The 119,883-nt window shown below is 33.5% G+C and overlaps 9 protein-coding genes and 1 non-coding gene across 21 annotated transcripts; 6 read left to right on the forward strand and 4 right to left on the reverse strand.

Annotated features, from left to right (window-relative positions):
- The first annotated feature begins 5,173 nt into the window (after nt 1–5,173).
- LOC109160032 (methyltransferase-like protein 16) lies at nt 5,174–8,908 on the forward strand. Its single transcript, XM_019308141.1, has 8 exons — nt 5,174–5,642; nt 5,996–6,201; nt 6,832–7,279; nt 7,359–7,566; nt 7,724–7,831; nt 7,904–8,038; nt 8,115–8,187; nt 8,583–8,908. The coding sequence occupies exons 1-8, from the start codon at nt 5,419–5,421 to the stop codon at nt 8,687–8,689; spliced, it is 1,509 nt and encodes a 502-aa protein (XP_019163686.1). The 5' UTR covers nt 5,174–5,418; the 3' UTR covers nt 8,690–8,908.
- Nucleotides 8,909–13,379: 4,471 nt separating this feature from the next.
- LOC109160034 (geranylgeranyl transferase type-2 subunit beta 1) lies at nt 13,380–18,119 on the forward strand. The gene is made up of 10 exons (XM_019308145.1): nt 13,380–13,414; nt 13,673–13,727; nt 14,586–14,736; nt 15,172–15,288; nt 15,557–15,623; nt 15,783–15,931; nt 16,408–16,541; nt 16,633–16,731; nt 17,218–17,293; nt 17,751–18,119. The coding sequence occupies exons 1-10, from the start codon at nt 13,395–13,397 to the stop codon at nt 17,843–17,845; spliced, it is 963 nt and encodes a 320-aa protein (XP_019163690.1). The 5' UTR covers nt 13,380–13,394; the 3' UTR covers nt 17,846–18,119.
- Nucleotides 18,120–21,321: 3,202 nt separating this feature from the next.
- Nucleotides 21,322–38,180, forward strand: LOC109160030 (phospholipase SGR2). 4 transcript variants are annotated; one of them, XM_019308136.1, is made up of 22 exons: nt 21,322–21,481; nt 21,623–21,866; nt 22,451–22,551; nt 22,749–22,931; nt 23,609–23,764; nt 25,562–25,633; nt 25,717–25,860; nt 28,038–28,088; nt 29,657–29,827; nt 31,760–31,909; nt 32,070–32,135; nt 32,226–32,741; nt 32,824–32,878; nt 33,008–33,123; nt 33,381–33,453; nt 34,489–34,591; nt 34,679–34,772; nt 34,865–34,927; nt 35,952–36,000; nt 36,452–36,555; nt 37,193–37,239; nt 37,403–38,180. In XM_019308136.1, exons 2-22 carry the CDS (start codon nt 21,665–21,667, stop codon nt 37,638–37,640), a joined length of 2,754 nt encoding a protein of 917 aa, XP_019163681.1. In that variant the 5' UTR covers nt 21,322–21,481; nt 21,623–21,664; the 3' UTR covers nt 37,641–38,180. The 4 variants fall into 4 exon arrangements, with proteins under 4 accessions (XP_019163681.1, XP_019163682.1, XP_019163684.1 ...); XM_019308137.1 differs by lacking the exon at nt 21,322–21,481 and adding an exon at nt 21,510–21,526; XM_019308138.1 differs by lacking the exon at nt 21,322–21,481 and having other exon boundaries at nt 21,551–21,866; nt 32,226–32,635; nt 32,684–32,741.
- A 679-nt stretch (nt 38,181–38,859) lies between these two features.
- Nucleotides 38,860–38,933, reverse strand: TRNAI-AAU. The gene has a single exon. It is a non-coding gene; the product is annotated as a tRNA-Ile (tRNA).
- Nucleotides 38,934–43,497: 4,564 nt separating this feature from the next.
- Nucleotides 43,498–46,829, forward strand: LOC109160035 (glutamyl-tRNA(Gln) amidotransferase subunit C, chloroplastic/mitochondrial). Its single transcript, XM_019308146.1, has 6 exons — nt 43,498–43,803; nt 43,980–44,205; nt 44,285–44,325; nt 45,227–45,282; nt 46,259–46,310; nt 46,391–46,829. The coding sequence occupies exons 2-6, from the start codon at nt 43,999–44,001 to the stop codon at nt 46,464–46,466; spliced, it is 432 nt and encodes a 143-aa protein (XP_019163691.1). The 5' UTR covers nt 43,498–43,803; nt 43,980–43,998; the 3' UTR covers nt 46,467–46,829.
- An 8,579-nt stretch (nt 46,830–55,408) lies between these two features.
- On the forward strand, nt 55,409–59,393 carry LOC109159758 (protein SIEVE ELEMENT OCCLUSION B-like). The gene is made up of 8 exons (XM_019307873.1): nt 55,409–55,604; nt 56,016–56,192; nt 56,446–56,855; nt 56,971–57,053; nt 57,176–57,330; nt 57,527–58,108; nt 58,422–58,529; nt 58,649–59,393. The coding sequence occupies exons 1-8, from the start codon at nt 55,476–55,478 to the stop codon at nt 59,327–59,329; spliced, it is 2,325 nt and encodes a 774-aa protein (XP_019163418.1). The 5' UTR covers nt 55,409–55,475; the 3' UTR covers nt 59,330–59,393.
- A 10,230-nt stretch (nt 59,394–69,623) lies between these two features.
- Nucleotides 69,624–119,667, reverse strand: LOC109160119 (UPF0481 protein At3g47200-like; the record flags this gene model as incomplete). The annotated part of the gene is made up of 7 exons (XM_019308286.1): nt 119,609–119,667; nt 97,410–97,419; nt 93,713–93,795; nt 91,815–91,895; nt 89,957–91,068; nt 85,093–85,103; nt 69,624–69,631 (listed from the first exon to the last, which is right to left on the reverse strand). Coding segments are annotated over exons 3-7 (1,290 nt in total), but the record flags the coding sequence as incomplete, so codon positions are not given.
- On the reverse strand, nt 70,812–74,417 carry LOC109160121 (protein EMBRYO DEFECTIVE 1674). 3 transcript variants are annotated; one of them, XM_019308295.1, is made up of 5 exons: nt 74,190–74,417; nt 73,210–73,284; nt 73,052–73,137; nt 72,114–72,258; nt 70,812–71,920 (listed from the first exon to the last, which is right to left on the reverse strand). In XM_019308295.1, the coding sequence occupies exons 2-5, from the start codon at nt 73,282–73,284 to the stop codon at nt 71,462–71,464; spliced, it is 765 nt and encodes a 254-aa protein (XP_019163840.1). In that variant the 5' UTR covers nt 74,190–74,417; the 3' UTR covers nt 70,812–71,461. The 3 variants fall into 3 exon arrangements, with proteins under 3 accessions (XP_019163840.1, XP_019163841.1, XP_019163839.1); XM_019308296.1 differs by lacking the exon at nt 74,190–74,417 and having other exon boundaries at nt 70,812–71,696; nt 71,727–71,920; nt 73,210–73,840; XM_019308294.1 differs by lacking the exon at nt 74,190–74,417 and having other exon boundaries at nt 73,210–73,835.
- LOC109160120 (transcription factor DIVARICATA-like) lies at nt 78,899–83,805 on the forward strand. 6 transcript variants are annotated; one of them, XM_019308293.1, is made up of 3 exons: nt 78,899–79,137; nt 79,405–79,799; nt 82,745–83,805. In XM_019308293.1, exons 2-3 carry the CDS (start codon nt 79,426–79,428, stop codon nt 83,211–83,213), a joined length of 843 nt encoding a protein of 280 aa, XP_019163838.1. In that variant the 5' UTR covers nt 78,899–79,137; nt 79,405–79,425; the 3' UTR covers nt 83,214–83,805. The 6 variants fall into 6 exon arrangements, with proteins under 6 accessions (XP_019163838.1, XP_019163835.1, XP_019163834.1 ...); XM_019308290.1 differs by having other exon boundaries at nt 78,900–79,196; XM_019308289.1 differs by having other exon boundaries at nt 78,900–79,190.
- LOC109160118 (UPF0481 protein At3g47200-like) lies at nt 99,679–105,221 on the reverse strand. 2 transcript variants are annotated; one of them, XM_019308284.1, is made up of 4 exons: nt 105,092–105,221; nt 102,481–102,560; nt 101,658–101,741; nt 99,679–101,083 (listed from the first exon to the last, which is right to left on the reverse strand). In XM_019308284.1, the coding sequence occupies exons 2-4, from the start codon at nt 102,553–102,555 to the stop codon at nt 99,815–99,817; spliced, it is 1,428 nt and encodes a 475-aa protein (XP_019163829.1). In that variant the 5' UTR covers nt 102,556–102,560; nt 105,092–105,221; the 3' UTR covers nt 99,679–99,814. The 2 variants fall into 2 exon arrangements, with proteins under 2 accessions (XP_019163829.1, XP_019163830.1); XM_019308285.1 differs by lacking the exon at nt 101,658–101,741 and having other exon boundaries at nt 105,092–105,209.
- Nucleotides 119,668–119,883: the final 216 nt, after the last annotated feature.

A 119,883-nucleotide genomic window follows, 5' to 3' on the forward strand; every position in this document is an offset into this window, starting at 1 on the left:
TATAGATATATTATATTATATTTAATATATATTATATTAAATATATTATATTTAATATATCTAACATAATATAATAATAATAAGAGTAATTAATAAAGAATGGTGAGGGTAAAATTGTCATATTAATTTTCCATGGAAAACAAAATACCCAGCATAAGCTAGGAATTTGTTTTCCTTGTTCTTAAGGAAAACTTTTTCCAATGGAAAAAGTTTTCCATCCAACCAAACAACATAAAACATCATTTTCCTTCACTTTTAGGAAAACATTTTCCATGGAAAATGTTTTCCATCCAACCAAACACTCCCTTATAGTCCTTTTATTAACTGTTGCCGTCTACACGTGAAAAGTAATAGAGGGTTTGGTTGGAGGGAATTTAAATTTCCTTCCCCAACTAATTCCCACCTAATTCTAAATATATGCTAGGGATTCAATGAGATCACATTGATATATGATGAGATCTCATCTCATCCATTAATAAAATTTTAACGAATGGATATGATTGAAAGTTAAATACAAATTAATTAATGATAGATTTCAAAAAGGAGGGTGAAAGAGTAATTTTATTGTGATGTTTAATTTTAATTATAATTAAAATAAAATATTTACTATAATATAAGGGATCTTATCAATGGTAATAATTAATTTTATTTTTTACTCTGAGATTTGAAAAAGTAACGTACCAAGAATAAATATAATTCGACGATCGTACATTTGTAATTTTAATTTAAGTTAATGTTACGGTGGCGTGTGCATTTGTGTGGTATGACATGTGCAAAGTTCTGGCAATGGAAGTTTGCATCATGTCGTGTTTAAAAAAAAAAAAAAATTGTGATGCGATGGTGGTTGCGCTTATTTAGGTGGGCATGTGCAAAGTCTAAGAGTACTTTGATGGGTTGTGGGGTGTTTCGTTCGGGGCGTGAATGGGTATTTGTTTTTGTTTTTTTGGTGTGTGCGTTACTTCATTCGGGCGTGCGCATAACACTATATATTTGGTAACCATTGCAACCTGCAATACTGAGTTGTGCATTTTTTGCTTTTTGCCTTGTGCAAGCTTATTGGAATTACGTAACCAACAAAAAACAACTATATGAATCTGATTTTTTATAATTGTTCCCATTTCGAGTTGATAGTAGCAATATCAATCCAAAATGACTTGTTTTATCTGAAAACATGCTGATGTGACGGTTATCAAATTTAAAAATAATTGTAATTAAAAAAACAAATCTTCGTCTCCGCCGGAGACGAAGGGCCCGACCGATTCGTCTCTACTTAGCCATGGAGACGAAAGGGTCGACTTCGTCTCTGGCTGTCTCCCTGGCCATGGAGACGGTCAGAGACGAAGCCACCTTTGTCTCCTGGCCATGGAGATGAAGGGGTTGGCTTTGTCTCCGGGCATCTCCATGGCCAATAGACGAAGGTGGCTTCATCTCCGACCTTCTCCAAGGCCAGGGAGAGACGAATCGGCGGCCCCTTCGTCTCTGGTGGAAACGAGCCGGAGGCGAATGTTTTTTTTTTTTTTTTTTTTTTTTTTTAAAGTAAATAATTATTTTAAGGAAAAATGACACTTTTTTCCTCTGAGTTATATACCTATAGCATTTTTTCCCCTTGAATTATTGAAGTGGCTATTTTTCCCCCTGAAATGTTAAATGGACATATTTACCCTTAAAATAAATATTTCATTTATTTTTTTCTCCAACAAATTATGACCATAATTTGGTTCAAACCAAACAAACACTATAGCAACCAAACCGAAATATTCCAATTACAATTTAGAATCGAAACTCAATATTTAGAGTTTATTAAAATCGTGAACCGGAATGGACGGTTCATGTTCTGAACTGAAAAAAATAAAACACATCTATTGTTGAATTTAGACTATTTTAAAATAAAAACTAAAATTTTAAAATAAAGACAGTTCAAAATCGCGAACCGGATCCGGAACCGCCAGTTTACGGTTCAAGATTCAATTTTTTTATACATAATTTTAATAAATTGACATCTAAATATTGGGTTTTTAGATCTGAATCATAACCGGAAACTTTCAATTCGATTGCTTTAGTGTCCAGTTCAGTTCAAACCGAATCGTGATCATCCCTACGTATACGCAATGATTTGTTGGAGAAGTAAAATAAATAAAATGTTTACTTTAAGGATAGAAATGTCAATTTAATATATCAGGGGGAAAAACAACACTTTTAGAATAATTGAGGGGGCTAATGTGCTTACCTAAATAATTGAGGGGGAAAAGTGCTATAAGTATATAACTCAGGGGGGAAAAGTGCAATTTTTTTTTAAAAAAATAATTTTTAAATTCGGTAACAATCACATTAGCATGTTTTAAGGTAAAATAAGTCATTTTGAATTGAATTGAATAAGTTTGCCTAGTGCATGGACTCAATTACTTTTTTTTTTTTTTTTTTTTTTTAGTTTGATGTCCCAATTGCAATGAGGTGTGTAGTTGAGTGACCTATTTGACCCTTATTTCTATACTAAATGTTCGCAATTTGAATTTTAAACATTCAACATGTAAATTGTAAATATTTAGTATATAAATGTTGTATTTTGATTCTAGTCCACTTTCAAGGAGACCTGGATCCATGACATAACTGTGGATAATTTTCCCCTAACCTTAACAAATGCAATCTGCCAGAGGCATAGACACCACGCAACAACAATCGTTATGCCATGGAACTGTGTTCACCATCCATGGTGAACACGGTCCCATTGGTGTTAGTGCACCGTTATTTTTTTTTTCTTAATTAATCACGTGATTTTTCTTCTTCATTCTCACATTTCGCGGTTTCACTTTAATTTGAGTGAGCAATGATTTCGGACATTCATAAATTATGAATCCATGCCTGCACATTCACTTTAGACCCGTGCCTACACATTCCCGTCCGAAACCATGACTGCTCCTCTGTAGCTCAAGCTTCTTCAACATTCATAAATTATGAATTTTCTGTTATGAAATTATGAATTTTCTGTTATGATGTTATGAGATTATGAATTTACAGTACATTCATAATCTCATAACAGAAAATTCATAATTTGACCACACGCGTGCCGTTAACACCACATTTGTAATTTTTTTTTTTTTATGGTACATTCATAATCTCATAACAAAAAATTCATAATTTGACCACACGCGCGCCGTTAACACCACATTTGTAAATTTTTTTTTTTTTTTTTTTTTTTTTTTTTTTTTTTACATAAAAATGGCGCCGTTTGGACCAGTGTTCAACATAATTTGCCCACGCAACAGTTCACCAGACTACCAGAGTGCCAGTCCGGCAGTCCGCTCACTCTCTCGGTCTCTCCTTCTCGGCTCGAGTACTCGACGGCTTCTCCACTGACCTGAGACGGTGAGACCTCGTCGCCACTCACCGCGATTCCTCTGTTCTCGGCTTCTGCTTCTCATTCTCCGCCCTCGCTCCTCTCCGGCTCTCTCTGTCTCTGTCTCCCTCACGCTCTCCGCCGGACGCCATCGCGGCATCGCCCCTCAGGCCTCACTGCTACAGCCAGTCACTCAGTGAGTCAGGTAAAGTTTTTATTTATTTATTTATTTATTTTTATAACTGTAATATGTTATTTTAATTTTTTTATACTATTTATACTTTATATATTTGACATGCATATAGGATGCCAGTGTTTATACTGTTTATATTTATAAATTTTTTATACTGTTTATAGTTTATCAGTTTCTATGCCAGTGCCCAGTGATTCTATAGAGAAATAATCCCAGTGTGTTATACAGTTATACACTTATATTGCATTATTACTGCCACTGTTGAGTGTTGTATTATTGTGTTCATGTGTTGCATAGATTTAATTAAACATTGTGTTGAATAATTGGTTAATTATCGGTGGTTGCTTGGTAACGGACCGAAACGGATTTAAGTCGGTTATAACATTTAGGTCGGTCGGTCATGGCGGTCAAAAGTTCCCTTCTGTTATTCGGTTATTTGGTCGGTTATGTGACCGACCCTTCGTTTGCTCACCCCTATTGACTATTCTACACCTTATTTTAACAGAATATACCTATGTTACATTTTGATAGCGTTTTAATTTTTTTTTTTCCAATATATGTTTGAATATACAATATAAATTTCCTTTTACATTGAATATAAGTTCATCTAAAACAAAAAGGACATTCATGAAAATACTGTATGTATTTTTGAAGTTTCAAGTTACAATATTCACATTTTCTAATATATATTGTGAGTGTGTTTGGTGGCAAAGAATGAGGTATCATTAATTTATTTACTATTAACATTTTAAAAATATTTAAAATAAGATGTTTGTCAAGGTTTACACTGGAAAATTTATATGTAAGGGTTTATTGATAGCCTTTAGTTTTAGATTATTATCAATAGATTTGTTTGTTTTTATGTGCATGTATATTCTGCCAAATAGCAAATAAAAGCCAACAGTTTGGAATTTAAATATGATGTAATTTGTGTTTTGCCAACTGGTCTTTCAGCTTGTAATTTGTATCTAAAATGAAAAATTGTAACATATTACATATTGAACATATTTGAATTGTTAACCGAGTGTGTTATTTAAAGAATAAAAGTCACAACACATACTAATAAACTTTCTTGGATTTGAGTTTATTGCTATAATATAATGATCTGCTCTTGATGATTGCATGTATCAATGGCAATGAGAACTCTTAGTAATGAAGGGGTGTTGCTTGGTATGTTGTTGAAATTAAGGGTTTCTATCAGTTTTTTCTGAAATATCCACTGCATAAATATTAAAAATGAAGTGCATACAGTAAAATTATGATCTATAAATCTATTGTATTTTGATATTAATTCTCTTGTTTTGATTTTAAATAATGTTTTTTAGGTATTACATTATGTCATTATCTTGTGCAAGAACTTGGTTAAGTGGTCAAGGAGGGTAAACCTGAGGCAACAAAAATTAAGGTTACATTCGTACAATTTGGAGTTTGTGTTTTCTTTGTTTTTTTTTTTTTTTTCTTCATATAACTTGTGCCTCTTCATAATGCATGTGATTGGTTAAAATGTCTGCCTTTTATTTGTTTTTCGTAGTACTATACTACTATTTTTCATTCTTTAAAAACTTATTGGTTGACATTTTCTTCAAAATATAATGATATGGATCCAAATTCAGTGAATTTAAATGATTCTTGTTCTCATTTGATATGTAAATGATATGTAAAACGTCCAGAGACGAAGACGTTGCGACCCGGTTAAATCCAGATCAAGTGTACCCTATTTTGGCGCTAGAGACGACGCCATTGCAAAAGATTCATCTACGTATAGCTTAGATTGCAATTGAAGTATTCATTTTGATATGATCAAATCGGATGCACAAAAGAAGAAGCTTACTGGGTGCTGAATTGAATTTTAACAGACAAATCCAGAGAGAATCGAAGGGGTAGCAGTGTAATGCCGAGCAAGAAGAGGAAGAGAGGAGAGAGACCCACAATTCACCCCCGAAACGAGTACTGTGAAAACCCACCTGACTTCGGATTACTTGCTTCTCATTACTCATCCTTTGCACCCTACGTTTTCTACACACGCAGTGGCCGCCCCACTATAGATTGGACTGACTTCAATGCCACCCAAGAGCTCACTCGGGTTTTGCTCCACCACGATCATGGTCTGGACTGGTAATTAAACTTTCTGCTGTTTTTATTGTTGTTTTTTTCCTAAATAATTTGCTTGAATGATGTTTGGAGGAATTAAAGCCAATAGCTTTGCAAAATGCATATGCTCAGCCAATCGAATAAATGGAATTTTCCCACATTGGGGCCTTGTATGAACACAAATACAATCTGATGGGTATTATTTAGATGGATGTTTAAGCTGCCAGCATTGAAAGTTCTCTCTTTTAATAGCCACTTTGATGACTTGGGTTGAATTTTATGAATTTTAAGTTGTCACTACTAGTATATAGCACAAATTATTGCATTATTAGTGTGCATTTCGAGTGGTTTGATGTTATTTAAATGCAAAATTGTAGGTGGATCCCTGATGGGCAGCTTTGCCCCACTGTTCCCAATAGATCTAATTACATCCATTGGATAGAAGATCTTTTGTCATCGGAAATTATACCTAAAGTTCAATCATATGACAATACAGTGAAGGGTTTTGATATTGGAACTGGAGCAAATTGCATTTACCCGCTACTTGGTGCATCTCTACTTGGTTGGAGGTTTGTTGGTTCCGGTAGGTTCTTGGGTTGCCTCTTCTTTACTTTCAACAAAGCCTTATATAAAGTTGCAATTTAAGTGTATTTCTGCTTCACTTTTGACTAGGGGTGTTCAATCGGTTAACCGTTCGGTTAACCGAACCGTTTTAACCGAACCGAATTAACCGAAGTTTTTTTTCTTTTAACCGTTAACCGAACCGAAGTTTTCTCTACCGAATTCACCGAACCGAAATTTTTTTCGGTTAATCGGTCGGTTAACCGATTAACCGAACTTTTTAAAGTTAAAATTTAAAATTCTAAAAATAACACCTAAAATAATAAATCCAATTAAAATAAAATACATATTATAATAAATTCATAACAAAATATACAAAAACATTAATTATAAACTCCAAACATCCATAACTTCAAATTAGTATTTATATTTATATTATTATTTATATATATATTACAAACTTCGGTTAACCGTTCGGTTAATTCGGTTAACCGACCTTTCGAACCGAATTAACCGTTAACCGAAGTTTTAAAATTTCTTTAACCATTAACCGAACCGAAAAAGTTCGGTTCGAAAACGGTTAACCGAAATTTGTCGGTTCGGTCGGTTAACCGAAAATTATCCGAAGTTTGCACACCCCTACTTTTGACAGATTTTACTGATGTAGCATTAGAGTGGGCAGAGAGAAATGTCAAAAGTAATCCTCATATTTCCGAATTGATCGAAATTAGAAATGTTGCTACTCAGGATTCATCTGCTGATGAAGTTCTTAATGAACCAATGATCAATTGTAAACAAGATGTAGATGATAGTAATGCCAAGCCTGTAGGTATTGAACCACTTTCAGGTCTACATGAAGTGCAAATGAATATGAGTAAGAATTATCATGGTCCACCTATTCTTGTGGGTGTTGTCAAGGAAGGGGAGAATTTTGACTTTTGCATGTGCAACCCTCCATTCTTTGAGACGATAGAGGAAGCAGGACAGAATCCAAAGACTTCTTGTGCTGGAACTCCAGAAGAGATGGTTTGTCCTGGAGGGGAGCAGGCTTTTATAACCTGCATGATTGATGACAGTGTTCAGCTCAGGCAGTCTTTTCGGTATATGTTGGTTAAATTCATTTCTAATTTTTCTGCAAACTTAATAAATTTGTTTATAACTCACTCCGCATCTTTGTAGGTGGTACACGTCTATGATTGGAAGAAAAGCAAACATGAAAGTGCTGGTATCAAAACTTTGGGAGGTTGGAGCAACAGTTGTGAAGACAACTGAGTTTGTTCAAGGCCAGACATGTCGATGGGGACTTGCTTGGTCTTTTGTGCCTCCCACCAAGAAGACGAAACCCCACCAGATTGCTGAGAAGAGTAATTTGTCTTTCATGCTTGAGGTATTGTATCTTTTCTTCAGATTCTGCATCAACAATCCATTCAATGTAAACTAGCCTACATACATCTGTATACTTCAGTAGTTTTTCATGTTTCTGTATGTTTGTGTAACTGCTATAGATTTGAGATCTCATATTGCAGTTTGAACTCTTGTTTCAGGGACTTCAACGCCTGCACAGTGCCTTCAATTTGTTGCAATCAGTAGAGTCCTTTTTCAGTACCAATGGTGCATCTTGTAAATTAAATGCAGCCTCATTTGATGTTGATGTATGTTCCATTAATTTTCTTTATGCTGAATGATCATATTGTCCTAGCTGAATCACAATGTTTGTTTAACAGATAATGTTCCCCAAGGAGCATTGTGATGTCATTTTGAAGTCACTTGAGGAGACACACAATGTAAACGATGCTGACTATCCAAACGAGTTGGATTATTCCAGTAGTCAAATAAACGACCTGCACTTTCGTGTTTCGGTAATCGTCCCCGTGAACTTTTTGAGCATAATGCTGCTCTTTCTGTTTAGTTTTCTTATGGATCGTGTACTTGTAGGTCTTTCAGCAGATACCAGGGACACTTTTAGTGAGAGGATCATTGCAGAAGAAAGACAGTTCAACAAGCTCAGGTTTTTACTGTTTTCTACTTCTTTTAAATTCACAAGTGGTTGCCTTGTTGGTTAACAGCTTCTGTACTTCCTAATTCAGAATTTGAGTTCATGAAAGATCTAATATGTTTTAGTCTTTTTTCTCAAGTTGTATACTTTTTTTGGTCAAGCCATGAGGTGTCTTGAGCGGACCCTAACTGTAGGAGGCACCTTTAAGCTCGTACCATACTCAGACTAATCCCAATTCGCACCGGGCTGGCCCAATTAAGGGACAAAGTGCTGATCAGATTAGTTTTTCTATACGAGAGGGTGTTCGAACTCTCAACCTCTCTTAAAGGATAAGAGTGCATGGCCACTCACGCCAACCAGTTTGGTTGAAGTTGTATACTTTTTAACTGTTCCTTGTACTCACACAGGTGCGTTTTCGTTGGCATTCCAACGGCTAGAAGGTTTTCTAAGAAATACATTTTGTAAGGAAAGGACTGCGGCTGATGCATCCTGCTGCTCTAACCCTAGAAGATAGCAGCTTTAGGCTAAACTTGAATAGTTGGTTGATATATAGATTATGAGCCATTGTTGTAACAGTCATTTTGTATAGTCCTGTGCATCCGACGAGTTCGGGCGGTTCGATTTTGTGAACTGCTTACCCGTTTAGATTTCGGTTGGGTGGTTCGGTTTTGTGAACCGTCCACCCGTTCAGATTTTGATTTGTAAAATTTATAACCAATCAGTTTACTTTCAAGTATAAATTACATCGGATATTATTTGTTTGGGGTTCAATCGATTTTAGTCATATTTCGGTTTTGTTCGGATTAAAATAAAAATTAACAACTTCAAATTAAACTAGTTAAACCTTACAGTCTAACAATTTAGTGATCAAAATATTACAAGTTATAAAATACAAATTACATGTTACAATTTAAAATTTTATACAATATGTAAAGGGTCCAATATATATGTAAAATTACAAAGATAAATGGACTCTACGAAGAGAAATAAAATAAATATATTTATTTATATTTCAATCCAAGAAAGTTTTATATAATATAGACCTAGTTTAAATATAATAAATAGATACATGGTGCATTTAACCAAAAAAATTTATAAATAGATTACAACTCAAAAAGACATGGTGTAGTTACAGGTTCCTTAGAAAGACAATACAATATCTGAAACACATGGCGCAACTGCTGCACTTTTGTTATGCCAACTTGTTTCTTCAATTGACATTCTTGTGTAATCCAAAGATGTTGATGAGGTGTATTCTTAAAATATTATAACAAAATTTATTCCGTGCAACGCACATGTTAAAATACTAATTATTTTAAAAAAATAAAAATATTTCAATATAACTATGATTTTAACATCAATCACAAATATTAAGCATTTATTTTCGTGCATCACACATAAGAGACTAGTAATAATAACAATAACAAAATTTATAAAGTGCCAATAGTACCTGGTACAATCATGTATACTATTTTTTGTAGTATCGCATACTATCAATATTGATGTCAAATTGCCAATAATACCTGGTTGTACGACAAGATATACTATATATTGTTGTACTTAATACTATTAGCATCATAAAAAATTCCATGATAATGACGATGATGACAACGACAACATGAGGGACCATGGTGTCTAACTATTGAAAAAAGCTATTGCAAATGAAAAGGTAGGATAACTGAAATTTCCAATTAAAACGAAATAAGCAACACCAAATCACTACACCTGTTGTGTCAACCATACCAGGTACAATCATGTATACTATATATTATTGTATTGCGTACTAACAATATTGATGCCAGTAATACCTAGTTGTACAACCAGATATACTATACATTATTGTACCTAATACTATTAGCACCGTAAAAAAATCCATGACAATAAAGACCATGGTGTCTGACTAGTGAAAAAAACTATTGCATACGAAAAGGGTAGGACAACTGCAATTTGCAATTAAAACAAGAAAAGTGTATGCTAATAGTATCAGGTACAACCATGTACACTGTTTTTTGTTGTACCGCCTACTGTCAATATTGATGCCATTAATACCTAATTGTACAACCAAATATACTATACATGCTTGTACCTAATATTATCAGCACCATAAAAAAATTCATGGTAATGATGATGACGACAACAACATCGGACAATGGTGTCTAACTAGTGAAAAAGGCTATTGCATATGAAAAGGGTAGGACAACTGCAATTTGCAATTAAAACGAGAATAGCATCACCACATCTACAGTGCCAAAAATTCCGAGTGCAACCATGTATACTATTTTTTGTTGTATCGTGTACTATCAAATATTGACGCCAATAATTCCTAGTCGTACAACCAAATATACTATACATAATTGTACCTGATGTAGTATATACGTTCAAGTATGCCTACGAGTATAGCACTACTTTGGGTGGTTTCCACTGGTGGCACGACTTTGGGACCTTCCTCCGGCCATCTTGACACCTTTTTTCCTCGGAAACCTCTCTCTCGCTTTGTCTCTCAAAACTAGCAACAGAGGACACATGACTTTCTATCAGTCCCCATAGACGACGCTAGTATTGGTTTTCAGACTTTTGGAGTAGCCTACCAGTGGTCCAACACAACCGAAATAGTAGCAAATTGCCGAAAATATAGGAAACACTCATATTGTCCTCTCAAATTTGCTCGTGTATATAAATTGCATTATCCTTTTTACAGTGCCTTAGAAGGCTTTTTATAGGGGTTCGAGTGGCCGTTGAACTCAACTTCGTCATAATACGATAAATGTGTTAATAATGAACAATAAATGCATTAAACGTCCACTATGCACGCCCGTCCAGCGGCTCATTTCCACGATAGCCTGCGCTAGTGCTATTAACTCCTCATCATTGCCCTTAACTCTTCATTAATTGCTCATTAATGGCACATCTCAACGGACTACTCTGACTCTTCTCCTCCCAACCGTCTCTTACCAACACCTTTCACCACCCGGCTTTAGGTTTATCTCCCACTCGGTTCATCTCAGCTTACTCCTTCACTCGTTAGGCACCTCGACTCTTCCATTCACCTGACCCCCTCCTCCTTTCGCTCGGCTTCCTGGATGCCTCCTTCACTCGATCAGTCCAAATGCTTCCTCCACTCGATTAGATCAGGACGCCTTCTTCACTTGATCGGCTCAGGATGCCTCTTCCTCTCGATCTACTCCTCAAGATCAGTTCGCGTTGTCCTCCGCCAAGCAGGATGGCTTTCACTATGAGTTGATGATTCTAGCAAGATCAACATTCACCATCTTTGGCCTTGGCAAGACGTATTCCTTATTTCGCTCAGTACCTCCCGACTCACAACTTGATCGCTTACTATCCCGCTTGGGTCATGTATTCATCCGGTCCTAGGGGTGCATATCTCATCAGTGTGTTTGAAAACCCATAAAATAATTCCCTGACATAATTTTATAAGTTTTACATATTTGGTAACTCATGAAAAAAAAAAAAAAAACATTTGTATAGTTAAAGTAAAATCCTTTGTTTTTCTCACTCTCTCCTCACAATTTGTCGTCTCTCACTCTCTCCTCACAGTCTCGCCATCGCCGGAGCCGAGCTAGAAAAGAAAGGCGGCGAGCCCTTCCTCGAAACCGAGCGTCCCCCTCCGTTTCATTCTTCTCTGCCCGAAATCCCGAAATTCCGCATTTGGGTTGTGGCTGTAAACTCTTCAAGCCCAGGACCATCGTCTGTTCTCGAGAAGGACCAACATCTGAATTACTCCGATAACGAAACCCCATTTTCATCTCCGGACGACTCCGAACCAAATCCTCCGCAAGAAGCTGTTCTCAAGGAAATTTCAGGTTCATTTGGTTATAATTTGGAATCTCCTCGGCCCCTTGTTCAGTTTGATTTGCAGTCTTTAATTGCATAACTTCCTATGAAAATTAACTGTCCTGATTCCTGGATTTGAGCAGAGTTCATAGTATTGCTTTGGACAGAAAACATAGTAAAGACTAGAACTTTTAAGGTGAAAACAGATTAATATGGAAAAAAAGACAGGAATTAAAATGTTTAAATTATATAATTCTGCTCATTTTCCAAAAAATGAACCAAACACACCATGCCAATTTTCTAGAATGCAACCAAACACTAGAAAGGAAAATGTTTTCTGGAAAATGACTTATTTTCCATAAAACATTTTACAGAAGTCATTTTCGGTTTCCAAACACATCCTAAATAGTAGTTCTCCATTTACATTTATTCTTTTTTCTTGCATTTGTGCAATTTACTGGTTTTTGGTCTAAAGGTGCATTGTCACAATTCGTGTGAGATATACAAGTTCATCTGAGTTTTGAGATCAGATTCCTGATTGGAATTGGAATTTCATATGAACTTTGATTATTGAAGCTTGGAAATGTCGCCATTCTACTGAAGAATCTCCATAAGCAAAGTTTGAAAAGTGTAATTTCAGTAGCAATTCTTTTTTGTAGTTCTGAGTTGTTTGGCAGTGAATCTGCGGAGGAATCCCCCTGCAAGCTGATGGTTCTGTAATGACATGGTATGAATTACAGTTTCTTTTCATGAAAATTGAATTCTCTGCAATATCCTATGTGTTTGTCACTTTATCTGATGTTCTGAAATGGTTCTGTGGATATGCAGATTGAGAAATTTCGTCAGTATTTCTGATTTTCGTAGTTTCTTCTGAGTTGCTGATTGAACCTTGGAAAAAACATAAGTTTTAGCTTTCTGTGAAGTTGAAGCTTTCAGGTAATACGAGAAGAGCCCTTGTATTTAACAATTAGGAGTATAACTAGCTTGCTTGATATTCATAGGAAGCCCACCATTGTTCAAATTGATTTATAGAAAACCCATGACAAAGCGTAACTCACTGGCAAACAAATAGGATTGAAACCTACTGTCCTGGATTCATACGAAGTATATAATTGGCCAGGTAATGTCAGCACCTGACACCAATTTTAGGTATATCATAGTTGGTTGTACACGGACACCCGGTAATATTGGTGCCATAGAAAAACCATACACACGCATACATATATATAAACCCTAAAGATGATAAACAATTTATCTAATTTTGAAGACGTATGACCAAATAATTTCAAACAGCAATTATTGCAGAGTATATAACAAATAATAAATACAGAAAAAGGACATTCTTATATGTCTAAATCCTTTAAAGCAATCCTGACTTCTCCTTTCTTATTATAGCAATGTTCTGGCATAGATTTGACAGCACTAAAATGATTGGCTTAAACCACAAGTAACTCTTCTGCTTATTTTCCATCTTTGTTAACTTTTGGATTTCTAAAGAAATGAAATGTGGTAATGGTTTATCTAAAAATTCATTATTTTCTTCTGCTAGACAGAAATTAGTAGTGTATATTATTCAGTATTTGATAAATGAAAAATAAATCCTTTTAGGCATAACAATCTCAAATTGTACTAAAAGGATGTCTTTTTTGTTTTATTTTTATTTTTGAGCAATTGATATATTGTACTGATGTGTCTTGAATGGCAGAATGGAAGGGCTTATGGTGGAAAAACATGTTAAGTACATTATATCAGTTGAAAAGGTCAGGATTATATATATTATTTTTGTGATTAATAGCAATTTGTTTGTTATTAATGAATCTATGAAAATGGCTTCACCTAATCACATAAACACAATTGCTTTTTCTATATGAAATAAAGAAACTTGAACGGGAAAGCAAAGTTGGTGGGCTTAAACTCAAGAATTGCTCTACAATTAACTCTTGCTTTACTTATTATTATTTTTCGGGATAATGGTCAAATAAGCTTTTGAACTATTTAAAACAATGCAATTGGACCCTCGGACTGAAAAAAGCTTCAAATATGCATCTTGCAAAAGAAAATGCAATTGAGCCCTTTTGACCTTTAATTGCATGTAAAAGTGAGGTTGCTGCTAACATGGACACCATGTCATGCCACTTCATACTTATATAGTATATATACTTAAAACTTATGTGGCATCTTATCATCATCCATCTCCTCCTACATCCAAGTCTTCCTCTCTTTGTCCAGAAGGATTTGGATGAGGAGAGGAATTAAATTGTATATTTCTAATTCCTCTCCTTGTCTAGATTCTTTGTTCTGGACAAAGAGATATAAACCATCAAACTATTTAGCCAATAAGAAGTTATCATTCATGGTAGGTGCATTTGGCATGTTAACTTGTTAATTACCATGTTAAATTATGGCTATTTTGAATATTGTTGAATTTTTGCAGATGTATTTTCCATTTGGTAGATATTTATGACTATAAACTATAGTTGTAATCTTTATGAAAGTTATTCTGTCATGCCTTCAGAAGAAAGATGATTTTGAATCAGATGTATTTTCCATTTGGTAGATATTTATGACTATAAACTATAGTTGTAATCTTTATGAAAGTTATTCTGTCATACCTTCAGAAGAAAGATGATTTTGAATCTGTGGTGATGGAGCATCTTAGATTAAGTGGAGCATACTGGGGATTGACTACTCTTGATATTCTAGGGAAGCTTGATGTAGTGGATCAAGATGAGGTCATTCCTTGGTTAATGCAGTGTCAACATGAATCTGGTTTGTGTTCCTATACTAAGTTTTTATTGTTTACTGTCTAAATTTTGTCCTACTGGTATAATCAGATAGATGTCCAACTCTGTTAAAAATCTTTTACTCTTTTTTGCACTGATCTTTACCCTTTTGGAGGTGACGTTCCTTGGTGATTTGATGCAAATAGTTTAGTATTTAATCTGGAGTCATGGGCTAGAATTGTGAAAATAGCCACTCTGCTTCAAATAGGATTAAGCTGCCTACATGTCACCTCTTTATGCTTTGTAGGCTCTGCTTTCTAGTAGCCCCGAGAATTGGGTTTTTCCTTTTCCTTGGACCTAGGGTTAGCTTATTCATTCTGTTACATGTGATTACCAACTAACCGATAATGCCTAACATCTGGCTACATTAATATTGAATTTGCTATTTAACTTATATTATAACTTGTGTTTATCTGTACAGGTGGATTTGGTGGTAACATTGGACATGACCCACATATCTTGTATACCCTTAGTGCCATCCAAGTTTTAGCGCTATTTGATAAACTTAATGTTCTTGACATTGACAAGGTCTCAAACTGTATCCTTCAACAGGGACTCTTGATATTTTGACAATTTATAACTGCATTTTAGTGTCACTCAACACATGTTATCCACTTTGTCCATGGGGATATGCATTCTATATTTCAAGTGTATCTTCTATATAGTAATCCAACTTTACAAGAAAAAAGAAAGAAAAATGGAACTCATCAACAGTCTAAAGATGACTTGATTTATTAATTGGAACTGCGAAATGGTAAGGATCTCATGCTTAAATTATAAGGTGTTGAACTTGAATATATACCCAGATATTGCAGGCCTGCAAAATGAAGATGGGTCCTTTTCTGGTGACATGTGGGGTGAAATTGATACACGGTAATTGTCTGCACTTTGAAACCTTATGGATTCTTTATTTTTGCTTCTTAGTTTCCTTGTTCACTTACAGAGAACAGGTTTTACATGTTATTTGTGTTTCTTTTAACAATAGTGTTATCATTGAGATAAGAGAATAACATATTGTAATTCTTTCTTTAGGTTCTCTTACATTGCAATAAGTTCTCTTGCACTTTTGAAACGATTGGATAAAATCAATGTTGAAAAAGCAGTACAGTACATATTAAGTTGCAAGAATGTGGATGGTGGATTTGGTTGCACACCTGGGGCAGAATCTCATGCCGGGCAAAGTATGTTGCATAATATAGTACATTAATTTTATACCAAATGTTCTTACATGTTTCTTGACATATAAGAGAGAGATCTACTTAAATCTACCTTGGTAAATCATTATTCAACCATTTCGCATTGTGATAATGGATTCATGGAATTTATTTAGTATAATCAGGATGCTAGGTATTCATGTAATCATAAAAGAAAACAAGTGAACTTTTCATTTATGATACATTTTGTATGCTTGTAATGCTCGCTATAATGATTGGGAAGTCTTCTTAGAGCGAGGTCCTCTTCGTTGGGAAGTTTTCTTAATTTCATATGTTATAGAAGATCAAATAGAGAGGTCTTTAAAATGGATGTGCCCCTGATTATCGTTATCATTTTCTGGCATTTGAACACGTCTTATTTTTTAGTTTTATGTAATGTCATGTATTTGTGATGCCATTAACCACATGTGCTATGATCCGTTCTAATTTTAATACTATTGCAGTTTTTTGTTGCGTGGGAGCACTTGCAATAACAGGCTCTTTACATCATGTTGACAGAGACCTCCTTGGCTGGTGGTTATGTGAACGACAAGTTAAATCTGGGGGTCTAAATGGGCGTCCTGAGAAGCTTCCTGATGTGTGTTACTTACTCCTGCTTGATAAATACATAAAAGCTGCTGGTTTGATTTTAAAGATGTAACTGATCTTGCTTCTATTATTGAATCCAGGTCTGCTACTCTTGGTGGGTTCTGTCCAGCTTAATTATGATAGACAGAGTTCACTGGATTGACAAGGAGAAGCTTGTAAAATTTATTTTGGACTGTCAGGTTCGTTCTGAATCCTAAGTTGCTGAGTTGAAATCCTCTCTCAAAAGCAGTATTGTAAAAATCGGTCTAGGCGCTATGCGCCCCTAGGCTGAGGCGATTTCAGCCCTAGGCGGCTTTTAGTCGGCTGGCCGACTAGGCGCCTAACTTGGTTGAGTTGGTGCCCAACTTGGCCGAGTTAGCACTCAACTCGGGCGAATGTTTTTTTTTTTTTTTTGTCTGCTCGGCTACTCCTCTTCTATATTCTTCCAGCCATGTACTTAACTAACCATCTAACATATGTAGTTGACTAGTTTGGGGGATTATAACAGTCTAACAACTCCCAGTCCCGAGTGGGAAAAATAGAGACATATACTCGGATTACTCGGCTGCCTAGGCGCTAGGCGTCCCCCGGGCGCCCGACTAGTCACATATCATTACTTCTCTTTCTCTTTCCTTAAGCAACTTCATGTTCAATCTTATCAGTAGCCGTACTTCATGATTGCGCAGGATAGAGAAAATGGTGGAATTTCTGATAGGCCAGAAGATGCAGTTGATGTCTTCCATACATACTTTGGAGTTGCTGGTAAGTGTTGGATAACTAACCCCCACCACCAGTCCAAAATCATAAAATTATCTGTCAAACTTAGTTACATTCTAAGTTTGGGTCAAACCAACTCGCTATAATGCACATGGGTCAAACCACACTAAAAACTGAATCCAATCAATTAGTTAGTCTAATCCATTGCATTATAACCACATATGTTCTCTCTTATATTTTCAATGTGGGACTCTTAACAAAACTATAATTACACCACTCAGGCACTCACTAATTCACCATATATTGAAAAGTTGAAGTGAACTGATTCGGAAATAAAAACTGTTTTAGTTTAATTCTCAAAACATACTAGTAATCACAACCCTCTGCATTCTGTGTACTATTAACCTATTACCAAATAAACTGATCAGATTTATCTTGCTGATTGAAGCAACCCTGGTAATGGCAACTTTTTTTCATTGCATAACCATTTTCTTCACTGCAGGTCTTTCACTTTTGGAATATCCAGGGCTAAAACCTATAGATCCAGCTTATGCCCTTCCCGTTGATGTTGTAAACAAAATCATCTTTCACAAGTAATGGGTTATTTTATACTCCGTAATTGTTTGATTCCAGGACTGCCACCTCTTGCATCCTATTTTCATCAAATTTGACGAAATCTTTTGTTGAAGGGATTTGCTGTGGTACTCGTAGGCTCATATACCATAAGAATTTCTTCGTCTTTCTTTGGTATGTTTTTTTTTTTTTTTTTTTAGTCTGTGTGGTTGAGGTGTTTACATCTAGTGCAAGATATTGATTTGAAACAGGTAAAATACGTACAAGTTGTTTAAATTGAATAGGGTACATTTTGTTATGTTTTTGGGTTATGTATTTATTTATTTATTTAGTTATCTTAGTGTAGTTGTGGTGTTTACATCTAACTCATGATAATAACTTGAAGTAGTTAAAACTTTTACAAACTGTTTGAATTCAATAGGATACGTTATATGTTTATATTGTCTATACAAAATATTTTTTTTAAGTATATCTTGACTGCTTAATATATTTATAGTTTTGCCAAGCATCTTGTGTTTAGATCATGGCCGGATTTTAGGCGTGTAAGATGGGCAACAACACATGGTCCAATATTTATTTTTGACATAGCTACTTAAGAAATTAAAAAAAAAAAAAAAATCTACAATTTATCCTAGAACTCATAAATTTTATCTCAAATCACTTCTTTCTCCTAATAATTAGGACCTAATTAATTGAGCATGACAAAACCATTATATTTCCCTAAATAGATGATGTCTCAAGTCCTGAATCTGTAGAGCTAACTTGAAACCTGTACCATTCGCCACAAATACCATTCACCATTAAAGATTGTACTTATATTTTTGGTAGGGCCTCATTTATTTATAAGAATGGAGTCACAAAAATAAAAAAAACCGGCCCTGGCTCAGATGACACTTCTATGTGGCTCCCCTTGAGGGAAGATCACAGGGGCAAATTATATCGTGCACTGTGGTGCATAATCGATTATGCATCCCAATGCGCTCTCCGTTAACACTAACGGCGCGCCGTTTCTTTACTTAAAGAAACGGTGTCGTTCACCGCGGTCCACGATATAACGACTGGGTCACAGGATCAAACCCCGTGGTGGAGTATTGACTCTTTGGACTGCAATAGTTAGAGAAAGTAAAACAGATACTACATTGTAATAGAGTTAATAGTATTCAAAAAGAATTTATAGTTTTTTTTTTTTTTTTTTGGGTCATCTGACTGAACATAGTGATATTTTAGTCGCTGAATTTTAAAATCTTTGTTATGCACAACTTTGAAATTTGCCACACTTGTGCTCTTTGGGCAAATAGATTATTATTGTGTGACTGTACAATCAAATAATGTATATTCAAACCAGCTTGTTACTTTTCAAAAAAAAAAAAATAGTTTGGTTGGCGTGAGTGGTCGTACACTCTCATTCCTTAAGAGAGGTCGTGAGTTTGAATCCCTCTCGTATGGAAAAAACTAATTTGGCCCGCACTTTGTCCCTTAATTAGGTCGGTATATGTCGTCTACAGTTATGATCTGCTCAGGACAACTCATGGACTATATATATATATATATATATATATATATATATATATATATATATATATATATATATATATATATATATATATATATATATTCAATGCATAAATAATGTACTTTTATTATATTAATAAAATACATTATATTCAAAGAAAATATATTATTTGAGTACTGAAAGTATATATTATTTTATATAATATACATTCAGTACATGAATAATATACTTTTAATATATTAAGAATGTATTTTTTGTTATGGTTTACACAATATTTTGCCATTGACAACCGCCGGAAGTTTAAATTTGTAGGGATAAAATTTTCCAATGAAAGCATTTTAAAATGTGTAAACTTTTAATTTTTAATACGGGAAAAGGGCCAAATAGGCACATAACTTTACACGAAAGTGTAATTAAATCATTGAACTTTAAAAAAATTCAATCGAACTTATACTTATCATTTTGGTGCATTCAAACCCAATAGTCGATTATCCACTTGGGATAATCGGACATTAGGGTTCTGGCGACCATTCCAGCACCTGGCGAACCATTATAACGGCCGACGAACTATCACCGACTGTAATTACGATTGAAGAAGGCCGATCACCTTCTTCGGTGGAAAAGGCAACCATACGGCCACCTTCTCCAGTTGGAGAAGGTGACCGGGCGTCATCTTCTCCAACTGGAGAAGACGACCAGATGATTGCCTTTTCCAACTGGAGAAGGTGCTGGTCCCCTTCTCCAATTAGAGAAGGCGCCGGTCACATTCTCCATTGGCAACGGATTTTTTAATTTTTAATTTTTAATTTTAATTTCGGTAATGAAGAGTGATATACGGTGGTCAACGATTGTTAATAGTGATTAACAACGGATAATTTATTGATAACTTACTGAAACTGGTAAATATAATTTATTTAACTAATTTTTACAAATTCAAGTGTTTAATTATTATTATTATTATTTTTAATTCAGAGACTTATTTGCATTTTAACAAAAAATATAAGGGCTTATTTGACCCTTTATAAAGACTTTTATAGTTTTATATATTTCGTAGCAACTACTACATCACTAACATACATAACCCAAGAAACGTTTAAAAAAAGAAAAAGAGAGTTGGCTAGTCTTCCACATCGCCAACAAATCCTTTACTTTAATTGGAATTTTTCTTGTATTAATTGATAAATCAAATAATTTTTAAATAGCAATATAAATTAATAATTAAATAGTTCATTAATAAATTAATTAATGACAATTTTATAGCAGGGTGATTTTTTTTTTTTTTTTTTAATTTTAAAAAGGCCCAAACATTTTTAGTACTTATTGTGGTGCAAAAATAATAGAATATAAATCATGTAAACATTTTAACAAACAATAACAATTTGTCAATATACTTAAATAGACCATCAAATTATTTGAGAAATAATAATTACAGGGCGTTTGGTTGGAGGGGGGAATTATGTGGGAAAGAAATTGTAATTCCATGGGAGTTGAATTACTGGGAATAAGCTTTCAAAAAAAAAAAAAAGAATTACTGGGAATAAAGTGAGAATTTAAATTCCAGTGTTTGGTTGACAGGAATAGAATTATTGGGAATTTCAATTCCAATGTTTGGTATACATGAGAATTGAAAGGGAATAAGTAGTATAAAGTAAAAAATGTCCATTATTGTTGTTAGATATTAATTTTAAGTTAAAAAATGAAGGAATAATGTTGACTCATCACTATCTTTTTTTCCCAGGAATTAAAATACCAGGGGGGACATGGAATTTTAATTCCATGAAAATGGGAGAATTGCAATTCCATGGAATTGCAATTCCCTCCAACCAAACTATGGAATTTAATGGCCTTTGGAATTAGGTGGGAATTAAGTGGAAATGAAATTTAAAATTCCTCCAACCAAACATCCTGTTAAGGTATTAAACTAAAAAAAAACTTCAAATTAAACGCATTATTGTCTGGGTTTAAAAGAATATTCCATCTATTCCGTAATTTTATTTAAAAGAAAATTTAATTTCCTTCTCGTTGCTTCTCTCTTTCCCTTCCATCTCGATTTCTTTTCGTTGGGTACGAAACTACAAGTCTACAAACAAACAACTCAAATTCGCTGTTAGAATTCAATTTTACTGGAGAATAGTGAGAAATTTCTGGTAGGGATTAAGTTTTTCCACATTTACTTGATGAATTCTCTCCCGGTAAAACTCAGTTCAAAGATTAAACTTTGTTCTTGTATATTTGTGTTTCGGTGGAATATGCATGGTTTGATTCGAGTGTTTTGCTATAAATCACAGAGAAATTTGATATAATTTTGAGGGTTTTGGATTTTGGACGCAATGGTGGAATCAACTTCAGGCTCCAATGTGGTGGAGGAAACTTCTCCGGACTTGCTGAAGAACACGGCGTCGAATATAAGGAGGTTGGCAAATGAAATTGAGCAGTGTGAGGGTAGGCAGAAGTACCTTGCTCAGACAGTAAGTCCATCCGATGGAGGTGATGTCCGGTGGTACTTCTGCAAGGTTCCTCTGGCATTGAATGGTTAGTTATTGCATTGTTTTGATATATATTTTTTTCATTTTAATTTTTTTTTTTTGTTGTGTAATCTTGCTGTCCCTGTTTTGTTGTGTTACTGAGTTTGATTGCTTTGCTGAATTTTTATTTGATTGTTTAGTCCAAATTTCTCTTTTGTCTATGTGAGGTAAGATGGTTTTACATGCAAGTGGCAGTTTAATCTTTATTGTCTTTGTAGATGATAATGGTGAGAATACTGGATAAGGAGAGGTTTCTGACATTGACATTCTGTAAAGAGAAACCAGTGAAATTCATGTGTTGTCCTTGGAGTTTTATCCATATAGTGTTTCAGAATTTATCTAATTATATTCTAACCAAACAAAAAGAGATAAAAAGGAGAAAGAAAAGTATTTCTAGTAGTATTCAAGCATGTTCAGTCATAGAATTCTTTCTTCAAATTCTCATTAATTTGGTTGGTTTTATTTCAACGACTTAAGAATGTGTGTGTGTGTGAGAGAGAGAGAATGCATGTCCATGTGCTTCACTTCTTAGCTACTATGAAGCATAACAATCTTGTCCTTCAAAAGCTTACATCCAGAATTTGTTTGCAGAACCTGCTGCTGCAGTTCCTCGCACAGAAATAGTGGGGCATGGTGATTATTTCAGATTTGGCATGAGGGATTCTCTAGCTATTGAAGCTTTATTCTTGCAGGTATTTTCACATAATTGCACTCTTATTTCTTAAAAATAAAATTATTCAGCTCCCATTGATTGCCTAATGAATAAGTTTCTAGTTTGGGAAACTAATCATGTAATTATCAAGAGACGGAACACTTTCCTGAATGAATATATTCTTCTCTGGGATGTTTTTCACAACAAGGACTAATGGATTCAATTATTTAAATGTAGAGAGAAGAAGAGTTGCTTTCTTTATGGTGGAAAGAGTATGCAGAGTGTAGTGAAGGTCCAAGTGAATTGCCTAGTAAATTAAATTCAATGTCAATAGAATCTTCTCCAGTGAACTCTGAGTCGGCTGAACAATATGCAGTAGAAGAGAGAGTTGGTGTCCCTGTAAAGGGAGGTTTGTATGAGGTAATTGTCTTGCTTGCCACCTCTGAAGACTTAATCCAATCTGCTTCTGATCTGCCAATTGTATCAATGTCAAGATATTGATTGGTGTAGGCCATTGTTGAGGAGGTTTGAACTTGGGTAAATCGTTTTTGAGCCCCATTAATTGCCATTAGGATATTCAACTTTATTTGATTAATAACATGGTGTTCCACATTGGCCTATGGAGGCCTTGGTTGTCATGAATGACTATATGGAAGTATTAGGAAATTTTTGAGTGAGGGGTAGACCAAAACTTGGATAGTCATTGTAGAAAAAGACATGCTCGTATGGTATGATTTTTTGCTCTGTTAAAGAAAAATAGAACACTCAATGCAGAAATATAGTACATAACTTCGTATTGCTGATTTTAACTAGATTGGATTTTTGGAGTTATGTTTCATTGAGTTGAGTTGCCACTTGCCAGTTTCATCTCATTGAAGTGTAATGAGAAAATCCTTTTTTCGCGCGGGGGTGGGGGGGGGGGTGGGGGGTATGTTATTTCCATGGTTAGAGTAATGTTTTTATCTTTGTCCATGAAGTGCAGTATTTAGTGCTATGCTTTCCTTCTTGATGCAGGACCCATGATGTGACCCAAAACAATAAAGGAATAAATGAACTGTAGAAGAAAATCTTTAAATATCAATTGCTTGCTATTGCAGGTAGATTTGGCAAAGAGGCACTGTTTTCCTGTTTATTGGAATGGAGAAAATCGGCGTGTCTTGAGAGGTCACTGGTTTGCTTGTAAAGGAGGTCTTGATTGGCTTCCACTCCGGGAAGATGTTGCTGAACAATTGGAGTATGCGTATCTCTGTAAGGTATTCTTTAGACACTGGGTCCGTTTACTAACTGGAGAAATTAAAATTAGAGAAATGGAGAATAGAAAACAGAAAACATGTTTACTAGCACAATTTTCCAATTTGAAAATTGGAGAACTTTAAAAATTGTTTTATAAATGGAAAACATAATTTCTATCATCTATTTGACTATATATATCACTACAACCACATTCTCACATTATCACAATTAAAGCTTGAACTCTAAACCAAGTTTTAGATTTTGATTGAACTCAATAGATTATTGGTTCGGATATTTTTAATTTGTTATATCGTAATATGAGATGTTGAAATTTCACATATATTAGACTTCAAAGGAAAAATTTTATATATATATATATATATATATATATATATATATATATATATATATATATATATATATATATATATATATATATATATATATATATATATATATATATATATATATATATATATATATATATATATATATATACACACACACACACACACACACACACACACACACACACACACACACACATTTCACTCAAATGAATATATCCAAAAATATTTTAAATATTAGGTCAAAAAAATATTAATATTATCTAAACTAAATTTTAGTTGAACTTAATAAGTTTTTGGTTCAGATATATTTTTAGTTATGTTATATTCAGATATAAATTTTGTTTGGATATCAAATGTAAAAATCTTACATATATTAGGCTTAAAGTAAAAATTATATTTGTTCCATTTAAACCAAACATATCCAAAAATATTATAAATATAAGGTCTAAAAATCACTCGAAATTAAACTTGTGTTAATTCGATAGCGTTAGTCTAACAATTAAATTTGAAAAAATGAGTGTTAGTAAACAAGTTTTCTAAATAGAAAACAGAGAATAGAAAACAAAGAATGAAAACTGAAAAATTAGAAAACAAAGAAAATTGAAGTAAACAGGCAAGTTTGATGCTTTAACTTGTTAACAAAAAAAATTGGAACTCTTTTAATCTACAAGAGTAGCTAAATTTTAAAATTTGAGTTAATACCCAAAATCGTCCTCGACTATAGTGGTTTTTCTCAATTTCGTCCTAAACGACTTTGGTGACCTAATATCGTCCCAGACTTTTGTGTTTCGCTCAATTTAGTCCCAGACTTTTGTGTTTTTGCTCAATTTAGTCCTTCATTTGTTATTCTGTCCATTTGGTGTTAAATAAATAGACAATTCAGTAATTTTAATATTGGCATCTCTTTACTCAGACATGTGAACTGCGAAATCCATTTTTTTTTACGAATTACTCCTAAAACTGCGAATATAAAATTTGATTTGCGGGTCCGGGAGTAATTCTGGTGTAATTCGTACAAGAAAGAGGAATTTCGCACTTCACAAGTTGAAAGTAAAGAGAGATCAATATTGACATTACTGAATTGTCCCTTTATTTAACACCAATTTGACGGAATAACAAATGGAGGACTAAATTGAGCAAAACACAAAAGTCTGGGACGATATTAGGTCACCAAAGTCGTTTAGGACGAAATTGAGAAAAACCACTATAGTCGAGGACGATTTTGGGTATTAACTCTTTAAAATTTGGTTTTATTAGATTAAAGCTTTGTTTTTTCCTACTTAATGTTTAATTCAGTCAAATCCCATTTGGTTGATTGTTTCATTTAGGGATTACACACTTGAATGCTATCTCTTTGTATTTATTTGAACATGGATACTATTCAGTACCATGAACTTTTCTTGCTTTATTTTAGTCATGTTGATAAGTTAGAGGTCTACTAGTTGAATTTTGGCTGCCTGTCTATAGGTTTGGCGCCGTCGAAGCTTTCAACCATCAGGACTCTATGCAGCTCGAGTTGATCTTCAAGGCTCCACCCCAGTATGACATTATTTTCATTAGTGGAATAACTTTTCATTTGACTATTCTTTCTACTGAGTAATTGGTTTTATGGATGGATGCAGGGACTACATGCTCTCTTCACAGGAGAAGATGATACGTGGGAAGCCTGGCTGAGTGTTGATGCCTCTGGTGTTCTTCGATTTGGAGGGAATGGTGTTAAGTTAAGACGTGGATATGCCCCGTCACAATCGCCTAAACCAACACAAGTTCTTTTCTTTACATTATCTCTACTTTTGATGACATATATGTTTACTTTTGAATACTTCTCATCTTGACAATACATCCTTAAGTTGATTTTCTTAGGCATTTTAACTACATTGCTTGAGGAGGAAGAATGAATACATTTGAATGTGTTAAAAAAAGGTAAAAATGAAGGGTAAAGGGAAAGGGTTAAGTTCTTAGTAGGCATGGTTCATATATTTATCAATGATAAGGAGTTGTATTTGCATAGATTTACAAGTGTAGAATTTTTTTTTTCAAATATTAAGATTGGACACAGATTAGTGCTGCAAACGAGCTGAGCTCGAGCTTGATAAAAACATGGTGGCTCAAGTTCGAGCTTGAGCTCGGCTCTCGAAGTATTTTATATAGCTCAAGCTCGGTTCGTTTGGCTTGAGTGTACGAGCTTGAGCTAGAGCTCGACTTGATTGACTTGAATTGAGCTCGAGTCAAATTGCTCGGACTTTCAAACTTGAGTTCGACCTATTTAATTCCATGGTATAATTAATAATATAAATTGTTGTATGCATACATAAATAATAAAAACTTCATAAAATTTAGAGTCCAAAGTAAAATATAAAACTTATGTTCGAACCATAAAAAGTTCGAAGTCCAAACTTCAAATATAAGATGCACAAAAACACATTACAGAATTGAGAAGAGTACTGGGGACGGGATGTATCTCTAGTGACCAAAGATACATTTTGAAGAAAGACCTTATGTGTTTCATGGTTCTCATTACATAGACAAGCATTTTCCTGTCAATGTAGAAGCACATCAGATTGGATAGGAAGTATATAAAAATGTGGCAAAAGATCAGTCAAAGCAGGAAAATTCACTATTGGACATACACACTACCTAGTCTAATTAGCATCCTTTGTAAGAGTTGTCTTCGGACAAGCTACCATTTCAAGTATATGAAATGGCTCATACACCCAGATTGAATAGCCTCATTAGGAAGATTGTGCCAACACTTCAATCTGTAGCATGTACATGTGGGACCGCAACCAAAATAGAGAAAAGTAATGATAGTTTGTAGTTTTATTTTTACTCATCTGTCAAAACATAAAAGAAAGAGAGTTTCTGAAATATTTTTCTGTGTTTTTTGCTGGTCAAAATTGCAGTATATTTAGACAATATTCACAATAATAATAATCAAATCCCTTAAACTTAGGCTAATCTAATCCCTTAAATGTAGGTTCTAACATAGGAAGAATTACAGCAAGAATATACACAATAATTATGGAAAATCTTAGAGAGATATCAAGGGATATACAACTGTACAACAAAATAAGGAAAGAAGAATATATTGGCATCATCTTTATGAATATAAGTAAAATAGATAATGAATACTTGCAGTTCAAGTCTGCAGCAGTATCAGTCTATTTACTTTCACATTTTCTCTGAGAAGAACGGTATCTAAACCTTGCCATCCTTATACCAGGCCCCCCTCCTTTGTCTTCCTAGCCATTATTGGGAGCACATGTTTTCCTGCCAAAAGAGAAGAGAAATAAAATATATTGAGAATCAGTTGACATATCACCAAACAAAATATATCATGAATCAGTTCACATATCACCTTTCATTCACCAGGAATAGAGACAAAATTTGACCAGAAAAAATAATTTGAAAGGATTATCATGCGTTTGGTCAAGAACTTGTGACCTTAACTGGCCCTCCCATTTAATGAATGCCTAACTTGTAAGATGCAGAATTGCAGATAAAAAAATCTGAAGATTCCTAGTAATGTGCAATGCAATGGCTCAAAGATAGAAACATAATAATGTAATAATGACAGAAAATAAATGCTCTATTATGAAATGCAGATGCTAGATTGAACCAGCTTGCTTGCTATCATGCTTCTTATGTTAACAACAATAACTATGTAGTTGTGTAGCAAAGGTGGTAGATCTGACTTGCTTTGCAAATTGTTAAGGTAGTTACTTAGATACTAAATGACTGAAAAACAATTGCAGTTTCTCTCTCAAGGCCATAAAGATATTAAAAATGACTAATGTTAAGTCTGATGCATAAAATGAACTTTGATTTCTGAACGACTATGATTTCTTCATGGATCTGTGAAAACCTTCGCATATTAACTTTTTTTTTTTTTTTTTTTTTTTTTTTTTTTTTTTTTTTTTTTTTGTTTTGTTTTTGTTTTTAGGATGAGTTACGTCAAAAGAAGGAGGAGGAAATGGATGATTATTGTTCACAGGTATGGTTGGGTGAATACTGTTCAAAGACATTTTTGAAAAGGGGGTGTTCTGTTATCAATCTTATTTTCATCCAAAAGGTCATGTTTGTACAAGCCAGGCAAAAGCTGTTCTAGGCCCTGCTTGCATGAGCATAGTCACCTTATTTCAGCTTAACTACTGCAATAAGCAGTTACACTTTTTTTTTTTTTAAAATGTTTTTTGAATAAGTTCATGAAAAGAGCTGATGGCTTCTAAAAGCTGTTTTGATTTTTGACCTTATTTTTATAAGCCATTTCATAGAGCTTATCATTATAAGCTGAAAACAACTTTTCAGAGGCTAGTTGAGATGCCAAATTTTAAGTTGTTCTAAGAATCTAAATACAGCTTATTGAAGAGCACTTGTCAGCCTGTCTATCCATATTAGGTCCTAATGTGAGGGTAAATGGGTAATACTTGAAATTTCAGTGACTTGCATTATTGAACTTTGTTTTTTGGGACTACAGAAGCAAAAGTTGATGCCTACCTTCATTTTAGGACAAAAGGAAATGAAAATGAGATGTTCAATATCAAGGGTACTTGGTAGTTCAATATAACTTGATTATTTGATAATCTTTGAAGATAGTATTATTATGTTATATGATCCACATATGCTTAATCAAAAGTGTTTCTCCGTATTTGGAAGGAGGAAGTGATTTCTTACATTTTGTATGAGGGTATGTACCCTATATATAGGGCCTGGTGTAGGATTTTGGGAGTAAACATAAAACATAGAGTCTAAGTGAGAAATAAAGGCATGAGAAGAAGACAAATGGCTGTATGATACTAAAGATGTGGTAGGGTGAATACAACTACTTTTACCTTTTCAAAGAGAAATTGAGAATCCATATAAGTATTAGTTGCTGGCAATCGTGGTAAGGGGGATGGATCGACTTGTGCCCCTATTGGTGCATCAACATCATTTGTGTGTTTGGAGTACACTGTACACTTATATTAGTTGTGTAATTGGAGATCGAGGAATAAACTCAACTCAATTGATGGTGGGGGGAAATATTGATAGTATGTTTGAAGAACTGATCTTCAGACGTGGTGGTAGAATTTTACTAGATGAGGTTAGGGAATTTCAAAAGATGTATTGGAGAATATCACCTCAAATCCTTTTGAGTATGAGAGTATTTGAAAAACACACAGAGTTCTAGGGTTGAGTTTTCTTATTTGGATGGGCATTAAACAAAAGTAGGTATAGGTGTTTGTCCTTGAAGAACTGAGGAGGGAAGTTGTTTAATAAGCAAACATACAGTGTCGGACTAGGAATTGTTTAGAACCTTCATCTGGAATAATAGAGCTTGTGAAACTTCCAAGAAATGACAATTTCTGCATTTTTGCAATGCCATTTTTAACTAGCAATTCCCATTCTATTTGTCGAATGATTGCTCAGCAATTCCAGTGTTGAGAATGTTTGTATTCGTCCCTTATTATATGCCTATGTTTTGGACATTACGTCCTAAAGATTATAGTGGCTGATACTCTGAAGATTTAATGCAAATTAAGACTTCAAATGCACACAATCTAATTAATAATTCCAGTATAGGTTCCAGTTCGGCACCTAGTATTCATGGTCCATGGGATTGGTCAAAGGTTGGAGAAATCTAATCTTGTGGATGATGTTGGAGATTTTCGTCATGTCACAGCAAGTCTTGCTGAACGGCACTTAAGTCCATACCAACTTGGCACAAAAAGAGTACTCTTTATTCCATGCCAGGTAAATCTTATTTTCATAATTGCTTATTGTTCTTGCTTCATATACTGTTCTGCAATTTGCCGTCTGATTTCCCTTTACAAAGATCTTTGAATGTTGCTTCTTGATACTTTATCCCACTATCCCAGTGTAGCTTTATATGATTGTGGCTTTCTGCTGGTTTCTATTTCTTGTTGAATGATCCTATGTTTCTTTGAAAGGAGAAGAGGTAAGTAATATAAAGGAGCAGCATATGGTAGTTAAGTAATTGAAATTTAAACTCTCACATAAGATAAATTAGCAGTTTGCTGGTTGCCAAACCCTATCTTTGTATGTATCTGAACAGGCATCACTGTATTAGTGCTGCTGATTGTCTTAGCTTTCCTACCTTTTTACGACAAAATGTAAGTCAATTTCCATCAATGTACTAATGCAAGAACACACTCACACATGACTCAGGCCGGAGCCCGCCTCGCCATTTTCAGGCGAGGGGCGAGGCCTCCAGGCGTCCTGTCTCATGATAAGCCTGCCAAAAAGCCTTCATCAAGAGCAGTAGAGGTGAATGGAGTAGGAGCAGCCTTCATCTAAAATGTGTTTGTAGGGTACTCCTGTATCCAAAAAAGGTTTTAGCTACTATTGTCCTAAGACACAATGATTTTACACCTTTTAGTCCACACCGTTATTCTCTTTTGCTTCAGAAGAAGGATCCGACTTCATAGGGGAACCTACTCAGATCCCAAAGATTCTCCCAGTTTCTACCTTCATTGTACCACCCTTATGTATACCGCCCCAATTGACACTCCCATGGATCCCAACATCAAGTTCCTACCAGAATGGGGAGACTTTTTTTGATCCAAGGAGATAACTAAGGTTGGTTGGTGGGGAATTGCTTTATCTAACAATTACCCATCATGATATCTGTTTTCATTAAGTGTTTTGATTCGATAGAGTCATTGGGATGCCATCTTCAGGATTTTATGGTAACATCAAGAAGTCCTCTGACACTGATTTGTTATATACTGATCATGGAAATGCATATATTGTTGGTTATATTGATGCAAATTGGGTTGGATGCCCCTGGGAGAGAATGTCAACAACATCAGGATATTGTTTTCTTTTTGGTGGTGATTTGATCTTTTTAATGATTAAGAAGTAGGATGTGGTTGCATGATCCGGCACAAAAGCAGAATATTGATTGATGGCACTTTGAACGTGTGAACTAATTTGGTTGAAACATCTTACTAAGTTGAATTTTTGCAAGCAAAAACCACTGAATGAACCGCCCATTTGTGACCATTAGGCAGCATTACATGTTGCATCTAACCTAGTCTTTCATGAAAGAACATAACACATCGATTTAATTGTCATTTTGTTTGAGAGAAAGTTACTTTTAGTGAGATTATAATTCAATTTGTTGGTTAAGATGACCAATTGTTTGATATCTTCATCAAATCTCTTAGAGGGACATGATTGAATATACTTGTAACAAGCTTGGAGCTTATAATATACCTGCTAAAGTTTGAGGTGGAGTTTTGAGAAATACTGACTTGTTGGGGGATTGAATTAATGTGTTTAGAGGTCCTAAAATCTGAACATTAGAGTTCCTAGGCACCTTTAGTCTCCCAAGTCCTTGAGCCCTGTTCTCATTTTTTTGCCTTTAGTTCTAAGCCCCCTTGTATAACTATTTCCCTCTTATATATATGTGATGATGATGTATGCTTTATGAAAAAAAAAAAGAAATGCCTTCCTTCCATTCAACAATTAAAAAAATTAAGTTTCTATTGATTTACTTAGATTTTGCCATTTTATTTTGGACCTTAATAATCTCTTTTAGAAATTTGTCTCCTTATCACTTCATTTCCTGGGTTCTCTGATCTTGTTGCTATTCTTGGGATACTTAATTGATTATTGCCACTTATAATGTTAGTTGACCACTTCATTTTTTGGGCATTACAGTGGAGAAAAGGCTTAAAACTTGGTGGTGAGGCTGCAGTGGAAAAAATCACCTTAGATGGTGTCCGTGGGTTCCGAACAATGTTGAGTGCAACAGTACATGATGTGTTATACTACATGAGCCCCATTTACTGCCAGGCTATCATTGACTCGGTAATCTATATTCTATTCCTCTTCCTGTTCTCTCCTGCCATTTTTCGTTTTCCAACTCTATTTATTTATTTGTTATTGGAGTCTGTATTCACACTTCTTTTGTATTTGTCAAATATCTAAATTGCTGTTATCTGGTGCTAATTATTTATGGCCCTTTCAGGTTTCCAATCAATTAAACAGATTATATTTAAAGTTCCTCAAAAGAAATCCTGGCTACAATGGAAAGGTATATGCATGTGGAACATGAAAAACCTTTGCTTTCATTTTTAAAGAATTCTTCGGCAGTTCACATATTTCTGTAATTTTTATTTTTTAGGTTTCTATATATGGCCATTCACTTGGGAGTGTGCTATCTTATGATATTCTATGCCACCAAGAGATATTGTCCTCTCCATTTCCAATGGAGTGGATGTACAAGGGAGAAGATGAGAAGAAAGTGTCTTTCCCTGACAAGAGTGAAGTATCTTTGGACCAGAATGTTACCGCCATTGTGGATGATGAAAGCCTTGTTAGTGACAGAAGCAAGAACATTGTGAATACGCTTGGGAATGACATCATGGAGGTAGATCAAAGCTGCTCAGACCTTGTGGAAGAATGTACGGAATTCTTATGTCATCCAGTCAGTCCCCCTGCATTGTCAGACTCAGATGAAGCTGCTGTAAACAGTGTTCATATCAAGCAACATGATGATAGGAATGATTTGGGCCCTAGTGAACAGGATATGACATATGATAGTGAAATAGCTGAATGCAGAGATACTGGGTCTGACCATACAAAAATTGTAGAACTGGAAAGTGATAAAGACAAAATGATTAGATCATTGAGAGAAGAGGTTCTGACATATAATATATAATTTTGTTAAATTTAATTTATAGTTTGTACATTTTATATCAGTGACATTTTCCATGTGTCAGATTGATTTGCTAACAGCCAAAATCAGAGAATTAGATTGTTGGCGCAGACCCAAAGGTACTGGCTTAGTTGATTTCAAGCAGATGATATCTTACAGCATTGTCTATATTTTCTGTTCTGCAAAAATACTTTTAGTTTATTTGGCTTTATGTGCTGCTCTCTGACTTTTCTGTATAAAACACACAGGGAATGAGGGGCAAGAAACAAATACAATAAACCAATCTGAAAAGGATTTTTCCAAGGGAAGTGATTCACATAAGAATTATACCCCTTGCATAAAATACACAAAGTTGGCATTCAAGGTAATTTTTTGAAATTGATAGGTAGTTTGACATATCAACAATCAGCTTGCTACTATTAAAAGTGAGCAGCAACTAATTGTTTTACTATGGTGTAGCATACTAGCATGATTTTTTAAATTGCTTGAAATTTATTTCTAATACTGGTATAAAATTTAAACCTTTATCTTTGATGACCCTCATACAAGTGTTACTATTTTACATTTTTATATGTTGTTTTCTAACTTATTTCTTATCTTTTCCTGATTCTTTGAGACTAGGTTGATACATTTTTTGCTGTTGGTTCTCCTCTTGGAGTTTTTCTTTCCCTTCGCAATGTTCGCATTGGAATTGGTAATTTTCCAAGGCTGAGTCTCATTTTATGTTAGTATGAAGTTACATGCCATTTAAGCATTCCCTCTTTATTTCTCAAAATAATGTGTGTAAATGTACGTATGTATATATTATTTATATTTGAGAAAATATTTGATGCATCATCAATGTATAGGTGCTATACAACGGTGATGAACCAGAATGCGCCACCTCATTAAAGTGTCAACGTTGACTAAACCCTTTTAGGCAAACTATAATAATTCTTAATGTACTATAATTGGAGTTATTTTATTATATTAAAACTAATTATTATAATCAATTAAAACTAAATAATTCTTACCGATAAAGCTACCAAAGTAATGTTAGTGACAACTGAAGGATCCACAAAAAGATTGGTAGTCAAGGACTCGAGGTATCGTCTCTTGGCTGGTTGAAAGTTGTATGCCATTCGTCGGTAGTCCATTTCAATAAGTCTCCTTGGCTCTTTTAACCTTCTAAAAATTCATGTTTAGCATGGTTTTGAATTTTATTTTTTGTATGGGCTACAAGGTAAAGTTCATGGTCATTGCTTGATGACACTTGACACTGATTGGCCTCAAATATAAGTCTAGCTCTTATAGGTTTTTTCCTTTCTCTGTAGTATTTGCAAATCTGCCTGATTGTTGAGTTTGCCCTTTTTGCCCCAATCCCCCCCCCCCCCCCCCCCCCGCCCGCCCCCACCTCCCCACGCGCGCACACACACACACATTTTTTTGGGTAAGTAGATTCTTGGTATTCATGACATCATCTTTTACATTACTAAATAGTAGTTTTGCTCATTTGTGTACTGCATCATTTGTCTGTTGATTTATCTGATGACATTACATGCACAGCAGGCATACCAGCTCATATTTGGGAATTTGCAACATATGTTTTCTCTATAAATACCATAAGGAGACATGGATCATTTCTTTATCAAGGCTTCTAGGAAGCTCAAGTTGAAATATTGTGCAGCTAAATTTGCTACACACAATTGAAATGCTTATGTTCTTCTCTTACTCTTTTTGGGGTTGCTAGGCAAAGGGCAAGAGTATTGGGAAGAGGAAAAGATTAATGAAGAGATGCCAGCTTGTAGACAAATGTTCAACATATTCCACCCGTTTGATCCAGTGGCATATAGGTTTAGTTTGGATGTTATTCGTATGTTTGTGAAATGTTTGACACTCTGCAGTGCCTAATATGGAATTATGCCTGTTCCTTCATCCAGAATAGAACCACTTGTCTGTAAAGAATATGTTAACAAACGACCAATCATTATTCCTTACCACAGAGGTGGAAAGAGACTGCACATTGGTTTTCAGGTAAGCCTGAGAAGGTTTTGTTTTTTTTTTTTTTTTTTTTTTTTTTTTTTTTGGGGGTCCTTATATTATTTTCCTTCCCACTCTTTGAACAGGAATTCACTGAAGGAGTAGCTTCACGTTCACATGCTTTTGTGAACCATATACACTCTGCAAGGGTGAGAATTTTTTATAATGACAGACCTTCTAGCAATCTAGCAGGTTCCTGTAGAATCTAAATGTTTTGTTCCTTGAACATGCCTATGCTAATTTATAGTATCTTTGTTTATCTTTAATTACAAAGCTTATATTCCTCTCAGTAAGTTCACCTGAGTGATATGTGATGAACAGAGAATGAATTTTGATTGATATTGCTGATTTACAGACATATTACTTGTCTTTTAAATGAAAAGACACTGAACAGTTACACCCCACTGGACCACCACTTGCCAGTAAAGTGGAAGCTATGAAAGATTTGGTGAAGAGAAAAAAGAAAGAAAGAAAAAGAAATAAATATTTAAGAGAGGAAGAGATGTAAATTGATAATGGGTAGATTGCTTATTTGCTTGATTACAAGAACCTATGTGCTATGTATTTATAGACAATGAGACTTATTTCTTTACAACATATATTAATTATGGGACTTCTTTCCAACAATTTTATAATGAAGAATGTGTTGATATTCCAAGAGTTGTTTCAGCTATGTCCACTACATATTGAACATGCTAAAAGGGAAAAGCCATGGCTATTTATAAAACCAAAAAGCTAAGGCAGGAGTTCCTTATTGGAAATGTGACATGATCATTCATCTCTTATATGATTCTATTTCTCAAACAATGAACTGAATTACTTGAGTAATGCACGTATGACATTTATAAATGATTAGCGACCATGTAGGCTTGATAGTGCATTAATTTGGCATTACTACTATGCTGCCATGCTGGTGTAAAGAACACAATTGAGGAAGATTACATTTAACCATGATAGCTGTTACTGTTTATGCAGATAAAACTTTTGTACTCTTCCAATTATCCTGTTAAAATTTATAATCTTTGCTAGCTTTGTACGGGTTCTCACAATATCTCAGCGAATAATATGGAATTGCTTCATTTGGGATTGCTCTTCTTGATATTTTCATGCACATTATGTTTGAGATGTAATTATAACATTGTTGGTGCATTGAAATGTGTACTCTTTAAGCAGGTTAAGGTGCTTACATTCTGCGAATCAAGAAACAATAACGATGAGGAAGGTAATGGGAACCTATATATATATATATATATATTCAGGTCAAAATAGGCTCCCTGTAAAATGTGAGGACTGATATGATCCATCCATTTGGATAAATTAATGGTTGAGGGTTGCTGAAATATAAGGAGAAAAAGGGCAGGGTTAGTTTTGTAAATATTGCAAACTTGAAAGTTTGCAATAACTATAAAATTGACCCCATGCTTTTTTTACTAAAACCCTCAACCATTGGTGAACCATGATGGGCGGCTAAGATGACTCCTGACTTTTTACAGGAGGGGGTTGTTCTCATTTGAACTCACCCGTGTGTGTGTGTGTGTGTGTGTGTGTGTGTGTATATATATATATATATATATATATATATATATATATATATTCCTTTCCATCTCTCATATATCATTCCCTTTCCTCTGCTCATTACTATTTGCTTGTCTTGATGGTGAGTTTCCTTGCAGAAGGAACTCATGAAGCTCAAGTGAGAGATAATAGGTCATATGGTTCAATAATGATGGAGAAATTAACTGGAAGTGAAGATGGTCGAATTGATCATGTTTTGCAAGTATATATGCAAATTCTTAGAATCTTAGTGCAATTTTACTGGTTCTTGATATTCCTGCTTTTGTTAATGTTGATGGTTTTCCAAAATTTCTAATTATTGTCATATACAATGTCAAATTACCTCTGTATCTGTGATGACTGATATGCATGATGATTTGTGCTTTAATGATTTCAACATTGTTTCATTTTGTTCTTTAAGTTTCCCATTTTTGTGATGGTGTAAACTGACGACACATAAAAGTAGTCTTATTCCTTTCTTATAAGTAATCATTGATTATTCAATTGCTCTCCACTGTCCTGAACAAAGATATGTTATCATATGAAATTATATTTGCAAATTCATTGGTTTTGTTGATTTTGAATAATTGTTGTCTTTGTAGAACTGGAGTGCCTCAGGAAACATATATATTTTTGTTTAAATACCCCATGCAATTATGAATAGGAGGATGCATTTCAATCTTATTACTATGTTCTTGCATCTACTGTGGCTCACGTTTTGCTAGTTTACTTCCTAGTCCATTGAAACCTGTTATACGTTATGTGCATTTTCTCGGTAATTGGCAATTCTTTAATGATTTCTGAAATTCGATGTGGTTCAGTTATTTCCCTGCTGATCTCCATTTTTTTTTCCTATCCAGGATAAAACATTTCGCCATCCATATATTTCTGCCATTGGAGCACATACGTAAGTACATAACCTGTCCATTTTACACCTATAAGAAATATTTAGGTCAAGGAATAGGGTAATGGAGGATCTGATTGCAATTTGCATCCCCTAAATTATCGTTTTTGTTGATGCTGAACTGATTGCAGTTTATTTAAACCCTCTTTATGAAATACTATTGCAGAAACTACTGGAGAGATCCTGATACTGCACTTTTCATCTTGAAACACTTGTACCGGGACATTCCAGAAGATACCGATTCACCAGGTGGATCTCTAGATGGAGACTCAAAACACGAGAGCGATGAAGGTTACTGGTATGGTCTAAATGAAGAGGACGATGAAGAAACTCCCTTAACTTTTGCTGACAGTGTCTTCTTGAAGAAATTTTCTCGTAGAGCAAGGAGAATTTTGAAACACTAAGTGCTGCATTGATCCTGGTAATTACCTTTGCTTCTTGGATTTTAAACAGTTCTTTGCAAATTAGCCCCCAAGTTCTCTCTCTCTCTCTCTCTCCCGAGACAATAAGGTTCAAAGATGTCGGCCATGCAAATCTTAAGACTTCCCACGACAAAAATTATGAAGCACGATTAGTGTGTCAGATTATGAATGGGATTCATTCCAGATTTGACTATGTTGTGTTGGTTATGCTATGTGGCTAGCTCTTCTCTCCCCTCTCTCTATGTATGTGTGTTGTGTGTATATAGCATAGGTAAATGTCTGATATTGCGTTAGGAGTTGATACTTGGGAGCTTGTATATAGTGTGCCAACAATCTGTATATAATGCAAGTGGTGCACAGAGAATAGGTTTTAGCAATTAGAAAGATTCAAGGAGTTATTGCCTTATAAATTTTTTTTTGTCCTTTTCCACTCATCCTTTTGTGTTGCCTGTAATAATAGACATTATATTTCAGTCAAACTCTTAGTTGAGCTTTAATAAATGTTTGTATTTATGTTCTCAATTTTCTAAAGCTTAACGTACGTTATATACATTATTAGTCTTTGTAAAGCAAGTATATTATTTAGGTGATGTAAGATTAAAGTATAGTCCTTTGGGAATGGAGCAGCCTTAAATCTCCAGGCCAGCTGACCCATTCAAAACAGGTGCCTACAATTCAACGAGGGGATTAGTCACTGTGTTTGACGGTGGCAATCCTGGGTATACTCAAAAAAAAAAAAAAAAAAAAAAAAAAAAGTCCAAACTCCCAAGTGGCTATTAATCTCAGAAACAAATGAATAGGAGGAAGTCACCCACCTGGTATAAGAGAAACCCAAATTCTAATTTAGCTTCTTGATATTGCCTTGTTTATAAGCTGTTGCTATGGGATTAAGATTTTTTTACCATCAAATGGTGTGGCCTGATTCTTTTCTTACTTAGCTTATTGATGAGAATAAATGTTGTAATGTCAAATTAATTGATCATTATATCCTGTCTTCTACGTGTTCATTAAGGAATTGTATAAATGAATATTATTACATACGTCAAATTGCCAAAAAAGTTTTATACACCTTAACCTAAAACAAGTAATACAGTCGTGAAAATAAATATGCATGCACGAATATGTGCCCGTATGTATATAATGTTATACCCACAAATGCACGGATCCTGAAGTGTGGTAAATATGGAAAAAATATAAAAATTGGCCCATGCAGGTCTCGAACCTGCGACCTTCGCGTTATTAGCACGACGCTCTAACCAACTGAGCTAATAGGCCATGTATGTTAATTTGTTATATACTATATATTATTACTATATTGTATTTGATTTGTAGAAGTTCAACCTCTTTACTGCTACAATTCAAGTTATTTTCTGCATTTTCTGTTCAAATTATGTGTAATTGTGTGTTAGGAACTTAGGACTAGTAAATATTATAGATTTTTTTTTTTTTAGATTACATGATCCTTCATATTAATGTGCTTAATTTATATATATATATATATATATATATATATATATATATATATATATATATATATTGTGCTTTGATGTAATTTTTTGGTCAAGTCTGAATTGCTAATGTGCGATTTGAATCTTCGAGTTAAGATTAACTATATTTTTATATGTTTAAGTTTAAACTTTCATATGTTTAAGACTTCATATTTGATGTTTTAGACAATGATTTTTTGACCGAATTGTAGACAATAATCTCTATATATATCTCTATATAGCAGAATCAAAGTGAAAATTTTTTCCCTCCATTTGGTGCATTTGAGAGTTATGGAATATCAAGGGTTTAGAAACTTCATAATCATCATAAATCTTTATATATATATATATATATATATATATATATATATATATATATATATATATATATGTGTGTGTGTGTGTGTGTGTGTGTGTGTGTGTGTGTGTGTGTGTGTGTGTGTGTGTGTGTGTGTGTGTGTGTGTGTATTAACTTTTTAATAGTTTGTAATTTTGATTAGTTTTTTAATAATTTATTTACAATGAAAGTTAGGTAAAGTAAAATTAAGTAGGGAAACAATTTTACCGCCTAAGTGTGAACGCATATTAATAGATTTGTAAGATCATTATTTTTTTTTTTTTTGTGTAAACCACGAGGTAGTCCGGATCTTTCTCTGTCCGTTTAACTTTGTAAGATCATTATTGCAAATGAGGTTGGCAATATGAATGAATTTCTTGTCATATATTGTCTTAACATTTAAATATTACAATGTATAACTATACTTACATTTTTAATAAAATTAATTATGCTTCGTATCATAACATTACAACAATACTTATAAATTTTTGTCCGTGCATCGCATGGGCCAAATACTAGTTTAACTTTATGTTTGAGTGTGATATTTTGATTAATTATCTATTGAGTTAATATCCAATATAGTTCTGGACTATAATAATTTTACTCAATTTAATCATAAGTAACCTTTTGTGTGTTTTTTTTTTTTTTTTGAAACAACAAACTTCATTAATGATTTAACAACTCAGAAATACATGCAGGAGGGATCACAGACCACGATCCCAGGACAGACATAGAATTAGTTGCCCGAGCGAGTGCATGAGCCACTATATTCGCTGACCTCTTGACATGGTGAACATGAATGTTCCCTAAAGCCCTAGCAATCATAACACATTGCTTAATTACCAAATCTACACAAGAATAATCTGAACGCAAAGAATTAAAAGCATTACAAAATAATAAAGGATCGGTTTCCACAATAATATTATTCCGACCGATCTCACATAACCATTCCAAGGCCGCCTTGACTGCACTTGCTTCGGCCATAAACGGATCGCGATCACATCCCAAGCGTCCGCTCTTCGCTGCCACAAAGGTGTCGTCGTGATCACGAAGGACCGCCCCGAAGCCTACACCGTCATTGAATACCACGACGTCCACATTACATTATAGCCAGTAGCGTGGCGGTGGAAACCAACGAACCGTTCTAGCACTGCCGGCTTGTATACGATTAGCCACCTTTCGTGATTCATGCCACGCAGCTTGAAGCGACGACACATTCTCCCGGAGCTTTTCTATCGACCAACTTTCATTACGCCAGACTCAGTTGTTCCGCGCTGTCCAAATCGACCAGATGATGGCCGCTAGTCGAATAACCAATCTCGGACATGATGCTCCTAGAATATCATTCATAAAACCAGGAAGCGACCTTCTTTGTAACACATCCCCATTGCCCCATACTTGCTGAGCAATCGCACACTCACAGAATAAGTGCTCTTGAGTTTCACGGTGATACCCACATAACAGACAGCCACCACCAATCCACACTCGTTTTGTAGCCAACAGCTCCCGCACAGGCAAAATCCCCCAAGCACACCTCCACAGTAGATGTCGTACCTTCGAGGGAATTGACAATTTCCACAAATTCCCCCAAACAGTGAGATATGGAGTCGAAATCCCAGCGTCCAACTCTTCAGTGATGAGTCTGTATCCATGTCTCACAGAGTACATGCCTTTAATGTCCCACAGCCATCTCCAAGAATCGCTCAAATGCATAGCAACTGGAGTAGCTGTGATACGACGAACATCGGCTTCTTCAAAGATGTCTGTCAGTAACTCTAAATCCCAGCCCCCTTGATTATTGAGGAAACCACTTACTGTGGCATCCCGGAGTGCATCCACACACGGGGTAAGAAGCGAAGGATTTGTATTATCTGCTAACCAAGGCCAACTCCAAATCTTCGTGTCTTTACCATTGCCAATGCGTCGTGCCACCCCCAACCGAATGATCCTTTGACCTGCTACGATGCTACGCCAGATGTAGCTTGGATTACCGCCTACTTGAGCCCCCATGAAATCACATCGTGGGTAATACTTAGCCTTGAGAAGTCTGGCTACTAACGAACCGGGATGAATCATTAGCCGCCAACCCTGCTTAGCTAATAGTGCTTCATTGAACTGATGAATTCGTTTGAATCCCAATCCGCCACGATCCTTCGGAACACACAAACGAGGCCAGCTAAGCCTGTGTATCCCCTTTGCCGTTGTACCGCTACCGCCCCACCAGTAACGATTAAGAATTTTCTCAATCGAGTTGCAGATCCGAAGAGGAAGCAAAAACACTGACATTGAGACCTATGCTTTTCAACATGACCTCTTTCCCAGCCTTAGATAATAGCTTATGTTGCCAGATGCTCAAGGTTAATATGATAATTTCCATTTCCTTTATTTTTTATTGGAATAATGGCCAAATAGGCCGCTGAACTTTAAAAAAAAAAATACAATTAAGTCCCTAAACTACACAAATTCATGCAATTAAGTCTAAAATGACATGTTTACCTCTTAATTTCCCCCAAATCTAATTTCCAAAGCTACCAATTCCATAACCCCCAAATCCCGAGTTTTTTTTTGCACTTTTGGTCTCACGACTATAGTGGCACTAGCAGAATTGATTCACGACTTTTGAACCTTGCAATTTTAGTCCACGACTATTGATTTTTTTTGCAAAAATGGTCCTTCCGGCCACTTTTCTGTCAAAATTCCACCGGAAAAAAAATTCTCTATTTTTAACAGGGCTAAAATTGACATTTTACTTATCTCAAAAAATAATAAAAAAAAAATTGACATTTGACTACATACAATATTACTGGGTTACATACTACTGCCCCAGGCGGCGGAGTTCCTGGAGCAGGCAGGGCTGTCAGTAACCGGTGGAGCGGCCGTAGCGTTCCCCGGGCTAGTTGGGTTATCCGACAGTAGCATTGGAGGCGGAGCCAGCACGCCTGCCGGATCATTCGAAGACATCGGAAAAGCTTCGCTGTATAGATTTTCGGCGAGAGAAGCGGCGGAGATTCTCAAATGCAATCGCATATATATATATATATATATATATATATATATATATATATATATATATATATATATATATATATATATATATATATATATATATATATATATATATATATATATATATCTAAAAACATAATAAGTGTGGATGAAGGTTATATCCTTCATTTATGTCCGTTTTTTTCGTTAAATTTTATGATACATTATGCTATAAATGTTGTACTATATAATATTTTGGACAAATATACCCCTACCGTTATAACTTCCGTTATCTTTTCCACTATTACTACCATGCACATGCATCCACCATATATTTTTCTTATTTTCAATAATAATAATAATAATAATAATAATAATATACACATTATTTAATATTTATATTTTAAGAAATAACTAACATATAGCCTCAATATATAATGTGTATATTATTATTTAATATTTATATTTTAAGAAATAATTAACATATAGCCTCAATATATAATGTGTATATTATTATTTAATATTTATATTTTAAGAAATAATTAACATATAGCCTCAATATATAATGTGTATATTATTATTATTAGTATTAGTATTATTATTATTATTATTATTATTATTATCTAAAATCTAAATAAATTTAAAATTTTAATATAAAATATTAATATTGGGCACTTATTTTTTGCGCAACGCGCATGAGAAATACTAGTATATATATATATATATATATATATATATATATATATATATATATATATATATATATATATATATATATATTTTTTTTTTTTTTTTTTTTTGAGATAAGTAAAATGTCAATTTTAGCCCGGTTAAAAATGGAGAATTTTTTTTTTTTTTTTCGGTGAAATTTTGACGGAAAAGTGGCCGGATGAACCATTTTTACAAAAAAATTAATAATCGTGGATTAAAATTGCAAGGTTCAAAAGTCGTGGATCAATTCTGCTATTGCCAATACAGGGACCAAAAGTGCAAAAACCTCCCCAAATCCCCAACCCTAAACTTTCAGGGCTTTAATGCTTCTCCACTTCACGCACTCCCCAGAGGCCTAGAGCCGGCACACCGCCAGTCCGCTATCCGCCACGGTGCCGTCTACCACAGTGATCGCACACCACCATTCTGCCATAGCCAACAGTACTACAGTCTACACTCTACAGGCAGCATGCTACAGTAGTCAGCACTCACTCCATTTAGCCACTCGCAACGACCATACGCCAGACGCTGTCGTCAGACTCCAGTGATCAATCGCCATCTTCATCGCAGCTTGCAGCTCGCACAGTCACACTGACGCACTCTCGGTCTATCGCAAGAGTCTCAGGTACACGTAGTATTTTCCTTATATTTATATGCTTATTTACAAATTGTCAGTTTGTCACTGTTCTATTATTATTATTATTATTTTTTAATTATTATATTTTTGGTGGGCTGGCCTCCCCTGTATGGTCGGATTATTTCGACGGCTCCAAATTCATCAATCTGGATAATCGTCTTAAGAAACACTGTAATAACAACAATGGGAAGTAGAACATTGCTTTCTCTGTGTCCAACAATGGCAACTGCTGCTACCTTCAACCGGATACGAATTGTTTTTCGGACACAGCCATTCGGGTTGAGGCAGGTGCCCCGCCGGAGCTACTCCACGAAAGCGAATAGTGCTCTTCAGCCCCCTGATGTCCCTCGTTTGGCCGAAACAGCTCGGATTTCTCTCACCCCAACTGAGGTATATTCATACAAATTTCCCAGATTTTTCAGGGAAAATTATGTGCTGAAACTATGAATTTCCTTTTTCGTTTTTGTAGGTTGAAGAATTCGGTCTAAAAATTCGACAAGTGATAGACTGGTTTCTCTCTGTCTCCCTCTATATGTTTGTGTGTATGTCTCTTTATATGATTGATGGGTGTAATGTGCATGTTTATGCTCTGCGTCTAATTTAATTTTTGGGTACAAATTTTTTTTCTTTCTGTTCTGTTTCTTGAATGAAATCACATGTTAATAAGCTTCTAGTCTGGTAATCTACCAAAGCCCAAGTACACTTGTTTCTTGAGCTGATTTGAACAAATATATTAACTGGATTGTTCATAGATAGCTAGAGGAAGCACTATCTATTAAGTTTGCACCTTAGAATTAATGGATTTCGGAGAACTATCAATTCCTGAAGTCTAAATTGAAATACCTCTGTGTGAGCCTGTGAGGTTAATTGAAAGGCCATGAATTCGTATTGTTGAAGGCAGTGATTGGATTTCTGCTTTTGATCTATTTTGGGTTATAGAAGAGTAACACGAAGTGTTTAGCTTCATTCGACTATGTACTGACAAAATGTGAATTTCTGTATGATGGACCCCTAAAAACTGTTCAAACACTCAGATTGCCTTATCTCTTTTTGTTTCATTTGTTTTACTGAGCCACATGCCTTTAATGTAGTCCATTTGGTTAGCTTAAATCATAGAAAATCTGAAATTTGTTTTTCATCTTTGTCATTTCCTAGTTGACCAGCTCTAACATATATACTGTCACTGATTATTTCTGTCCATTACTTTAGTTGTTTACAAATTAAAATCATATTGCATAGCTGTTGGTATCTTTGCATTTCAAATTGCTTGAGATAGGAGATGTTTGTTCCATACTTCTGTTCCAAGTTATAATACCTTCATTAGATTTTTCCAGAGGCTATTTTTTACGACAAACATCATTGGTGTTGCTTTCAGTTTACTTTTTGTTAAAAATTGTGGTTTCTTGTGCAGGTTTGGTCAACTTCAAGCCGTAGATCTTCAAAGTATTGAGCCAGCTATTAGGGCAGGTAATTTAAATGCTTAAGACTGTATAAAAAGAAGAGAACAATATGTTGTATATTTTTTTTATGTCTCAATGAAAAAACAAAACACACACACACATAGATATATGTATATGTATAGAGGCAATGTGACCTTTCTTTAGGAACACATTCTCAGACAGATACAACCCTACAAACACAACCTTTTGTGTTACAACACTCCCCCTCAAGTTGGAGCATGTGTATCATATGCACCAAGCTTGTTAAAAGTATTTTAATCTTTCGAAATCTTTGGTTTCAAAATGTTGGAATAGGTGTTGTTTCAACAATTCCTTCAACATCATATTCTGTAATAATAATATCATCAACGTATACGACAAGATAAATGCTCTTACCTTGTTGATGTCTATAAAACATGGAATAGTTGACTTTGCTCTGATTCAAACCAAAATTTTGAACTACTTCGTTGAACTTTCCAAACCAAGCACAAGGAGATTGTTTTAGGCCATAGATAAGAACGTTTGAGTTTACAAACCACGTCACTCTCCCCTTGAGCAACAAACCCAGGAGGTTGTTCCATGTTTACTTTTTCTAAATCCCCATGTAGAAGCTATTAGTCTGTCCTGTTATATTTTGGATATAATCTACGATTCTACATGTTCTTTTGGTTGGAAAGATGGCTCAAAGAGGAGTCCTATGCAATGTTAAATTATATAAATCTTTCTGGACATTAGATTGAACTGATTGATACTTGGGCCAAAATATTGTTTTGAACTGTTCCTGAACTTAAAATGAAAACTCATATTTTGATCTTCAAATTTGTTTGTTATCCATGCAATTGCCGATTTTCTTTTCCTTCCCTTAATTTGGGGGTGGGTGTTTGATGCTCTTGCAGTTTTGCTCTTTTCTTCTGTCAAGTAACACATTCTTCTGTTCATATAATAGGAATACATCTTTGAACTTAATCAATATAAATATCTATATTCTTCTCCATCTACTACAGATACTGAAGGTGACAACTTGCGAGATGATTTTCCTGAAATTTTTGAAAATAGGTATTATCAATTTTATTTCTCATTTTTGAGTGCATTGCATGTTTTCTTGTTCTAATACAAATATAAATTTTATTCAACAGGGAAGCCATGATAGCTGCTGTGCCAAGCTATGAGGAGCCTTACATCAAAGTTCCCAAAGTGTTGAACAAGGAGTAATATGTTCAGGGCTTACTAATCAATTGTAGGCCTTCACCCTCTCCATTCCCATCTAATTGGCTTAAAAATCCAAAAACCGCCAGCAGCTTTCCATTTCATTCTTGTTTTAAATTTCTTCTCTGCATTTTGTTCCTTGAGGGACTGGGCGTTGCCCCAGATTCCCATATTCATTCTGAGCTTTGCATCATGGACAAGGAGGTTTCTATATTTTGGTGGAGTGAGCAATTGATATGAATACTATTATGTAGTAACAATTGCACAAAAATGCATACTTGGCATGTAATGTTATGAATTTGCTACTTTTTCATTGTAGGAAAAATGGTGTAATTGTGTAAACCAATAAAGTGAGTAAATTCCACTAAAGGTCCTCTAAGACGGCTCTAAGTTTGAGGAGCTACCAGCTTTGGTCCTCAAGCCTACCTCTAATATTCCTCCAACTTATCTAGAACTACTTTATATAGTCCTCTGTTTATTTTTCTGTGAAACTTTCGTGAAATTGGAGGGCAAAGCAGTAATATCTAGTTATCCACTTTCCTTCTACGCAAGAAAAGGGATAACCCTAGAATCTAGAATCTCAACAATGCAACAAAATTGAAAGAGAGCTGTGGTGGATTTCAGGCTAGGGCTTGGCAATCGCAAGTCGCAACAGAATAGGCTACGGTATGAACGCTTGAGTTTGATTTGCGTATTGTGAAAAATAATTAGTTGAAATAATTGTTGCATTTGGCCATTTGGGTTGATTTATTTGGATAATTTGTTCGTATATGAGAATTATCAGTTGTAAGTTAATTAATGCTTTGTTGCATGCATGACATTTTTACTTGTATTATGTCTTTTGTTCTTGAGGTGAAAAAATGGTGACCAATTGTCTGACTTGTCTCCTTTGAAATGTGTTCTGCCCATTGTGATATGTTAGTCAACACCTGTGAATGTTATAATTCCATGATATTAGAAGCTAGGGACAATCCTCTAATAACTTGCCTTGAGTTGTTAAGAAAGCAGTTGATGACAAGGTTGTATGCAAGCAGAATGCAAGGTGCAAAATGGACTGGCCAATTTGTCCATCTATTATTACCAAGATTGAGCAAAATGAAAGAGCTGCAGGTAGTTATTTAGGTTATCAGTGTGATGATCTTTTATTTGAGATAAAATGCATGAATGGAGATCAACTGATAGTGGATTTAAGTAAGAATACTTGCTCTTGCAAAAAATGGGATTTTACCGGTATCCCTTGCAAGCATGCAATAAGTGCCATTTGGTTAAAGAATGGTAAAGGCCCAATTTTTAATTATGTTCATCCATGCTACTAATACACACAGTTACTTGCAGACATATGCGTATGCTATAAAGCCCATGGCAGGCGCAAATGAGTGGCCTGAAAGTAAGAAACTAAGAAAAAGAGTTGGTGAGCTTACTAAAGATGGGGTACATCTCTCAAGAAAGCATGTGATATTACGTAATTTACGTTGAAAGTGTAAAAGAAGTCAGGTCATAATAGCAGACTGAACAGGTATAATGTTTATTTTCATGCTTATTAACTTCTTCTTACTACTTGGGTAAAACTTGTTTTTCTTTTATTTTGCTCATAGTTATTCACTTATTTCTAATTACTTTGCAGTCTACCCAAGAAAATAAAGCAATAGTACATGAAGTGCAGAACAATGGCCAAGTTTAGAAGCATTTAGATGCACAGAGAACAACTCCAGATGGACAAACTCCTCAAGCACTAATTCTATAAGGATGCTATTGGATTATGTTGTAATTCAACATACTGCTTTTTCTTTTGGTGGGGTTTTTATTTTGGTTTTGATGCAAAATGGTAGGCTGATTTTTTGTGGTTTTATTTTTGCAGGAAGCTATAACTTGTATTTTTGGAATCACTTGTCTACTGCCCATATGTAGTAGTGGTGTTTACTTAAAAATCTTGCAAATGTTGCTCAGTTTATGCCTAATTTTTTTGGTACAACTGAGTTTATGCCTAATATACGCTTGCTAACCACATTTCATTGTAAGTGATTGATTTTTTTTAAAAAAAATATCAAATGAATAGAGGATACAATTGAGTAAAAATTGAATAGTGGAGGGAAGATTTTGGTTATTTACTAAAATAGTATTTTACCTATTTTTTTTTAAATTATGGTTTAAAAATAAAATAAAATTCAAACAAGTCTAAACTGTAAAATATTGGTGGAAATATTATGAATAGAAAATGTTAACATTTGACAAAGGAGAAATGTGGAAGTTTGTATTTTATTTTCGACCGAATAGAGTAAAAAAGAAGATATAGTAGTGTTGAGAATGTTTTTGAAAAAAGTAGGTTAAAATGAAATTACTTTTGTTTTCAAACTGATCAATAGAGTGACAACAAAAATAAAGTAGTGGTGGAAATGTATTTAAAGGAGGTTAACATTTGATGAAAAAAAAATGATAAAAGTATTATAACATCTTCTATTCATAATATTTCCACCAATATTTTACATTTTAGGCATAATTGTAATATTGAGTCTTGATGTTTTAAATAATCAAAATAAGTTAATTAAATGAAAAAAAAGGAAAAAAATTAACCTAAATTTGTTTTTAAAAAAATGCAAGAAAATGATTTTCAAGATTCCTTATTTGTAATTTTTGATGCTCAACTTTGAATGCTATGTATTTAGTCTGACTAATTATTTGACCAAAATTTATGTTAAATTTTGTATTGTATTTTTAACACACTCGGACATATTCGTAGTATATGTTCAACAATTATGCAAACTTTGATTGGGATGAGGTTCGAACTTAAGACATTTCTTATAGAAATCAATGAGTAAGTTAAGAATAATATATAACTAAAGGAATATTCCGTTACTAAAGTTTATACTAATGAAAAGCGAGGGTATTCAAGTGAAGAGAATGATACAGGGTAAAGTAGGAAAATAAAAAAAATACTAAAATCAAAATAATCTGAACCATTCATTTAATCAAATATTTGGACAAATATTTTTTAGTTCCCGTTATAGGCCTAACTTTATTGGCTCTTTTATATATATATATATATATATATATATATATATATATATATATATATATATATTATTTGTGTATATATAACTTGAACTATAGTTTTTAATTATTTATATTTATCAATATCTTAATATTGTGCATGAATTTATATGCATCGCGCATATAAAATGCTATAATTGATAAATGACAATATATTAATCAAACCATTATTTTGAAAATTAACTCAGATAATAATATACCATTTTTTTTGAGTAATAAAATAACAAGTTAATTAGTACAAACAAGCAATTCTTTCATAGTTTATACTTATACCATGTTTCAAAAAATACAGACTTATACCATATATATAATATGTGCCCTGACTTGCTTTTTTTACTTTAGATATAACTTGAAAATATGTTACATCTACACATTCACTTTTAAAATATTTTATATTTGGAATACTTGCATTGTGAGCAAGAATAATTTCATCAAATTGTTCATTTTCTTGATTCACTTTTAATTATTTATGATGCAAAGTAAGTCTCCAATACACAAAATAGAACCTCATTTTCTTTTCATATTTAGAGTGTTTTGCAAGCAAAAACAAAAGAACTTTTGTATCCTAAACTTTACAATAGAACTCTTATTTTCTAATGTATATATATATATATATATATATATATATATATATATATATATATATATATATATATATATATATATATATATATATATATATATATATATATATATATAGAAGTCGGTTCTAGTGCGGGTGTGGGGTTTAATATGAGCCACTGATCTTGTTTAGATCAAGATCCATGATTACCAAAATTAAAAAAAAAAAAAAAAAAAACACGGCGGCAATTTGATAAATTTTGCATCTAAGTCAAATTTAAGGTGCGTAAGTTTTGTGCTTAAGGTGCGTGAATTTTGTACTTATAATTAATCTGAGTAGTTGTTAAAACTTAAAGTGCGTAAAATTTGTGCTTAAGGTGCATGGGTTTTGTGCTTAAGGTGTGTGAGTTTGTGCTTAAGGTGTGTGGGTTTTGTGCTTAATGTGCATGAGTTTGTGCTTAAGGTGTGTGGGTTTTGTGCTTAATGTGAGTAGTTGGTAAAACTTAAAGTGCGTGGGTTTTGTGTTTAAGATGTGTGAGATTTGTGCTTAATGTGCATGAGTTTTGTGTTTAATGTGCGTGTGTTTGTACTTAATGTGAGCCATTTTAAAATTTTAAGTGCGTGGATTATGTACTTAATGTGCTTTGTTTTGTGCTTAAGGTGCATAGTTTATGTACTTAATGTGAGTGATTTGTGTTCTTAAGGCCAGGTGCTTTGTTTGTGTGCTTAAGGTGCGTGGTGATTTGTGTACTTAAGGTGCGCCATGTTAATGTTTAAGGTTTATATATATATATATATATATATATATATATATATATATATAGTTTCTATCCATTTTTTTTCCCTTTTGCTACTCATGTAACTTAACACACGTATACTAAACATCAATTGTTAAGTTGTGATGTTCTCATCCAGATATCAAAAGTGGAGACTACAAAGTTCACAAAGTGGAGTAACTATAATTGTGTCACCTTTGATGTTGTGGTAACAAACAATTGTCAGGCCATTGAAGAGTAATTTACTTTGACTCTCTAATCACTGATTTTTTTTATTTATTTTTTTGGTTAGTAGATTTTTACAATTGTAGCAATTTTTTATTTTTTATTTTTAATTTCTTAGTTCCTCCTATACAAACTTCTTCCTCAACCTCTACTTTAAAGAAAGTTATATTCTTTCCTCACCCTCTACGTACTTTGGTCTAAAAGTTGCATTGCATCTTTTTCAGCAGCTTGAATTGCACTCTGATCAATAAGCCCACTGTGAGCTGTGCTGATTAAGTGTTTCTTTTTAAAATATATATGAAGGATATTTGTCATACAATTGGAGCAAATGAATGTAATCCCACTCTATTAAATTTGGAAATAGGAATAGGCATGATTGAAAAAGTCGCTAGGTGCTCCTCAAGCGTTTGGTGAGGGCCTAGCGCTTAGCGCCTAGGAGTCCATGTAATTTTTATTTTATTTTTTATTTTAAAAATTTGTTTACATTTTTTTAATTTTTAAAAACTTGATAATTATATACTATTTAATACTTTAATAATTAATATTAAAATATTAAATATTAACCTAAAAACATGTAGAGTTTGAACAATTTATGGTTATTTCGCTCGAAATAATGTCGCTTTGAGTAAAATAACTCATTTAAAAAAGAAGGGAAAAATAGCTAATCAGCCGACTAGGCAACCTAGTCGGTGCCTAGGAGGCCTAGTCGACGCCTAGGAAGTCTAGGCAGTCTAGGCGGCCTAGTCCGCCACCTAACCGGTCTGACGCCTAGACCACCAATTATGATGATACACTAGGCGGCTGACGCCTAGGCGTCGATTAATCGGTGCCTAGATAGACAGGATTTTTGCAACACTTGGAACAGCAACACAAGTACATACCTAAGTAAAAGCAAGCTAGCATGGGTAGCTCACTTGGTTGTTGGGTGGTAGATTTTAAACAATGACACATAATCGAGCTTTATCAGTCGCAGTGTAGGAGTTTCACCCAATCTATTATTGTGGTGGACTCCTTGTGAGCACCAAGCACTGGTCTGCCTATCTAATGGGTAACTGTGTTACAGTGATTTACCCATCCACTATCCTGTCGAGCTAAGGTATGAGTGCGAGGAAATTTTGACTTTTGTGGGCAAATTAAACTAAGTAAAAGGAAATCTTATTTACTTTTGGAATAAGGTTCAAATTGGCCACTGAACGTAACCTGAAAATGCAATTAGGCCACTAAACGAAAAAAGTGCAATTAGGTCACTGAACACTCCAAATGTATGCAATTTCACCTGATAGCAGGTTACCATCAATTTTAGCAGGTCACATGCTTACGTGGCAGCTGAGTTGACATTTTTAATAATTTTTAAATAAATTTTAATAATAATTAAAAAAAAAAACGACGGGGTGGCTGGTTGTTGTATTTTTATTTTTTATTTCCTTATTTATTTAATTTTTCAATTTTTTTAAAATTTATTACAAATTATTTAAAATGCTAACTCAGCTGCCACGCAAGCAGATAACCTAATAAAATTGATGGTAACCTGCTATCCGGTGAAATTGCATACATTTGGAGTGTTCAGTGGCCTAATTGCACGTTTTTTGAGTGTTCAGTGACCTAATTGCACTTTTTTTTTTTTTTTTTTTTTTTTCGTTCAGTGGCCTAATTGCATTTTCAGGTTACGTTCAGTGGTCAATTTGAACCTTATTCCTTTACTTTTCAACCATTTGCACATTCTTCTTTAGTGTTTCTCATATCTGTTTCTTACTATTGTATGGTAAGTAAAATGAATTCTTATTTAAGGCAAAAACTTGTATGAAACAGTTTCACAAATTTTTATTCATGAGACGTGTCGAGTTTTTCATAAGTATTATATTACATTTTCCTTTATACATATTATACTTTCTCTTGTAAGTAACTCTTCAACTTTTAAATATTATATATTGATAAAAGAATTACATTTTTCTCAAAAATATCACACTTTTCTTCATAAATATTATCTTTTTCCCTATAAGTAACAATCAATTTTATCACTATTTGTATTACACTTTTCCTCATTAACAATCAATCAATTTATCCCTAAATAAAAGAATTATATTTTTTTCAAAAATATCACACTTGTCTTCATAAATATTATCTTTTTCCTCATAAGTAACGATTTATCACTATTTGTATCACATTTTTCCTCATTAATTAGTAACAATCAATCAATTTATCCATATTAGTTTGCATTTTTTTTTTTGTAAATATAAAAGTGTTGTATTTTTATAAAAATATCACACTTTTCCTTTTTTTCTCCTTGGAGGGACTCATTTTTTTAGGATTTGATTTACACCCCTTTGCAAATGCGATAGAGCCTTTATGTAATACAATTCAAGCTTAGTCTAAAAAGAAGTTGTATATATACTAGTGCAAACCCACTACACATTCCAATGTGGGACAAAGACTACTTTCAAGCCTTCCCATCTCCAATTTCCAACTCAAATGATTCTATTTTGAGAATCAATTTATCATTCACCCATTATCCTTTAACCTAGTCAAGATCAACAACCCAGAATGATGGAAAATTAGAAAGAAGAAAAAAAAAAACGCAGTGGCATTTTGTTAATTTGTTGTGTTTTTGCATTCTGTTCAAATCCTTAAAATCACAATAATATGCAGTCGAAGGCACAACCAATGTGCACTCAAAGGAACAACTAACAATGTGCACTTGAAGTCACAACAATGTGGACTCGAAGGGATAACAATGAGCAATTGAAGGCAAAATAATATGCATACCAAGGCACAATAATGTGCATTCAATGACACAAAAATGTGCACTGCAAGGCAGAATATTTAGTAGGTTCTATAACATTTAGTACCATATTTCATTCCCAAAACAATATGTTATATGTATATTTGTCTCATTAGCCAAAAATATGCACTTGAAGACTCAAAATTATGGATGGAATATGAAGGTATAAAATTGTGCACTGAAAGACATAACAATATGCAATGGAATTGTGTTTTGACATGATGTTCAAATCATTGAAGGAACACTAATGTGCACTCGAATGTCAAAAATTGGAATGAGAATATTTGCGAAAAATGGAAATTAATTGTCCCAAACAATATGATATGTTGATTCAGCTTCCAACTCCAAGGCGAAGATGTGTAGAATTAATTTTTTTTATTTGGGAGTTCATTCCCAAAACAATACAAGAAATATGGATTTGTTTCATTAGCCAGATACTATGCACTAGAAGGCACAACAATGTGCACTGGAAGGCATAGTTTTAGAGCCATTGATATGATTTTGCCCGCATCTTCACACGCGCACGCGCACACACACACTCAAACACACACACACACACACACACACACACACACACACACACACACACATATATATATATATATATATATATATATATATATATATATATATATATATATATATATATATATATATATATATATATATATATATATATATAGGGTTGCATTCAAGTACAAACACCCTTAAAATACAAACCCCCCTTAAAATACAAACTTGAGCTCGTGCACACATTAACATACTTACATGCACACAGCGCGTAGGAAGAAAAATCACAACCATCCATCAAAGCTCGTGCACACATTAACATACTTACATGCACACAGCGCATAGGAGAAAAAAAATCAGGACCGTCCAATACCACCATCCAACGGCGTCAAATTGTCCATAGGTTTGTATTTTAAGATGTGTTTTTACGTGAATGTAAATCTATATATATATATGTTCAAAATCTTAATCATATGAGAACCACTTCCTAGGTGAGAACGTGTGGATAAATTCAAATCATTGATCTGCAAGATTTGATGGATGAGAAATCAAGTAAAAAATGAGCGGGGTCATTTTCATAAATATTACAAAGTTTTTTTCAACCGTTAGATCTACTATATCAATGATTTGGATTTGTCCACAAGTTGTTACCGACATATAGGTTCATATGAGAACCTATATTAACAAGTAAACATGAGCACCAATCCATTTATCTATATTAGTGGACGGTGGATGTCAATTATAACACAATGCACAAGACTTGTCACCGAGTTCTGGTTTGACTTTTTCCGTGCATCATGTTCTAAGCTGTTAGATAATGCAACATCAAGGATGTGCACACGTTTTTAAGTTCACACAATAAGGTAGGTTCGCACCTGAATATAAACTTAATATATATATATATATATATATATATATATATATATATATAGTTAAAGAAAAAAAATTATTCCACTTAATTGCTCGCAATTGAAGTAAAGTATTGTCCCTCTGCATCCTATATATGTAAGAGGTTAGCCACACAATTGACTCACAAAGCAGCCCCGTTTTCTCTGCTTTTTCCTGGCCTTAATTTATCTTGCTAATTGCTCTCTTTTCCCCTTATCTCTATCAAAGATGGCATCTTCAAGTATCAATGAAAGTATTATCTTGGAAGAAGTTATGACTACTCATGATCCGAACAGCAAAGATTTTAAAACAAATATTATCTTCAATTTTGTGAAGAACATTCTCTATTCTACCATGGTTTGTTTATTTACTATTTATTTACATTGATCTTAAACTTTGAATTTGATTGTGTATGAGTAAGTCCTAGTACATACGAAGTATTTATTAGAAGTTTTATGACATATATAGGTTTCATGTTTTATGGTATTCTAAGTATTTAAATCTTGATATATATATATATATATATATATATATATATATATATATATATATATAATTGCCATTAATAATAATTGCCCATAATATAGTTTCACTACAAATCATTAAAAAAAATAGACAACATTCCGTAGGATGATCTATATATGGATTTCATGTGTGATAACTTAGGTTTTAATGAGTTTGTTGTGTTTTCGTCTATATATTTCATTGGATGATATATGATTTGTTGTGTTTTCGTCTATATATTTCATTGGATGATATATGATTTAGATTAGAGATAGCATTGATGAAGATGAGGAGTCTGATAAGGAAGACTCTAATGGTGACAAGTTTGATAAGGAAGACTCTAATGATGGTAAAGAGTTTGAGTCCAATAACCACAAGGTGTTAGATGAGGAGTACACTGACATGGAACTTCCCAATCAATTAAAGCATATTTCCTTTGAGGTAATTCTTTAATTTGAGGGGAAAAATAAGAGACATTTGTTTTTCTTAAATTTTACAATTAAATTATAATCTCAATTATATATGTTATAATAGTTAACTTTATAAATGTACAATTATTCTCCACATACTATTATTTAATTAGAAAATTTTATAGCTAATGCCTAATTTTCATGATTCTTTGTAAAACAGAATCACGATTTTATGATGCGCAATAAGTACTTTAAGTAAATATTGCTTTAATTTATTCGATCAGATATTATTGAAGTCTTCATCATCAAGTGATGTGAATCCACACTCAATTGTTATTTATTTTCTAAGAATGTTGTCCACATATTCCTGGGAAGCCAAGCTTCTGATGATGCTGGCGGCTTTCTCCCTCAACTTTGGAGAATTTAACCTTGTTCAGGGTCACAAGAGATTGGCCGGCAAATTGACAATTCTTAAGGAAAATGAAAGTCTACAAGTTGTGCCTTCGCATATGCAGAAAATGGTTACTCATTTTGTCAAATCAATCTTACATCTTACTGAGTGGATTGTCGAGCTTACACAATCATCCTCTTATAATTCAGCACCAATCATACCTATTGCATGTTATTGGATATTCACGAATATCCTTGCTTATGCATCCTATTTCACTTGCCTTCCAACGACAGTGGATTCAAAGTAAGATTATTTAATTGATCTCTTATTGTATGCTATATGTTAATAATTTAAATATATAAATCATTACAAGTATTATTTAATTTCCCTAAAATATCAATTATATTGATTGTTGTAGGTGGCTTATCGTTGAAGGAACACAACTTTCTGATTTAACTGGAAAAATAAAAAATATAATCTCCGATTGTCGTCCAATACTTGGTTAGTTCTAATTAAATATAATTCAAGTGTATGCGATATGATTTATTACTTGAATTGCAACATGATTAGATTAAAGTAATATAATATGATTAATGGTTTTAATTGATGATATATGCATGCAGAGAAGAAGAGAGAAGAGGATTGTTACAAAGCATTGTGTTATGCATTCTCTTATGATGAGAATCCGATCCCTTCCACTAATAATTTGGATGTTCTCAAATTATTATTCAATGGTGGCAAAAAGGAACTGATATATGATTTCTACCATGAAAAAGTGGTATGAACTTAATTAGGTTTAAAATTAAACAATATAATTAATAATTATTTAATTTTAATTGATTGCTAATTAATAAGCTAAGTACATACTGCTTTAGTTTTTATTTCTCCAGTTTGCTTATTGATTATATTAAAGACAATTATAAAATAATTTAATTTTTATATATAAAATAAAATGCCTGCCCTCTAAATTGCAAGTAGGACGCCATTTGTTGAAGAACAAGAGCTTGCTATTATTAATATCGTCAAGCCTTGACATTGACAGTTATTTGTTAAATCTATTTGAAATGTTCCAATGGAGAACTAAATTACGTGTGCTCTGGATTCCGATATTGGATTATCCTGCATCATGGGGAGCTACTAAAAATATGGAAAATCAGTATAGAGATTTAGCGAGTAGAGGAGAATTACTAGCCGTGGAAAATGTAGAGGAATCAGTAACACCGGGATTTATAAGATTTGTTAAAGAGAAATTATTGTTCCAAATAGGGGGTGAGCCTATCATTGTTTCGTTGGACCAGCATGGAAGGATTGTTCACCATAACGCAATGCACATGATATTGATGAGAGCTTTTGATATTCAAAAAGGGATAAGAACTGGAGTTGAGATTGGAGATAGTATAATTCCTTTTTTGTTACAGAATGTGTTGAATGATAGGACGTTGGCAATCAGGAGTTTGGTGTCTGATATTGATGAGAAGTTAGAAGAAATCGCTGGTAACATGGAAAGAGTAATGATTGAGGGGTTAGATGAGATGCAGGAGCAAATAAAAAATCCGGTACGTATGGTATATACACTACTGGAAATTATGAAATTTTCAAGAAAGTGATCTTAAATCAAGTCGAAAGCCTTGTTCCGACCACTTTGAGTATCCGGAAAAACCTTTGTTGCTATTTCCGACCACTTTTTGGTTTCAACTTCATTTAAGATCACTTTCAGGTGGTCGGAAATTCCATAATTTCCAGTAGTGATATATTTATTTTAATTTAATATATATTTAGAATTTTGAATTGGTAGCATTTAATTTAATTTAATTAGCAGCTTAATTATATTATATATATTATATTGTTTGTTTGGCCTGGCCTGGGTAGGTTCACCGCAACATTTACACAATTGAAAAGGAAAAAGATTTATGGAAGATAGAAACTTGGTGCACTCAGCTTTTGTTAGGTGTGGCTGCTGAAACAATTACCCAATGGGTACGTCCAATTTCATCATCGTTATTATTATTATATTTTTGCTTCATTTATTTATTTTATAAGATCGAGCGAACAATAATATAATTTTAGAGCACTAATAACTTATTTTAATTGTTTAGGTCGATGAGAATAAGTGCATTTTTTTTATTGGAGGGAATGACTTAAAATGGGTTGAAGCATTCATTTCAAAGGTAAAGGCAGTAGTTTCTTTAAACCCACAACTGACAACTATGACATGTTACATTGGTAGCAATGTGAAAGTTGCGTCAGTGAATGTTCGAGAAAAACTTTGTGATGAAGGACCGGATGGAGCTTTTGAGTCATGGTTTATCTGGGCACGTCTTCGAAGCACATTCTTATCAAGGATAAAATTTTTGGATCAAACCTATTGTGATGGAGAAGATGATGAAATTGTGGAAGGATTGAAAAAGATACTAGCCTATGAAGCTAAAGATTTAGCAGTTGATGGATGGGCTATGCTATGCAAAGGGAACAAGATAGTTGTATGTGATCTAGGAGATAAAATGTTGACAGTCATGAATGAATATGAGAAATGGAAGGAGAATGTAATAGCCAAAGGTTTTGATCAAGCGTTCAAAGATCACCATGAGATGCTTAGCCGTTCTATTTATGCTTCAAAACATCATCCTTGTTGTGCTCTTGACTACCCCTGTAATTTTGACAAGGTTTCAGAGATTAAAAAGTGTCCCCAGTGTTGTCACAATATGCAAAAATTTGTCACTTTTAGGTGCCACCATGGCATAGTTGATGATAGGGATTTTGAGGATTATTTCAATTAGGTATGTATATGAAAGTAATTAACGTTGTACATTCAATTCAATTTCTTAAAATATGTTATGTTGACTTACTTTGTTTGGTTTCAGTTACATAATATTTAAGGTTTCTAATTAACTAACAATTAATATAAGTAGAGAGGAAGAATAACAATGAAGTGTAAGAGATTCATCTCATTCTTACTTGTTACTAAAATGTTGACTTGAAGTTAGGTGGTCTATCACTTGAGCTAGTCCATGGGCTCCTCACGTCCTACTTTAATTTGGTCTAACAGTTGCATCATATCAAATCTTTTTGAGCAGCTTGAATTATATTGCACTGAGATCATATCAATAAGCTAGCTAGCCCACCATATGGTTTTTAAAATATATATGTGAAAGATGACATTTGTCATACAATTGGAGCAAATAAATTTGATTATTCAACTACTTTATTCTTATTCCTCAGTTGAGGAAGACGATTGGTCGCCTTCTTTCTGGAGAAGATGGTGACCAAGCGTCGCCTCTTCCACCAAGGAGAAGGCGCCTGGTGGAAGAGGCGACACTTGGTCACCATCTTCTCCAGGAAGAGTTGCCTTCATCAACTGAGAAGAAGGCGACGCTAGTTACCTTCTTCGATTGAGGAAGAAGGCGACCGGCGACCCAAAATTGGTCGTCGACTGCCAATTTAATCATCTGAAGTTTAATTACCCGGTATTAAACTAGTTAGCTTATCAGTCAATTTTGACTTATTTGACAACTATTAATATTTGACTTGGTTAAACATTAAATATAAGTGTTTGATTAATTAACTTTTAGTACCAGTTTATTATTGCTCCAAAATTATAATATATTATCATTTTAATCAATATTATTTTAATAAAAATATTCTAGAAAATAAAATTTAATTTTCAATCCTAAATATTTTAGCAGGAATACTTCCAAAATAAATTGTTTTACTTTGAAATATTAATAACTTATTTTATAGTCCATAATTTTACTATCCAAAATCAAACTAAGACTAGCCTACCAAAATCATTTTATAACTATTATAAGTCCTAAGCCCAAATGATTTATATTCCTAAGTTCAATGATTTTTATTTATGAGCCCAATAACCCAACTATTCTAAGCCCAACTTTTTTTGTCCAATCTATATATATATATATATATATATATATATATATATATATATATATATATATATATATATATATATATATATATGGAAATGACTATTGAAAACGATTATGTTTTGAAATGATTATTTGATAATAAAATTCTATAATTAATTCGGTGTATGTACTTTTGGAAAAATGATTTTAAATCCTTATTTTGAGAAATCTTTTGCTTTGGTGTAAGTTACATTTGTAGAGTCTCCCTCTCTTATTATTATTATTATTTTTTTTTAAAATCTCTTATTTGGTCAAGCATTGGCTTAATTAAAGTATTCTGAAAACTCTTTTAAAAATGTTCCTTCTAAGCCTTTGGCTAAATGTTTTTGAAAGTGTAGCTTATTCAAGTGTCAAAACCTATTGTCAAAGTATATCTATTTTCTAATTAAACTAAAAAAGTATTTATTTTACGGGGCAGAGTAGACCTTACTTAGCACTTTATGCTAATGTTGTTGTTTTGTGTTTCAGGCTAGAGTAAGGGGCTAGCTTTGAGAGCACGCTGTAGATGTATAGCACCTTGTGGATTTGTAGTGGTTGTAATAGATTGGTACCTTTGGATTCTATAGTATTGTAGATTTGTAGATAGTTTGATAGAACCTTTGTTAGCCTGTGTCGCCCTGTGCTGTGCGTTTGGGCCGAATTTTATCTTTTAAATAAATAAAAGCTCTTTTTATTAAATATTCTGGTTTTAGATTTGGGGGTGTTACAAAAAGGTTAAAATTCAAAAAACTGCTCAAAACTGTTGTAAATATTTATATTTATGGCCATTAAACTTTTTAGACCTTTCAATTTCTTATCCTTTAATCATGTATTGATGTTGTGTACTTGAAAGGTTGTATATGATCACTATATAAGTGAGTGATGGTGAATGAAAGAACACACTTACATTATTGTTATGCTATAGCTTGGTGTTATTCTTCTCCTTCCTTTGCCCCCTCTATGCACCTACAAACACACATACATATACATACGCAATTCCGGGTGTATAACCGTGCAAGCATCACGCGAGAACCAACGAGCAAATAGGCCAAAACTTAACACGTTATCAAGCACGCTCTTCGGTGAACGGCATTGGTTAATTAGTAACGAACAACCACTGTTCGAGAAGTAACCCCGAAGATCTTACAACATTGCAAAGTTGTTGTTCGCACAATGGAGCATGAACCAACATTGTGCTTGGTGGATAGTGCAACCAAGCATACTATCCTAATGGATATGAGGTTTTTTCGTATCTTAAACAAATCAAGTAGTAATATCACTACCATTTCTAATGATTAGGTACTAATTGTGGGCTCTGGAAGAGCATCCATTATCCTCCCTAAGGGTAAAAAGCTACTAATTGAAAATGCTTTGTTGTACCCACAATCTAAACGAACTTTGCTGAGTTTCAAGGATATTCGTTCAAATGGTTTCCATATTGAAACCAAGACTAAGAACAAAGAGGAGTTCTTGATCATGACTCAGTTGATCACTGGTCAAAAGCGGGAGGTTGAGGAACTTGCCTCTTTATCCTCTGGGTTATATTATACCTATATACAACCCAATGATTCATTTGTGGCACTAACCATGAAACTCAAAAATCCACATTCTTTTCAAATGTGGCATGATCGTCTGGGTCATCCTGGGCAGAATATGATGTGTCGGATCATATCTAATTCTGCTGGACATAACCTGTCGAGATCCCAGGTACTTTCGCCAAATATGTTTACATGTGTGGCTAGTGCGAAAGGTAAATACATTGTACGCCCGTCGCGTACTAAGGTTGGACAAGAATCGCCTATATTTCTGCAGAGATTGCAGTGCGACATTTGTGGACCTATTAATCCACCTTCTGGACCATTTAGATATTTTATGGTCCTTATTGATGCTTCCACTCGTTGGACTCATGTTAGTCTATTGTCCACGAGGAACAAAGCTTTCGCTAAATTTGTTGCGAAAATTATTGTGTTGAATGCCCAATTCCCAGATTATCCCATTAAATCAATAAGAATAGATAATGCTGGAGAATTCACATCAACGGCTTTCAATGATTATTGTATGGCCTTGGGCATCAAAGTGGAGCATCTTGTACCTTATGTCCATACTCAGAATGGCTTGGCTGAGTCTCTGATTAAGCGTATTAAATTAATCGCTAGACCATTACTGCAGAAGTCTGGTTTACCAGTCTCATGTTGGGGACACGCAGTATTACATGCTGCAGCTTTAATTCAAATCCGACCTAGTGCATATCATGATTATTCCCCTTTGCAACTACTACGTGGTGTAGAATCTAACATTTCCCATCTGCGTGTATTTGGGTGTGCAGTCTATGCCCCATACCACCTACAAATCGTACCTCCATGGGCCTGCAGCGAAAACTAGGTATATATGTTGGTTATGAATCTCCTTCCATCATTAAATACCTAGAGCCCATGACAGGAGATCAGTTTACCGCGAGGTACGCTGACTGCATTTTTGATGAAGATCATTTCCCGGTATTAGGGGGAGATAAAAGACCTTATTTAACGAAATGCCGAGAAATCTCATGGGATGAAAATGATCTCCAGTATCTAGACCCACGTACTAGTCAAACTGAACTAGAATTTCAGAAAATTATTAATTTGCAAAATTTAGCAAATAACCTACCAGATGCTTTTACTGATAACAGAGGAGTGACTAGGTCCCATATCCCTGCTGTGAATGCTCCTTCGAGAGTTGAAGTCCCCGTGGGACCAAGTATGCACACTGACACTCCCCATCGCCAAAAGCGCGGGAGACCACTTGGTGCAAAAGATTTAAATCCACGGAAGACGAGAATTGGTAAAATATCTCAGTCACTCCAGAAAAATGTTAACCGTCCCGAAGACGGAGAACCCAGTGAACCTGCACGTGCTCTAAATAATACGAACACTGGGATGCGAAACATCCAGATCAAAATATTTTGGGAAATGACGATGATTTGGTTGACGGCCATAAATTTTGTTGATACAGGAGAAACATATAATAGAGATTTAATAGTCGTCGACGACACTTTTGCCTATGCAGTTGCCTGTAATATTCCACAAAATAATCTGGATCCAGAACCAAAGTTAATAACCGAGTGCCGAAAGCGCTCTGACTGGTTGAAGTGGAAACAGGCAATTGAGGCAGAGCTCAACTCGCTTAATCAAAGGAAAGTTTTTGGTCCCACCGTACTTACCCCAAAAGATGTGATCCCAGTAGGATCCAGGTGGGTATTCGTACGGAAGAGGAATGAAAGCAATGAGGTGGTTAGATATAAAGCAAGATTGGTAGCTCAGGGTTCACGCAGAGACCCGGAATTGATTTTGATCAAACATACTCTCCTGTTATTGATGGCATCTCATTCCGATATTTAATATCATTGACAGTAAGTATGAAATTAGATATGCAGTTGATGGATGTAGTGACAGCTTACCTTTATGGGTCACTAGATGCTGATATATACATGAAAATACCCGAGGGTATTCAAAATTCCAATATGAGGGATAAAGATCGAAACATGTATAGCATCAAACTTCAAAGGTAATTATATGGCTTGAAGCAATCTGGTAGAATGTGGTATAACCATTTGAGTGAACTCCTCCTAAAGAAGGGATATGTTAAAAATGATATTTGCCCTTGTATATTCATTAAGAAGTCATCTAATGGCTTCTGCATTATATCTGTCTATGTCGATGACATGAACATTATTGGGACAAAGGAAGACCTTATAGAAGCATGTTCATGCTTAAAAGCAGAATTCGAAATGAAATACTTGGATGGGAAAAACCAAGTTCTGCCTCGGCCTGCAGATCGAGCATCTTCCAAATGGAATTTTCATTCACCGAGCCAACTACATTAATAAATTATTGGAGAAATTCTATATGGATAAATCTCATCCCCTTAGCACCCCAATGGTGGTCCGGTCCCTTGAAGCGGAAAAGGACCCATTTAGACCTAAGGAGGATAATGAGGAGGTTCTAGGACCTGAAGTTCCTTACCTAAGTGCTATTGGAGCCTTGCTTTACCTGACTAATTGCACAAGGCCTGATATTGCATTTTCAGTGAATTTACTTGCTAGATTTAGTGCCTCTCCAACCAGAAGACATTGGAGTGGAATAAAGCATATTTTTAGATATCTCCAAGGGACAAAAGACCTTGGTTTTTATTTTGAAAACAACAAGGACATTACTTTGACAGGGTATTCAGACGCTGGTTATATGTCTGACCCTCATACTGCTAAATCGCAAACTGGTTATGTTTTTCTTTGTGGAGGTACAGCTATATCTTGGAGGTCCATTAAACAGACCTTAGTTGCTACCTCATCTAATCACTCGGAGATAATTGCTTTATATGAAATCGCACGCGAATGCGTATGGTTGAGATCACTAATACAGCATATCCATCGCTCATGCGGAACAATGAGCAATGTTGATTCCCCGACAATCCTATATGAGGACAATGCAGGATGTGTTGCACAAATGAGTAATGGGTACGTTAAAGGAGGTCTTACTAAACATATCGCTCTTAAATTCTTTTACCCACATAAACTCCAGAAGAGTGGTGAAATACTCATTGAAAAGGTTCGCTCTAGTGAAAATCTGGCAGATCTGTTCACTAAGTCCCTGCCTACATCCACTTTTGAGAAGTATGTTTATAAAATTGGGATGCGGATGCTAGGAAGACTGTTATCTTCAGGGGGAGCGATAAACTCGGTCTAGAAGACTTTTAAATCTTGAAGATGGTGCCTGGAAGGCTTATGGTTGTACTCTTTTTCCCTTGGCTAAGTTTTTTTCCCACTGGGTTTTCTTAGGCTAAGGTTTTTAACGAGGCAACCGATGCAACACATGATTGATACTACATGTACTCTTTTCCTCGACTTGGTTTTTCCCACAGGGTTTTTCTAGCGAGGTTTTTAACGAGGCATGAGTATAATTATTTAATGGCCAAGGGAGAGTGTTGTAAATATTTATATTTATGGCCATTAAACTTTTTAGACCTTTCAATTCCTTATCCTTTAATCATGTATTGATGTTGTGTACTTGAAAGGTTGTATATGATCACTATATAAGTGAGTGAAGGTGAATGAAAGAACACACTTACATGATTGTTATGCTATAGCTTGGTGTTATTCTTCTCCTTCCTTTTCCCCCTTTATGCACCTACAAACACACATACATATACATACGCAATTCGGGGTGTATAACCGTGCAAGCATCACGCGAGAACCAACGAGCGAATATGCCAAAACTTAACAAAAACAACTTTTTCGATCACCTTTTTGAGAAAGTCATTTTGCATGTGTAATCAGATATCAACTAATAGCTAATTTACCAAACATTTTTCTACAATCAGCTAATGTTATCGACTACTCAACCATACTAACCTAATCAGCTAACAGCTAACCGCTATTTACCAAACATCCCCATAATATACACATTTTTTTGGTATATTTGAGATAATATACAAGTTATCGCTATAGATAAATACACAATACATCTAACGATACTGATAATTTAAATCGCATGAGAAAATATAAAAAGAAAAAAATTAATTTAAAAATTTAAAAATGTAAAAGTTATTTCATCAATACATTAATTTTAATCTTATTTAAAACCATAATAATATTGACTACATTAAATATCAATAGAAAGAAAAATAAACACAAGTATAGTCAACTAGTCGTGTAAGAAATGGAATACGAATCATATTGAAAGCATGATACCATTTCAAAAAAAAAAAAAAAAAAAAAAAAAAAAAAAAAAAAAAAACTGGTCCTATTTTCAACTAAAATAAATGTAAATTGAGTCCTAAACCCATTTTAATTAAGTTAATTAGTTGAATGGATAACTATATTCAACAACTGACGACAAGTCAATATAGTCACCGATGCAAAAGGTCATGATATATTTTTAAAAAGTAACTATATTTTTATGAATTACTTTTTATAAAAAGAAATTGATTGAAGTTATTTATAATTCAATTTTTAATAATATTTATATTAATATTAAATAATATTCATCACATAATTAATGTGTTATGATTTTATTCTTTTAAAAGGCTAAACCTCAACTCGACCCGACTGGTAAATCAACTGAACATGAATTACAGAGGCTAGACTTTTGCTCACTGCGCACAAGGAACCCCCTAACTTTAAGAGGTAGCTCCCATACTGCCGCTGGTGAGACTCGACCCCGGGTTATTCTTCTAAACTATGATTTTATTGATCCATATTATGTCGTGATTTTAACATGGAAATTAGCACTTTTTCTTTTTGTAATAAATAACAATCAACTAATAACACTTCTTCTTTTTGCATGTGTGTGTGTATATATATATATATATATATATATATATATATATATATATATATATATATATATATGTGTTTAAGTTCCAGTGCGGTTGTGCGGGTGATTAATGTGCGTGAGTTTTGTACTTAATGTGCGTGAGGGGTTTGCTTAATGTGCGTGAGTGTATAGTGCTTAATGTGCGTGAGTTTTGTACTTAAGGTGCGTGAGTCTTGTGCCTAAGGTGCGTGAGTTGTGTGCTTAATGTGCGTGAGTGTGTACTTTGATGTGAGTTGTTGTTAAAACTTTAAAGTGCATGAGTTTTGTGTTTAAGTTGCGTGAGTCTTGTGTTTAAGGTGTGTGAGTCTTGTATTTAAGGTGCGTTAGTTTTGTACTTAATGTGCGTGAGAGTGTACTTAATGTGAGTTGTTGTTAAAACTTAAGATTCGTGTGTTTTTGTGCTTAAGGTGCGTGAGTTTTGTGCTTAAGGTGCGTGAGGGTTGTGCTTAAGATGCGTAAGTTTTGTGCATAAGATGCGTGAGTTTGTATTCTGAATGTATTTTGTTTTTGTGTTTAACGTGCGTTTGTTGTGTACTTAAAGTGCGCCAGTGTAATGTTTAATGTGAGTCCACCTGCACCACCGCACGGGAAGCACCACCTGCACAATAGTCATTTTGGAGGAACATTAGAAAATAGAAAGTATGACACATTTATGTAAGGTAGAAGTCATGAGGTAGAACTAGTCAGCTCTCAGAGTGAGGTTTTATTTAGTTTATTTTGATGTATAAAATAATGAAACCTGAAATTTTAAAATTTAATTCCCAATAGATTAATTAGTACTTAGTAGTAGCAAATCAGGGTGTTGAGGAAACTTGGTATAGGGCTGAGCTTTGCTATAAATAGAGCAAAAAATAGTCATTATTCTCACCACTCCATCTCCTAAAACAAATTCATATATACTATAAGAATTCTTGTCTTAAGCTGTTACGACATTTTCATGGCTTCCAAAACCTTGTCAGCTGTTCTTCTTCTCTTAATGATTCAATTCTGTAAGTCTATTCTCATTTATAAATTCTGTAAGAACTTTTTAAAATGATAGAAAGTTTTGATAATATTATTTTTAAATCAAGAAATTATGATTATAATTTACAGATTACTAAAATAATAAAATAAAATAAAACAAAGTTTTCCATCACAATTTTTGTATGATCATATTTTTGCAGCATATAATTATTCATAATTTTTTTAAAAATAATGTATACAATAATTATTACAGGTATTTCACCTGGGAGTGAAGCAGAAAAACACAAACTTTTCCCGCAAATTCCATGCAAAAGTAACTGGGATTGCCGTATAGACCCAGATTGCCACACCTGTAACTTTCGACGTGGCATATGTTGTTGGGCTGCTGATGATGAACCAGACTTTCAAACCCCAAGGAAGATTCTCCACTTTAATTAATACTGCCTAAATTTCATATATCCAAAAATTATAAATAATTTTTTAAAATAATGAACTCTAGAAATAAATAAATAAATAAATAAATCCAGATGACTTTCTGGTAAATTTTATAAATTCTATCGTTTTTTTTTTTTAATTTAAAAAACTTAAGGATTTTAAGCCTATTTCTAGTGAAATAAAAATTTTCTTTGTAACACAAATAGTATTTTACGGGTGTACTGTTGTTATTATTATTATTATTATTATTATTACAATAATCCATGATTATATGGCTACATTTTCCCCATAATCTTCACATATTGTATGTATCAAACTTGTTTGTCTAAAGATCATTGGAGATATCTATTGATTTAAAAAAAAACATATATTATTGTACCATATATAAACGAAAGGGTGACCGACGTAATAATTTTTCTCATTAAAACAATATTCATGGATCAAAATTGGTTCTAAAGCAATAGTCGTCGATGAAAATTGGTAGAAATTAAACATGTGGACCAAAATTGTCATTTTGCTAATACTCATGGGACCAAAATTATTTTTCATGCACTTAATATGAAACTTATATATATATATATATATATATATATATATATATATATATATATATATATATATATATATATATATATATATATATATATATATATATATATATATGAGAACTCATACTTAGGTGAGGACGTGAAGACTAATATTGTGCGTTCGTAATCCTTGGCCAAATTAGTTTCCTATTTTCTTGGATCATAACTGTTGCAATTTGAAGCCGTGATTTCTTTATCATTGATTGAGTATTCACCCATGCAAAGTGATCAGTGTTTTTTATTTTTTTTCCCTCGTTCTTTTGAGTATAATATTGCCTATATTTGGATGATCGTGTATATGTACAATTGCCTGGGTAGTGCGATTGTGCATTCGTGTTGGTTGTGCAACCTAGTGTTGTAAGTTGTGCACCGTAGGCTGGTGAGATATGCATTAGTGCACATAGTTCAGTGCATCGTAGGACATTGGGATTCCACTGTAGAATTTTTTTTGGTGGTGTTTGAATGCACAACTATAGAGTTATCAATGCACAACATTCAGTATAGAAATACACATTTTAATAAGATTGATTTACCCCTAAATTTATATTTTTAATATTTTAAAGGAATTTATTTTCTTAATTTGTGTGTTTTATTCCTTTTATCACACATATATGTTAATTACTTTATTTATTTATTTATAATTAATTATTTGTTTATTTAGATTCTAATTCTTATTTACTATGAAACAAATTAAAGAGACTATATTTACTAAAACTTATTACAATTACTAAGTATTTTATTCTAATTACAGTGTATTCTTTAAGATATTTTAATCTTCATTTATTTTAATTATAATATATTTCTTTTATTTATTTGTTGCATTATATGTGTTTGGTTCGAATGTTTGATTAATGGCACTTGATTTAATATATCTATTTACAATTCAATTTTATACTATTTAAATTAGTATTAATTATAAATAAAATTTATATGTTTAAAAGTTTTATTGAACATAGAAAATCATATTTATAAATTATTAAAATTTTAAAATCGAAAAATTCATTCATTCAACTAATAAATATTCAATATCACATGTAAAAATGGATTACAAAGCGTAATAATAAAGATTATTATACTAGTCATATCAATAAAAAAAAAAAAAGTTTTAAAGAAGAAGAAGACACCCAAGTACTAATCGTGGAAGAATTGAATATGAATCATGTTGAAAGCATGATACCAATTCAAAAAAAAAAAAAAAAAAAAAAAAAAAAAGAAGAGAGAGTTGAGTCCTGTTTTGAAATGAATTAAATTTAAATGTAGTAACTCACTTTGATTGAATTACGTAGAGAACTTAATTTTGAATTACTAAAAAATTTAATGGTAATTATTTGATGATGTATACTTGATAAATCTTGCGTAACTCTATTTTTTTGTTTAAAAAATATTTTCTAAAATATTATTACATATATGATATACCATCAATTTCATTCATATTTTATGATTCTTGTCATCCCGGTAACATATCATTAATGGTGGTAGTGATACGTTTTTCGTTTTTTTTTCTTCATCTAATTAGTAATAAACATGTTATAAGAGTACCTGTTTTAAAAGATGATATAGTTCTATTTTCGCTCCTAATAAATTAATAAATGCAATGTAAACCTCTCTTTATTATTTTTCTCTAATAAACGTTAGTTCGGGATAAGATCAAACTAACTATTAAAATGCAATTGAGTCATTGAACTTTAAAAAGTTTTAAATATACACTTCAACTTTGAAAAAAATGCCATCAAACTTGAATGCCAAACTCATATATTCATTTTATTCATGGTACATGTAAAACACCAACTCATCATCAAACCAACATTCTCTTGAAAAAGGGAAATTATGCACTTGAAAAATGAAACTGTGCATTCGAAGAGGGAAAATTATACACTCAAAGTTACAAATATAATCAAGAAATAGACATGAACTTCACTTGAGAGCGATTCCAGAAAATTTCGAGTAAAATCACACTTTCAATGCAACATAACACTGGATTTTTTAATTTACAGCATATGATTTATTTATTAATTATTACTATACAAAATCAGTCCATATATTAATTCTTTAGACATCACCAAGAGTAATTACAAGATCATATGTCATCTAATTGAGCTACAAATTTACATTTGTATTGTGAGCCAATTGGTTCCAAACACGACAGTTATACCATGGACCCGCACCTTGCAAGGTGGACCCTGATCTAAAATTCACAATTTACATACTAAATGTTCACAATTCAAATTGGGCATGGCCTCCCAGTTCAAGCAAACTTCCACATACCAGTATGCTCCATAAAGTTGGCAAAGATCGGAGAGGATGCAAAGACAGGCACTGAACAGAAGAAAAAAGTAACATGTTATCATAGCCAAATGGTGCACAAGTTCATAACTTGCCATTTTGCAATTCATTTTCCTTGTTTTTTGGGTATTCCCAGGTTTTCCACAGTCGAACACAGTGACTAATCCCCTCGCTGAATAGTAGGCATGTAAAAATAGGCAAGTTGGCCCTTACTACTTTTTTTTCCAGATGTTCGGCTTGCTTTTCAGCAAATGTGCTCGGATTGCTTCATCTGGCTCTCATCCATGACTCTTGGGACCTTTTGCCGATTTCTTAGCTCCACACGTTTGTTGAGGCCATGTAATATCATGCATGAATTCCCCGCACTTCTAGTTCTCTTCACTCCCGGCTCATCCCTGAAACATTTTACCCTTAGTCATACTTCTAGTAATACGCCCCTCGCTTCTCTCAAATACTTTAGGCGATTGCCTATCCGGCTTCTTCTTGACTTTATCTTTCCTTTGTCGACTTGAAACCCCACTTGAAGCTCTTGGGTTCTTATAACCCGAAATTCCACTATTTTTAGATGCAACACTGCCATTTTGAGGTGGTATCTCAGCGGGAAGATCTTTACTAGTCATGCAGCTTTCTGAATCATAAAGGCCGGGCTCACAGAAATCCCGGAGAAAAGTTGCTGGCAGGTCATCAAATGAAATAAAATCAGAGTTACTTATTCCTTCAGCTGATGACAGTTTCGATTCATCAAACGAAATCATTGGTAAAGCATATCGGTTTGTTGACTGTTCACGGGGTTGACCAGCAATTTCCTCCCAGTAATATGGAAATCCAACACAAAAATGGTTGCAGATCTGTTCCAATCAATACATGCTAAAAATATTATACTCCCTTTCTTCAAACAGAGAAAAACTCCAAAGAAAATTTATTGAACTGGATTTTTAAACAAGCTAGAAGCATGAACAACATGGATAAAGAAAGCACTTATGAAAGGGCTGAAAAGAGGAAAAGTAGCAAAAATAGAGCAATAGAAGGGCATGAACACACCTCAAATGGGAAGCCATTTTGGATTGTGCGAGACCGATTGATGCAACCACTAACTACAATAACAATGCCATCTACTGCCTCAAGCGTAACTGTATCGATCCTCTTAGAAATTGCAGCAGAGTGGAATATTCTTGCATCTTGGCTCCTGATACAAAACCAAATATACAAGTGCATAAGTAAAACAAGTTCTTGCATCATAGAACTCTAAGTACATATTCGCACTCATATAAATATTGCACATTGTGATCTACATCCTATGTAATTTTTCCAGTCCTTTCCTTTTCAGCAAGTCCCCATGTCTTCTTAACTTACAACAAAGGAGGGGGTACATGCCCGACATGCATACACTCAATTTTTGGAGTTCTTTATGTACATTTAAGGAACCTTGTGAAACATCATACTCGACACTTGAGTTCTTTTATGGATTACATATCCTAGCATTTCAAACTTAATTGTCACACTAGAAAGGCACTTGAGTTCAAGTATCTCTCAACCCTGCTCAATCGTTCTTACAAACAATAATGGGGAAAAGATAATCATGAAATCAATGGTATAACAATGTGAATCATGTGGTTCCAAGTATTCGCTTTTCAGATGGAACCAGACAGGAAGTAAAACAATAATGAGAATTTTATATAGGTAATTAGAAACAGCCAATTCAGAACTTTTAACCAACAGATGGTGGGCAAAAACCTCTACCAAAACTGTATGACCAAAATCATACATTCTTCATTTCTTCAGCAGAACCAGTGAATACTGACAGAAACACATATCCAGTAAACTGTTCACAATTTTCTGATTATGTAGAGAATACTCGGAACTAGAATACTAGATTACTAGCACAAACACTGCTAGCAGCAGTTCATAAAAACAACACAGAAAGAAAGAAAAATAAAAAATAAAAAATCTACTAAGCAGAGAGACAAGAAGAGTAGTACTCTCTAAAAGTGAAGCCCGCTACTCCTATTCTCTCGGATTTGGAATTCGTTGGGAATTTGATGAGCCACCAGTCACACAAATACACCTGCAAATGCGTGCTTGTGAGAAAGAATCTTTGTGTGTATACTCTCACGCTCAAACATTAAGAAATGCATACTTCTTTGAGGAAGGAGGAACTAATCGCGGTGAAGTTTTGGCGTGATTGATTTGGAACAGCTCTGAATTTCTCCATCTGTGAGAAAATGATTATGAAATCTAGGGTTCTTCCACAGACACGTTAGTTTATACTTTATACATTGTATCATATTATGTAATTAATTGTATCTTGTAAAGATTGTTTTGAGAAATAATTTTTTTCATAATTTCTAGATAAAAATTATAGTATATCACTTAAAAAATCGAGACAAAAAAAAAATATAAATTAACTCAATCTGTCAATCATAAGTGCAAGAATTACAATTTTTTTCCCTGGCTTAGCGTAGTTGGTTTGTCAGCAGGGATGGCAACAGAGCGGGGCGGGGAGTGGGGTCCTCATCCCCGAACTAGGTCCTCCCGGCCCATTCCCCGACGGGGATTTGAAATTTCCCCCATCCCCGTCCCCTCGGGGATTTTTTCAGGGATGGGCATTCCCCACCCCCTTTTTTTATAAAATGAAATTAGATTACAGTAGAAACAATTGATAACCAAAGAAACTGAATGGCAAAGTATGTACTATGCAGCACAATTAACCAAACTCAGAGGATATTCCTTCAGTTGAAGTTGGTTGGGCAAAGAAATTTTTTTTTTATATTAAACTGATAAAATAATAATAATAATAATAATAATTTCTTCATCCATCTAACTACTAAATTTTAAATTCCAAAATTTGTCAAAGCTTTACCCAGTCAAATCTTCTCTTCATTACATTCAGATGGGAACCAAGAACCCAGTTACTATTGCTCAAACTGGTTTTGCATTCTAAAGAGCCAGTATTAACCAATAAAAAATTTTCCCAGCAAAATAATGATTTCAGCAAAGGATAACACTCTCACAGCCACAAAATCAAGCACATAATGAACCAAAAAGAATTGTGAAAATGTAAAATTAAAGAAACTGAAAAGCAGATATGAGAGAAATTGATAAGGGGATAGCCATTACTTGTGGAGACGAAGAAGAGATAAGCGGAGCAGAGATAGCCGAGGACGGCAAGTGGTGACGAAGATTCAACGAAGCAGAGAGCCAGAGATGCCCAGACGATGCGACGATGAAGCAGAGATGGGCGGACACCGTGGACGGCCGACGGCGAGGCTGGAGATGGCGGGCGGCAACGGCGAGAGGAGACCGGCGACTATGCGAGAATGAAAGGGTTTGAGAGTCTGAGATTTAGTACTCCGTATTGACTTTTGACTATTTTATATTTTTATATATAAATATTATATAATTCTCAAATATATATATATATATATATATATATATATATATATATATATATATATATATATATATATATATATGAGTTAATACCCAAAATAGTCTCTCGACTATGTCGTAATTACCAATTTGGTCCTCGACTATCATTCTTACCCAATTAAGTCCTCAACTATACAATTTTTACCTAATTTAGTCCTTTGTCAATTTGACTGTTTGTTGACTGTCAAAAGTGGAAATAAAGTTGTAATTTTATAAGTTTTCTCCTTCCTCCTCATTTAGCAGCGCCAAATCATGTAGCAATAAGCTCCGGTTGGGTTCTAAACCTGTCAGTATCGAAGTAGTGGTTATGCATCGGATAGCCCATGAATTTGATTTCCAACGATTTTTTGACGATCGAAATCTGATCAGAGTGTATTGCTGCATGGCTTGGCGCTGCTAAATGGAGAGGAAGGAGAAATCTTGTAAAATTATAATTTTATCCCAATTTTTGACAGTCAACAAACAATCAAATTAATACAGAGGACTAAATTGGGTAAGAATTGTATAGTTGAGGACTAAATTGGGTAAGAATTGTATAGTTGAGGACTTAATTGAGTAAAACTTACATAATTGAGGACTTAATTGGGTAAGAATGATAGTTGAGGACCAAATTGATAATTATGGCATAGTCGAGGGACCATTTTGGGTATTAACTCTCTCTCTCTCTCTCTCTCTCTATATATATATATATATATATATATATATATATATATATATATATATATATATATATATATATATATATATATATATATATATATATGGGAAATCGGGGACGGGACGGGGCAAGGATGTCCTCCCCGTCCTTGGCTGGAATGAGAAAATTCTTTTCATTTTCACCCCATTTTCTAAAAAAAAATTCCCGAATCCCCCATCTATGCGAGAATCAATTTTTTATGTATCGAGTTGAATTGTCATCCCTAATCTATAAATATAAATATACAATATATACATCAAATACAAATGTTCAATATAACTACAAAACTATAACAGGGCATTTGGTTGGAGAGGGGAAATTACGTGGGAAAGGAATTGCAATTTCATGGGAGATGAATTACTAGGAATAAAGTGAGAATTTAAATTCTAGTGTTTAGATTATAGGAATAGAATTACAGAAAATTTCAATTTCAATGTTTGGTATACATGGGAATTGAAAGGGAATAAATAGTATAAAGTCAAAAATGTTCATTGTTATTGTTAGACATTAATTTTAGGTAAAAAAAAAAAAAAAACTTTTGACTCATCACTATCTTTTTTTCTTCTTAAAATCTCAGGAATTAAGGGGGCGTTTGGTTCAGGTTATATAACATAACCAAGGGAATGTGACATTCCAAAGCTCACATTCCGGTGTTTGGTTCATATTATCTTAGGGAATCTAACATTCCCAAGGAATGTCACATTCCCTCCACATAGGATTTTGAAGGGAATGTGATTCCCTTCAAAATCTTAGGTAATGAAAGATAACCTTGGTTATGTTAGTTTATTATATATATATATATATATAAGAACGCTCATATGCGGCGGGGTCTTACGGTGCGGCGGTGCGGTCAAATTCCAGAATACACCAACAGTGTTAATAATATGCACCAACAGTGTAATAAAAACACACCCCAATGAAATGTAATAAAACATCACAAAATACACCACAGACTCAAAAAAACACACCATATAACTCACCACCCTCAATGGTGTATTTCCGAACAGTGTATGGTGTTTTTACTCACACCTAATGGTGTGTGTTTGGTGATGCAGGGCTCTGTTTACTCTGTTTTGTGTGGTGTATTTCCTAACGTTGATGGTGCATATTTGGTGAACTATTGGTGTTGCCGCACCGTAAGAAATAACCGCACCGTAAGACACTGCCGCACCTGAACCTGCCTCTATATATATATATATATATATATATATATATATATATATATATATATATATATATATATATATATATATATATATATATATATATATATATATATATGTATGTATGTATGTATGTATATATATATATATAATTATTTTTGTAATTATATATATTTTTTATTTTTATTATGTTATGTTAGCATATAAAATAATTTTGTTTCTCAAGTTCAAGATTTTAGTTAATATTTTAAAATCATGTAATTATATATGATATCGTTATCTTATTTATTTATTTTAATTTTTAAATTTATTAAAATATATGAAAATATGTTAAGGATATTATAGTGTGTATAAAAGATAACCCTAAACCAAACATCATTAAATTCCCTTCAACAAAACGCTCTGTAAAGAACAAGATGTATTGTCAATTTTTCATAATATAATACATCTAATAATATCTACCTATATTTATTTGAAACATTAAATTTGTTACCTTTTCTAATTTATCTTTAAAAATAAAACTTTTATAGGTGAGTTTCAATCCACCTCTAATAAATAAATAAATAAATACAACTTATTCATTTTTTTTTTCCTTTCTCTAATCTCTAATCTCTAATCTCTATATAATAATATATACTAAAATATAAAATTTAATAAGAGCCAATAATGTTAGTACTTAATTGTAATGAAAATTGTGTTGATAATATAAGTTGTATTAAGTGTTTGTTTTTTTGTGTTATTTGTATTGTTTTCTTACACTTTCTTTTCAATTTACACTTCACGTTTTCTATTTTGACATTTATTTTAACATTAGTGCTTAACTGAAATTAAGAATTTGTCAGTGGAATAAGTAACATTAAATCCTTTTCTTTAGTGATTTTTTATGTTGTACATTTATACTTTCTTAATAAGTTTATCCTCAATATTTTTTCTTAGAATAAGGGTTAAATAAACCCTTCAACTATAGGCCAAAGTGCAATTAGCTCCTTAAACTAATAAAAGCTCCAATTAGACACTTAATCTTTTCACTTGTATGCAATTAGGTTAATTAGCAAGTTACATTTAAGTTATAAGTATTTTTTTTTTTACTTTTAAAAAATAATTAAAATAAAAAAAAAATTAATTAAAACAATTATTAAAAAAAACAAACAAACAAACATGCCACTGCAGCTTCTCCGTCCAACTATGGCTTATCTGTCCAGTTGACGGAGGAGCCGGCCAGTTGATGGAGAAACCGGCAATGGCTTCTCCGTCCAACTGGACAGAGTTGTGTGTGCGTGTGTGTAAATTTTCAATTTTACCTGCTATTACGTTATGTGTTTACCTGTAAATTGAGCTAATTGAACACATTTAAAAAGTTATAGACTTAATTGCATACAAATAAAAAGATTAAGGGCCTAATTGGATCTGTTATTATTTCATGGGCCTAATTGCACTTTGGCTTATAGTTGGAGGGCCTATTTGACCCTTATCCGCAATTTATATCGTGCACCAGGGTGCGCATTGCATTGTGCGCCCTGGTGCAAAACAACGTTTTGATTATTATTTTTTATTATTATTTCTTTTGCGGAATTCCACTTTTCCGTGTTGATTGTTAAATTTCTTTAAAAAAAAATTTTATGTTTCAAAAATGCATATAATTGTATAAGAAAATACACATACTTTTTTTGAAACATAAATAAAAGCCAAGGGCAGACACTCTTAAACATGAGTTTGTTTTTGAAAAGACCCATTTTTAATTATGCTCAAATGTATGTAGTCGTCTCAAGAGTTAGTAATCTTAGGGGATTAAAAAATTTGATTTGTTTTTAAAAAGACCGATTTTTAGTTATGGTCAAATGTACGTAGCAGTATCAAAAGTTAGTAATCTTAGGGGATTAATTTGATTTGTGGAAAAAATGTACAATTTTTGAAGTACGACTAAAAATGTCGTCTACAAAGAAATTTTCAATAATGTGTAATAAAATTGCAATGTTTATCGTTATGAAATTCCTAGTTCTTAATATATTCTATTTCTTTGTTATTATATTATACCGTAAATTATATAGAAGAGACAGTAACATTAAAAAAAAAATATTATACCGTAAATTATATATATAATTTATATGACCGTGCATCGCACGAGCACAAATACAAGTATCACTAATAAACTTTACTTTCTTCCAAATAAATTCCGAGTGTTGACAGAAAAATAAAATATTTTAAAAAGTAAACGTTAATTAGCAGTAAAGATTTCTATCACAATTTTTTTATTATCTATTTTTTTTTTGAAAACATTTCTATCACAAAATTGATTAAAAAGAAAAGAAAAATATTACTCCGTATAATCTATTTTTCTAGGGTTTCTACTGTAAATCTATAAATGCTGTCATCAGATTCTCGCGCCCATTTTTACTTTTTTTTCTTTTTTACCAGAGGGAATGTTAGGTTTGATAGTGGTTAATGGAATAGAATTTTGGGCTGTGAAAAATGTTGCTATCAGTAAGAGCTTTTGTGGGAGCGTTCTGTATCAGTATAGTAATGACAATTGAGTGCTCACTTTTATCCATTTTAATTGTCTCTGGGTCTTTCTAATTTGTTTGGATGCAATTTGGAGTTTTGTTCTCAGAGTCTCATAACCCTAATAACTATGGAATAGTTTAGGTTGTCTCTTTGCTTCTTTCCTGCTTTTCTGGGTTTATGATTTTCAGATATTTTTAATGGTTTAATTGCCTTTTAGTTCGTGGATTGGGTCAGCATTTCGCCATTTCTAACTGTTCAATTCTTGATTTGTGAGGCAAGTCACCATCATCGCTCTCCTTTCTTTGGTGTGTTTTGTGATTGGAGCAGGTCTATCAATCTCACTTTCTATTTTTACTACTCTTTGATTTTACTATATCCAGTTTGCTGTTTCACTTGCCCAATTAAGCTAGTAATAGATCGCAATTGAATAGCTTTTCTGCAAATTTCTATGCCTATGGCAATTACTTTTAAGATTTGTTATAGCAAGTGCTTACTTCTTGAGTTTATATTTGACAATCTTGATCTTTTATTGATTTTGCAGAGTAAATTGAGAGAAGGCTTGATGACGGTGACTGAATCAAGTAGCTCGGTGTGGACTAGAGAGCTAGATAAGGCGTTTGAGAAAGCCTTGGCAACTTACCCTGAAGATTTGTCAGATAGATGGGAGAAGATTGCGGCAGATGTTCCGGGGAAGTCCTTGAAAGAGGTTAAGCTTCACTATGAAATTTTAATGGATGATGTTAGCCGGATTGAGTCTGGCTGTGTTCCTCTGCCTTACTGTGATTCCTCCACGGATAGTTTGACAAGCCATGAGGAAGGAAATGGCAAGAAGGGTGGCAATTCTGGGCAGGGGAACAATGATTCACATAATGGAAAGTCTACAAGATCGGATCAGGAGCGACGCAAAGGGATTGCTTGGACTGAAGAGGAACACAGGTTAGTACTTAGTAGTCATTCCTCTCTAAGCAAACCGATATAGGCCAATATGCATACATCGCTTCATATTAACTTGAGGGCATCTAGATTTTTGTAGTCAATACATCATTTGTTACTGATAGTAAATTTTACTTGGCAGAGCATATTGCCATTGGCATGTATTGTCAGTTTGTCACTAACTGTTTGTTGGGCGGTGGCCGGTAAGGGCCAAGTCCAGCACCATGTGGCTAGGGAGATTGTTGGGCGGAGGCCAGTAAAGGGCCAAGTCCAGCCCTGGCCGCTTTTGGCATAGTGGTAAGCGCTTAATCCTAAAACTGTTCTTGAAAAATGCAGCCTTTTATCCCATTTAAAGAGTAACTACAACAACAAACTGCTTTATGTTTTCTTCCCAAACCATGTAAGCATATCTTGAACTGTCTGCATTATGGGAAAACTCTCAAACCTACATTAGAAAGCCATATAAGTAACTCCCCTGCACTTAAACAATGAAAAAAATCGTTATCTACAGTGCTTCATAAACGTAATGTACTCATCCCGGAGAAGTTACTTCTGGAGTATTTGTTTACCTTGTTTGGGCAAAATAACTAGTTTTGATTTTAAGGTCTAGTCGGCATCCAAATGGTAAAACAAAAAGGAGTAGGGTTCTGAGGAGAACAAGAGAAGGCAAAAAAGACTTGTAGATTTTGGGGTGTTTTTCCTTCTGTGATTATCTTTCATTTTAGGGTCTACTTCTCCCACTTGTGGAGTTCACTTTTCTATTTCAAGAATAAAACTGGGCGCAAGTGCGCAACTGTGCAAGAGAGGTGAACAAAAGAGAATATTTGTCTCCAACCGTGGAGTATTGGAGTAGGGGAAAATGGTGCTTTATGTATATTAGGACTACTCCTGTTAGAATTAAAGTCCTATTTATACCGTTCTTCAGCTGTCTACTTGTAGTATAACTTGTTCTCTCCTCTTATATATATATATATATATATATATATATATATATATATATATATATATATATATATATATATATGCATCCTGTACCTATACGGAACATATACATTCAATACAAATATTTCCCTTCTCTTTATTCTCATCTGGTTTCAGTTGCCTAATAGGGTCCTTTAGCTTGGTGGTCACATCATTCTCTTAAGGAATTTAAGTTACTGCCACTTCTAGGATTTTAAAAAGTTGAGTTTGGCTTTACTGTCTAATTTTGTTTTTTACCCTTAACCAGAAATAGAACATTTCTCCTCATATCCCTGCAATGAAAATAATCTTCACAAGGATGTGACCACTTTGAGGGATTTGGTTTTGTGTGAGGTTGAGTCTTCAGCTTTATACTTTTGCCTCTTGTTATGCAGTCACTGTCCAAACAAAATGTGATTTAAAATTGTTAAAACTATGGGTTTGAAGGTCCTGTGGGTGGCAAATAACCACCATCTCTGTAGAAACGAGAAGCTAATATATGGAAGCCAGTGAAGGGAGAAGAGGGTAACGTTGTAATATTATCTCTTGTTGTTGAATCCGTGAGAGTACATATATTTGTATTTATAGAGATGAAACCAGTCCTTAATCTACTTTATCTAGCTAGACGTGAAGTCATGAACACTCTAATGGGATGGTTGGAAGACTGTTGAATTCTCATTTTACAGATCTTTCATATATTCAATAAAAATGGTAACTTTGTCAAAAAGTACCCAGAACCTGAATATTGCAACTATGATTTACATGATGTCACATACTTGAAATGTGACATCTAAAACATTAATCTTTCTCTGCCAAATCCACCATTCACTGGAACTCCCTGTCCACTGTTCAAGTTAGACAACGAGGAAACCTATTAGTTCAATAATATGTTAGTGAGGATTAGCTTGTTGCTGCCTGATATAAAGGAAGCCGGTGAAATGGAGATCATTCTGTTTGTGGAGCCTCTGATGATCTTTTTTGGTTCTGATTGTTAATGCCACGGGTTTAATAAGAGAACAATGTCGAGAAAGCTCGGGAGGCTTTGAAGGAGATTTGATCCAACTGTGAAATTGTGACTTCTGAGGCAATGCAATTTCCAGCGGGTTGTGATGGAGCGTGCTCCAAGAGACTATTGAGTTGAAAGAAATTGCAGCGTTTAAGTGGCAGCTAATTTGGGTTGCCTAGGGAGTTCTGGGTGTTGGGAGGGTAAGACCAACAGAGATTCAAGTCTTTACTCTTTAGACATGGTGAAAATATATTTGAAATTGCCTCAACAATAGTGGAGAGTAATAGGATTGATGATAACTAATGGTCAATGTTAAGAGTTCCACAATTGAAAAATAAGAGAGAACATATGGGTTTATAAGACCATAGGTTAGACTAGTTAATTGATTGGATTCAGTTTTTGTTTGGCCCTGTGCATTATAGCTCAGTTGAGTGACCTTTGCCCAGTATTAGAATTTAGTAACGATTAATAACTTTGGGACAGCAGAATAACAGATTCTATTTGTCAACACCATTTACTCATGCTGATTATGTTAATGTTTTCCTTTCAATCATTAATATGAACTTGTTATTGTCAAAAGTGAAATAGTAATTTCTTTATCGTTAATTTCTTTTTTTGCTCTGCCAATATGTGATTGAAAAAATTTCAGACTAAGCAAGGTATTAAATTGAGCAGAGCAGAAAGTACAAGTCTAAACGAAAGATCATTGATATCCAATTTTCACTGGCTTTTTTCGGATTTTATACAGTTAATGCATCATTAAACATCTTGTAGGTGTATTATACATGTGTAATTGCATATGAATGATTTGTTTCATTTTGAGCCTACCTTGAGGCTTGATCCCATGTTAAGGATTTATGCTTTCATACTAAGGTTTTGTGTGAGGTTAAAGAATGTCTCTATTCTCCTGCTGGAGTTCAAAATCTCAGAAATGGCAGATATTTATGATTTATCCTTATGTTTAAAATGTATTCTCGAGCAGGTTGTTCCTTCTTGGTTTGGATAAATATGGGAAAGGTGATTGGAGGAGTATCTCCCGGAACTTTGTTGTGACGAGAACTCCTACACAAGTTGCGAGCCATGCCCAAAAATACTTTATCCGTTTAAACTCCATGAACAAGGATAGGAGACGGTCCAGCATTCATGACATAACTAGCGTCAACAGTGGAGATGTTTCCACGCCACAGGGACCAATTACGGGCCAAACTAATGGCACTACTGCTGCAGGGAGCTCTTCTGGAAAATCAAACAAACAACCTGCTGCTCATCCCGGTGTTGGTGTATATGGGCCGACAACCATCGGACAACCTGTGGGGGGACCACTCGTTTCTGCAGTTGGTACGCCTGTGAATCTTCCACCTCCCGCTCACATGGCTTATGGCGTTCGACCTCCCATTCCTGGACAGGCGCTCCCCGGAGTTCCTGGTACCTATCCTATGCCTCATAGGTAAACTATTGTTTAAACAGGAAAATATAATGTACAAAGAACACAAGTATAGAGCTAGCTTTTGCTTATTTGGGGGTATGTCTGTTCTCATCAACTTGAGCCAGAATAGGATGTTAACGTCACAGAAAGATTCCTTGTGCGCACCGGCAATTTGGCCGCATCTGCTGAGCCACTGAGCTACCGTGATTTATATTCTCCCAAATGTTCTATCAGGCCGGGGTGTTGGAGACCCTTGGGGTTGAGGATTCAACCTTTTTGGGGCAAGAAAGACCATCTTATTAGTCGCTCGTATTCCATTTATCTTTTGATATATTAATAAATCGCTAGGAAAGATTGTATAGGCAGTAGTAGTGATCGATGATTCGACGTTGGTGGTCTTATTTTAGGAGGAAATTTCTAATCTTTTAGGCATCTTCATAAAGGTTACTAGTTCTAAAGGTGGCAAAGATGAAGTAGAGCTATTCAGTTTAAGTTGTAAAGAACGTTTAATCTCTTCGGTCAAAGTATCTCGGAGGTTCCTGTAAGTAGATCATCGTCCTATTTGTCAACTTATGCATGACTTAGTTTTCCATATGATAAATATCTTTCCTGTTGCATTTGTATTACTAATCCACATTGGGAGAAAAAGGCATTTGTATATGAGCAATTTGTTGATAATGCATACTCATCTAATAGGGAGGGGAGGAAGTGAGATTCAAATACAGACTAAATTGAATATCCATTTAGGGATTTACTATCTATGTTGCTATGCTATGTAGTTAGGTAGCACGAAAATGGTTATGCCATAATAATACTAGGACCAAATGATAATATTTTGATAAAAAAGAATTTAAAATGGTCAGTCACCTATAAATTTATGATAAAATATAGAATTAACTTATTGAATATCCATTTAGGGATTTACTGTCTATGTTGCTATGCCATGTAGCTAGGTAGCACGGAAATGGGGTGAGCATTGAGCAACAGGAAAAGTGACGGAGGAAATTTAAATTTTAAAAAAATGTAAAACACTAAATGCAGATGGAATGTACACATTTATAAAATATAAGGATATATTTGTAAATATTTTTTCTTTAAATACATTTGAATGCTAATTCTCTATTAATTTCATTTTTAAAAGTAATACATATTGTGGCATATACATGGTACTAGTTATAACCCGCGGATTGCGTGATTTAATTAATCTCCAACGCAAAAATTAAAATAAGTAAATATTTAGTATAAATTTTAAATATTAAATAAATAATATAAAATATGGAAAATGGCTATTTTACTCTCTTAATTATATTAGAATAGCCAATTCAGCCCTTTAATTATATATGTGACTCTATTTACTCCAACACCTCAAATAGCGGTTAAAATTAATAGTGATGGAAGGGTAAATATGTAAGTTCATCAGTTTCTGTTTCCTTCCAAAGAACACAACAAATAAGTGAAAAACAGATTTTAAGTCAAAAGCATAAGATAGTAACTTTGTTTTCTCAAATAATCTTATAATAAATAAATGTTTTCAAAATGATTAATAATTAAGGTCAGGAAGCTAAGAAAAGACAAGTAATAACTTGAAAAATGCAATTTTTTAGGTCAAAGAAAATTTTGATTCCCTACAACCAAATGTGTACATCCTACTTACTATACATTTGTAAGGGTGTGCATTCGGTTAATCGGTTGGTAAACCGAACCAAATTAACTGAAATTTTAAAATTTTAATTGTTAACCAAATCGAGATTAACTGTTATAAGTTGATCTACTATGTATGAGACAAAAGTTCTATCTATTTTAATAATTTAAATGCAGACATTTGAATTAAAGCAAATAGATTTGGAATATTACTACATCAAATAATGTTTGATTTAAGTAAAGAGAAGATAATGTATTTTTAGAATAATTATAGAGTGACATTCATATTCTTTTAAGATAGAGATTCACACATATAGAATGTTTGATCAATTTTCTAATTAGCTAAAGGAGTGACAACTTTCTAATTTTTTAATTTTCATTCTCTGTTTTCTATTTAGAAAACTTGTTTACCAACACTTATTTTTTTAAATTTATTTTTTTTAGATTAAGGGAAAATGGCGAGTTTGGTCCCTGAGTTATAACCGTAGTGACGACTCAGTCCTTGTGTTATTACCGTCTTCATTTTTAGTCCCTCGGTTATAAGAGAAGTGACGACTTTGGTCCCTGGCGCTACTGGTGTGTTGACAAAGTTAATTTCAGGGGTAAAGAAGTAAATTCCTTAATAAAACTTGCATGTAATATAACTTGTTTCCCCCCGTTTTCCCCTTTTACAAACTTAGCCAAAATACTTTCTCCACAATTCGACAAAAGTCCTAAGTTGCTTATGTAATCAGCGAAGAAACCGTACTCCCATTTTTTCTGAGAAATCAAATTTCAATATTTCAATTCTATTTATAAAAAAAAAAAAAAACAACTTAAATTACAAATCTTGACAAATACAAAAATTTACTCCATAACATGGACAAGCTTGGTATCTTTTCCCTCGATTAGCATAACTCCATGACATTTTGATAGGTAATAAATCATCACATTTACATCGAAAATTATCCCCAAATTTTGAGAAAGATGAAGTACCACAACTAAGAGATGATGACATTCTATAATTAATGGCTAAATTAGTTCATCAATACGGAGAATATTATTGATTATTTATTTAAACATATAAAATAGAGAAACAACTTACCTATGAATTTCGCAGCTTCGAAGTGAACAAATTTGAGATTTCAGAGCTTGGGAAGAAAAATACCTTCAATTGTAGGTATAAGAAGAAAAGAATGACTATTGCGCAATGGATGAGTTTCATATAAGAAGGGGATTATAATTTGAAATTTCTATTTTGACCGTCTATTATTAAATTGTTTTTAAGTTTTCCGTTAGCTACAGACGGAGTATTAACAATGGGGACGGAATGTTAACAATGGAGATCAAACTCGCCACTTCGCTCATAACTGAGTGACTAAACTCGGATACAGTCATAACTTTTAGGGACTGAGTCGGAACTTGATTATAAGACAGAGGCTAAAGATGCAATTTCCCCTTAGATTAATGCTATAAAATTAACACAAGGTGGTATCTGATCTGTTCTATACTTTCTCAAACATTTTCACCCCCAAAGAACCTAAACCCCCACCATCGGGGTTCAAACCTATAACCATCCAATCCAATTGAAATGGTAATCGTGATGCCGTCACACTACAAGGTAGTTGGCAACACAAGTTTAATTTTGAATGATTTTTAGACTTTATATTCAAAATATTTTAAAATATATTTGGTTTAAATAGAATAAATATAATTTTTTACTTTTACGTCCAATATATGTAAGATTTTTACATTTGATCCCCGAACCAAATTTATATCTGTATATAACTTAACTATAAATATATCCGAACCAATAACCTATTAAGTTCACCTAAAATTTTGTTTGGATAATATTAATATTTTTTGAGCTAATATTTAAAATATTTTTGAATATATTCATTTAAATGACATGCATATAAATATATATAAATTTTTACTTTGATATATATATATATATATATATATATATATATATATATATATATATATATATATATATATATATATGAAATTTCAATATCCGATATCCGGACCAAACTTGTATTACGATATAACATAACTAAAAATATGTGAACCAATAATCAATTAAGTTCACTCAAAACATAAAACTTGGTATAAAGTTCATTTTTAAAATTTTGATAATGTGAGTAATGCTCAACTTTAAGTATAAGCAAATAAGTTATGTTTAAATAAGTAATGCAAGTAGAAAATATAGAAGATGGTGATAAGTAAAAGAAGATGAAATGAATGCATGTAATCATAGTACTGAATAAATATGTAAGTCGATAATGGTGAGAATGTCGTTATAGTGACATATTGTCAAATAGATGATAGATGATTATGTTTTCCATTTAGAAAACAGTTTTAAATAGTTTTCCAGTTTTCTAGAAAATTGGAAAATTATTTCATGTTTTCAAAATGGACTTTGCTATTAAACATGTTTTCTGTTTTCTGTTTTCTGTTCTCAAATTTTTTAGAAAATTGGAGAAATTTTTCAGTTAGTTACGTACCTCAAGTGTTTGATGAAATGCCTCTTAGACATTATTGAATCATGAAAATGCCCTTGAATATAATGTTCTAGGAGTGTGTGATGACCTTGAGAAAGGCTTCCATATTGTTATATGACATCTATCATCTAGTCGATTGACTCGTCGTCTTGCTCCCTATTTGGTTTCACTATCATGACCTACCTTTAGTTCCTATAATTTTGGCTAGATTTCGATGAGGAATTAGTATCTTATGCTTGGAACTCTAAAGCTCTACTCTTATTGTCAATCCTTTTGAGAATGATATTCAGTGTAAGGATACCTATTACACATCTACTCACCCAAAAATCTACTTCATTATAATGCTTTTGGAGTTGAAGAACCTTAAAATAGCAGGAGGCTGGGAAGTGAAAAATAATAATATTGCAAAAGTGGTTTCAATATTGTAAGAAGGGAAAATGGCACTTCTTCCCCCTAAGTTATATACTTATAGCACTTTCTCCCCCTGAATTATTCAAGTGGCTGTTTTTCCCCCTGAAATGTTAAATGGACATATTTACCCTTAAAATAAATATTTAAAATAAATATTTCATTTATTTTCCTTCCCAACAAATTATGACAATAATTTGGTTCAAACCAAACAAACACTATAGCAACCAAACTGAAACAATCCAATTACAATTTAGAATCGAAACTCGATATTTAGAGTTTATTAAAATCGCGAACCGGAACGGACGATTCATGTTCCAAACTGAAAAAATAGAATACATTTATTGTTGAATTTAGACTATTTAAAATAAAAAATAAAATTTTAAAATAAAGACGGTTCAAAATCGCGAACTGGATCCAGAACCGCCGGTTCACGGTTCAAGACCCAATTTTTTTTATTCATACTTTTAATAAATTGAAATCCAAATATTAGGTTCTAGATCTGAATCATAACCGGAAACTTTTAATTCAATTGCTATAGTGTCCGGTTCAGTTTGATCTGAACCGTTGTCATCCCTACGTATACGCGATAATTGTTGGAGAAGTAAAATAAATAAAATGTTTACTTTAAGAGTAGAAATGTCAATTTAATATATCAGGGGGAAAAGCCACAACTTTTAAAATAATTGAGGGGGCTAATGTGCCTACCTAAATAATTGAGGGGGAAAAATGACTATAAGTATATAACTCAGGGGGAAAAAGTGCCATTTTCCCTTGTAAGAAGGAGAATAAGATGCAAATTTTCTATTTTACCCCTGCAATAATAGAGGGTTTTTGAGTTTTTCGTCAGGTTGAGACAGAAACCTAATGTTGGGAGACTAAATCCGGCACTTCACTCATAACTGAGGGGTAAAAAATGGGTACGACGTACTGTTATAATTGAGGTATTATTGTTGGAAAAAATAGCTTAAAATGACATATTAAGTGGCTATTTTGTGGTACAATTATTAGTGGGTTCCACTTCCGATTTGGGTCGGTTCAAAGTGAATTCGGGTTCTTCATAGTGAGACGAAGAGATTGATATATTGTACGCTCAAAACGGATAATGGGTGAATGAGAAGTTGATTCTCAAATTAGACCCATTTGAGTTGGAAAAATGAAGGGAAAAAGAATGAGCTTTTGTCCCACATTGATTTGGGAAGTGGGTTAGTTTGCACCAATATTTATACAAGAGTCTTTTTAAGCTTATTGAATTGTATAACGTAGATGTTTTCTTTTGCGCGTAGGGGATGGTGCAAATTGGGTTTTAAATGCCTTATAAAAAGCTATTGATATCCTCAACTCCTATATAAGAAGTAGTTGATTTTAAAAGAACAACAACAAGCATACATGCACGTTTTCAGCTCCAAAACACTCTGGTTATTGATATCCTCAACTCCTATATAAGTAGTTGATTTTAAAAGAACAACAACAAGCATACATGCACGTTTTCAGCTCCAAAACACTCTGCTTCTACTCATTTTCTTAGCCTACTGTGTTCTAAGCTTTGCTATAGTTCGCCGAGTTCAAAGTTTGGGTGCTCAAATGTCAAAACCGTAGCACGTTTTATCCTGGGAAACCTAGGCTACAACGCTCCTAGCACTTGTGAGAGGTAGCAAATAAAGTTTTAAGGAAAGAGTAATTCGCTAAACTCGTGCTAACCACCTACACCAACCCGAGCCATATCCCTTCGCCCTTTCCAAAATTTTCATAAAATAATAATCATTTTCGTAGGATTATTATTGAGTTTTACCAACCAAATATCCAACAATTATTGAGTCATGAATATAATATGGGTATAACTCATCAGGAACAAAATTAAATATGCCATTTTTCCCTATTTTATATGCATGTTGATGTTGACGATAGCTAGAATTGCAAACCAAAGAATATAATCATTTGTCATGTACAAAATAATAGAAAAGTTACAACCACAAACCCAACGAGTTTAATCGGATAAATGTAAACAACAACAATAACAACAGTACAGTGTACAATGCTGATGAACTCGATCAGGACAAAGTAAATATTTTAGGGATTGTAATAGCGAGAGGGAGAAGGGTTATTATCGGTCACAGAGTCGTTATTTAGACGAACTGCCAAAATCAACAAGGGGACAGCGATCAAGAGAGTAGAAAACACTTTCCATACACAGTAGTAATAGTTTCCTGTTTCGCTCAAACTGGGCCAGTTATTATAGCGAGAATAATGCTCATCCACATCCTTGTACACTGATGCAAAATAGAAGTTGGTGGAAGTATCTACCTCAGCACTAAGGTTGTTGAAAATATAGGCCACCTTCCTATCTTCACCTAAGAGGTTTTGAATGATTCCATTCTTTCGGAGCAAACTCACGTCTCTATTGGTGTCCAATAAGTGGTCCATCAACCTCGCATAATCGGTGAAGTATTTGGGGTTTAGTCTCTCACAGCGTTGCTCCATGGCGATCATGTTTCGAAAGAATAGTTCAGTGAAGTTGTCCACTTTAAAAGAAGGTATGCTCATTACCCCATTACGAAAGGTTATATCGAACAAGCTAATGGCACCGCTATATTCGGGTGATGGAAGTTTTCCATATTTCTTTGGCATATTGAAGACTTGCCCAATCTTGTCAAACCTAACTCCAACCTCTTTAAGCTCTGTGGCACTGTTCATATGGTTTAATTTTAGCCACATATTTTCTTCTTTCCCTTCTGCGGCCTGGGAAATTAGGGTTTCCGCTTTGCTCGGAAGACAAAGAGTGTAGACAACATGGAGTAGATCCATGGGTTGTTGAGGTTTATCGTCATCATGAAAGTTATTAATGGTAAACTTTGGTGCTAAAGAGGCAAAAGCGAACTTCACCAGTCTTACGAAACTAGGAACTTCTTCACTATCACCAGTAGTCATTTTCTTATAAATGGCAGAAAGGATATCGAAAGGGAGTTGATTCTCGAACAGAAGCATGTCTTCACGAGCTTTCTTCCCTTCAACGCTACGGCGGGGATCACCATTGCCGCCTTCCTTGCATTTCAGAACAAAATCCACCACAAAGCAACCATCAAGAACCAACATTTCTACCAACTCTTCATCATTATGGGGGCAGGTAATTCCAATTTCCTTGTAATAATTTCGGGCTTTGTCCATCAATTTCATATCTGGATTCCTAAGGTATTCCCGATACTCTTCTTCTTCAGCTTGTTCTGTTGCCCTTTCGAGAAAAGACTTCATATACATAGTCTTGTATTCCTTGTCCTTAACTTCATTAACCTCTTTAGAGTACTTGGGCCCAATGGATACCAAAGATGGTTTATAAGGCTTACGATCCTATGATAACACCCCCAAGAGAAAATTAATAATCAATCTCAACTTTACATTTGTAAAAATCAAACGAATCAGATCAGATTTAAAAAAAAAAAAATGCAATGGAATTTTCATAATTATCTTCAACTTCACTTTGCAAATTTGAACACTTGAATTTGCAACATGTAACAACTAAATATGTAAACATGGATAAATTATTTTTTTAAAAAAAAATAAATGAAAAAGCTAAATTTTAAATCTATCCCGTAAATGCTAAACCTTAAGCAGTAAAAAGTGACACCAGTAAACCAAATAAAATAAAAAACTTTGTCATAAATTCTAAACTTGAAACCCTAAGTGCAATGCACTTTCGCTTTTTGCAAGTTTAATTTTTAATACTAAATGTGTAATATGTTAATACTAAATGTGCAAACTTGAAAAATTCTGGGAAGTGTAGATTTTAATGATAAGTTTGCATTATAAAGTTGATGATGATTATGAAAAATGTCACTGCATTTTTTTAAATTTGATTTGATTCGTCCTATTTTTCTAGTTGTAAGGTTGAGAAAGAAAAGTACGGAGTAATACATATATAAAATATCATTCTAAAAATAGCTATCTAGAAGAGGCATGGTTTAGGTACTTTGGAAAGACTCATTGATTGAAAGTATAAACAGTACGCTTTTATGTAACTTTTATTTGTGAAAATAATGCAATATTACCGAAATGTAAATCTAGATGTCCTCGAAGAAAAGATTCAGAATGCAAACCTTTCCATTATCAATACCTCTGTTGTTCAGCCGATCATTTATAATGTCCACAACAACGTCATCATTTCGCTCTTCCTGCTCCTGTTCATGCAAGTGATATATTATTGTAAAAGATCATAGTTCATTAATGGAATAAGGTTCAAATTGGTCACTGAACGTAACCTGAAAATGCAATTAGTTCACTGAATCAAAAAAAAAAAGTGCAATTAGACTACTGAACACTCCAAAAACGTGCAATTATGTCACTGAACTCTCCAAATGTATGCAATTTCACCGGATAGCAGGTTACCATCAATTTTAGCAGGTTACCTGCTTACGTGGCAGCTGAGTCGACTTTTTAAATAATTTTAATAAATTTTAATAATAATTTTTTTAAAAAAAATAAATAAAAAAATAAACGACGGGGTGGTCGCCGGCCACCCCGTCTTTTTTATTTATTTTTTTTTTAAAAATTATTATTAAAATTTATTAAAAGTTATTTATAAATTATTAAAAATGCCAACTCAGCTGCCATGTAAGCAGGTAATCTGCAAAAATTGATGGTAACTTGCTATTAGGTGAAATTGCATGTTTTTCGAGTGTTCAGTAGCCTAATTGTACTTTTTTTTCGTTCAGTGGCCTAATTACATTTTCAGGTTACGTTCAGTGACCAATTTGAACCTTATTCATTCATTAATTGTAGTGTGTGCAATAGTATGAATTGCAAATTTGCCCTCAATTTTTTTTTTTTTTTTTTTTTTTTGTCTTACTCCATATTTGACTATTAGCAGTTAATTTGACCAGCCAATAGTATAACATGTAAAATGATATTCAAGGATATAAGCATAATTTATAATAACACTATATTAATTATATAATAATTACTGTTAGAAATAATTTTCTTTAGTTTTTGATGATGTTATTATGTGTAAAATTAAAGATTTAGAATCTCTAAATAAAGTTTCTATTGCATGTATCAAGTTCAATAGGACAACTTCTAATTAAGGTAAAAATAGAATTAAACGTGGTAAAATCACTATACTTGGGACCCTTCCATATTTATTTTCTATTATTGTTATCATATCTTCTTTCAAAAGGCTGAACCCCAACCCTAAGGGCCCCCCACACCCGTGCTCACTGCGCTTAAGGAATCCCCCTCACTGCCGCTGGTGAGACTAAACGATCCCTGATCATTCTTACAAAGTTTCACCTCTGCGATCAGTTGATCATTCTTACAAAGTTTCACCTCTGTAATTGTTATCATTTCTTATATACACTAGTGCCTGTAGTGTTAACCCGCCAATTAAATAGCCCAATAATCGTAAAACTAACAACAACAGCAATAATAGTAAGAGTAATAATAATAACAATTTTCGCTTCTTGGCAGGTGCTAAAAAGAGTGGGAGTCATTTGCCAAAGTGTTAGAGAATTATTAGGGGGGTGGGGGTAGATTGACGCATAAAATAGAAAAGAAAATTAGAGAAAATTGTATTTTTCGTTCCTAAATTATGCGATAATCGTATAGTCCGTCCCTAATTGTTGATTATGCTTACTTTTTTATCCTTAAGCTATTATCGGTGATAAGCTTTTCGTCCATTTACTAACAAAATATTAGAGACTAAATTTGTAATTTTAGTATAACTTAGAGACGAAAAGTGAATACTAAAGGTTAATAAAAAGACGAAAAGTGAAACACCAATGATAGCTTAGTGGTGAAAAGTGAGCACGATCAAAATTTAGTGACAAATTTTATAATTACCTTATAATTTAGGAACGAAAAGTGTAATTTTTTCAAAATGTATTAATCACTCAAATGAATAAGTTTCTTTTATTTTAAAATCAAATAAAAACGAACATTGAAGCAATCCTGGTAGGCAATTAGGCATGGTATATATGTAATTGTAAAGTAGATTTCATACCTTTCCAGTGTCACTCTGTCCAAAATTAGGGGCCGGTAGGTCGACACTTATGGATAGGTCAAAAGACTCATCTGCCATCCCACCTTTAAACCCGAAAAATAACAAAAAAAAATAATAGACAAAAATGCTCTTATTAAAAATAGAAAAAAATCACGAGGACTAAAAGTGTTTAAAAATAATAATCTGAGAAGTTAAATGACAAAAAACCATAGTCTAAAATTAAATTTGAAATTGTCACTACAGACAAGGAACCACGAGTGGGAAGATAATAATAATAATAATAATAATAATAATAATAATAATAATAATAATAAAACTATGTTTTTTACTTATTAGTGTCCTCTATTGGGAAGATACAAACAATAATGAAAAACATAATACATAGAATTTATAGAGGAAGAAAAAACTTGTAAAGTTTAGGAGGCAGAAAAAACTTGTAAAGTTTAGTAGACAGAAAACGCTTGTAGAGTTTAGGCATGAAAAAATATGATAATAAAGAAAAAAATCTATTGAATTTAGGTATAAGGTTTATAAAGTTTAAACAGGGAGAAAAAAAATAGATTTTAGATAGAGAGAGAAAATATTCAGGGTTGGTAGAAACTATATATATTTGATGGAGAAAATATATACAAAAGTCCTAAAAAAAACGTCGTATAAAAGTTCACAATTTTTTGAATACCATCCAATTTTTAAAGGCTTTTTAAAAGTTTTAATCGAATACTGCTCAACTTTTAAAGACTCTTTAAAAATCTTAATTGAGTACCGCCTGGCTTTTAAATACTCTCTAAAAGCTTGGAGGTAAATTTTGAATTGAATACCTTTAAACTTTAAAGACTATAAAAGTAATGATTAAATATATATTAGGGTCGAGTGATTGATTAGGGTCGAGTGATTGATTTCAACTATTTATATTTGATGGAGAAAATATATACAAAAGTCCTAAAAAAAACGTCGTATAAAAGTTCACAATTTTTTGATTGATAAAAGTTCGACCCTATAAAAGTTCACTATATATATTAGGGTCGAGTGATTGATTTCAACTATTTATATTTGATGGAGAAAATATATACAAAAGTCCTAAAAAAAACGTCGTATAAAAGTTCACAATTTTTTGAATACCATCCAATTTTTAAAGGCTTTTTAAAAGTTTTAATCGAATACTGCTCAACTTTTAAAGACTCTTTAAAAATCTTAATTGAGTACCGCCTGGCTTTTAAATACTCTCTAAAAGCTTGGAGGTAAATTTTGAATTGAATACCTTTAAACTTTAAAGACTATAAAAGTAATGATTAAATACATCTCCTAAGAGTCTCATGGATGACATTCAATTTAGATTTTTAAAGGGCCTTTAAAATTTCATTGTTATTCGATTAAAGATTTAAAGTTTATAAAAAAAATTTAAAGACTATGAAAGTAATGATTAAATACATCTCCAAAGAGTCTCGTGGATGACATTCAATTTAGAGTTTTAAAGGGTCTTTAAAATTTCATTGTTATTCGATTAAAATTCTAAAAGTCCCAAACGTTCATTTTTGTATTCGATTCAGAGTTTTGAAAAGTTTTTTTTTAAAGTATATGGATAGATATAAGTTAATTACTGAAATGGTCCATTAATTATAATAAAATTATCAATTTGGTCTTTGACTATTTTTTTGACCAATTAAGTCCCTGAACTTTAAAAATTTTAACCAGTTTGATCTTCTGTTTTTTTTTTTTTTTTTTGCCGTTAGACATCCGTTAACTCGGGACCAAATTGATAATTTACTGTTATAGTCAAGGGACCATTTTGGTCATCACATGTACCATTTCCTCCGAAAAGTTAATTATCGAAATAGTCCCTTAATTATAGCGAAATTACCAATTTGGTCCTAAGTTAACGGATGTCTAACGGTAAAACAAACGAAGGATCAAATTGGTTAAGATTTTTAAAGTTGAGGGACTTAATTAGTCAAAATAAAGTAGTCAATGACCAAATTGATAATTTTGTTATAGTCAAGGGAGCATTTAGGTAATTAACTCTATGGATATTTTAAAAAAATTATTGACTTTTATATAATCTATATCAAAGGGAAAATTGTTATTTATGCCCCTCCATAATATGCCAATTATCAATGTCACCCTTAAATTATTAGTGGTGTAAATGTTGCCCCTCAATTTTCAAAATGGTACATATATTGTCCCTCTCGTACCGTACGGGAGGGGCAATATATATGTACCCTTTTAAAAAATGAGGGGCAACATTTACACTACGGGAGGACACTATATGTATCGTTTTGAAAATTGAGGGGCAACATTTACACCACTAATAATTCAAAAGTGACATTGATAATTGACATATTTTGAAGGAGCATAAATTACAATTTTCTCATCTATCAATTTAAGAATTTTGTAGAATTTTTATACTCTAATATAAATAGTTGAAACTTGAAACCTCAGGCTTCAACTCTAACTATATCTCTCCAATTCTATATATAGACTTTCAAAGAAACTTGGCATTTTATGCCTAAACTCTATCAACTCATACTTTAAGAGATAATTTTTCTTGCCTTAATCCTACAAACTTTTTTTTTTTTTTTTTCCTTCCTAAACTCAAATAATAACTTGTTTTCTTATCTAAACTGTTTTTACAAACTTTTTTTTTTTTTTTAAATGTCTAAACTCTATAAACTATTTTCCCTATTTAAACTTTACAAACCTTTTTTGGTACCTAAACTCTATAAGCTTTTTCCCCTCCTAAACTCTACAGACTCTTTTTCCTTCCTAAATTTGAACTATTATCAAAAGTAAATAAATGATAAAATGCAGTCAAATTATTAACAATTAAAGTTAAACTTAAAAATACCACCATAATTCAATATTAAATTTATAATCTTTAAAAATATATACTGGCTAATTCATTTCAAAGATTTGAAATATAAGATGCCATCAGTAAATATTAGGAGGCAATCAGGCAATTCAAAGAATTAGGTCAAGTAATTTAAAAATATGCCATGGGCAAAATTATATTAGAATAAGCATTCAGACTTGAAATTAAAGAATATTTTTAGTTAGATCGATGTTAGTATATGCAATTAGTTTCGTAGAATTTAACAAGATTTATAGCTAGTTAAGGACTAGAACGGCAAATTTTACTATGGACCATGGTCCACGTAGACACTTTAGTTTCATTTGAGAACTATGTTTTTTTGTTTCATTTTTCAAACACGCTAGTCTCATTATAGCAATACTAAAGTATCATTTTAATTATATTACAGTTTCACGTAATAATAAACATTATTGAATGAGTTCTATGTTGTTAGTTTCATTTCGACACATGCTAGTTTAATTATAATAATGCTGAAATATTATTTTAATTACGTTTCAGATTCATTTGACAATATATGTTATTGTATGACTCTGAATTTTAATTTCATTTTCCATACACACTAGTTTCTTTATAGCAACATTAAAGTATCATTTTAATTATACTATAATTTCATTTGACAATATACGTTATTGAATGAACTCTATTTTTTAGTTTCATTTCCACACGCTAGTTTCATTATAACAACATTAAAGTATCATTTTAATTCTACTACAGTTTCATTCGATGATTATGGTCCAGACATCGCTGTACGGACCATGGTCCACTGTATAACAACTGGACTAGAGCCGAGTTTGGAAGAATATAATATAAATGACAACTTTTTATGCATACCTGATCTGATCTTAACTGAATTGAAGAGCCTTGCTGGGATTGGGAGGTTGAGGTTAATGTTATCTGAGTGCAAGTTGATAATCTCTCTCTGTTACTTATAGTGACAAATTTCAAGTTCAAATGATTGACGAAGTTGTTTGTGTGACGTCAACCATGAGAGCTCCATCAATATATAAACACTATAAAAATGACATGAAGATCAGAAAACTTTATCTTCAAGCAAAGTCTATATTAATTTTATTTATAATAACCTTTAAAAAAATAGTTTTTCGCCGGCCTTTATCTATTAACAAATTATTTGTCGAAAAAAAACTAATGCACAAGACAGCAGGAAAAATAAAATGCAACAACAGATCGAGTCAACAAGTTATTACAATATATACATAAATACAAAAGAACATTCAAGCCTGGAAACTGGCTAGAAATTACACATTGATGAAAGTAGTTGAACTACATAGTATATTTCAGGAAATAGACTTATGTAGTTGTTATTATATTCATGAATTGCCTTAAGCAACAAGCTAAGGAAATAACAATAAAGGTGATGAGTGTCAATTCTTGCTATTCTTATGTGCATATTTGACATTAATTTCATATGATTTTGTGCTAATTTGAAGCTAATTATATGTGTCTTTTTGATTCATTTGTTTCATTTAGGTCATTTGGAGACAATATTGTAAAATCAAATAAATTAGAGTTCGATTTGAAGTATTTTGAAGTCATGCATCTTGGCACGTACAAAGATGTGTTCGGGGGTCATGAGAAGTTAATGAAGTGAAAATGAACTGAGTGAGTTGAAATGATCGTGGGATGATCTAGACAAATTTCACAAGTCTATGGATATAGCTTTGCTACATGTTGATTGCATTTTTCTATTAATATCTCTTTCATTAAAAAAAAATCAATTTAAGTGATTCAAGTATCCATAGAAATCTAAGATGATCTTCTACAACTTTGGTGTTCAAAGTTTTCGAGATATATATATATATATATATATATATATATATATATATATATATATATATATATATATATATATATAGAGTTGCACTCGGGTGCGAACGGCTCGTCCAGGCACGAAATAGGAATGGATTCTGTCCGTCCACGTGTCCAGATCTAATGGATGAGAAACACTGATTTTTTAAAAAAATGCGGTGGCATTTTCGTAAATAATTGAACATCGAAGTGCAAGTAAAATGTATTACAAGTGCATGTAAAATGTATTATAGGTGCAAGTAAAAATTTACACTAAGCATCAATACTTAGTTGCACCTATAGTTCTAAGTAGTTGCACACATAGTTATAAGTAGTTGCACCCAGGTGTATGAATGTTTGCGAGTGATTTTCAGGGGTATTACTACCCGCTGAACTCAGATCAATGAATGTTAACAAGGCAAAATTACATTCACTTATAGGTGAAAGTATGTGCACCTATAGTTATAAGTAGTTGCACCTATAGTTATAAATAGTTGCACATAGAGTTATAAGCACACCCAAGTGCATGAATGTTTGCGGAAAGTGAATGCTAACAAGGCAAAATTACATGCACTTATAAGTGAAAGTAGGTGCACTTGTAAGTGATTTTACTTGCACTTCGATGTTCAATTATTTACGAAAATGCCACCGCATTTTTTTTTTAAGTTATTAGATATGGACACGTGTCGCGCGCTGATTCGTTCGCATTTCCCTCCTGAACACTTATTCGCACCTGAGTGCATCCCTATATATATATATATATATATATATATATATATATATATATATATATATATATATATATATATATATATAATAGAATTTTCATATGTTGCCTACTGATTCTTACTTAAGGTATTGGAGAGTAGAAATAACTTTTAACTTTTATATACTAAAAACATCAAGTTACTGCCTTATTGAATTTTTATAAAAATAACTTGAGAAATTTGATATTTTCTTGTATCTCAAAAGTTATGCATGGTTTGATTACTCTTGCATGTTGTTGCTTAGTAAGAGAAATCAAAAACTTTTAGAATAGTGCGTTTCACATGCATGAAGATGGTGAATCAAGTGTTCTTGTTTGTAGTGAATTTCTGGTTCTGTAATTTATACGAGACTAGGTTCCTAAGAAGTCATAGAGGGTTATTGAAATGCTCTTGGGCCTGGAGAACCTTGAAATAGGGGGTTGAAAAGTAGAAAAATAATGTTGCATGCTAAAGTGATTTCCATATAAAAAGGAGAATAAAATGTAAATTTCTTGATAGAATTGCAAATTAAAGAGTCATTTGCCATGTACAAAATAATAGAAAAATACAACCACAAACCCAACGAGTTTAATCAGATAAATGCAAACAACAACAGTACATGAGTGTACAACGTTGATGAACTCAGGACAAAAACACAAATCATGATGAAAGTACATAGAGTCGTTACTTCATTAGACGAACTGCCAAAATCAACAAGGGGACAACAATCAAGATAATAGAAATCACTTTCCATATATTGCGAGAGTAATAATAACTTCCTGTTTGGCTCAAACAACAGGACCAGTTATTGCGACAATGCTCATCCACATCCCTATACACCCATGCAAAATAGAAGTTGGTGGAAGTATCTACCTCAACACTGAGATTGTTGAAAATATAGGCCACCTTCCTATCTTCACCTAAGAGGTTTTGAATGATCCCATTCTTGCGAAGCAAACTCACGTCTCTATTGGTGTCCACCAAGTGGTCCATCAACCTCGCATAATCGGTGAAGTATTTGGGGTTTAGTCTCTCGCAACGTTGCTCCATGGCGATCATGTTTCGAAAGAATAGTTCAGTGAAGTTGTCGACTTTGAAACAAGGTATGCTCATTACCCCGTTATAGAAACTTATATCAAACAAGCTATTGCAACCGCGATATTTCAGTGGTGGGATTTTTTCATATTTCTTTGGCATATTGAAGACTTGCCCAATCTTCTCAAACCTAACTCCAACCTCTTTAAGCTCTGTGGCACTGTTCATATGGTTTAATTTTAGCCACACATTTTCTTCTTTCCCTTCTGTGGGTTGGGAAATTAGGGTTTGGGCATTTCTCGGAAGACAAAGAGTGTAGACCACATGGAGTAGATCCATGGGTTGTTGAGGTTTATTGTCATCATAAAAGTTATTAATGGTAAACTTCGGTGCTAAAGAGGCAAAAGCGAACTTCACCAGTCTTATGAAATTAGGAATTTTTTCTTCAGTATCGCCAATCATTTTCTTATAAATGGCAAAGAGGACCTCAAAAGGGAGTTGATTTTCGAACATAAGCATGTCCTCACGAGCTTTCTTCCCTTCGACGCTGTTGCGAGGATCACCATTGCCGCCTTCCTTGCATTTCAGAAGAAACTCAACCACAAAGCAACCATCAAGCACCAACATTTCTACCAACTCTTCATCGTTATGGGGATAGGTAATTCCAATTTCCTTGTAATAATTTCGGGCTTTGACCATCAATTTCATATCTGGATTCCTAAGGTATTCCCGATACTCTTCTTCTTCAGGTTGTTCCGTTGCCCTTTCGAGAAAAGACTTCATATACATATTCTTGTACTCCTTGTCCTTAACTTGATCAACTTCTTTAGAGTACTTGGGCCCAATGGATACCAAAGATGGTTTATAGAAGTTGCGCTTCAATGGATATTCTTGATAAGCAGCTGATATTTCTATTTCCTGTCGGTGAACACAAGAACCATTGATTATTTAATGAGGTAATTAAAAGTATATCTTACTATCCTATTTTATTTAGGCAATTTTTATTTTTAGTTTATTTGTCTATTACAAATTTACAATAAGTACGTATTTATACTATTTTTAAGGATTATTTATTCAAGTTCTAGTCTTTCATCTATTCTTTTCGTTTTTAATCCTTGAATTACAGATCAATTAGGTTTCTAAAAGTAATATACACTACTGGAAATTCTAAAATTTTCGACCACCTGAAAGTGATCTTAAATCAAGTTGAAAGCCTTGTTTCCGACCACTTTTGGTATCCGGAAAAACCTTTGCTGCTATTTCTGACCACTTTTTGCTTTCAATTTGATTTAATATCACTTTCAAGTGGTTGAAAATTCCATAATTTCCAGATATTTTGACTTTATAGTAATATATGCTTTACTACTTTAAAAATGTTATTCAAAAGTATTACCTTTGTGAACTTTTATTTGTTAAAAAGTGTAAAATTACCACAATGTAAATCTTGAATTATAATCTTGATGTCCTCGAAGAATAGATTCAGAATGCAAACCTTTCCATCATCAATTCCTTTGTTGCTCGTTTGATCATTTAAGTCGCCTATGTCCAAAGTAACCTCATATCGCTCCTCCTGCTCCTGTTCATGTAAGTGATATATTATAAGAGAGCATAGTTCATTAATTGTTAGGATTATCAAGTCCTACTTTATTTATTTATTTTTTATACTTGTGTAGCAGTTAACACCATGTTTCAATGGCAAGATACTGAACTTCTCTTCGAGCCGCCGCTGTTTGTTTCGAATTGTCGCACATAACCTTAAAAATGTTGTATGGTAATTATACCATATTCCATTGTTTGATTCAAGGGAATATATGAAATTACCAATGGGAATATGAGATTCTAAACTTTGTTTTTAGTCATTTTTTGGTAGCTTTCAAGGGGATTAAATTTTTCAAACATTTTTAGGTTATCTGGGATTTTCTATTAATGTTATATTCACCTTCTACTTTCGTGTGTCGTTAACTTCATGAGCCACAATAAAGTGGGGGACCGGATGTTGGATGAGATACTTGGGCCTGGATGATCGGCATAGAATGATTTATCAGTCTATCCAAACAAGTGTTTGATGAAGGTCCAAAATGTCCCTCAGGGGTGAAACGCTAATGATAGCTTAGAAGTAAAAAGTGAGCAAGACAACACTTAGGAACGAATTTTACAACTACCTTATAACTTAGAGACGAAAAGTTCAATTTTTCCAAAAATGTATTAATCACTCAAATGAATAGGTTTCTTTTATGTTAAAATCAAATAACAGAAAACATTGAAGCAATCCTGGTAGGCATGGTATATATGGAATTGTATAGTAGATTTCATACCTTTCCAGTGTCACTCAGTCCAAAAGGGGCCAGTCGGTCGACACTCATAGAAAGGTCAAAAGACTCATCTGCCATCCCACCTTTAAAGTAAAAATAGGAATATAAGTTACTGAAAACTGTATAAGAATAAGTTAACAGGTGGGGATTCCTGATACCGACACCACACACACGGTATTTAAATAAATTAACACCATAGAGTCATACTTGTATGAGACGGTCTCACGAATCCTTATTCGTGAATGGGTCGGGTCATGTGGGATCAACATGCAAATGTCATATTTATATGTATGTCCAAATGTAATACTAATCAAGAATAGAGTACTTGTTACTTATAAGAAAAAATGTAATACTTTAAGGTACATAATTTCGTAATATGATGTACAAAAACGCATAACACGATATACATACACATATTTTCTATTTTACTTATTCTCAGATCTGATTTATGTAAATAATTTATGTCATATAGGCACATAATTGCATAATACAAGACATAAATTCGTAAAATAAGACACATAATATGTTTTGTGTTATACAACTAATAATCAATTTCATGTACAAAATCTTTACGCTTAAGATACAGAATTTCGTAACATGATGTACAAAAAGGCGCATAACATGATATACATACACATGTTTTCAATTTGACTTATTCTCATATCTGATTTATGTAAATAATTTATGTCATATAGACACATAATTGCATAATACAAGAAATAAATTCGTAAAATAAGACATACAATATGTTTTGTGTTACGTTATACAACGACTAATCAATTTCATGTAAAGAATCTTTACGCTTAAGATACAAAATTTTATAACATAATGTACAGAAACGCACACCACGATATACATACACATACTTTACAGTAAAAAAAAAAAAAAAAAAAAAAAAAAATCTTTGTAACGCAAACTGAACAACAAACGTTTTCCATTAAAATTAAAGTTCAAAACGACATCGTATAGGACCAAGGTCCACGGTATAATAATTGCAAAACAGACGATTTGAATGATCAAATTGGTGACTCGGACCCAAGATTGGAGACCCGGGGCTAGCCTCTAAAGTCAGCCCCGGCCGGCTAGCGATTACCATCCCAGAATCCATCTCCGGGTCTGAAATGGTGGGTTTATATCTGTTCTTGCGGCCCACCGCGTGGGCTTCGACGCGATCCCGCAGCCCACCAAGATTTTAGATAGTCTGTTGTGTTTTCCTTTTATAAATGGGCCCTATCCTAAGGCTAGACAATCTTGTAATCGTTATGCTATGGACCCGTGTCCAGCATGCATTGCGGACACGGTAACGGTGCCGTTAGTGGCATCGCTATCTTCCACCATTTTTTTTTAAATTTCAGACCGCTTTGTTATAGGAGCATATGTTCATAATTTTATTACTATGTTCATAATTGTAAGTTCATAATGCCAGAGCTCTGTGTTCATAATTCCATAACTGTACATTCATAATTGCATAACTGTACATTCATAATTCCATAACTGTACATTCATAATTTCGTAACTGTACATTCATAATTCAATAACTGTAAATTCATAATTTTCGAAGCTCTATGTTCACAATTTTAGAGCTCTATGTTCATAATTTTATCACTATATGTTCATAATTGTAAGTTCATGATGTCAGAGCTTTGTGTTCATAATTTCATAACTTACATTCATAATTTCATAACTGTACATTCATAATTTCATAACGGTACATTCATAATTCCACAAACGAATAACGCCGTTAACACCGTTAACGAGTAACGACGAGACATAATAATTTATTTTTTAACTGAAATGTCGCGTTTTTCCTGAAAACGACGTCGTTTTGGACTCGTGTCCACGATGCATTGTGAACACAAGTCCACAGCATAATTTGCGATAATCTTGTCCAAATCACTACAAAGCATTCTGTGTAATATTATAACATCTATGAATGAAATATCATTACAATATTTTTCCTCACTATTTTATTGATTCATACATACTAGGGGTGCAGTCAATTTATTCCATTATTATTATTTTTTAATTGAAAATGTCAAAATATCACATATAACAAATAATAATAAATAAATAAATAACTTATAACTTTTTAGCCAAGCGTAATACTTTTAAAGCAATAACTTTTCAATTAAAAACTAAATACTTGTAAATATGTAGGGAATAACATATTTAAAGAAAAACATATCAATTTTATTGCATGAGTTTTATTTTTTTTAGTTTCATTTTTGACACACACTAATTTAATTATAATAATACTGAAATATTATTTTAATTAAACTTCAGATTCATTTGACAATATATGTTATTGTATGGCTCTGAATTTTAGTTTCTTTTTTTCCACACACTTTTCATTATAGTAATACTAAAGGTTCATTTTAATTATACTATAATTTCATTTGACAATATACGTTATTGAATGAACTCTGTTTTTTAGTTTCATTTTCCACACACTAGTTTCATTATAACAACATTAAAATATCATTTTAATTCTACTACACTTTCATTCAACAGTTATGGTCCACACAACACTGTATGAACCAAGATCCACTGTATAACAATTGGACTAGAGCCGAGTTTGGAGAAAATAATATAAATGACAACTTTTTATGCATACCTGATCTGATATTATCTGAAGAGCCTTGCTGGGATTGGGAGATTGAGGTTAATGTTATCGGAGTGCAAGTTGATAATAATATCTCTCGACTCTCTGTTACTTATAGTGACAAATTCCAAGTTCATATGGTTTACCAAGTTGTTTGTGTGACGTCAACCATGAGAGCTCCGTCAATAAACACTATAAAAATGACATGAAGACAACTTTATTATCTTCAAGCATAGTCTTTAACTATATTAATTTTATTATAACCTTTAAAAAAATGATTTTTCGCCGGCACTTATTATCTATTAATTAACAAATTATTTGTCGCACAGAAAGTAATGCACAAGACAGCAGGAAAAAAAATGCAACAACAGATGGATAAGAGTGGGAAACTGAGAAATTGCATTAAGAATCAAACTGTAACATAACTATACGGAGAATATAAATACTACACTACAACAAGAGATATAATAAAAGTATAACTCCTAGAGTCTTAATACATCCCCTCAAGCACAAGGTTGGAGAGACACAATATTGAACTTGTCACGCATAAATTCAAATCGCGGACCTGGTAATGGTTTGGTGAATATGTCTGCAATATGTTCCTTTGTAGATATGAAATTAACATGTAGTTCCCCAGAGACTACCTTGTCACACATAAAGTGAAAATCAATTTCTACGTGCTTAGTCTGTACATAAAAGACAAGATTATATTAGCACAGAGATACGTAGCACCTAAATTATCATACCACAAACGAGGAGCACTGCTAGGAGGGAAACAAATTTCACGCAATAAAGATACAATCCAAGTTACCTCAGCAGAAATGTCTCAATCACCTTATACTCAGCCTCAGTGGACAGACAAGCAACAGTCCTCTACTTCTGGTAAACTCACGAAACCAAATTAGAACCAAATAAAGTAAATAGCAAAACCACTGGTGGACTTTCTATCAACAGAACAACTAGCCCAGTCGGAATCCGAGAGCATATGCAAGTCAGTGGACAACGAAAGAGCCAGCCGTAACCCATAGTGTAGCGTACCCTTCGCATAATGCAACATACGGTTGAGCAGCCCCCAATGCTCAACTATAGGCGAATGCATGAACTGGCACAACCGATTGACAACATAGGACAAATCAGCATTGTAAGGCGTGCAATAGTATGAATTATTGAAAATTTGCCCTCAAATATTTCCATTAATTTTTTTTTTGTCTTACTCCATATTTGACAATTAGCAATTAATTTGACCAGCCAATAATATAACGTGTAAAATGACATTTAAAGATATGAGTATAGTCTATAATAATAATAATATATTAATTATATAATAATTACTGTATGTTAGGAATAAAGTTCTTTAGTTTTTTATGATGCTATTATGTGTAAAATCAAAGAACTTAGAGAATCTCTAAGTTTATTGCATGTGATGGACATCGTACTAGGCCTAGGTCACACGGATTGGCCTAAGACACATCAAGAAAGTTCAAGAAGAATACCCAATACGAGTAGCTTAGGAATTGGATTAAGCTTATTATTCATAATGTAATAAGGAATGTGTTCATTATTTCTAATGTAATAACGATTTGGCTCATTAATATTCCTAATGTAATAGTAGTATTCCTAATCTTAGGAATAGTATTTATTATTCCTAATGTAACAATAATTCCTAATATGAAACAATCTAAGATTTTTATTTCTCGTAAAATTTTAAGTCTAAAATATGTATAAATAGATCTCGTAGAAAGAAGGGGCAATCTTCATTATTTGTAGACAATTCTTAATAATACAAAAATATTAATTTTCTTTCTAAATTCTCTGCATATTATTTCTATATTTTTCACATATACTAATTATTGTAACGATAGTATTGGTAATATCCAAAACTCATTCAACCAACATCCAAGCGACATGAGCGGAAAAGCCAGAAATTTCCGCCGCCGCGGCGGAGACGACGGAGATGAAACGCCGGCGGTCATCGCAGCTAATGGCAACTCCACACAATCCCAAGCCAAACCCGCCGCCAGTTCCGGCGAGCCGGAAAAATCTTCAACGCTAGCTCCCAAGAGCCTCCTTAGCTTTGCAGATAATGACGAAGAAGCCGAAAATGGTTCAAATGCTAATATCTCAATTTCACAGCAAGCTGAGCTTGCCAAGAAAGCTTTGCATGAGAATCTATGTAGGCTTAAGGAATCCCATGCCCGGACTGTGGCATCCTTATCCAAGATTGAAGAAAATTTGTCTTCTTCATTGTCAAATGTCACTACTTTGCAAAATTCTTTAGCTGCTGCTGCTGAAAACTACATCTTTCTGCAAAACCTCCGCCGCTTTAATTTGTTTCTGTTATATGTTCATTCAAGTTCTAGTAGTCTTTCATATATTCTTTTCGTTTTTTTATCTTTGAATTACATATCAATTCAATTAGATCTAGATGTCCTTGAAGAATAGATTCAAAATGCAAACCTTTCCATTATTAATTCCTCTGTTGCTCGTTTGATCATTTAAGTTGCCTATGTCCAAAGCAACCTCATATCGCTCCTCCTGCCCCTGTGTTCATGTTCATGTTCATGTTCATGTAAGTGATATATTATAAGGGGTATACTTCTGGTAGAATTAAGCGCTTACTATTACACTAAACACTATAATTAGTAGTGAATGTACAATTTTATTTCCTTATACTTGCGTAGCAGTTAATGTTACGTTTCGATGGGAGGATACTAGACTCGGCTCTCCGAGTTATTGAAGTGCAACCTACTATAAAATCGATGGTTGTTGCACATTGGATAAAGATTATTTAAAATTTGTTTTCCTTTAATAGACAAATTTAAATGTGTCTATAAATACAACGGTTCAAAGATGAATGAGGTGCTAGTCATTTTTAAGTAAAGCATACAAGAGTGCAATCAAGTGTTCAAGCAATTTAGAATCTCTAGTTCCTATTGTATGTGATGCATGACGGCAAATTAATTATGCTATGGAACGGTGTCCATCTTGCAAGGTAGACAAGGTTTCAAAATTGTTATAAATGTGAATATAGAGTTCAAAAATTATGAACATAAAATTATAATTATGAACATAGAGCTCTGTAATTGTAAATATAGAGTTCAATAATTGTGAATATGAAGTTAAAAATTTATGAATATAGAGTTCAGTAATTATGAATATAGAGTTCAATAATTGTGAATACGAAGTTCAAAAATTAGGAACATAGGGTTTTATAATTATGAACATAGAGTTCAGTAATTATGAACATAGAACAAGGTAGACACGGTTCCACGGCATAACAATTGATGGATGGAGTACTAGGCTTGGACCACACGGATTGACCCATGAAAGTAACTGAATCAAGGAAGCCTGATGCACAGCACGGAGCAACTTAGGAGTTTAATAATGAGTGAACTTATTATTCATAATGTAAAAAGGATTGAACTCATTATTTCTAATGTAATAAGACTAGTGTTTATTATTTCTAAAATAAAATATCTTTTTTAGTCCCTCGACTACAATACATGTATTAATTTTGGTCCTTAACTTTTAAAATTTTCAAATGAGTAAATATCACTTTTGGTCCCTTGACTATCATAGCTGAAGCACTTTTGGTCCTTGACTATTGCTTTTCTCAAAGAGGAAATTTCAATTTTGATCCTATGACTATAGGGGTCTTGTTAATTTCAATTCCCGACTTTCAAAAGTGTCAATTTAATACCTTGACGATGCAATTTTTGTCAATTTTGGTGACTCCGGCCAAATTGTCGGTCAAATTTCGCCGAAAAATTTTTATAGTTAAAATAATGAGGGCATTTTAGTCTTTTTGCATCTCATTTCTTTCTCCCCCATTTTTCGCTGGATCTACTGCAAATTTTGCTGGAAAAGACACTCACCAGCGTCGATTCTCTAGAGGGTCCAATCGCGACCCGAGCATCGTCGGACCCAGTTCGAGACCTTTTTCTGGTTCGCGGACTTGGACGATGATATCATGCTCGACGCCGTCGTAGGAGACTTCAACCACTACGCCCTTGCCGACATTGCCATGCATCCGGCCAACTTGACCATAAGTCGGCGACCCATTTTCGCAGCGTTTCCGTTGACTCCGACTTCTTCGATGGTCTGGAGTTTAGTGCTTTGTCGGTTGTCGACGACGAAGCAACCACCCCGCTCTTGTCGGAGAAGATGACGATGGGTCCAAGCCCAGGCTACATGCACAATAGCTCGATGAATGGGTCTTTCGCTACGGCGTCGTTCGAGGTCGATTCCATCTCACCCCCCATCGTCACAGCAAATAAAGTCACCGATAGCTTGCTTGTAGAGTTAATAAACCAAAAACCCTTCACGTATTACACAAAATTTCACTATAAAAACCTTGAATTTCCACTATTTCTTCCTCTTTTTTCTTGTGATTTGACGCCGGGATACCAGAAATCGATGCCGGTATGTCTTCTCTAGCGAAATTTGAAACAAAATCCGGTGAAGAAATGGGGGAGAAATAAAAGAGATGCAAAAAGACTAAAATACCCTCATTATTTTAACTATAAAAGTTTTTCGACGAAATTTGGTTAGCAATTTGGCTGGAGTGACCAAAATTGACAAAAATGACATAGTTAAGGTACTAAATAGACACTTTAGAAAGTCAGGGACTGAAATTAACAAGACCCCTATAGTCATAGGACCAAAATTGAGATTTTCTCATTCTCTAATTAGGTGCATGACTTTCTAACTATTATCACTTTTGGTCATCTGGTCTAATTTTCCGGCCACATATTACCAGAATTCCAACCGAAAAAATAATATGTTATAATTAGAAGGGTATTTTGATCCTTTTAAATTTATTTCAATTTTCTCTTTTATTTGTTTTTCTTCTTCCCGCTTTCTTCCGGGCGGACTATTCAATTTATATCACATTTGGTCCTTGACTATTAAGATTTTCAAATTAAGTGCATGATTATTCAATTTGTATTACATTTAGTCCTGTCGTTAAATTTTTCGGCCAAAGTCACCGGCAACCGAGTAATTTATTTAATTTATATTTTAAAATTATTTTAATAATTTTTAAATTAAAAACTTTAAAATAAAATTAATAAAAAAAAGGTCAATCACCCCTCACCCTCCTTCTTCGTCCCCCCGCCCCTCACCCCTTCTTCCTTCGTCTTCGTCCGAGACGGAGGAGGAGGGTTGGGGGATGGCCGTTTATATATATATATATATATATATATATATATATATATATATATATATATATATATATATATATATATATATATATTTTATTTTTAAGATTTTAATTTAAAATTATTAAAATAATTTTAAAATAAAAATTAAATAAATTAGTCGGTCATCGGTGATTTTGGTTGAAAATTTGGTCAGAAAATTTAATAGCAGGACCAAATATGATACAAAATGAATAGTTATGTACCTAATTTGAAATTTTTAATAGTTAAGAACTAAATGTGATACAGATTGAATAGTCGTGCACTTAATTTGAAAATTTTAATAGTTAAGGATCAAGATTAATACATACATTATAATTGAAAAACTAAAAATAATATTTTTTATAGTTTCTTTCTTTAAAAAAAAAATATATATATATATATATATATTTTCTCTTATTTCTAATGTAATAATAACTCCCAATATGAAGCAATCTAAGATTCTTAATTTGTGTAGGACTAGGCTAAAATTATGTATAAATAGAACCCTAAGGGAAGAAGGGGCAATCTTCACTATTCAAAAGGCAATTTGAGCAATACAAAAATATTTATTCTCTCTCTAAGTTTTTTCCATTGTCCAAAACTCATAAAATCAACATCCAACGACATGAGCGGAAAAGCCAGAAATTTCCGCCGCCGCGGCGGAGACGACGATGACGGAGATGAAACGCCGGCGTTCATCGCACCTAATGGCAACTCCACACAATCCCAAGCCAAACCCGTCGCCAGTTCCGGCAAGCGGAAAAGATCTTCAACGCTAGCTCCGAAGAGCCTCCTTAGCTTTGCAGAAGACGAAGAGTCCGAAGATTCGCCTTTCACTCGCCCTTCTAGACCCTCTTCTCACAAGCTGTCCTCAGTAAAAGGGAGAAGTGGCGTAGCGCCTTCTCTCCCCTCCAATGTGCAGCCCCAAGCTGGTACCTACACCAAAGAAGCTCTCCTTGAGCTCCAGAAGAACACCAAAACCCTAGCTTCTGGTTCCCGCCCTACTCAGCCCGAGTCAATGGAGCCTGTAATTGTATTGAAGATGGAAAAGGGACGTGATAGTGAAGATGATGAAGCGAGGGAAACTGGTGATATTGGGCCAGAGATACCAGACCAGGCAATGATAGATGCCATAAGAGCGAAGCGGGAGAGACTCAGGCAAGATGAATATATTGTATTAGATGGAGGAAGTAATCATGGGGAAGCTGATGGTTTGAGTGATGAGGATGAGCCAGAGTTTCAATTGAGAATTGGTTGTTTTTTTGGGGAAAAAATTGATAGTGGAAAGAGGGGAGTCTTTGAGGATTATGAGGATAAGGCAGTGCAGAAGGATAAAGAGGATGAAGAGGATAAAATGTGGGAAGAAAAGCAGGTGAGGAAGAGGATAAAGTTTGGATTTTCACAGCAAGCTGAGATTGCCAAGAAAGTTTTTCATGAGAATGTGTGTAGGCTTAAGGAATCTTATGGCCGGACTGTGACATCCTTATCCAAGACTGAAGAAAATTTGGCTTTTTCATTGTCAAATGTGACTACTTTGGAAAATTCTTTAGCTGCCTATGATGCTGGTGAAAAGTACATCTTTATGCAAAACCTTCGCGACTTTGTTTCATGTTAGATGTTCATGAGGAACTAGAAGACCAGATTGGAGCTTTCGAAGTGGGATCCATTGCATGAAGATGCAGATTTCATGGATATGAAATGGTATGCCTTCTCAACTTGATCATGGAAGTTAATTATACATTTATACTGAAGCCTTTTTCAGGTGGTCTTTCTAGTATAAAACTTGTTATGTAACTTATACAGCACAAGGCAGGCATGTTGGAAGTAGGATCAATAGGTGTAATCAACAGGTTGGAAAAACAATAGTGATGATTGAATTTTATGTACTTTATTTCTAATAGCAGAGATTTATGATCTTTACCAAAGCTTTTTTATGTAGTAATTATAAAATGGCCACAATGTCTGCACTACAAATTAATTATGAAAACTAGCAATGCTTTCTTGTTATTAGTTACATCAGGGTCAAAATTTCTTAGAACTTTTCGCTGAAGTTTGTCCTCATTGAAGATATTTCTTGCTAGATATATTATGTGGTGATTGAATTGTCGATGTATCTATTGATTTATAGCTTTTGTGGGGTTACAATAATTATTGTAGCAATTCCTAGCCTTGTATCTATTGATCTATTGATTTATAGCTTGTTGAACAGCTTGGAATTCCTATCCTTCAAAATCATTTAGCACACTATTAGGACATGCTTAGCACTAGAGAAACAAAATATGCTGTCTCTGCTATTAACTTGGTGTTTAGATATGTCCCCTTGTCTAGTTCGGCTCTTGGTGATTTGGTATCTGTTTTGCGTAACTGTCTTGCTGATAGATGCTGTGGCTAAGTTGGTGGAATCTTTTTATTCTCTACAAATACTTCTTGACATGCTAGTTTAACGGTGAATGGTTCTATCTGATTTTATACTTACTTTTACAGGTTCCCAAGTGGGATTATTCAATTCTAATTAAGACCCCAGATGGATTCAAGTTTTGTTTTACAAAGTAGTATGAAGTACACATTGATGAAACTACACAAGTACGTACATATTATTTTAGTGACTAATCTTGATCTGAACTTTACTTGGACGAACTGCCAAAATCAACAACGGGATAGCGATCAAGAGAGTAGTAATCACTTTCCATAGGCAGTAAGTTTTGGGTTTGCTGAAATTACAACAGTCATCAGGAGAGTGCTGATCCACATCCTTGTACACCGATGCAAAATAGAAGTTGGTGGAAGTATCTACCTCGGCACTGAGGTTGTTGAAAATATAGGCCACCTTCCTATCTTCACCTAAGAGGTTTTGAATGATCCCATTCTTGCGGAGCAAACTAACGTCTCTATTGGTGTCCACCAAGTGGTCCATCAACCTCGCATAATCTGTGAAGTATTTGGGGTTTAGTCTCTCGCTGCACCGCTGCTCCATGGCAATCATGTTTCGGAAGAATAGTTCAGTGTAGTTGTCGACTTTAAAGCATGGTATGGTCATTATCCCATTATGAAAGGTTATATCGAACAAGCTACTGCCACCGCGATACTTTGGTGGTGGAATGTTTTCATATTTCTTTGGCATATTGAAGACTTGGCCAATCTTGTCAAACCTAACTCCAACCCCTTTAAGCTCTGTCGCACTGTTCATATGGTTTAATCTTAGCCACATATTGTGATTCCCTTTCGCCTCATTACCCTTTGAAATTAGGGTTTGGGCATTTCTTGGAAGACAAAGACTGTAGACAACATGGAGTAGATCCATGGGTTGTTGAGGTTTATTGTCATCATAAAAGTTATTAATGGTAAACTTTGGTGCTAAAGAGGCAAAAACGAACTTCACCAATCTTATGAAACTAGGTACTTCTTCAGTATCACGAATCATTTTCTTATAAATGGCAGAGAGGACATCAAAAGGAAGTTGATTCTCGAATAGAAGCATGTCTTCACGAGCTTTCTTCCCATCAACGCTATTGCGAGGATCGTCATTGCCGCCTTCCTTGCATTTCAGAACAAACTCAACCACAAAGCAACCATCAAGCACCAACATTTCTATCAACTCTTCATCATTATGGGGGTACGTAATTCCAATTTCCTTGTAATAATTTCGGGCATTGTCTATCAATTTCATATCTGGATTCTTAAGGTATTCCCGATACACTTCTTCTTTAGGTTGTTCCGTTGCCCTTTCGAGAAAAGACTTCATATACATATTCTTGTACTCCTTGTTCTTAACTTGATCAATTTCTTTAGAGTACTTGGGCCCGATAGATACCAAAGATGGTTTATAGAAGTTGCGCTTCCAAGGATATTCTTGATAAGCACCTGATATTTCTATTTCCTGCCAGTGAACACTAGCACCATTGATATAGTGAGGTAATTAAAAATTGAGAATATATTCAGAATGCAAACCTTTCCATTATCAATTCCTCTGTTGCTCGTTTGATCATTTAAGCTGTCTATGTCCAAAGTAACCTCATATCGCTCATCCTGTTCATGTAAGAGGGCATACTTCATTAATTGCGTATCACTGTACCAAGTACTATAGTTAGTAGTGAATGTCCAACTTTATTTACTTATACTTGTGTAGTAGTCAGCGTCACGTTTCAATGGCAGGATGCTAGACTCAGCTCTTTGAGTCACTGCCCAATAGAAGTGTTTGTTGCGATTTATCACACATAACCTTAGAAATTGTTGGACTTACATAATTCTGATTTATTATTTATTAATTATTGTTTACTGTTGATTAATTCATTTTAAGTTAGTCAAGATCCTAGTTTGCAGGATTCAACTTTCTAATTTGTTTGATCATATTTTTCAGTCTTCAGACACCTATATAATGTGTCTAGGACAAGCTTTGTAAGACGTGAGAACAAGAACAAGACATAGAGCATAATCATCTGCAATATATATGCCAACACATCAAAAGAGTTGGTGGACAAATTGATCGAACTCGATCTCCCTTAGAACTAAAGAGATATGGAAAAACAAATTAAGTGTCATTATGGAACAGTTCAATTCTTTCAAAATGTTATTAGGTGCATCCATTGAACAAATAAAAACCCGATTTATTAATATTTGGGTAAGTTGTCTATCTTCCAAAATGAGATTCCCGAAAGAGAGCTCAACATCGAGGTCCTACATTAGGCAATCGTTATGCCATGGAACCGTGTTCACCATCCATGGTGAACACGGTCCCAACGGTGTTAGTGCACCGTCATCTTTTTTTTTTTTTTTTTTTTTTTTAATCGCGTGACTGCTCCTCTGTAGCGCAAGCTTCTTCAACATTCATAAATTTTTTGTTATGAAATTATGAATTTTTTGTTATGAGATTATGAATTTTCTGTTATGAGATTATGAATTTACAGTAAATTCATAATCTCATAACAAAAAATTCATAATTTAATAAATGTTTTTCTTTTATGCGATTATGAATTTTCTATTATGAGATTATGAATTTACAGTACATTCATAATCTCATAACAGAAAATTCATAATCTGACCAAACGCGCGCCGTTAACACCACATCCGCAAAATTTTTTTTTTAACGTAAAAACAGCGCTGTTTGGACCCGTGTTCACCATTCATGGTGAACACGTTTCTAGGGCATAATTTGCGTACATTAGGAATCTCAATCGGGCCAACCCGCTCGGTTTAGAGCAAACCCTATTAGGCTTATCATTTTTATTTTTTTTTTGGTCAGGTTGACCCTAACCCTAAACCTTGGTCTGTCGGGCTTATCGAGCAGGCTAAACTCGCCGGGTTGGACCCGTTTATCACGTTTTTAGGCAGATCAAGTTGTATATTTCTCTTATCCGGCCCGTTCCGTCCCGTTTAGCCCCCAAGGGATACCCAAGTTATATAGGTTGATTTATGTAAGTATTATAAAAAAATGACTAAAAATAAATTCTCACCTATAAATTTAGTAACAAAAATAAATTAACTCTAATAAAAATCATTGAAACAATCCTTGTAGGTATACCGTATACATGTAATTGTAGAGTAGATTACATACCATTCCAGTGTCACTCTGTCCAAAAGAAGCCAGTAGGTCAACACTCGCAGAAGGGTCAAGATACTCATCTGCCATCCCACCTTTAAGGTAAAGTTTTTAAAGTAATAACTATTACTTTTCGATTAAAAATTAAATACCAAATATAAAGTTAAATCTATTACTTTACCCCCAAAACAAAACCAAAAAAAAAACGGTAATACTTTTGTAGTAATAACTTCTAAATTAAAACCTTTCACTTTTAAATCAAAAGATAATATTGTAAAAATTAAATTCATTTTTGTGTCCCAAACCCATTTTTACAATTGTTATATTGTGGATCAAGGTCTATCATACGTAATTACGTATGATGGACTCAGCCCAGATTATATATTTACAGTTAACAAATGATGTACATGTAGTTAACATATTATGTATCTTTAGTTTATTAGATAGTTAATTGAAGTTACATAATATGTTAACTGTAGATCATGGTTGCAAAATCGCGCCTAGGTGCTAGGCGGCTGCCGGCCGCCGTGAGGAAGGCCAGAATCGGCCTCCTCCGCGGCCGGTTAGGCGGTCTAGGCAGCCGCCTAGACCGTCTAGCCGGCCGGTTCGGTGATTTTGCGTTGTAAAGTTGGAAAAGTTCAGGAGGACATAACTTTTGACTTGGCTGTTTGTTTTGGACATTTTTTTTCAAATCGCGTATTTTTTCGAGATCTATCCACTGCAAATGGCCAAAGGGGGTTTGGCCCTCTAATTTTTCCAAAAAATGCTTCTTTTGCTCTTAATTTTAACATTTTATGTATTTAGATGGTTTCAACAATATTCAAAACGATTTTACAACCACTTATGTAAATAATTTGTAAGAAAAAACTAGAGGAACCTTATGTTTTATTAGTGAATTTCACAATTTTTAATTTTAATTTTTTTTTTAAATAAAAAAATAAAAAATAAAAAATAAAAAATCGGCGCCTAACTTTTTTGCAATCTTGCTGTAGATACATTATCTGAATGTTAAAAAAAAAAAAACAAAATAGACACTACAAGGTGGACCCTGGTCCATGATATAATTTGTGCATTTTTAGATCTATTTCATGGATTGTCACAAGTTTTTTTTTCAGGGATAATTTGTAATTTTGAATTAGATGTTCTTTTAAAAGTACATAATGGCCAACTCTTTTGGAAGATTTGAAATATAAGATGCCATCAGTAAATATTAGGAGACAATTCAACAAGGTTGAAAAAATTGCTAGGCGCCTGGGGACCGCCTAGGGCGCCTAGAGCGATTAATTGGCGCCTAGAGTGCTTAGGCGGGTGCTTAGGTGGCCGACCGCCTGCGCCTAGGCGGCGATTAATCGGCGCCTAGACCCGATTTTTGCAACACTGCAATTCAAGGAGTCAGGTCAAGTAATTTAAAATAGAGTTAATTATCAAAATGGTCACTTGACTATAGCGAAATTATCAATTTGGTTCTTGATTATTTTTTTTGACCAATTAAGTCCCTCAATTTTAAAAATCTTAACCAATTTGGTCCTTCGTTAGTTTTTCCGTTAGGGTTCTGTTAACTCAGGACCAAATTGGTAATTTCACTATAGTCAAGGGACCATTTCGGTAATTAACTTTAGAAATTTTCAATTTTGGCGCTTAACTTTGTTATTTTTATCAGTTTTGGTCTTTTCGATCAAATTGACAACAAAATATTGTCGAATTTTATATTTTTAGGGGTAAAATCTTGATCTCTAGAAAACGTCTTCAATATCTAAACACAACCACTGTAAAATCATATCTATACGTGTTTGATTGATGAGACTAATGGGGAATACGGGCAGAACTAGCCATAGATCTATGAGATTTATAACGTCGCCGATTGGCAAACTCTTCTTTTTCTCTTAATATGATTTTTCTTTTGTTTAGATATTGAAGATATTTTCTTGAGATGATGATTTTGTCCCTAAAATATAAAATCCGGCAACATTTCATCGTCAACTTGGCTTAACCAAAACTGATAAAAATAACAAAGTTAGATATCAAAATTGAAAAAATTTAATGTTGTGCACCAAAAGTGATAAGACCTCAAAAATCATGGGACCAAAAGTGAAATTAATTCAAAAGTTAATTACCAAAATGGTCCTTTAACTATAGTGAAATTACCAATTTGGTCTCAAGTTAACATAACCTTAACGGAGGACCAAATTGGTTACGATTTTTAAAGTTGTGGGGACTTAATTGGTCAAAAATAATAGTCAAGGACCAAGTTGATAATTTCGCTATAGTCAGAGGACCATTTCATAATTAACTCTTTAAAATAGAATTAATTTCACTTTTGGTCCCACGACTTTTGAAGTTCTATCACTTTTGGTGCACAATTTTAAATTTTTTTTTCAACTTTGGTGCCTAACTTTATTATTTTTATCAGTTTTGATTCTTCCGGCCAAATTGACGGTGAAATGTTGCCGGATTTTATATTTTAGGGGCAAAATAGTCATCCCAAAAAAAAGATATTCAATATCTAAACAAAAGAAAAATCATATTAAGAGAAAAAGAAGTGTTTGCTAATCGTCGATGCTATAAATTTCATAGATATGTGTCTAGTTTCTGCCCGTCTTTTTCATTATTCTCATCGATCAAACACCTATAGATATGATTTTACCGTGATTTTGTTTAGATATTGAAGATGTTTTCATGGGATTACGATTTTATCCCTAAAAATATAAAATTCAGCAAAATTTCACCATCAATTTGGCCAAATGGACCAAAATTGATAAAAATTACGCCTACAAAGTTAGGCACCAAAATTAAAAAATTTTAAAATTGTACATTAATGGCATGTTTGGTTCATGGAATAGGTCAGGAATGGAATAACATTCTTTGGAATAAAAAAAAATTAACTATATAAGACTCCTTAATTATGGAGCCTTGGCTCCTAAATTAAGTAGTCTGCCCATCTGCATGCCTAGCGGATGGGCATTGCAAGCTTGCCTAGCGGATGAGCATTGGAATTGAAATTATGGAGCCTTGATGCTCCTTTTATAGGAGCCTCAAGACTCCATTCTTTACTTCTCCAACCAATGTGGGATAAGTGGGAAAATAAATATAAATATAAATATTTATTTGTATAATATAAATATAAATATTTATTATTATTATTATTATTATTATTATTGTTGTTGTTGTTGTTATTCTCTCTCTCACACACACAGATGCATATATATAAATATAAATATAAATAAATAAATATATAAATAAATAAATAAATAAATAAATATATATATATATATATATATATATATATATATATATATATTCAGTATATCATAATCATATTCATTATTATTATTATTATTATTATTATTATTATTATTATTATTTTGTATAAAGGTATTTATGTCTTTAAAACCTATTCAATTTCTATTCCTTTAACCAACCAAACACGGGAATACAATTACTAAAGTTTATTCCTTCAGCCAACAAAACAACAGAATACAATTCCTATTCTATTCCTTACCTATTCCATTCCCTGTGGAATAGCATTCTTATTCCCTCCAAATTCATTACATGAACCAAACGTGCTGTAAAAGTGATAGAAGCTCAAAAGTCGTGGACCAAAAGTGAAATTAATTCTTTAAATATGCCAGAGACAAAATTAAGTTAAAATAAACGTTCAAAATTCCTTGAATTAAAGAATTTTAGTTAGATAGATATAGGTGTTAGTATATTCAATTCGTTTGGTAGAATTTAGCAAGATTTATACCTAGTTAAGGAATAGAGCGGAGTGTGGAAGCTAAGTATATAATTAAAATGACTACTTTTTATGCATACCTGAAGAGCCTTGCTGGGATTGGGAGGTTGATCTGAGGAGAATGTTAGCCCAGTGCAAGTTGATATACATACAATAATATCTCTGTTATTTATAGTGACAGCCTTGCTGGGATTGAGAGGTTGAGAATAAATGAAGAACGTTAGCCGAGGGCAAGTTTGATACAATTATTATTGTGTGGACCATACTATCAAATAATATACATTCAATACATAAATAATGTATTTTTAGTATATTAAAAATCTACATTTTATTCTGAGAAAATATATTATTTGAG

This window comes from Ipomoea nil, unplaced genomic scaffold (assembly GCF_001879475.1).
Source record: "Ipomoea nil cultivar Tokyo-kokei standard unplaced genomic scaffold, Asagao_1.1 scaffold2845, whole genome shotgun sequence".
NCBI lineage: Eukaryota > Viridiplantae > Streptophyta > Magnoliopsida > Solanales > Convolvulaceae > Ipomoea > Ipomoea nil.

Bases quoted from the DNA above. Each gene is read 5' to 3' on its own strand.
- LOC109160030 (XM_019308136.1), top strand. From the start codon at position 21,665: ATGGTGGAATCAACTTCAGGCTCCAATGTGGTGGAGGAAACTTCTCCG. The intron at 34,773-34,864 runs GTAAGCCTGAGA...CTCTTTGAACAG, and splicing joins GACTGCACATTGGTTTTCAG to GAATTCACTGAAGGAGTAGC. The intron at 34,928-35,951 runs GTGAGAATTTTT...CTCTTTAAGCAG, and splicing joins ACCATATACACTCTGCAAGG to GTTAAGGTGCTTACATTCTG.
- LOC109159758 (XM_019307873.1), top strand. From the start codon at position 55,476: ATGGCATCTTCAAGTATCAATGAAAGTATTATCTTGGAAGAAGTTATG. The intron at 56,193-56,445 runs GTAATTCTTTAA...TTATTCGATCAG, and splicing joins TAAAGCATATTTCCTTTGAG to ATATTATTGAAGTCTTCATC. The intron at 57,054-57,175 runs GTTAGTTCTAAT...ATATGCATGCAG, and splicing joins CGATTGTCGTCCAATACTTG to AGAAGAAGAGAGAAGAGGAT.
- LOC109160032 (XM_019308141.1), top strand. From the start codon at position 5,419: ATGCCGAGCAAGAAGAGGAAGAGAGGAGAGAGACCCACAATTCACCCC. The intron at 5,643-5,995 runs GTAATTAAACTT...GCAAAATTGTAG, and splicing joins CACGATCATGGTCTGGACTG to GTGGATCCCTGATGGGCAGC. The intron at 7,832-7,903 runs GTATGTTCCATT...TTTGTTTAACAG, and splicing joins CAGCCTCATTTGATGTTGAT to ATAATGTTCCCCAAGGAGCA.
- LOC109160120 (XM_019308288.1), top strand. From the start codon at position 79,312: ATGCCTATGGCAATTACTTTTAAGATTTGTTATAGCAAGTGCTTACTT. The intron at 79,800-82,744 runs GTTAGTACTTAG...ATTCTCGAGCAG, and splicing joins TGGACTGAAGAGGAACACAG to GTTGTTCCTTCTTGGTTTGG.
- LOC109160118 (XM_019308284.1), bottom strand. From the start codon at position 102,555: ATGGCAGATGAGTCTTTTGACCTTTCTATGAGTGTCGACCGACTGGCC. The intron at 101,742-102,480 runs GTATGAAATCTA...TTACATGAACAG, and splicing joins GACTGAGTGACACTGGAAAG to GAGCAGGAGGAGCGATATGA. The intron at 101,084-101,657 runs GTTTGCATTCTG...GTTCACCGACAG, and splicing joins AAGGAATTGATGATGGAAAG to GAAATAGAAATATCAGCTGC.
- LOC109160121 (XM_019308295.1), bottom strand. From the start codon at position 73,284: ATGGAGAAATTCAGAGCTGTTCCAAATCAATCACGCCAAAACTTCACC. The intron at 73,138-73,209 runs GTATGCATTTCT...ACGCATTTGCAG, and splicing joins GTTCCTCCTTCCTCAAAGAA to GTGTATTTGTGTGACTGGTG. The intron at 72,259-73,051 runs GTACTACTCTTC...GTTTTGTATCAG, and splicing joins GCGGGCTTCACTTTTAGAGA to GAGCCAAGATGCAAGAATAT.
- LOC109160034 (XM_019308145.1), top strand. From the start codon at position 13,395: ATGATTGGCTTAAACCACAA. The intron at 14,737-15,171 runs GTTTGTGTTCCT...TTATCTGTACAG, and splicing joins GCAGTGTCAACATGAATCTG to GTGGATTTGGTGGTAACATT. The intron at 17,294-17,750 runs GTAAGTGTTGGA...TCTTCACTGCAG, and splicing joins TACATACTTTGGAGTTGCTG to GTCTTTCACTTTTGGAATAT.
- LOC109160035 (XM_019308146.1), top strand. From the start codon at position 43,999: ATGGGAAGTAGAACATTGCTTTCTCTGTGTCCAACAATGGCAACTGCT. The intron at 44,206-44,284 runs GTATATTCATAC...TCGTTTTTGTAG, and splicing joins TTTCTCTCACCCCAACTGAG to GTTGAAGAATTCGGTCTAAA. The intron at 45,283-46,258 runs GTAATTTAAATG...CATCTACTACAG, and splicing joins TGAGCCAGCTATTAGGGCAG to ATACTGAAGGTGACAACTTG.